The following is a 143637-nucleotide window of genomic DNA, read 5'->3' as shown; positions in this document are numbered from 1 at the left end:
ACAAATGTTGGACTTACTTCCAGTGTTGAATGTTTTAAGTTGCAGTGATGTTCTGGGAATGAATGCTGGTGCTGGAACCTCTGCTGCCTCTCCACAGAGGAGATGCTATGCATGCCTCCTCTGAAAGTCAAACATGACATCAATTCTACAGCTTTCTTCACTTGAAAGACAACACCCAGCTTCCACTTTGTTTCTTTTTCCTAATGATCCAGCTAATACTGCCAAGGGATAGGGACTACTTGGCCTATGTCAGCACTTCTCTTAACACTGCAGAAAGCAGAGATTTGCACAACTAACGTGTCCAAGTTCCTGTCTGATTGAGCTACAGCTTTTCTTTCCTGAATGCAACCACTTTCTTTTCTACTGATGGCTGAAAATATTAAGTTTCTGTCAGGAGATTCTCTTATAAAACTTTTGTCATGGAAGGGCACTCTAAATTATTTGAAAAATCAGCATGTACTTGCTCTCCTATTGCATGTTGTTGTGGTAAACTGCTGACATCTGTCAAGGTTGGCTGACCCCCGGCCAGACTGACTGTGTCTGATCAGTACTTGCTGAACTAAATCATGTTCACAAGGCTTCAGCATCTGCTCCTTCTTCTTAAATAGCTAAATATCTCCAGTTTTGCACATCTTAACTTAGAATTACTATACTGTAGCATGTCCCAGTTATCTCACACAGGGATTTTTCTGTTCAACAGTGAGTGACAATGATATCTCTCATCTGGAACTAAATCCCTCCTTGAATCAGAGTTTATTTGCAGTCTTCTGAATGGTGTGGTCAACTGGAATTCTTCCAAAAGGATTATGATCTAGTTGGAAGATTCCTTCATTTTTAAGGCTTGTTCAAGTAGTGAGATGAGTAGGGAGGGAAATATCCTTTGTGCATAGAAGACAAAATGAGCCCAGTTCCACTTACACAAAGCACTAATGGACCCAAAGAGTGATCAAATGCAGCCATAGGAGTAATCCCCTTCTCCAGGTACCTATGCTCATCTCTCCATAGGACCTATTACAGTAGTTAAGAAACAAAATCCTTTTAGTTCCCAGCAACACAATTTGTTAGATCACTGAGATAAACCTGAAGTAATTGTGTGGTGGGTGAAAACAAGAAATTTATAAAGAACTGATCAAATAAAAAGGTGTGCAGCATACGTTATCAGAAGCACTGCTGATATGTTTGTGTCTCTTCCGAGTGGACTCTATCAGCAGTATAATCATCTTCTAGACTAGCAAGACTAGTCTTTCCATGATTCTTGAATAATGTTTTATGACACAGTGTTTGATTGCATGTTTCTAACAGCACTTTAATTTGAGTGACTCTTTTAGAAAAGCTACTAATGTAGAAAGCTTATAAGATATGTAAAGTACTCTACTGAACCATACAAATGAATCTGTGGGACTCAAATGTTGCCATCTTAGATAGTCCATGAGTCAGAATAAAATCTGGTACTACCAGATTTATTATTTTGCAAAGTGTCTATCTGAAAATTACTTTAGAGACTTCATTATACGTACATTTGTTTACCTGTGATCAGCTGAATGGGAAGAGGCAGAAGCCTGTGTCTCAAAAGTGTAGCTGAGACGAGAATCCTGAATCATGGCAGCAAAATGTCTGGTGAACCGCACTAAGCAGCACTACTTAATGTGGATCCATTTGGGAAGAGCTGATTTAAATCTCAGCATCAAAAGATTTGGTCCTTGCTGTCCAAATCTGCCACAGAGGTAGCAGGAGGTTACAACCAGTGGGGCCTACGCTCCTCCCAGTCTGGCAGGGCAGAGGCTGTACCCCTTTCCCCCTCAGCCAGCCCTGCCAGTGCTCTCCTGTTGGGACACGCTCAGCCGGTGCATATCTTGCGCACTCCCACTGGCGTTTTGAGCTTCACACCAGCACCTACCTCCCACTCCAGGATGCTGCACATCACAGGGAATCCATGGGAAGCTGCCAACCAACAACATCCTGCAGCTTGGCTCTGCAGCCTCCTCCGTATGCAGGCACTGCCAGGCCCCAGCATTGTGCGACCTGATGTGTGGCACGTTGCACAACGAGGCAGGAAAAGGCTGAGATATCATTCCCTGTCTTGCAGCAGCAGTAAATACCACAGCAATAAATAACAACTCTCTCAAGCCACAGTATTCCTTCACATCTCCTCAGCTTCCACATGGGATCAGAAGAATGGTGGCCAGGGGAGATATTGCCTGGCCAAAGCTGCCTGCTAAGTATCCTCTGCAGCACTTCTGAGTACAGATAAGCCTCATTATTACATCTTTATGTGCATAATTAATGTGTTTCTCCCCTAGTGCCACTGTTGTAGATCCCATTAGGCTCTTGTGCTCAGTGTTTGACAGTCCCAAATCCTGGTTTTAAGGACTTAAAAGTGAAATTAGATGAGACTCCACACAGTAAAAGGTGCTAAGAAAGGGGCAAGAAAATGACAGTTATGTTTGTTTACATCAGCTGATTATTTCTACATGAAATGATTAATTATTAGCATAGAATGGAAATGATAATCCTAGCAATTCAGTAGAAAGGTCATGTATAGCAAAGAAAAGAATTTCAGGGTGAGAAAAAAGGAATCTTAATGGCAGTCATTTGCTGAGAGATACAAACTTATCACATTTAGAACAGACAGTTGTCAATTAATCCTGTCACATGCAAGAAGCTGCTGTGCTGGGGAGATTCTCTGATGCTGATTGTCTGTGTGTGAATAATCACACTTGCATCTTCCAGGGGGTGTGGCTTCCTTCCTGTATATGTTTTGCTGTGGATCTTTGTGACCAGGGCCCAGTAAAATTGGGATTTCAATGCATCAAATTATTTCTGTGGCACATCTGAATTTCTTATTCCCACTGAAAGGTCAGGTTGGGATGGCACGATTCCAGCACCCTTGAGGCATCCAGCAAAGATCTCTGTTGAATCCTGTAGAGCTCCAGGGCTTCAGGGCAAAGACAACCAGCCTGTTATCTCTACTGTCTGACAAGAGTGTGATGTGAAATAAGTCAGTTTATTTACTTGGACCACTTTGACCAAGATCTCTGCCCACAACTATGTCACCATTCACCACTGTTGTTTGGAAAGTTCTACATTCAAGGACATAAAACCAGAAATATGAGATGTTGCTAAAAATTACCATGCTACGTCAGTGCAAAGTCACACTCTCTGTATCTTCAATAGCTTGAACCAGCAAATACTTAGGAAATCTCAATAGATGGTCAAATAATTAGTACTTCCTTTCTCATGGTTTTATGGGACAGGACACGTAATCCTGCCAACTCTGGAAAAGCAGCTGGTCGATGAACATGAAAAATCAAGTTGCTACAAGGTTTGTGATGGCTATCACAATTAAGCATTGCAATAAATTATAAAGTTATTGAAGTAGATTGAATGCACAGCAGCTAATCTTAAATATTAATTGCTTGGCTGAAATGTTCAGAAAAAGTGAGTGATTTCAAGTGTTAGATTCCAGGGTTTAGCCTGAAACTTCATGGTAGAGTAAAAGGTGGCTGGCATTTAATGAAAGTCAGCTCTTCTTATGGTCATTAGAGTCAGGTATCTGGGAAGTGAAGCATTCAAAATTAGTCATGTCAGAATTGTGTTCACTGGCTATTTAATTTGTATTTTTATTTCTAATTAAAAAAAAGAGAGAGAGAGAAAGGAGAATAGATTGTGAGGACATAAAAATGTAACCATGAGACCAAGCTTTCCTGAAATTTGAAATACTACAGGGACTGTTTATCCAGAGCTGATTGCAAAAGAGGACTTGGTGGATTCACTTCTCATGCACACATCTCTGTGTCCAGTTCTGGACTCCTCAGTACAAGACAGACAAGGAGCTGCTGCAGAGGGTCTGGCAGAGGCCACATTAGAAGACTGGAGCATCCCTTTTATGAGGAGACTGAGGAAGCTGGGCCTGCTAAGTCTAGAGGAAACTCAGAGGTGATTAATCCATACCAATGTCTCAAAGGTGGGTGTCAGAGGATGGTGCCAGACTCTCTTCAGTGGTACCCAGCGACAGGACAAGGAACAAAGGCCATAAACTAAAACACAAGAAGTTTCACCTCAGCATGAAAAAGAACTTCTTTATGTTGAGGGTGGCTGAGCACTGGAACAGCTGACCAGAGAGGTTTCCCTCTCTGGAGACATTCAAAATCTGCCTGGCTATGTTCCTCTGTCACCTGCTCCAGCTGACCTTGCCTTGGCAGGGGGGTTCGTCTGGGTGATCTCCAGATGTCCCTTCCAACCCTGACTATTCTGTGATTATGCGATCTCCAGCTATCATCTCAACACACTGCTGGGGCTCCTGAACTTACAGGGGGAAGTCATGGCAAAGTATAATCTACATCAGAAGTACCTCCTTGTTGTTTGCAATGTGCTTTTCTAATGTTTTTTAGGGCCAGAGTTGAAGCTTCTCCTTACTATCAGGGTCTCAATGCAGAGATGGATGGATCTCCCAGGACACATCTGCTTGACAGCTCACACACCATCTCTGCAGCACAAGCATTGGTCTTCACACATTTTTGTTTTTGCAGCTGCTGATGCACAGGCGATTGTACCCACTGAACCAGCCTCTAAGTGTGCAAAGCCTCGAGGTCTCCTTATTCTAGACTTGTTATTAAACAAACTGATGTGTTTAACAATTAAACTGAAAATTTGAAATAGAAACCAGAAAATTTGTAATCTGCTACTTGCTATTGTGCTACTGAATACAGACAGAGCTTGACTTGAAAAACTGTCCCAAAACAGAAAAATCTACATTAATTTGTATAATGTAACTTACACAGTTAGCTTCTGGAATGAACAAGATATTAAGTCAGAACAAGGAAAATGGTGAAAGGCAGTACTACACATTATATTGGTACGTAACATCTGTAGTGCTCAGGGACATTGAACTGAATGTTTAGATAAAGCATTTGAATACAAATCCCTCTCCTGCTAAACTGATAATTTTGTATTTGATCAAAATTTTGTGCACACAATAGTGGCATTTCCAATAAAATGTGAATTCTTGGCTTCCTAAGAAGCTGTTAGCCATATTTTAATTTCTAGCTCTTCTTTATTAATCTACCTACTGAATGGCAAACCCACAATCTTTCTAAAAGTTCTTGGTTGGAAAAACATCCCACCTCATCCATTTATCTATAAATCACTTGATGTTATTTAGGCAGTAATCTCAAAAGGCTTCCTATTTATGAGGAAGCATTAGGCCATCTCTCAGGGTGTTTATTACTGCAAATCAAGTTAGTATCAAGCTATTATTATGCTCACATGTGACACATAGTGGGCTGCTGTATTGACAAATGAGTTTAAACCAACTAAAGTAAACATGGCGTTGCCCCATCACCATTTGCTATGAACATATGGAATGCTGATGTCGCAGGGTGGGAGAAAGTCCACTTGCAGAGATTTTGTTTTTTCCTGTTTACCAGACCCAAGAATACAAGAATATTAAAAGTACTTTGCAGGACATGTCAGATTCTGGATCTTTCTTAAGTAACTTCCAACCTAATTTTAGGTGAGCATTAATGAGCAAGAGTAGGAAATCAGTAGGGAAATAATGAGGAACATAAAAATGATAAGCAGAGAAATGGTAAGATCCATGTCCATGCTTAGTTTGAGTGCTGGATTTAAGTCTAGAATTGTCAGATAAAACATGTCATACAAGAAATAGTACTTTGGGTTCTCCTATGCTCTTCCATGATGTTACCTGTGGAATAAGGAACTAGCAGGAAAGTATAGGGAGCTTTTGCCAAAGAAGCATGGGAATATTGATTGGTAATAATGATAGTACCTCCCAGTCATTTTTCATAACCTCATTTTTTCAAAGTAGAACCTCCCTGAAATATAATTCTCCTCTCATTACCAGAGCATTCACAGTCTTCCATACTCTGCCATGCAAACAGCACAGCCTTTTATGTCCTCCCACAAGCTTACCCTTCATCTTCACTTCCTCCCAGACCAGCTCTTTGTCTCCTACAACCACCCCTGGCATTATGTCTCCTTTTGTGCTGCCCTCTTTCTTTGACACTATCAGGTGACTGGGATTTGCTTTCCCCTTCCAAGAAAACTCTGCCTGCTGTACAAGGTGCTCAAGCCATCACGTTCCACGTTACAGTGTGCTGCTCCTCCAGGTTTCAGGAGTGTTGGTGCAGTCAGAGAGCTCTTAGCATCCAGTGTGGCAAGGCCATGCTGGGGGGTACCACAGTCCTTTTCATTTGGGTCATGCTGATATAAACAACACTTAGTTTAACCATCAACAGAAACAACAGACTAATTACTATTCCTTCTAATACTCCTCATTTTTGCCCCTATATAATTTCAGAACCGATTCTTTTATTTTAATGCATCAATCACCTTTCACACTTTCACAGAGAAAGAACAATACATTGCTCATCCCTTGCCTAGTGCTGTCTATTTCCACTGTTGGACACCTCTACTCTTCTACCTTTCAAAGCCTTCAGCCTGTTCTCTGATACTCTACCTAGTGAAGGGAGGAAGCAGGATGTTAACTTTCTTACTTTCATAATTGAAGGTATATGGGTGAGAAACAGAACATACTAAATACTTATGTAATTAAATTAAAGGTATGTTTACCCATTCACAGTAAAACCACCGACACTTATTAAAGAAGAAGTCCAAAGCAGAAGATGGTTCATCCTGCCTAAACACCATACAGGTTCTGGTACCTCAGAGAACCCTGGCTGCCTCAGGCAGGTCCACACTTAGTGCTCAGAGTCCTTTAGGGGCCATCTGCCATGCGTGTCTGACCCGGGACCAGAACAGCAATGGGATCCCTGGGGATTATATATCACGCCAGTGCAGCAGCAGGTTCTAACTGGTTTGGCTGGAAAGGACTCTTGAACCCAGTTAGTATGGACAGTCAGGTTATTATTTAGTTGGGTGGTATTGTGGAGCTGTGGGTGTGGGTGTGAGTTTGTGTTTGTCAGAGGCAGGCGAGAGTTGCCAGTGTAGTTAGTGAAGGATTATATATAAAATACAGCCCATGCAGTCATGCTGCACATCATGTACACATCACTGGCAGGAGTGGACGACCTAGAACACTGTGTCATAGCACAAATGCCTCTTCTTACAGAGTGTAAATAGCAGTCTTTCTTCCACAGATTTCCATGGATGCCAAGGACAGAGGTATCCTTTGAGTGAACTCACACACGTGGCACCCTCCTCTACCCAAGGCAAGCGAATATCCTTTTGGGAGAATGAGAAAGCCCAGAAACCTCCTATGGCTTGGGCTGTCTGGAAGAAGGCACAAAATTAAGTTCTGGGTTTGAGTGTGAGGGCAGAACAGAAGAGCAGGAGCTGGCTTTACCAAAGCAGACTGAAATGCCTCCAGCCTAGATCCAGGGAGCTTCCTCAGCATGAGGTTTGCATAGGCTCCTAGAGCAACCTGTTCTGGTTCCAGCACTCCAGCTTCTGGTGCAGCACCATGTTCACATGAGCTGTGCACAGCCACAAGGGCTTCTCCCTGCTCTGCTGCTCTGAGATGCCTCCTGTATGGGCATTTCCTCTGGGACTGCTTGAGTCTCTTATATATTTTTAAAGGGCCAAAGATCATAGGATCTGGAACACCAAAATGCATAAACAGCACTCAGTTCTTTAAACATTCAAAGCACTACATAAACATTAGTGAAGCCTCATAAGATGAGGTAGGTAAGCATTATCTCCCTCTCAAGGTGTGGTGAAGTGACTTGGCTGAGGCCGGAGGCTGAGTCACTGGCAGAGCAAGGTTTAGCATCCACATCTTTTTGAAATGGTGTCTCCTGGGCTGGCTGGTGAGAGCAGCATGTGGTCAGGCAGTGCAGGCAGCCTGGCACCAACAACAACCAGTGTCCCCACTGCTACCATGGGGAAGCCGACTGTGGGGTTACCATAATCCCCATCCTAAGGTTACAGGGCGTGAGGGCCTTTCAGCTCACCCCAACAACACGGCTTGGAAACCTCACCGAACTAGATTTCATTGCTAGTTTGTCAAAGTTCAGGGTGTCCTTCCTCCCTGTTAGCTGTCCAACACCTCTGAACATCAGAACCTTCTTCATGTTTTTCAGTTCTGGCTTCTTAGTCCTTCCTTTCTGAATGCAAGGTCGGGAACATTCAGGAGCAGAAAGCAACCTCTGGAAAGGCCAGTGCTCCCCAATGGTGTCTCCTCAGGGCACCTGAGGAAACAGCAGCAGTGCTGTGGGGATACTGGGGGAAGATGGGGCAAACGCAGGCACTCACGCACAGCAGGGGATTTCTCATGTCGTTTCTAAGAAAAACCCCTGAAACTACACCCAGGAGAGTCAGTCTGGCAATGAACACTTGCAGACTAGAAATGGGTACCCACGCTACCCTCCAGGAGGGCTGGACAGCACATGGCAACACTGCCAGCTCACCCAGAGATGTCAGAGGGCTTTGGTAGATTGCCTTCTCATCTCAGAGAATATTGGCCGGTGGGGAAAGAGGGGAAACCCGGCTCTGAATCCCGGGGATGGCAGGCAGGAGAGCAGACCTCAGGCCTGCCGGGGAGCCGGCTGGGTGGGAAGCGGCCATGCTCGCCAGGCGCGACGCCACCAGCACGGATCCCGGGCCAGGCCGGGCGTTCACACTGCGGCGGTGAAATCCCCCGGAGAACGTGACGTGCCGGTTTAAGCCTTTTTTGTTTTGTTTTGTTGTTTTGTTTTTCAGGGCTGCCAGCCAAGCGAGGGGGGCCGGGAGGGTGCGAGGGCAGGCGGCCCGTCAGCGGCAGCGCCTGTCGGGAGGGCGCAGGGTGGAGTCTCTTACTCAGCCCCCGGAGCCACCTCCAGCTTCGGCGAAACCTGTCGAGCAGTTTCCCCCGGTGGCAGGGCGGAGGGCAGGAGGGCGGCGGGAGGAGAGAGGGAGGGAGGAAACGCGCCGCCTCGGAACAGGTTTGTCCTTCTCTACCTGCTGACGTTCTGCCGCCCCAGATGATGGCTGGAAACAAAACCGCCCCGTCAGTGCGAAGGCAGCCTGGAAAAACTGGTCGTGTGAGGGGCGAGGGCAGCATTCCTGGCTGCCGCGCAGGGGACGGCTCATCACCGCGAGGTACCGCGCGGGTATAAAAGGGCCCCGCACGGCCAGGCGCGGCAGAGGGGCGGCCGCGGTACATGGGTGGCGGGGAGCGGCCGCGGGCGCCCGGCCCGGGCTGCCGCCGAGCTGCGGTCCCTCAGGAGAATGGCTTTGTTTCGTTTTGTCCTTTTTAAACTTTTTTTTTTTTTTTTGGTTGGTTGGTTGGTTTATTTTTTTTTTTTCTTTCCACTTTGTAAAGAGAGCGTGTTGCCGTCAAGCTCTCCCAGCCCCAGCGCAAGGCCGGGGATGCTCGCGGGACGGTGGCCATCAGTAAGTGGCGGCGCTGAGCGAGGAGTGCGGGACGGCCGGGCCGGGCCGGGCCGGGCCGGGCCGGGCTGGGCGCGGCGCTGCCTTCGGGCGCTGGAGCCGCCCGCCCGCCAGTCCCGTGTGTTCTGTCTCGTCCCCAGGTCCGCCGCGGCGAAAGGAAGAGCCAAGCCCGGGGCAGGAGCGGGCGGGAAGCGCGCCCCCGCCCCGCTGCGCTCCCCGCGGACCCTCAGCCTCCTTGGTGCAGTGGTTCTTAACAGTTCAACAGTTCTCTAGCATAATTGTGAAATGTTTAGGACCACTTGACCAGCGAGGCCCGGGCATCGGCCGGCAGCGGCGGAGACCGGGAGCGACCCGGAGCGGGGGAACCGCGGGGCCGGCCCCGGGGAGGAGGAGCCGGAGCCAAAGCCGGAGTCGGAGCCGGGGGCCGGCGGGAGCGGCCCGGTCCGGCCCGGCCCCGCAGCACCTGGGACGGGCGGCGAGGCCAGGGAGGGCCGGGCCCAGGACCCGCCGCTGGCCGCGGGTCCCGCTCCGGGGATGGCGGAAAGAGCAAAGTCAGTGCAAGTGCTTAAAAAAAAATAAGGTTATTGCGTGTCCTGTGGGAACCGAGGAGTTTAATAACTTAAAAGGAACAGGTAGGATAAATCCTGCTGCTGCAGCTGCTGTCAGCTGGCTGTGCTAGAGACAGGCTGGTACACTTACTGCATAACCGTCTGTTCTCTCCTTTCTCCGCACCATACACTCAGATGCACAGCTTAAAAAAACCCCTCAGATTGACTCTCTAGGCTGCATTCTCCAGAGGCTTCCCACCTTTCCACTGGTAATAATATGCAAGATGTATTCAGTGATAGCACTTCTTTTGTCTTTGAGTGCCCTTTTACTTAGGGCAGTGTAGCGTTTGTCTCGTGCTTTTTTATACTGTATTTTCTGTGTGTACACTTGTTGCAGGCAGCTAAAGGACTAACCGGACTTTCTGTCATAACTTCGTTGAATTACTTCAGAGGATGTCTGCTTCTAGGGCATTGATGGCCTGGCTTGAATGTCTGTGGACTTAATCAGATGGACCTTAGTGAAAATGCTGGATCTTTCAAAATACAGCTGAAGAATTTTGATTTTTTTAAAAGAGGAGGGAAAAAAAGTCTGAAAACTGCAATTCTGCAAACATTTTATTTTTCTTATAGAAGTGTAGCTTTGTAAATGAGAGGTTCTTCCTCCCTTGTGCTCATTCTTCTCACCCATATCCCAAGTATCAAATTGAAACTAGAAATGTAATAGGTTTCTTTTTTCTTTTTCTTAACTTGCATTTAAATAAAAAAGGCAATAGACTAATTCATAAAATCTAATTCTACTGCTTTAAATTTGACCAAGAAAACTTAGTGAGCCTGCCTATGTGTATGTTTTAAATCTTTAAACCTAACAATTTGTATACGTGTATTCTCATCATCACTTCTGTGGAATTCTGTTTGCTCAAAAAATGTGCCGTCTGGCATGAACACAAGGTGCATGAGTAAATTTGCAGGGGATTCTGCCCTCACTGAAATCAAGAAGAGTTCTGATGTCTGCAGTTGAGCTGTGATCTTCAGAAGAAGAGCTTCCAGGAGTAGCTGGAAATATTTGAAGAGTAGGCAAGCCTGATACGTAAAAATGCTTCTTGGGGACAGCCTAGGAAAAGCATGATTTTTACCTGCTGCTGTAGCTCAGAACAAGTTAGGCAAGGTTAATTACAGCATAATAGGGTTTAATTTAGCTGGGAATGAGGGTATGGTGGCTGCTAGCAGTGTTTCTCAAACTGCAAGGCTGGCCTCCTTAGGCAAGCTTACACAAGCCCAAGGCAAATGGAAAAACACACTTTGTCTGGGACTTGGCAAATGTAGAACCCCCACATCTATTAATGATGAATTCTCACTTGCCACGGCAAAAATTGAAATGCTCTCCCAAGGAAAAGATTAACGACCTGTCCCACTTAAGGGTCTGATGATTTAATACCATTCTGTCTGGGTTCTAATATGTGGTGCTCATTATCACAATGTCTGAGCACCTCCCAAATAGTTAAAAAGTAATACTAGTGTTCTGAACATACAGTTCTCATTAATTTCAGTGGGTGTTGTGGATGTTTAAACAGAGCTGAGCCCTGAAGAGTTGAAAATAGACTTGCAAAACACACTGTGAGGTAGTTCCACAGCTGGCTTGAATCGGGACAGCACTCTTAACTTCCGTGGAGTTACGCTGATTTATGCTAGCTGGGATTTGACCCAGTGTTTTTTTCTCTCCTGCCTATCTGCAGTTGATAAGTCTGATCCTCTCAGCTGGGTTTATCCAAGCTGTCCACTGGCTTCAGCAGAAATATTAACTGTACAAAGTAGGATTTCCTGTTTTGAGGGAATCCTCTTTGTTCTTCTTCATACAGCTCAAGGTGATTGAAGTTTTTTTTTCCTGTGTTTGAATGCAATGTGCCCTGAAAAAGTTTGGAAGAAACTTGTTTCACAGGGGGTAAGGAAAGAGTTTGGGTTTCGAAGGATATTGTTAATCACGCAAACTTGTGGGGGAGGTTCTGCTTGCACAAAGACAAGATCTTAATGTCTTGTACTGGGTTGTCCATGTCAAGACAAACCTCTCCTGATTGCTTCCACAAACTGATGTTTCATTGTTGTCCATTGCTGAAATTGGGGAGTGTCACAACATTACTGAAATGCCTCTTCTATGTGTGTTTTATTCTGTGACATTTTTAAGGTATGGAATCAGGTTGACTTCTCACCATTGTTTTTCCTCTCCCAGACTGGGTGAACTCCTGATGACAGGCTTGTAGTTTTCATAAGCTGGCAGTAAGCCATGTGGATGAACAAACAAACAAACAAAAATCCCCAAAAAATTCGCAATGAAAACCTCTGGGCAAACAGCCCTTCCTTGTGATATTGTCTAAGCTAAGCAGAAGCCTGAGGGGATGAAGGGAGGAGACTTTTCTGCCAAACTTAGTAAAATGTTGCCCCGCAGATGCAGAGCATGCCTTCAGCTCTTACTGTTAAAGTCCCAGACAGTATTTCCATTGCTCATCACTGGAATCTTGGCCTTTGGATAATAACATTTAATTTTTTCACTCCCTTTTAAAATGAATAGCAAAGGTATTATGACCAGACTGGAAGGATAGGTGGATTAAACCTTCTGGTTTTGGACTAACCCCTGAACTAAGGAGGTCTTTCTTACTGTCTGCTCTGCCCAAGAAGAGGAAGTAGAAGCACATTCCTCCCTCCCCACCCTTTTCTGTAGGCTGCTTAATGCTTTGGCAGCATCCTAGAGTTTCAGTGCACACACGAATACGCTGGGTGGGATGCTGATTGGTCAGAGATTCAGGTAGCAACACCGAGTGAAGTATGCATTCAAATCAAATTCGCATTTGAATTAAGAAAGAGCAACCCGGAATGAACCTTTCTTCGTAATCTACTAAATAATGTTCCTCTGCACAGAAGCAAACTAGATACTGGTGCTTCTCAGCAAGTGAGTAATGCTGTAATCAGGGCATCCTAGGCATCATACTTAGGCATCATACTTAGGCATCATACTTCCATTCTTGAACAAGAAGAGTTGCATCTGTGAACAAGGTAGTTTCATCTCTAGAACTCCTTAAAAATAACAGTAAAAGTTGTTTTATGAAAAACGAATGCCATATAGATATACATCTAGATATCAGTAGGAAGCATTCAGGGAGGGGATTTATGCTTAGCTTCTGGGATTGTACTTGCAGTGTTGTTCACACAATGATTTCCATGCTGAGTCCACACATCTACCACTTTTACGTATCAAAACTTCTTAGGCCTGCTCTGACCATTTGCTTTATTGATCTGGGAGACACAAAAAGCTCACCCACTGCTGGAAGCTTCCAATCCTCTAGGCATGGATTAATGACCATTCTTTCAGCCTGTATAAATTGGTGTATGATCTTCCATTTCTGTGTAGCTATACCTGCTTACCCTGACTCAGGTGCAGGTCTTGAAATGATTTCTTCCTGCAACTAATTTTCTGCTCTAAACTGATGATGAAAAATGCAGATTGTTTTTGAAAAATGTATTTTCCAAATATAGTTAATTGCCCATATCAACAGTAATAGCATCCCCATAAGATAAATGGGGTGACAAAGTCTGTGCTTCATAACAATGAAGGCATGATTTCTTTGCTAACTGGTTTGGTTTTGGTTCTTTAACTAAAAAAATTGTCTGACAACCTGTGATTTAGAATTTACATGATGCTCATTTTAAGGGTATTAATAGTATCCAGCAATCTCTGAGAATAAAATAATTCAGTTGCTACAGTGTTTGTGGGAGTCCAGGGTGAGAGAGGTGGTGCTGGGTTAACAGTTGGACTTAATGACCTCAAAGTCTTTTCCAACCTAAACAATTCTGTGATGTTGTGAGTGCTGGTGATCATCTCACTAACAGAGACCAATAATTTGCATCTTTCTTTAGCTTACATGTCATCTTTTTTATGTTCCTAGATAGATCCAGCTCACAAATAATGGTTTTTGGTTTGGGTTTGGTTTTTTTTTTTTTTTTTTTTTTTTCTTAATAGTATTTTGGAATACCAGTAAAAGAAATGGCTTTTGAAAGCACTAATTTCTGCCAAGCATATTGGCAAGGTATAATATCTACTGTTTGAGTTTGTTTTTTCCCCCTCCTTTTTTTGTGACATATTTGAGTCCCATGAGGTAGAGGTGTAGCTGCATTTGTGGCTGGAGTTGTGTTTTGCCCATTTACCTTTTATTGGACACTTGGATAATACTAACCTGAAAAAAGAGGTAAATAAAATCTCTAGTTGCCTGAAGTAATTATATAGTTAGTGCAGACAAATGGCCATTTTCAGGTGTGATTCAACTCATCATCTTAAACTGGATGGCTGAATTGAGTCTCATTCTACCCTGAAAGTACCTGTTTCTCTTAGTTTGCCAGAAAGGGGGGCAGCATCACCAAATCAGCTACAAGACTTACACACTGTGGACCACGGCAACTTAACCCCCTGAGAGTCCCTCCTCAGCCTTAGTCCAGTACAAATCCTGTAGCTGCTCTGCTCCATCAGTTAAGTCCATGTAATTCCTCAGCTGCCTAGGTTCATGTGAATCACCTTTTTTCTTGCTTCTTGGAGTGCAGTGGGAAGCAATTTTTAGAACAACGGGCACTAAAATTAGAAATAATTCAGTGACACTTTTATAGTAGCCACATGCAGGAGTGCTTGTTCTGTAGTAGTTTAACCTTCATAGTATCATAAAACAGCTGTAGAGCTGGCTTTGGTGTCAAGATGAAATAAATTTATAATAATGTTTAGTTACCACATTTCAAGAGTCTTAGCAGAGCTATTGCTGCCAGTAGCTTTTTTCCTGACCATAAGAAATCAGGACTGGGAGAACTGGTGTAAAAACAAAGCCCTAGCTGTTTTTTTGGGGGCAGGTTTTTGATTGATAATTTTTTTTTCCTAGCAAGATTGTGCCTAGTTGATCTAGGTTAATACCCAAAATGTAGTATATTGGCCCTTTTTTCACTTCAGGCATTTTGAATCTGTTCTTGCAAATGTCATCTTTCAGCACAGCCAACCTTATGAAACCTGTTCAGTGTTGATGGTTCATTAATTGCTCTGGTATTTTCATCCCAAATACCTTGTTAGCTTATTTTGTTAGATGTTTTTTCCCCAAAGGCTGGAGCTTCAGGATTTGTGTGATTTAAAGACAACTGAGAATCTTTAAGACAGTTCCTAGCTCCCATTGTGGCAGCAGAGTCTGAAATAGTAATCTGACGACGCAGAAATGCTGAGAAACTGATAAACAAATGGAATTAAAGCCATTTTTACTCTCGTGATTTTTGTTGAAGGGTGGGGATGAATGATTCATTATGTCCTCTTTTTTTCTTTCATTTTCCTAATACTTGGAATCAGCAATATTGCATTGTAATAAGCCTCTAAAGATGTTCTCTATTAATATTATGACATCGAAACAGAAAGCCAAATCTTTTCTCTTTCACATGGGCTTAAACCCAGAAAAACACCAGTTATTTGTGTACACTGACGGAACAGAATAAACAAACAGAAGATGCTAAAACTGCTACGATGATCTGTGCATTTGTCGTTCCAGGTAAAACCAGGGATTCCCAATCCCAATTCTGTCTTGCCCAGTCTGTGTTTTGCTAATCTATTACCGGGTCAGAAGGCTTGTGAAGCTCGATTGGCATGAGAAAAATTACTTTTGATGAGCTATTGAGAAGGGCAGTTTAAATTCTGGCAGCAAGAGATTTGAAAAGAGGTTCCCTTGATGACTCTATTGCCTGGGGACAGAATTCATAAGAACCTGGCTTCAGGCAAAGGAGGATTTGTAGCAGGAATAAGTGGCTCTGTGCACCACAGCCTTTCTCTTTCCAATGTCTTGAGCTTCTTTCTGGATTTTTCTTCCCTGAAGATCAGCTTCCTCAAGAGTATTATGACTTTTGTGAATCATGTTTCCTTTAATCTCCCTGATAGATGGACAAGATCTAAAAAGTGATTTAGAATTAGGAGGAGGTCAGACAGGATTTTTATTTCAGTTTGATCCTTCTCCCCTCACTGCAGCCTGTATGTAAACTTGCCTCATCAGGCCACACTCTACTGTACCACATTCACACAGCTTAATGTGGACTCAGCAAAGCTGTGCACGTTTCTTTGGGACCACTGTTGGCTTCATACCTCAGCTGCACAGTGCCAGCTACTAAAGGTCAAAGTGGTGGCATCCCAGGCTCCCTCTAACCAGATTCAGATGCACAATTGTAAAAGGGAGTTTTGTGCTCATGTCAAATTAAAGAATGGTGTTTTATTGTTTTCACAGACTTGAAGTTTATAAGGCCAGAAGAGGATATTCACATGACACCAATTTTAGATGGCATGTGTGAGAGGATTATCTTCCCAGACATCTCCAAAGGGAGGACAGAAGACTGTAGGAAGGCTCCTGGACAGAATCCCCTTTGCTATAGAGCAAGTGTAGAAGACCCACTTACATCAAATGCATGTCAGGAGGCAGTGTGAATGCCTTCCATTGGGATAATCTAGTTCCTTCTCTTTCATAACACTGCTAATAGGATGTCCTTGGAATATTTATGGTTTGGAGTGGAACACATCTTTAACACGGACATGTGGTCCAATTGAAAAAATAAGGCAATTTCCAGACTCTCTAAAATAAACAGGAGATTCATCACATATAATAATGTTGTTCATGTCTTCCCTTTCTATTTTTCTTTCCCTAGTAAATACAAACATATTTTTCCTGGCTCTTCTTATGCATTCCATTTGATAATGAGGGTTTAAAGAAAAAAACCAGAGTGACCACACTACTTTAAAAACAAGCACTGGATTTTTATGTTTGTGCAGACTGTGTATTAAGGACCTAATATTCCAGGAGAGGCCAGCCTCCTGCAAAGTCATGCCTTTCCAGACCCAAAGAGTAAACTTAGCTCCCAAATTCATATTTAGACTTAAGTGGTCTAGAAAGTCAACATGCAGGATACTACATTTTTCAGCCTGTCAGCATCCAGGAACACAGGCATTGCCAGTATTCATGGGCTGTCCAGTACTCAGTACATCTGGGCTGGTGTCAGTCTGAACCCACACAGCTGTGACTTTAGATGCTGTTTAGTGATGCTACAGTGATCAGTGAACAGTGTTTCTATCACAGAGCCTGTGGACATGGCTCCATGAAGCTATGTATTATTATTACTTGTTATTTATTGATCAATATAAACAAATCCAGAATGTGTTTGCATAAAACTGTATTTTTTTTGACAGAAAGAGAGAACTAACCTGGCTTCAGGTGGCTTCATACTGAGAGCAAGTATCAATAGTCTTTGATGTACCACAAATCCAGGAAGAGCATAAAGATTACAGTCAGCTTTTTATATAATGTCTCTTGAGAAATTTTCTGACTATAATGGTAATAATAATAAGTTGTTGCCCATCTTCCTTTAAGAGCTGACTTTTCAGCATGGCTAAGCATTGTGCAAGAGATACCCTTTACTGCTGGTAGCAGCTGCTCTGTCCTGGGACAGAAGTTCACTCAGAGACAAGAGGAGACACCTCTGGGACCTGTGTTCCTGTAGCTTCTTTGCCACATTCAGCTGTACCAGCAGTCATATAATTGAGGCAGTTATGGAAAAAAAATAGACTATGAGCTGACCTAATTGTAATGGCAAGCCATCCACTCCTGTGCCCCTCCTCATGTGTGGGTTGTTAGTTAAAAAAAAGAAGGTAGCAAAAGGTGGTAGCATGTGCTGTGCCACCCTACTTACCCAAGCTGGGGAGAAGATGGAACCACTGAAGTCCCAGTGCCGTAGGCTCTAATCTGGATACCTTAGGTCTTTCATTTGAGTGCTTTCAATCATGACTTTTGGGTCACTAATGTTGATGAAATGGAAACTATCATCATCTTTGCCAAGGTAAATCAGCAGTATAACCAAAGACTTTACTGTTGTCACCATCTCTATAGGTGTGAATGACTTCTGAGCGTTTGGGACTCTGGGGTGACTACGTGCAACCCTGTATAAACTGGGGTTATTCCTGACTGTGTAATGGAAATTGAGCAAGATCTATTAAGGAGCTGAAAATAATAGGTTATTGTGGGGCCAGGAGAGCTGTTGTGTTGCCAGAGGAGCTGGAAGCTCTTGCTGTTCATGGAGTAGATGGATGGGTGGGTGTCTCAGTGCAGGATTGGTGTGGGGAGGTGCTGGCCTAGGGAAGCACCCAGGCAAGGTGTTTATTGTGCTGTACTCAGCTTGTGCTTGTGTGTGTTTGATAAAAGAGGTGGAAGGAAGGCAAGAAGGGGATGGGTGCCCTGGTGTGGGATTTGGATGAATCTGTTAGGAAAGGGGTAGAAAAGAAAGAAATGTCTTAGATATTAATTTATTTTAGGGTCTTTTCCAATGCAGGTTTCGTTCTTTCTCTCTCTCCCCCAGTGAGGCGTCTTCCTCTGTGTGGGAATGCTAACTTTTTTTCCCTTTGTCTTTGCTTGCTGTTTCCTTCTCTTTTCCCTCTTGTCTCCTTTCATCTTCATGCCTCTTCTTCCTGACTGTGTTCCCCAAATTCGGTTCCACTCTAACCTCTTCCTCCAATCCCACCTGCCAGAAGGATCACCAGAGGAGAAAGTAACTTTTGTTGCTCAAATCTCTTGCTAGATTTTCCAGGTTAGACCCAGTTATGGTTTAGTTAGCAGAATCAGTGAACCAGGGAGATTGCCTCTCCCGGTTATTGTTTTAGTCTTCTGAAGATGTGTCTGAATTCTGTCCTCCCCCACTGGAAACAAACTTTTCCTTTGTTTGAATGATCAATTTGCATCTGTTATGTGATGGACTGTTTTGTCTTGATGTGTTTAGCAGAGCTGGTTGAAAGCTTCTCAGCTATGCAGGAAAAGGAGCCAAAATCTGACACATTATCCCATAAATAGGGGTATTGGCCAGGTGTCTTCTGCAATAGGAAAGAAGATTACTGGGGGAAAGATTCTGGCTTGGTGTCCCTACAGTTATGGTGGAGATGTACCCATGTGAGAGCCAAAAAGATCTTTCCTTTTTCCACAGCAGGGTCCTTACCTTTTGGCCTGGCTTTCTAGAGCTTTGGCAAAGGGAATAGAGGCACTGAAGCCTGTGGTCATTTGGCCGTGTCTGGTTGCCTGCTGCTCTAGACAACTGCTTGCTTTGCCAGGGGCTGTAGCTGGTCCTGCTCTTCATTTCCCCCATATTTGTTGACTTCTGGCTCAGAATGGCCCAGAGATACATTGGTAAGCCCGTAGGAGCCTCATGTGCCAGTAAAGTATTTGTAGCTTGAAAATGTTTGGGTCTCAATGGGTACAGAGGGAGTGTTTTTCCAGTTTAGGGAACCATTTGTAGTTTGAACTGTCATATTTTGCAAGAACCTGTCATCACTTTTTGTGTCATAGGCTCTCCAGCAATGTTTTCCATGTGCAAGACTGATGCTCTCACACCCTCTTTCTGCCTTGTTTCACAGAAAACTGCATCGATTCTCCTTTTCTTTCTCAGGCTGTCAGCACTCTGACAGTGATTCAGGTCTTCACCCTTTCTATCCTGGGACAGAGAAAAGACAATATATAGCAAAAAATTCAAAGCTGAGTAACTAGAAAAAGAAGGTTTTTCTGAAGAAGATTACGCAATGAATTGGTTGGTCTAGCCACTTGATTTTGAAACTTCCTTTGTAAAGCACCCTTACACAGGATGAGGTGGGGTGAGGTGGGGAGAGAAAGAAAGAACTATTGATGGTCTGCTGTCTATTTATTGTGACATTGTGGATTGAGAACTGGCTGAGTGGCAGGTCTCAGAGAATTGTGATCAGTGGCACAGAATGTGCTGCTGTGTCCAGTTCTAGGTTCCTTAGTACAGGGAAGACATGGAGCTCCTGGAGTGAGTCCAGTGGAGGACAATGACGACGTTTAAGGGACTGGAGCGTCTCTCTTGTGAGGAAAGGCTGAGGGAGCTGGGCCTGTTTAGCCTCAAGAAGAAATGACAGAGAAGGGGCCTCACCAGTGTATGTAAGTATCTGAAGGGAGGATATCGAGAGGATGTAGCCAGGCTCTTCTGGTGCTGCTGAGCCATAGGATGAGGTGCAATGGACAGAAACTGGAACACAGGAACTGCCACCTGAACTTGAGGAATAACTTCTTTACTGTGCAGGTGACTGAACACTGGAACAGGCTTCCGAGAAAGGTGGAATCCCCCTCACTGGAAATATCCAAAAGCTGTCTGGACACAATCCTGAGTAACCTGCTCCAAGAAACCCTGCTTGATCAGGGAGGTTGGACCAGATGGCCTCCAGTGGCCGCTTCCAACCCAAACCGTTCTGTGATTCTGCGGAATGTGCTTTTTGTGGGGACCTTTACTAACGTGCAGAGCGCACGGCCGCATTCCCGCAGAGCCATGCAGGCATTCCCGGTGTCCCTCGTGCCGGGCGCGGTGTCCCGGAGCCCCCGAGCGCCCGCGCCCCGCTCGGCGCGTCCCGGCCGGTTCCTGGCGGGGCAGCGCCACCTGCCGGGGGCGCCCAGCACCGGCCGCGGGCGGCCCGGGAGCACCGCGGAGGGAAGGATGATGGGCGGAGGGATGGAGAGAGGGATGGATGAGTACTCGCTGGTGTGTGTCTTTCCCGGGGGTTGGCAATCCAGCGCCTCCGGTGTAGTTCTCTTGATTACCACTGCCCTTCAGTCAAAAAGTTCCTGCCAGTTCCTGCGAGTGGTATCTGCTCTGAGGAGCCACTTGGTTGATGAAATATAATTACCTGCCCTGCTCTGCACCTCTCACTGGCAAACCAGCCTCTTTTCGGTTGAAAGACACAATTTTCTCTTTTCAAATTAATATATTTTAAAATTTAATTTGGGAAATTGAGTCTCTCTGCTTGGTTAAAGGATGAATAAAGTGCTCAGCTTTGGTCGGTGCCATTAGAAAAATGCACTCAAGACTGGATGTGGTGAAGGAAATAAAACGGCAACCTCTCCGGTAAGTAAGCTCGCTAATGTGAGCTGAGAAGATATACAAGACGAGGCCAGACTGAGCTCTCTGTAGCACATTTTTTTACTTTGTTGCTTAGGATATAATCTTCATTGTGTAGGAGAGGATGAGGGGAGGAGGCTGCACTTTCAGGCTGTAAGCTTTAAATGCTTCTGCTGTGCATGGCCAGCAAAGCTGAATCTTTCTGCTGCGACTCCTTGGGTATTCTCAGGTTTGTTGTGATGCTATTTTACCTTTGATGGAAATATGGCTGTGTAGATGCTTGCTTTTTAAGAAAGTCTTTTGTCACAAAGCAGACTGTCCCTGGGAATGCCTCCATGTGCGCCACAGTGGGTAGATGGGGAACTCTTTGATTAAGTCTAGAAGTCAGGGCTGGTTTGTTCCCTTTTTCTTTGCCCTCCCCCTGCATGAAGGCTCCCCTAGTTCCCGTTTGCCGCCCAGGATTCTCACAGCCCCACGGGGGGTTTCCCAGCCATCCGGAGTCACTCTGCTAATGTGAGGAGGAGGAGGACATTTGGTCAATGCCAGTTTGCACCCCTGCAGCAGTTCCGAGTTAGCCTGTGGCACCCTGGAGCTGGTCAGCGCGGGGCTGCTGCCTTGTTTAAGGAGCAGGTGATCTTCCTTGCTTCTCGCGCTGTTTGTGTGGGCTCGGTAACGCAAACCTGTCACGGGAGAGAGCAGAACAGTCCTCTGAGCTCCCGCTCCTGCATGAGCGTCCGTCACCATCCATCCCTTGCAGCCCGCGCGATCCCTCTGCCAAAGCCACAAAGACAGTGAACCCCAGCGCCCAGCTTCCACATCAGCCCCTCGCTGAGGCGGAGCCGTGCCGGCACCTTCTCGGTTCCCCCGCAGAGGGAGCGGCCGCCGTCTCAGGGCCGCAGCGGGGCCGCTCTCCAGGGTGCTGAACCCCTCCCGCCGCCCCTCTCCAGCCCGGGGAGGCGCAGCGGGCTTCCCGTCCCTCCCGGCAGCACGGAAAGGGGACCAGCCTTGGTGCCCACCCCCCCGTACTGCGCAGCCTTACCGGGGACTCCCCGGAAGCGTGTCCCGCACCGAGGGAAAAGCGTCAGGCAGAGCACGGAAAAAGTAATCCTCACCCCTACCCTCCCCTTTAAAAACCACCCAACCAAACATTGAAAAGAAGGCAGTTGTGGGCTTTGGGATTTTTCGTTTTGTTTGTTTTTGTTTTGTTTCTTTGTTTTCCACTCTTCCTACGGGCTGTGGGTGCTCAAATGCATCTGGGCAGAAGTCACTGGAATAGTTCTAGAACCCCAAATCTACAGTGCAAGCAGGATACTAATGTGCTTGGGCAGGCTGTTGATTCACAGGGTAGATGGTAGCTAGGGCTGAGCGTAAGAAGCACCTAGGCAAGCAAGTGAGGGTTAAACTGGCATGATTAGAGTGACAAGAAATTAAACGCGAGACCATGGACTGCATACTGTCTCTCTTTATGACTTGCAAATTAGAATGGAAATTAAAAAGCTTGAACACAGAGATCCCCACGCCTCCCAGACACGGACAACTGAGCAAAAGATTGTCTGTAACTGTCTTTCATTAAGTGGTGTCAGGCTTTCCTTCCCCTGACCTTCACCAGTTGTTTACAGGAGGGTTTTCGATCTCCCGTTGGAGAGAAGGGTCACGAAGAGGCAAGACACCGAGACAGAACGGACCCGAGATCAGCTCTGAGCTGCCAAGCCCAGGCAGTGACAGGAGAGTCCTTGCACCAAGTTGTCTTACCCAGCCCTCCCTACGAGGCAGGTCACGACCTGGGGCTTACTTAAGCCCCTACTTTGCTCCGGACTTGTGAGATCCACGTTGTGGCTTGCATTGCCCTAAGGGCAGGCGGGACATGGTCTCGGCATGGCAGGGAGCCCCGTTATTGTGGTGGGAACTGAAAAGGGGTCCTGTAGGCTGGGCTGGGCCCCGCAGGACAACAGGTATGGCAAGGAAGCACAGGTAAGATGAGCAGAGAGTAGAGCGCCAGAAACAGGCACCCAAGCGCAGAGCTGGAAGGAGAGCTACTTAGAGGCAAGACGGAGTTGGCCAGCCTGACTCACCTCGGGGACAGAGAGGGAATCTGCCTCTGGGGGTGAATTTAGCCACTCTTCTCCGTGTGTTCCCCCTGTCGCTTCTGGTGCAGGCATATCCCGCCTGCGGAGTCACTGCTGAGGCATTGCAGAATCACCCCGGAGCTGGTACTGGTATCCCCTAACTGGTGACCGGGAGAGGGCCGGGGGCTTCTCCGAACACCCTCCCCCCGGGCCCCAGGGGTGTCCTGGCGGTCGGTCCAGCCCTGCAGCTTCAGCCGGGCCCCGCCAGTTCTCCGGGGTGGCCGCGTCCCCAGGTGCGTGTGAACACGCGCGGGGGAAGGCGGGGGGCTGTGTCTGCCGCTTTCACCGATACGATCGCTATTTTCTCCGCAGCGTGCAAGGGCTGAAGTTTCCCTTGATGGTCTCAACTGCCCGCCCCGCAGATCAATTAAACCCAGAGCCGGCCTGATCAACATAAAGGGGAGGCCGCACAGCAAACAAACAAACCAACCCAAAACAAACCGGCGCCCCCGCGGCTCCCAGGGCCCCCCCGCGCCCCCCGGGCAGCCCGCGGTGGAGAGCGCCCGGGAACGCCCCGAAACCTGCAGCGCCCCGCGGGGAAACAGCTCCGCTTTACCCGCAGGGAGCGGGAGACACCCCCGGAGCCCTCCCCGCTGCCCCGTGGGCCCCGGGGCTCCCCGAGAGGGACGAGGCCGGGGGAAGCCGCCTCCGGGGCGGCGGGGAAGGGGGTTCCCGAGGGGTCCTGCTGCCCCCTCTGAGGTCCGGGCCCCGCTTGGTTTGCCTCGGGGCCGGCTTTGAATCGGGCCGTGCCCGCCTCCCCTGGCCTCCCTCCCAGCCCGCTCCGCCATCGCTCTCTTTAAAGAACCACTCATTTATCGTGTTTTCCTAATTATGTTTTATTCAGCTATTCATGAGCTATTTGGTGTTCCACTGACTAGGGTTATTCTTGCTCTGCTTTCCTTTCCCTCCCTCCCCCTCTTCCCTAGCTTTGATGTCCTCTTGCATATTATACAAACAAGATCAAAAGCTACTTTTACCACCTCCGCCAACCTCACACAATATTTGTTACGGGAGAAAGTGTGTTTCGGGTCGAAACGCTGGCTTGTTAGAGAGAGGTACTACCCAGCTGAAACCGGGGGGAGGGAGGGGAGAAGGGGAAGGGGGGGCACAATATCAAGTACATGAACTTTAAAGTGAGCCCTATTACCACGTTGTTTAAAGGTCTGATCATGTCAGGTATAATACTGAAGAAAAATGTTATGTCGGACAAAATGCTTATATTTTCCTGCAGTATTAATGAGAAGCTTGCCCTGGGCTATTTCCCCATCTCAGAGGGCAGCAGATGCAAAAAGTCCTTGGGGAGTAGATCTTTGAAATTTCATCAGCATTCATGGGTGACCTAGCCTTTTCAAGCACAATGATAGACATGATAAATCATCTTTGCAACGAATTGTAATTATCCTTTATATGGCCAGGTTGCCTCTTGAAAAGCAGATATCTAACACTTTTCCACATTGCTTCCAGATTTCAGCGAGGGTGTCAAAAGTCTTGTGCCATCCTTCTTCCCTGCTGCTGACCATGTTGTGTGACATTAGCCCTAAACCCCTGAGTGTGCCAGAGTCAAACTACTCTATTAAGTTACACGCTTGCCTGTATTGAACTAAATTTAATTCCTCTTCTCTCTTACCCAATGAAATTATGTGGTGCAGTGTAAGATAGGATTAGAAGTATATCATTATAGCAATTAATACTATAATGCCTCCATGATTAGTGTGCTACATTGAATTTCATGGATTTTTGCTCACTGTTGCCTAGATTTCCCTTGGGTCCTCTAGCCCAAACCATTGTATTCTTAGTAAATTAAATGTGAAATCACAGCAATATACTTAATAAATCCACTATCACCTGTACAGTGTATTAATAAAGGGGTCCGGTGCAACCTGTACAGCGTCACCTTGCAGCCTGAGATGCACACACTGGGAAGGCCATTTCCCTCGAGATGGGAGCTGCCTACCGTGTCCCTCCTCTCCTGCCCAATTTTCTCTCTGCTTGCAGAGCAGGCCCAGGGGGGCAGAACTGTGGGAGCCCAGCACTGCTCACCCCAAAGCAGGGCACAAAGGGGATTCATTTAGGCTCGCGGCTTGCAGGCAGAACGCCTTGCTCCATGGTTATTTGTGGAAGGGAATGCATTGCAATGCAGTAACCCCACACCATGCTTGGGGACTTGGATGAAATCCCCCACCCAGGGAGGTTCAAGCCTTTTCCCACCTCCCCTCAGGGAAGAGGCGGAGGTCTTTAAAGAGAAGCCTGTTTGAAGTGGCCCTGATGGAAATGGGGTTATTTCAGAGGTACAGTAATGGCTGTCTGGTTATCTGCAGCCAGGGCTCTGTGGAGGGGAGATAAGATATTTATTAAGAGACCCGTTTTAATGCTCAGGGATCGCTTTCAGAGGGCCCAAGAAAAATGGACTTTATCTAGTATATTATTATGTACAGTCACCCTGTTGATGTTTTACTTTAGTTTAGACACCATGAATAAAAGGTAATAACTTTCCCTTCAGCTCGTTTATCGGCAAGATACCTGAGGGCAGTGGGGTGGGGAGATATTTGCTTTAATAGGGGTGATTAAAGGAAGACTCTCCAGGATTAGGGGTGAGGTTGGGGTTGCACAGGGACTCTCGGTGCCTGACATTCAGGATATCTTTTAGACCCAGACCTTCCTAGGGACTTTGCCAAGAGTCAGGGAAGAGGGAAAAACTGTGGTAAGGAAGGGAGATGTGGTGGGCTGGAGGCGGCATGAGGACAGGGAAGGCCTGGGCTCTCTTTGAGGCCAGGCCAGCATGGTGTGAGTGCTTAAACTTGGTTGGTCTGAAAATGTGGGGGATGGAGACAGATGCCTCAGGCCTTCTCCAGAGCAGGCAACAAGCCTTCATTTTTCTCTGCTGTTGAATGTTTCCAGGCCAAGGTGGGAAAGACTCCAATGCATGGGAAATGACACTTCATGCTTCTGGTTCTAGTGATGGGCACTGTTCTATCTCATGCTGAACACCTGAACTGAGAGCCTGGGTGGGGACACTTTTTGCCTGGACTGTTGATGTCCATACCACCATTTTGCTTGAATAGTTTTTCATTCTGCCCTCCTCTTCACCCACTTCTTCCTACTCCCTTGGTAATGTGACACCTCCCAAGCACGGGGATCTTCTGTGGCAGGGGAACATCCCACTTATGCAGGTGAGGGTGGTGGAAGACTGAATGCATAGTGGTGCGCAACAAGACAGGAGGCTGGGACAGGGTTGGTGGGGGCTGAGAGGGTGAGTCTGGGCAAGATGGCCCAGGGATTGAGTCCCTGCAGACACTATTCCCAGATGGATCCAGGGACCAGCTAACACACTGGCACATCTTGGGTCTGATATTTGGACATCAGGAAGGGATGCAATGAGGAGCCAAACAAATCCTTGCACCTTTGCTGTAAGCATCTCACCACTCCCATCCTCCTCTCCTCCCTCCCAGCACTGCTTGAGTGCCTGCCTGTTACATCGGTACACCTCGATCCTACAGACAGACACATTAACTCACTTCCTTCATTTAACACACACAATCATCATCAGCTGGAAGCCCAGAATAGGCAACTGAGTAAATTCAGAATAAAAAAACTACAGTGTCTTTTCGTGGCCATAGAGACTTAAGACTTCTCTCTTCTCTCCCCTTCCTCTATTTCCTTTCTTTCCTCCCTCCCTCCCTTCTCCCTTAATTCCCCTTCTCTTTCCTCATCTCTATCTCTCCTTTCCTCCTTCCCTCCCCGCTCTCCTGTAGCCGCCACCGCCCCGTAGCTCCCTCCCGACGTGCCGGGCTCCGACCGGGGCCAGGCTGTGGGGCAGGAGCTCAGCCCTGCCCCGGACGCAGTTGCGGATGGGAGCAGTGGGCCCGGCTGCCCCCCGCCCAGCAGCACCCGGTGGCCGGGCGGGGCGGCCGGCGCGGAGCCGGTATAAACAGATTATTCAACTCCCTTTCACTGCGGACTGTATGAAGCTGCATAATGCCTTTGTCGGGGAGGATTATTTGTTTAGCGGGAAAGTACGCGGGAAGGGATTAACGCTTTGCCCGGAGCCCCCTCCCCGTTTCCATCCATCCCGCCCCGACGGAACGGGCCGCTCCTCAGCGGGGATCCCCGAGCTCTGCCCGGCCCCTGGGCTGGGACACGCGGCGGAGGCGGCGGCGGCGGCCGGAGCGGCAGCCTGCAGGGAGGGCTGCCCGATCCGGGAGCATCCATCGGGGCACCTGTGTCTCGGCCCCTCGATGAGGAGGAGCTCGCTCCTTCCTGCCGTCCGCACCCACTGCAAATACAATTAAGCAGAGGGGAGAAAAGAGGGGGAAGCTTTTTGGAGAAGTCAAAGGCCGCGTCCCTTCTGGAAAGTGCTTCACCTCTGCTCCCTCAGGTTTTCCTTTTTTTTTTTTCCCCTTCCCTTTTTTTTTTTTTTTTCCTGTGCGTGTCTTTTTTCCCTCCTAAACTGACTTCACTGGCAGCTTTTCCCTCCTTGCGCTCACCCCAGAGGAGGAGGAGAAGGAGGAGGGAAAAAACAACCCACCAACCCAGCCACTAAACCCACCCAGCAGTGGATGGGGGGAGGCAGGAGGCTCGCAGTGCGGGCTCCTGGCCAGCGGGAGGTGGGAGCCCCCTCGCTCGGCGAGCTGATGGCCGGCGGCGGGGGAGCAGGGCGCTGCCGGCCCCGCGCACCCAGCGCAGCGGCGGCCCCGGCCGCGGCCCCAGCGCCGGTGGGGCGCTGAGGGCTCCGCGCCCGCGCTCGCTCGTCAGGCAAGGTGCGCTGAGGGGGGATAAAACGGGAGGGAGAGCGGCGGAGAGCAGCAGAGAGAGGCAGGGAGACTGGCGGGTCTGCCCGGCTGCTGACTACCTCACCCCGGCGGCGCATCCTGGCATATGACGGAGTAACTCACCCGCGTCTGGCTTTTTTTTTTTTTCTTTTCTTTTTTTCCCTCTTCTTTTTTAAAGGGTGGGAGGTGTTTGCTATTTTATCCCCCCCCTTTTTTTTTTCTTTTTTTCCCCCCCCCTCTGTGTGCGTGTGTGTATACAAATACATCGCCTCCGCTCAGGGAGCCGGATATTTCCAACCCCAAACTATGGCTTTTCAAAAATCGCCCGATGCCTCCAACGCCACGAGGAAAAATCCCGGTCTCTTGGAGATAGGAGCCTTGTGTTTGGACTCGGAGATCATCTTCGGCTTCACCAGCCACCTCCTGCGGAGGAAAGCCAAGGTAATGGGATCTTGCCGTGGTCCGGGGGAACTGGGGTCCGGGAGGGGGTCGAGGGCCGACTCACGGGAAGGGGGTGGCAAACTTGGCGGTGCGAAGTTGCGGGCGGCGGTGCCGGGCAGGTTTCAGCACCACGAACAGTCCTGGCGGCACCGCGGAGCGGCGCGGAGGGGCGCGGGGGGACCGCGCTGCCGGACTGCTCCTGGGGCTTCCCCATGGGGACCCCGCCACCTTATGTGACCCCGGTTTCAGATGGGGAGTGGTGGCACCGCGTTTTGCTATTTCCAGGAGGGCTTTGTACTTACCGAGAAAAAGAGGTTGCTTAGCCCCGTAGCGCAACTCACCCCAGTGCCGGCCGGGAAGCCCACCCCTTTATCCCCCGCCCCGTCCAACCCGAGCCTTGGAGACGCGGGAGGGTTTTGCAGACGTTGTTTGGGCACAGGAGATTTCGGAGGAACTTCCCGGAGAGCAGCATTGCCCCGAGCAGGCGGGAGAAGGAAGCCGAGGCGCAGCGCCCGGGTGCATGTGTCTGTGCCAGACCCGCTTCCCCTCCCGCCCCAAGAGGGGCACACGGCAGCTCCTGGGTACCAGCCCGTGCCCCCCGTGTCTCCGCTTCACTCCCGCACCCAGACTTTTCTCGGGCTGCCGGCGGGCGGTCCGGGCGGGCGGGGGGGGGCACATCACAGTGTAGGGGGGGCTCTGCCCGACGTGCGGGGCGCGCCTCAGGGCTGTGCTCGTCGCCCACGGCCCCAGCCGTGCTCCAGGGTATGCACCCTTGGGGGTGGGGCCGGTGGGGCGCTTCACACACGTGCTTGGCAGAGTCAGAAAAGTTTAACCGGCGGGGGAGAGGTGCCTCTTGGGCGGGATTATTTTTTCCCCACTCTTTGTGTTCGGCGCTGCCCACTTCACCACAGACCTTACCCCACGCGCCAGCAGCACCCACTCGCGCGGTGGAGGGGAGGGGGCCCAGGAGCCGCGTTGGCATCTCCGGGGAAGCGGCCACCTTCTCCCGGCGCGGCCCCGCGGGGCTCCGGCTGCGCTCGGGCTCCTCCGTGGCGGGCGGGACCGCGGGCGCGGCGGCGCCGGCAGGGGGCGCTGTGGTCACAGAGACGGCGGCGGCCGCGCCGAGCCCGCGGGGCCCGGGCACGTCTCGGCCCCGCCACCGCCGCCCGCGCGGGACCGGCCCCGTGACAGACAGCGGCACGCGCTTCTCTCTCTGGGGGCAAAAACTAAAAAAAGGAGAAAAGTGCTAAATATACGAGCCGGAGCGGCAGCCAAGTAGACAATTAGCTGCGAACGTTAATTTCTCCATCTGTCAGGTCAATTTTCGCGTGTAGGAGCATCCCGTCGCGCCCGCTGAGCGGCGGGGGAGTCGGCCCCGCGGGGTCTGTGCCCCGCGGCACCGCGCATCTGCCCGCGGAGGGGGGGCACCGAATCCTAGCCCGCGCAGGAGAGCGGCAGTCGCGGGGCGGAGCGAGGGGAGCGGATCCCGGCCGGACCCTTGAGCCCCGCTGGCAGCTGGTCCGCACCCCCAGCGCCGCTTTTCTGCCCCCGCGCCGGGACCCGCACCCCGCGCCCGGCCCTTTTTTCCGACTCCCAAGGAACCTGAGTGTTAGAACGTGAAGGAGGCAACGACTTAAGTGACACTGATTTTGGGACTATCCCGTAGGGTCACTGTGAAATGGCATCTTTCTCGCCCCGCCGCTATCCCAAACCTAAACCCAAACCCCAGCCCGCCCCGGCCGACGCTCCGCCGCCCCGCTTACCCCACCCCACCCGCCCCCGCCCAGCCCCTCCTCCCCTGTCCTCCAAGCACTTTTCCAGCTTTTTTTGCCGACGTGCTCCCGTGCTCTGGGTCCTTCCCCGTGCCGCCCTGGGGAGCTCACTCCGCCTCCGTCTCCCATCCCAAACTTCACTCCTGTCTCATCATGGGAGGCAGCATCACCTAGAGCGGCAGCCCGGGCGGCGGGGACGCGGCGCGATCACTACTGGCACCCCTGACCCTCGCCCCGCCATGGGTGCCCCGGGCCGGCCGCGCCGCCGGGCACCGCGCCGCCCGCACTAGCGGAGCGGGGCGCGGGGCAGGGGAGCATCCCCCGCTATCATGATCACGGCCGCCGGCAGGAAGGCTCTGGGACCTGATCCCCGGGCGCCGGGGGTAAGTTGCTACAACACTCCTCCCCACGGCTGAGCGCTTTTTTTTTTTTTTTTTTTCCCTTTTAAAAAAAAATTTCCTCACTTTTTTTTTTTTTTTTTTTTTTTCCTCGCGAGGAGGGTGGGAGCAGCGTTGCCTCCGCGTCCCGCGTTGCTGAGCTGTGCTGTCTCCGCAGGTGGCGGAGGGGAGCGCGGCGCGGGAGCTCTCCCCGCGGAAGAGGCCGCCGGCCGCCGCCGAGGAGGAGCGCTGCGCCAGCCGCCCGCCGCCCGAGGGAGCGGGAGCCGCCGCGGGGGCCGAGCCGCGGCCGCTGGAGCGGGCGGCGGCCGGGGGCTGGTGCCGGAGCTGCCAGGCGCAGCTGGCCGAGCTGAGGAGGCAGGCGGCCCGGCTGGCTGCCGGCGGCTGCCCGCCCAACGCCCCGCCGGTAAGTGCAGCGCCCAGCACCGCTGGGGGGTTGTGGGGAGGGGCGCGCGAGCCTGGCCCCGGCCCGCACGGGGTCACAGGTACATCCCCAAAGGATTTGGGAGGGGAGCGTGGCGGCAAAGCCGGAGATTTCCAACCTAGGAGGGTTCTTCAGAAGTTCAAGGATTTCCCGTCCCCGGACTTCTACCAGAAAGCGAAACTGTGCGGCTGGACGCTCACTGGCTGTTACAGCCACCGGCTGGCAGAAACAGTTAAAAATAAAATAGGGAGTTTGGGAAGAGGAGCGAAAGAGCTGAGAAGCGGCTGTGCGGCTGCTGTCCGGGACGCGCCCTCGGGGCCGCCCCAAAGCCGTGGTGCCGGGAGCTCCCCGTGTTGCTCCGCAGGACCTGGGGCCGCCCAACCCTGTTGACAGCGCCCCGGGGATGCCGGCTCGGTGTTGCGACTGGGATTTGCCTTCATCCTTCCTAAGAGAAGCTGCCGGTGGTAGACGTTCAGCTCCTCCTTCCGAGAAGCCCATAAAGTGCAGCTGAGAATCAAACACTCATGTTTATGGCACTGGAGGAAACTTTGAGGGGGATGATTTTTGAGTGGGCTGTGCTTTTGCCCTCGGGGTACTTCAATGTGCCTGGCTGGCTGATGGGCTCACTCCTGTCCTTAATGTCCCTTGGGCAAGCATTAGCTGTGTCATTTTCCTCCAGTTTGTGCTGCATGGTGGTGCTTCATATCTGGTAGGGAATGGAGAAAGTGCATGATGATGCCAAGAGGTTCCCTCTTACCCAAGTGCAGCTTTATTTGTGTGTATTGTAATTGTCTGCATAGTTTTTCCTTTCCGTGTTTATGTCTAGCAAGGATCTTTATTATCCTTGTCCCTTTTCCTTTGTCAGAGCAGGTAGGGCAAAGCTTTTGAAAGGTGAAAAAAGACAGTCTTGGTATAGAGTCTTGCCTAGACATCTGAAGAGATCCTGAGAATTAGCTGATGGGGCAAAATGCAACAGAAGACCCTGAGATTCTGTTTCAGGACACACAAAACGTGTGTTGGGGTTTTGATAACATTTGGAAGTAACGTATTGTTTTCTAAACAATGCTTATCTGGATGTTTGCAAGAATGGGGAGGAGGGTCTGAAGAGGAAGCCAAACCCTACTGACCTTCATTTTCATTCAGAGAGTTCCTGTATGATCTACAGAATTCCCATTGAATCTAAATATAGTTTTGTTTGGAAGTGCATTGTGGAGCAGTGTCCGAATGCAGAGCGAGGTTTGGATTTTCAAGCCAGGTCCAAAGCCCTTTGAAATCGAGAGGAATCTCTCTTTTGACTTGCTGGGTTTGGAGCGGGCTCTTATTTCTGTGGTGTAGAAGGTGTATCTTACCTCCCTGGATTCAGGACTGCTGGACCTTTTGTTTTCTTGGTTGCTGCAAATGGTTGAAAGGAGTTTAATTTGCCATGTGAAATGCCTGAGATAGGCTGTTTCAATGAGGAGCACAGAAACCCCTGTTCCTGTTGTTGGGGTGGGCCTCTGCCATGAAGAATTGTGTCCTATCTGGGAGCGGATCTCTGCCATGGGAAAAAAAATTCCAGTGTAGGAGAGTAGGGGGCCTCAGCCAGGTGTTCAGGTGAGGAGACCTGTGAGCAAAGGCCTGTTTGTGTGGTCTCCTTCCTGCACGTCTCAGGGGACTTCCTTGATAAGCACTTGATGATGGGTAAATTAATCCCCCTTTTCTGCAGGGTTTCAAAGCATGCCGAGGAACGTAATAAAATAGGAGTCGTCACAGTGTCAGAACCTCAGCAGACCTGAGCACGGAGTAACAGATACCTGGAGTTTACTCAGTGTGCAGTATGCAGTAGGGCTCGATGGTTGAAATTTTTTGGAAACTGTATTCTCTGACACTTGTGAGACCTGTAGCCTAATTGCAAGCTCAGATTCCCTCTAATCCTGGTGTGGTGAGCAGCTCCTCAGGAAGGAAGATGCAATAAACAGTTGTACTTACTGCCTCGTGAGCGTGAAGTAGGTTAGCAGGAGATAACAGTCAGGGGTTCGGCTACTCAGCTGCTGTGAATTGGCCTTGCAGTGGGAATCTGATGCAATATGCTGGCAGGGTGAGCACTGTGTAATGTTTGTGCCAAAAAGGCAGCTTGCTTGATTTTCCCCCCTCCCTTTCTTGTTTAATTATATAACAAGACATCTGAAAAAGCAGCTCCTCTCTGTAAGTTTCATGCCCGTACAATGCAAGTCCAGAGTTTCTTACAAGCTCTTGTAATGCACTGTCAAACTAAGCAACTACTGGATGAGTAAACACTAGAAGGCTGCTGCTTGGAGCATGCTGCTCTCAAAGGATTTACCTCCTTTGCCATAATAATTAAGAGATCTTTCAGCACAGATTCAGAAAGGTTTCCACACCTGGTTGAAAGCCCTTTGGAAAGGTGGGTGGGTGCCTCAGAGATGAAAGAAGGGCTAGTTTCCTGCTGTTGATATCTTTCCTGATGAAAGAGTGGAGGTGTATTCTCATGCGTGGGGCAGCTGACAAGGGATTGAATTCACATTAGAATAGAAAGCCAACGTACTGTTTGCAGTCTGCAGGGATAACAAATCTAATTACTTGAGAGGGCTATGATTCATACAGTTTGTGTTGTTATCCTTTCAATTAGACATATTTAAAATATATAAATAATTTAAAGTTTCGGTGCTCAGATGATGTGCATTGATTACAGAATACTGTTAGTTGTTTGCCTTCTCTTCAAAGTCCTCCAAATCTCTGTGGACAGCTGATAAAAAGATACACCTCTTTGCTTATGTTAAAACTCTTTAACAGTCTCCCGAGCACAAGATTTACTGCATCCTACACTCTCAATTTCCTTCATTTTACTGCTGCTGCCTTTACAGTTTTCCACCACAGTGAGGCCTGTGTGTGAATCAAAATGTGATTTTCATTAAGTGTGGATGGAACCGAGCAAAATTTAATCTGAAATTATCCCAGATTAACATTTTGGTATTGCAGTTTGGCATCAGTTACTGGGTCGTGCACTGAACTAACATAGGAGGGAAAAACAAGGTGTCTTGGTTTACTCCTAATTGAAAGTTTTGCAGGCTGTGTCCCTGGAGAGTTGGTAATGGGATACAGGATCCCTACTGCCAGAGTTCTGGCTGGAGTGGAGAGCAGGTTGCTGTGCCTGGAAGTTGTTGCTGTTGGCAGCTGTGGGACAATCCAGGGGAAATGAGTTGGTGGTCTGTGTCTCACTCCTAGTTGGCAAATAGCCTTGTCACAAACCACCACAATTACCACTAATTGGCATAATTGTTGGCAGTTTCAGGGACAGGCTGAGGACTGAATGGGATGTAGATTAAATTAGTAATAATATTACTTAGCATTACTTACTAAATTCTTCATAGTGCTTCAAAAATGCTAATTAATCAATTTGTGTGATGCCCTTGTTGGGTAAAACCCAAACATGCTGTCATTTCTGAAGAGGTGTATGTCAGAGTGAGGTGTGTGTCTCCAGCAGGAAGTGGAGAGGCAGGAACTCTTCAGTATGAGAGATGTGCTCCTGTAGCTGCATTTCTAGAAGTAAACTCTGTGCTGCCTCTGGCACAGGCAATAGCCTTAAGGTTATACAGCTACTGTAAAATGGTTTTAGCTAATGCCTTATGAGCAGAGGAAAAAAGGCCTTGTGGTGTGAGGAATGCACACACAGATGCAACTACATCCACAGAAGGGATTTATACTGGTGTAAATACTTTGGTTGTAGAAAATTAATGCTTGTGCCCAGGTATACTGTATTAAAATAATTGTTTTATCAGTACTGAAAGGAGGCCAAGCCCAGCAGAAATTCACTTTGGAAGTGATTAGCTTGGATGATCACGTTTCTCCCAGCCCAGGGATTCAGACAGCCCATTTCACTTTTCCCCATCCACCCTTACCCCCAGTCTGAGCAGTTACTACGGTAGCTACTGACAGTGCAGGCGGGTGCCAGAGGCAGTATGAAACAGGGCAGAAACATTCATATTGTGTTATAGCCTGAGTTCAGGAATTTCTTGCTGTCTTAGTTTTAAAGAGCTTCTTTTCTTCCCTGTTCTGTTGTTTCATTTTAATTTTTACCCGTTACATTATCTGCACTGTGTGTTACATGAGGCACACCACTGAACGGCTTCCAAGGGTCTGAAGGACAAAGAAGACAGTGTGGCTCTATTGTTGATGGGGTTGGCAATTTTTTATTCCCCAATACCTAGAAAGTCCAGTATTCCCAGTTGCCCAGGTAAGCTGCACCTGGGTATGAAGTATCACACTGCCAGGCCTGGTCTGCAGGGAGCCTCAGTGACCGGGACAGGCTATACCTTTGTTGCTAGTGAACCATGAATCATTTCAGGGAGCTGAGCAAGTCCTAGCCTGCTGTATCCTTGTCAGGGCTTGGATTTACATTAGCCAGAGTTGGAGGAATCTTGGGTTCTCTGGGAAAAAAGGGAGGATGGCACTGGCTTTAGACGTGCTGTTTACTTGGATGTGTCTTACCTGTGCAAATGCCAGACCGTGCTGCTGGACTGAACTCCCATCACTCCTCCTTCTGCTCAGAATGATGGTCTCTTGGGGGCACAGCTGTATGTGCTGCTGATTGCGTCACATGAGGTGGAGATAAAGAGCAGAGTTTTGGGATGGGCATGCTCTTCCCTGTGGGTTTCTCCTGTATGCTAAATAATCCCCCCGTGTTTCCACAAGCAGCATAACTAGGGAAGGAGGGTTTGGTAGGATGGATTTGCACTGCATTTGTTCTCCCCATCCTTCTGCATTAATCCCAGCTGTTCCCTCCTTGTCCCAGATGACTCCATAAGAGACAGCATCTTCTCTGCAGCTGCACACACTGTTTGGTTGACAGTAAGATAGTACTTGGACATCTGGCTGCTGCCAAACAACTAATAACACGTGGGTACTGCCCAATTTCTCTCACAGACAGTTTGTGGAAGTTGTAGGAAATTGTTCTGAGCCTTCTACCTCAATTTCAGATCATTTGACAGGTTCAAAAGCTGTTAAGGAGGGCTGTCAGTAAGAAGGGTGGAAAGAAGGGCAGTGGAGCCATTCTTCTTGCTTTGGAAAACCAGGCTGAGAGGACAGGCATGGGGTTGAGGACTGTGGTCTTAATGTGTGAGAGTCAGGGATGCTTTGTAATTCCCACCTTGGCTACTCTGATGGCCTGGTATCAGCAGAAATAGTGGCAAGGAGAGCTCATGTGATCCCTGGCCCCCAGCACCTGCCTCCTCACTGTGGTGTGCATTGTTGAGTGCTCCAGGAGCCTGTGCTACATGTGGAGCAACCTGGGAGAGGGCTCTGTGTCCTCAGTGTTTGCCTTCAGGGTCACGTTCCCCTGAAAGAACAAGGATTCAGAGTATATGGGGGCTTCTTGCACCATTTGAGGTGCAAGAAGGAATAGGTCTAAGCTTTAGAAGCAATCCTCAGCTTCACTGTGTTTTTCTTCCTGTGCCCGTTGTTTTCTATCAGTGTGTCAGCCCTTACTACTGGGTAGCCCTTACTGCCTTGAATTTGGGAGTCACAATGGTGACACAGCTGAGTCTTGGCTAAGTTTGGGGTCCTCTGTTACTTAGGGGCTCTTCTTATTTTCGTGGGAGGTCTTTCTGCAACTGCGTTGATATGGGTAAGGGGAATTGAGTGGGAGAGCTGTCTTTCACAGATTGCTCTCTAGAGGAATCCAATTTTCACGGCTCTTTACAAGCACTAAATGCACCTTAAAATGTTCTATATTTAACATTTCAAAAATACATAAGTGGAAAAGTAATGTCTTAGTTAAAAAACATGAAACTACGGGGCATTTTTTAAAGATGCACATTAAATATTTAATTTTGTGAGAGAGACTCTTGCAGAGACTTGGCCGTGGAGTGCTCCAGGCAATGAGCTCAGATGTGGATTTCAGGTACGTGTGCAGTCTAATAACAGGGTTAGTGACAGCACTGTGTCAAATGTGTTGACACGAGCAGTTCCCCTGTTTCAGGCAGCGCAGTCGTTCCCCGTATGACAGGACAGGCTGTGGAAACTAATTGTAATGAGTTTGCTTTAGACACTTAGGATTTTCAAGCATGGCCTTTTAAAATACAGGTGAGAGGGATTATCTTGCAGTTTGGATGCTGGAGGCAAGAGACTTTCTCACTGGGGGATCTGAAGTGGGGGAGTGGGGATTTCACAATTAGCTGAAGGTGCTGTGGTCTCCCGGCTAGCTGAGGGTAATTAGTGTTGCTCTGGCTCTTTCTCTGGCTAATTCCTTCAGCACCCTGCCCTATTAGGGGGAAGGGAGGAAACACATGAACCATTTCAAAATCCCAGGGGGTGGAAAAGAGCATCTGCTCCTAACATCTGAGGTTACTTTGAACCTGTTGAAATATGTAGTAGCTGCTTTATTGTTTTTGCCAAGAGTTTCCACCTACAGTGATCCCAACCTCTGACTTGTTAACAGTGAGGTTGTTGGAGGCAGCAGTCATCCTCCTCCTCTTCCCTGGCTCACAGCAGCTGATAGTGGCTGCTGCTCTGGACCTGGCACTGCAGGGTGTAGGACTCTGAAACCACCAAGACTTTCTTTTCTTTTTTTCCCCTCAAGACCACTGTGTTTTCCCCCACTGTGTTCACAGTTGCTGCATGTATCTCCTGCTGCTTGGGTACCCCAAAATAGCTGCACTCTCTGGGCCTGAGTTGTCCTTGCCACAGTGACAATGCTGATGTAGAGAAGAGCCAGTTAGTCCCTGGGCTTTCAGCTGGCAGGTGAACATTTTGTCATGAAAAGTGAGCAGAGATTTTGCTTCACCCTGGTTACATGAGGAGAATCTCTCTGGAAGCATCTGCATGTCTTATGGAATATTTTTCCATGCCAATGCTGTTGCCTTTCTCAAAACTGATTACCTTGAGGAACTAGATCTGTTTGGATATTGGTCACACTGAGTATGGCAGGCAGCTGTCCAGTTGGAAGTACTGTATCTGCTCTTTATTATTTACTGGAACTAAGTGGAACTTAACTTGTCTGGATTTGTCTCCTTGTCCTCTGACTGCAGACCTGCAGCACTGGAATAACTATTTTGTATTTATGTATTCAGTATATCCCCAAGTGGAAGGCATCATTGGGAAGGTGGGAATCTTTTCTATTGTTGGCTGTGCTTGTGATTGGGACCTGCCTGACTTCTTTTACAAGTGTCTACTAATTTTGTGTAGTCTTTCACCTGAGTGGTGTTTGGGAGACAACCTGGGCCTTACTTCCAGGAGAATCATGCTCCCTGCTGCGTGTGTTAACAGGAATTGTGTCCCACTGCAGGGATTCAAGATCTGAATGAATCCCCAGATCTGTCACTGAGTTTGTGGGCAAGCAGCTGCTGAATTTGGGCAAGCAGCTTAATATGCATGGGCTTAATTTCTCTTCTGCTCAGCAAAGAGAAAATGCTTCCATCTTTTGTCCATTTCCAGTAAAAACATCTTTTGTGGTGGGGACTGTCTCTTGCTCATATGGCATTAAGCATCATCAACTGCTGTTAGTAGAGCTGACTGCTCCTGTAATATGCATAATAAGAATATATAAGATAGGAACACAGAAAACAGCGGGCTCTGTGACTTGAAACTGAACTTTCAGGTCAGATGTCAGGGAGGGGTTTCTGGAGCTGGGGTCACTGCAACAGCAGAAGGAGCAAAAAAAGCTGGGGATTTCAGATAAACTGTAGAGGTAGTAGCAGGTAGTCCTGAAAATCTGCTGGTTCACCAGCAGAGGAATGGTGAGGCTGTGGAAGGAGACTGAAGGTCTGTGGTGTGTGTCCAGCTGAAGTGGAGCTTCGGTAAGCAGCAGGTACCAGATCAGCTCAGGGTGAAGGGGTTAGAGCTGTGCTGATGGTATCTAAAAAAGGTGTATCTGCATACTGCACGATGCCTCCCTGTGATGGAACTGGAAAGCTGCCTTGTGGAAATGTGATGTGGCCTTGTAAGCTAGGGCCTCTTCATTGGCTTCAGTCCCTCCTACTGCTGTTGAACTTTATACCAAGGTGTATTACTTATTAGTTTTCCATAAGAAATGTGTTACTTTTAAATGGAAAGAAAGGTAAATTTTATAGAGGAACTTAAGAGCAAAGCTTCAAATTACTATTCCAGTCATTAGCAGGAGTAATATATTCTTCTCTAGGATAAGCTAAAGTGAATGTAAATCTTTGGCATATAGTTCTTTGGACTTACTTTGCTTTGAAGCTGTGTGAGTCTTTAAGACGTAGCTGGCAGATGTTCATTCTCATGCTGGAGAAAGAATGTTTAGTGTAAATATATCCACCTATTTTAGGCAGCATAATGCCATTGTTGTGTGTTTGTTTTATCACCAAGAGTCTGACTGCCATATACATCACCCTAATGTACAGTGAATCAGGGAAATCTCAGCTCTTGCTCACACAAAGAAGCTTAAGTGAGTACAACCATCCTTCTTTGAGTCAAGTCTTAAAATTTGTCTTCGATCAGCATTCCTGGAGTTTGCAAGCTGCTCTGAGTTTCATCTGGGGCTGGGCTGGCATTACCAAACATCAGTATCTGTGCAGGATTGACTGGAACACTGGACAGCTGTGGGAAGATGATCAATTTTCGTTTAGCTCTTAGCAAATCTTCCCCTGATGTTGCTGAGGGATTTTACACTGCTGGGTGAATGGGATAGGAAGCCTTCTGTACAGAACTGAAATGTGATACTTCTGGCTAGGTGGGCATTGACTGGCTTTCAGCCTGAATGGTGAAAGAGAAGCATTAGTCCTAGTTCTCCCAGCATTCAGAAGGTTATGTTTAAATGTGTTTCCTGTTTTATTGCAACATACCATTTGTTACAGCATGGTTTGTGTTGCTGTCCATGTGTATACATTGATCAGTGCTGATTGTACTGTAAATGGGCAGCGTTTGGCTTTGTGTTTGAACTCATTTGGGATGTTAGATGTACTCAGCTTGTATTGTATTCTCTTTTTATTGCCTTGTGTTGTTCTCACTGTATTGTATGTTGTAGCATGTATTTACTCATATTGGCACTGCTGCTTTTCTCCTAAATCTTAGACTACAGCCGTTTCCTACAGCTTGCATATAGCTTTATCAAGTAAAAATTTGTTTGCAGGGGTTGCCTACTGCTTTTGCATCTGAACTCCCTGAGGAGTTCAGGGATGGTGTCTATGCCCAGGGTACATCACATGGCCTTCAGTAGAGTGGTGCTGCTGGGTATTTTGGAGGTGGTGAGACTACTGAAGTGGTTGAGATCCGTGGCACTGTGCTGGACCGGTGGCACGTGTCCAGTTCCCACCCCAAAACAGGGCAGCAGGAGCTGCCATCCCCAGACTGTGAGCTGTCTCCAGGGACTCTGTGGAGTGTGACAGTCTTTACAATTGTCAGAAACTTGAAGACAAACATGTGGCTTGTACGATCAGGAAACCTGGCCATCCTTGTTTCTATTGCTCCTACTCCTTTTGGGTCACCCATGGTGTTCTCATATACTGCTGCCTGGCCCTGGGAAATCTGGTTCCAAGGAAGCACTCATTAATGATGGGAAACAAATTTGCTCTGTAAAGTTTGGCCTTTTAAAGGATGGAGGAGAAGGAAAAATGTCTTTGCCCCTGTCATTTTTGAGCAATGCTTGGTGCTACTTTTCTGGTCAGTGAGCAGAAGATGGGAGGGCTGGTTTGTCCCAAATACCCTTTTTTAGAAGATGTGCCTTAGATGTAATATGATCTTTAATACAGGTACTGTAGAGTGTTTGTAAGCTATCTTGAAAACTATGCTGTGGGTGAGACATGGGGCAGGATTTGGCCTATAACTGTTTTGCCTGTAGCTTGAAATACAAAGTTAAACCCAGAATTTGCAGTCAAAATGTTCAGGTGTTAGTGTAACTTGTATAACTGCAAGCTGTGAACTATTTGTTTGTCTTTCTCTGAAGATTTTGCTGCAAAGGCAGGCAAATACATTTGACATTCCTCCAACAAGCTCTCACAAGGGTAATTTTGCGTGGATGATTGAGTGGCATCGAAACACTGTAAGATATTGTCCTTTTGTGGATTTTGTAAAGAGGAGATACAGTTGTAATAATTCATAATATGCACAGAATCTCATCAGTCTGCTGAGATAGCTTCTTTCAGCAATTACCTATAAGAATAAAGTAAAAAGCATTTATTATTGATACTCACTTTTCACATACTAAGAAATACTTCTTCTGATATTGTTAATTTTTTATTTGTAGGCTCCAAAGTAGTGTAGAGTAAGACAAATGTGTTCAAGGAAGAAAAATATATGAGTTAATATGTTAAGTTTACATATTTTTCATTTGATGGATTTATGGTTTTTAATTACATCTTCATGTCTTGCATTGGGATCCCTGGGGGCCCTTTCTGAATTTCATACTTGGACTCTTGTACACATGAGATGCTTTAACCTGCCACCTCGTGCAGTCTTACTGCTGCTTGACTGACCCCTGGTGAAGTTACTTGTTATTCAAGTTTAAAATCTGAGACTTCCACAGAGAGCTAAATGATTAGAACATTTGTGTGAGTGAGAGAGTTTCTCATGCTGACACATTGTGAAACACAGGCTGTGAAGGGGTTTCTTTCATTTTTGTGTGGAAGGTGGACTTTGTGCTCAGCACTTGCTCAGTTGATCGTGAGGAGCAACACCCTGGCTCAGCCTTACTGGCTCCCTGAGGGCAGTTTGGCAGTGGGAAGTAGTCCCATGTCTTTGGTAACAGCCCTTTGGGGAGCCATGGCTGGGTTTAGGGAAGAGTATTTTCAGCAATATGTCATCCTGAATGTACATCTCCGTACTTCTGTCTCCAGTTGCAGGCGACACTGGATTTTCATTTCATAGCAGTTTGCATCGTGGTTCTTCTCTTGACAGTGGAATCAATAACCTGTGTTAACAGGTGGAAAATGAAGCCTGTTGGCTCTGTGCAGTTTCAGTTGATTTACATGGGTGAATTGCAGAGGAAGCCAGGCTGCACAACTGGTCAATGTCTGTATTCCAAATCCATCTCTCTGTGTTGGTATCATTACCACTTTTCTCCAGCACATCCTCTTCATTTTCTCTTCAGTGGGAACATAATTACCTGTTTATGTCTATATGTGTGGAAATAGTGCCAGGATCTGTTTGTTATAACTATTATACAGCTTATTGAAGAGGCAAACAGCCCTGGCTGACAATTTTCAGGCTTTCCAAAAGAAATTTGCTTTTGGGACTGACAGGGAGTGTGAATATTCAGGCACAGCTTGAGCTCCTCTTCTCAGATTTCTGCTGTGTGTTCTTTTATTATTCTGATCATGGCTGCTCATAAGCACATGCAGCTCAAAAGCAAAATCGCTCTGTTTGTGCTATAAGAATTTAGTTGGGTTTCAGCTTCTTATTGCCTAGTCTTTTGATGACATGAAAGATGTGTTGCGTGCAGGGTTGGCTTTCCTGACTCACCCTGAGTTCTTCACTGAGTGTTTTATTCCTGTGGGAGGGTTTGGCTCTTGGAGGATTGGGTGCAGTGAGAAGTGTGGAGTAGATAGTTAAAGAACTGCAGTGAAGTGAACACAAGTGAGAACACAAAGGCATTGTCCTCTGAGGTGATTCATTGGAAGTCTCTACTTTATTGTTTTCTTTTTATAGTTTCTATTTTAATTTCTCTTGGTAGAATCATAGAATATCCTGAGTTGGAAGGGACCCACAAGTCCAGCTCCTGGCCCTGGACAGGAACACCCTGAGAATCACACCACGCTGGTCCAGGCTCAGTCTGATTTTTTGGAGATTTTGCCACTGGAGCAACAGTCCTGTTTGCTAGTGTGGGAAAATAGTCCATGGCATTCTGTCCTTCCAAGAGGCTGTACTTGTGCTTTCTTTGGGAAAGCTGTCTCACTAAGCATAATGGTAAGAAATGGTCCACCTGCTGCTAAAGAAGTGAGCTGAAAAATGTCTGTGGTCATTCAGCAAGAAAAAACATAGATCCACTGAGTGAAAAACATATTTCTCTCTGTACCTGAGCAGGATTCCTGAAGACTGTGCAACAACAAAGAGTTAAGGTAATCCTGATTTTACAGGGTAGCTCAGATGAGAATAAAACAGGAGTGTCATCAGTGAGAGATTAGAATAAGCTTTGTTATCTTCAAAGACTGTTTACTTAGCAGTTGGAGAATCGCTGTTTGTAGGTAGAGGTAGGAAATGTCCTGGGGCAGGTGGGAGCTTGATAGCATTACACAGAACCCACAGTGTGTCTCCTCATGCATCCCTGCATTGCCTCCCAGCCTGCTGGCTGCCACTGCTTTTGTGTGCACCAACCATACTGAGGTCTTTAAGAGATTGCCAAGGTTATTTTGGATGCTAAACACTGAACCCAAGCAGTATCCTTAATTTCTACCAATCCTGGTACAGTATCACTTGTATTTTTCTTACATGTATAGATCTATAAGTTTTCCTTAAAGTATTGGTTAGAGGTATTTTAAAAATCTCAGAGTTGAATTCTGAGGATAGTTACCTACCCTTGAGTATTTCAGCTATTGCTCGTTATCACATGGAAGACAATTTGGATTTGGGTTTTTGAAGGATTCTTGTGCAGCTCTTGGATCTTTTCTGCAGAATTCCTTTTGACAGCAGTTAAGTTACATCTGATCTCCAGAAAAAGGACAACCTGATTTGCAGATTTATATGTAAAAACTGCTATAAACTTAATTTGGAGCCTGCTGGGATACATGTGCCACATGCAACTGTTTAGCAAAATCCTTTTTTTTCCATGAAAACATTCCTGTAAAAGTGGTCTTGAAAGCGAATTTTTGCCTCATTGACATTTTTCAAAAGACAAAACACAGATGCAGTGTTCCAGGCAGATATATTTTTGTTCCCAGCTGTTTTGAATGCTCATTTGATGTTAAGTCTTTGTTCAATTCAGTCCTATGTCATTAATGACTCTGGAGTAAGTAGGTGTGCAGTGCTGGAGGAAATCCTGTTTTATGCGTTCCTTTTCTAGGGGAGCCTCAGAAAGACTAACAATAATGTGTCTTGGTGAGGTAATGGGTAAACATAGTAAGAAATAAAATGTGCTTATTCCTTACTGAAGCAGAAAAATAGCTTATGAAGCATAATGTTGTCTTTGATAAGTGTAGATAATCTGACCTGCTTCAGTCTGTGGATTAAGGCATTAACTGGGGAAGGTGAAACAGCTTCTTGTAAAGAACCTGTCCCTCTGGTTGCAAAGGAGGTGTCAGCAAATGTTAATGAGGATTAAAAAGGGCTAGGACCCCAGTCATAACCCGGCAGAGTCACATGAAAGGCTCTTCCTGCCCTTGGTGGTCAGTGAATTCCCACCTGAGGTTGAGGGTTGTGTTGTGCAGTTCATGTGGGCGCTGCTTCCAGTCAAGGGTGGGTGGTGCACAGCAAAGGTCTGGTGGAGTCTTGGGTCTGTAGGTATCCTCTTCATGGTCCTCCCAAGATGCAGTGGGAAGGAGAAGATGGGAGCATCCGCCAGCTTTTCCTTTTGTCTGCTGAATGAGTGAAATTTAGTAGAAGTGTTTGTTTTCAAGGGTTCTTGTGGGAATTTCTTCATCAAGTTCTTGAGGAAGTTAAGGCTGGATTTGATCCTGGTCAGTAGATGGGTAGTAAGTAGAAAAACAGGATGAAATTTTGTGGTCTGCTTTTTTGAGAAGAAAATGTGAAATTGTGTAGTTTTTCCATCATCCAGCTTCCACAGCAGCATGTGTGAATACAGTGAAACATCTGAACTCCAGCCCGCTCACACTGTCTGTGTTGTAGACCTCCCTAGGGACCCAGGGCAGTTCAGCTGGCATTACATTTTTAGATAAGCTTATCCCATTTAGCACATGCATTTTGATCAGCCTGTGATTACAGACTGGTGACTTGCATGCATATGTACCAGGGCCCTGGTGTTGGTGCTCCTTACACATGCACTGGTTTTAGTGGTTTAATCTGGTGTGTGCTTTTCAGCCGTGTTTCTAATCCACCTCTACCTTCATCTTTTTGACTAAGAAGCAGCAGAGATCCCTTTTCTTTGAGTGAGTAGGCAGAATCATACTTGTGATGTGTTTTAAGACTACTTAGAAGATAAAAGCTTATTTAAATGCTTGTGGTTTATCTGGTTTTGCTTTATTTGATTGCTTAAATGTCAGCCACTCCAACAGTTCTAGTATTTTCCACCTTTGTTTGGGAAGTGTCAGTTGATGAGAGGGCAGCTGATGTGCTGAAAGCATCACTCCCTTAGGAATTTGGTGTGTGAAGTGTTTAGCTGGGAAGAAAGCCCCGTGACAGTTACCTTTTTGTTTTCTTTTGCCTTTTTCCCCCCCTGAAAAGCTGTGGTTTTGCCCTGCTGGTTTAGTGGTTAAAGAATGCTGCAACTCTGTTCAGCTGTGCAATGCCTTTCAGGTAGTGAGAGGTATCTGAGGAATGAGAGGGATCCCATGGGAATAACTGGCTGGCACTTGGTTGACCTAATCTGACGGGTCTATACATAGTCCCAGTTCCTGCCAAGAGAGCATCTGATGCAGCAGCAGCTGCCGGGGGTGTGACCCCTTCTGGTTTGTGGGGCCTGCGTGGGCATGTGCCTCCCTCCCTGTCTGGTGGGTGTGTCTGCCTCCAACCCTTCCTGCTCTGCTGTGCTCCTGGAGAAGGCTGCCCCTAGGAGACCTTGGCCTAGGTGGAGGGAGCTGGGATACCTGTGCTTATCTTCTGTAGAGGAGCAGCTGATCGGGGCTCCATTATGCACACAGTGCTTATTGGTGGAGTGTTTAGGGGAAGGGAGTGAAGGGATGGATGTGCATTTGGCATCACAAGCTTGCAAATGCCTGGTGAAAAGTGCAAAGCAGGAGGTTGCTTGAAGCATCTCCCTCTCCTAGACCCCACTGTGTTACTGGCTCCAGGTGAGCCCACAGGAAGGATGGAAACCATCCAGTTGCTACTGCTTTCCAGAAACACTTGAGATCAGAGTCTTATGAGTATGTATCACCTCTCATGTATCTTGCTTGTTTCGGGTTATGTTGTGATGGCAGTCCTGATCATTATCTCATTTTAATTTTCTAGAGCATGATGTATGTGGATACACCTACTGCGCTCAGAGATTTCACTGCGAGATTAGAGACATGTTTAGGAAATTAGTAATGAGAGAAAAACACGTAATTAAAAATGATATCAGTTTGGAAGCTCATCCATCTTCAGCCAGCTTGCTGGAAGAGAAGGGAGTCTTACACAATACCTAGTGGTGGGAAAATGCATTTGGCTCTCTACATTTTAAACAGGAAGGAACTATTTAAATGACAGACTTACAATAGTAATTGGGGCATTGACTTAAGAACACTGGATAACGTATTGTAGCTGAGTAATGTTGCAGTAATTCTGTATAAAGTTAAGGCAGATCTTGTTACATTTGTTTTCTTTTAATGATGCCTTCACACAGTTTTTTAGAAACTTATTTGGAGCCTTTCTAAAGCAATTGGGTAATTGTACTGAAAATAGCATTCATATTTTGAGGTAGTCATGTTTGCATATGCCAAATACCGTCTGTAACATTATGAGGATGCACACTTAACAATTTATTTGTTTCCTGAGATATGCAATTTTATGTGAAATGTCTTAAATTCAAAATCTGCAACAGAATTTTAGCTCTTCATCCCCAATGACCATTATAAAGTTGCCATATGTCTTAAAATGCGCTCAGCACAACTGCAATTGCTCAGACTGTGAATTTCTTCTCATTTTATGATGAAATCCTTAGTTTAGAATAATTTTATTCTTTAATAGGGGAAACAACATTTGGTCATATATAGTTTGTTATAAAATGTGGTAACTTTTAAGCATTTCAAACATTACATGTGCTTCATTTAAGTTTTTATGCCATTTTTCATGAACAATTAACAGTACCTGGTTGTCATTTTTGTCATGAAATGCCCATAAACTCAATTATTTTCCTGTTTGGTCCAACTTACACAGAAAACCTAAGCAGATGTCAGAGCAATAACCAGGTGTACGTTGTAGTACTTTGCAAACTTTTAATTGCTGCAGGGATGTTTCCTAGTTAATGGCTGTGTTTATTAAGTGCTACTATCTGTTGTACCTTGTTGAGGAATGTGCCTTACACGTGGTATTCTCAGGCTGAGGCTGGCTGGTTTATGCAGTGACAGGCTTGGAGTAAGGGATGTGCTTTTTCAGAGGGATGTGCTTTTTCAGTTATGTTGTTTGTAGTGTGGTTAGCAAAACTGCTGAATTGCTTGTGGTGTAGGGTCCTGTGTAATCATGCATTCTGTGATCCTTGGGTGGCTGCTAATGGTGGCTGTTGACTGTCCATCCGTTAAGAGATGAGTGTTGTTATCTGGGAGGATGGACAGTAGGTGAGGAGAGCGTGGCCAAAATGACTTGACAAAGGTCAGCAGTTCTTGGTGGTGCTTGGAGAGGGAGCCCTTAGTTGGTGGCCAGGGGACCCTTTGTCTCTGGGATCTGGAGGTCAGCACCTGTGGTGGAGAGTGTGGGCATCTCCTTGGCATTCTCTTTTGTACTTACCCATGGAGAACTGGCCTTCCTGGAGAGGTGTGAGGGGAAGAACAGTCTTTCTTGACAGCCTCCTTGGGGTCTGTGCTGTTGTGCATGAATAGGAAGATACAGATATGGATTGAGGATGGCTCTGTGTTCACTGCCCAGAAGCAATAGCACAGTGGGAAAAGCAGACCCTTGGTTCATGACCCTGTGCAGTCCTGCAGATTTGTACCCAGAGCAGGCCAAGGAGCCAGGATTGGTTCTGTTAAGAGATATATCATGTATTGATGAAAGAATGAGAGAGATCATCTTTTCCCAGGAATTAAATAACTGCTTCCTGGATGAAAGGACCCAACATCTGGCTCTTGTGTTTCATGTATTTTGTCATGTAGATGTAACTGGTTGCTTTGTTCCTGCAGTAATGTTAACCTACTAATGCAGGAAGCTGTTTCAGGTCAGTGAAAAACTGCATATACATCTTTATTACATGTACTTGATTGTCTTTAGCTCTTTATAAGATATAATTAGCACCCAGTAATCATATTGTGGTGCTGTTTCTGTGATTACCCTGGTAGTTAGTGTGCACTGCAACCCATGTTTTATAGACTGGATCTAATGTTAGCTTGATTGGAATAAAGGATAAACATCGGCCTGTGTTGTTGGCCAGTTAATTTCCTCACCGTTCGGCTGCCCAGTTCCATTGCCTCCTGCAGTTCTGAGTGAGATGTGGCTTCTGATTAGAAAACTGATCTTCAACACGTGGTGCTTCAGGTTGAAGTGGGGCCACTTTCAGTGATGGTGTCTGTGATGGGAGGAAAGAAGAGGATTGTGGCAGGTCTTCAAGGACGGTAACTTGGCGAAGCACTAGTGCCTAGAAATGTTTTGATCCTATTGTAATGAATAGCTGCTAGTTCCTGTTGTTGTTTCTGTTTTGATTGAGTGCCCAGCTGGTGTGTGGTGCAGATAGGATGTTGGGGCAGGGAAAGGAAGTAACTGTCAAAAGTGCATCTCCCTTAGGAAAGCAAGAATGTGGAGGCATGGTAGAATTGGGGTTTAAATAGCACTTATTTTTCCTTGCTTTTCATAGTGCACTGATCATATGCAATTTTCCACATGCTGGGTAATGGAAAATTGGCCCCAGAGGAAGTCACTTTATAAATCAAGTTTGGGATTATAAAATCAATCACTCTTGGGTCACTAATTGATGTGGAAGGTAGGAATTTCCTATACAGTATGATAAGTTCATTGGTTTTCTGGCAGGATGTGTACAGTGCACTGTTTAGCCAACGATATTCTTTCCTGATTCTGTTGTTAACTCAGGAAAAGCATCAGGTCATTTACAGCTACACCCAAGTTGTGGGTTTGTTTCTGAATAGTAAGGGGAGGGTGGAGGGAATTTGTCATGTAGGATCTACATGTGTTTTATGAAGTTTGTTTTCATCTCTTTGTGGCATAATAGCAAAGCTTGGCAGCCATGTGGGAACCATGAAGATTGATTGCTCTTGGTGTTAAGCATCTTGTGTCTCTGAGTTTATATCAACACTACCCTTCTTCCAGCAGCAGCATCTGGCTCATTGGCAAGATCTGTGGACAGTTGTTTTGACCGCTCTGGAGATGCCTCTGGCTGTCACGTGGCTGCTGCCTTGGCCGTGCTGCTTTGTTATTCTAGCTGGTCCCATTTTCATTTATTTATTTTTTGGCTTACCTTTGATTCTGATTAACTGCTCCAGAGACTGCAGTCTTGAATAAATCTTGCCTAACTTTCTCATACAGGGACTTCCATGAGATGCTGATGTTAATTTATTTCAGTGACTGTTTGCTGATGGAGCTTGGAGCAGTAACATCCCAGTCTGTGCCTTCTGTGCAGGTTTTCCCTGTGAATCACAGCGTTGGTCATGTGAAGTAAAACACACATCTTTTAGCATATCCTGCATAATGGCTTTCTCTGAGACTGGAGCTGCAAGTGTGCATCAAATATTAACAGTACACAGTCAGTGCCTGGAATGGTGCTGAGAGTCCTGGAATTGACCACTTGGATTTTTCAAGTTGACCATTGGGAGCAGAGTTTCTGGCCCTGCTGATATAAAGTGTCAAAGGAGCAAATAGCAGTGTGTGTCAGCTCTGGGTTTATAGCCTCAATTGCTGTTCCTACCTGCTTGATTGTGTTTTTTATTCATATACTGTCTACTTTAAAAACATAATTTTATTCAGAAATACTGTAGGTTTGGAAGACACATGGGCTTAAATAAAATTGAATGTTTCTTAAAATATTAAAGCATCTACTTTCATTAAAGAAGCCTGTCAGGGTCACTTCTTCTCATGGCTGAAATTATCAGAGCTGTGATGTGCAGGAGGTGGGACAAGGTAGTTATCTTCACTGCCCTTTAACTCTAATGATCTGTAGAACTGCTTCAGTGCTGTCCACCATGGGGACTATTTGACAAGCTGTCAGATTTTATAAGGATGTTAGCAAGGCATGATTACACAGCTGGTTTTAAATGTGTATTTACATCTGTAATGATAATAAAGGCAACTTGGGTGGCAGGTATTTTTTTTTTTAATGATTCACTGCAAATTTGACACATACGTTATTGCCACAAAACCTTGTTTTAAAAAGAATGGGGAAATTTTCACACTGAGATGTAACTTAAGTCATCACCCAACAACTACAAACATGCATTTCATGGGCATTTTATGAAATGGAGAGGCAGGTTGGTGAAAGAGTTCATTGCTAATTTGAAATTAGAAACAGGGATGCTTCAATTTAGAGGGGGATGCAATGACTTTGCATTCAGTATGAATGTTGTCATGGATTTCTTTTGGGCCCAAGTCTCACTCTGGGGCTGTAATTTCTATTTTTAAAAGAACCCTTTCTTCCTCTGTACTTGGCCTTTTCCAGCAGGTGATGAGGCAGCTTCTTTTGCAAGATCCCAGAACACAAATGAAAATAAAGCCATCCTTTTATGTAGTACCTTCAACTGAACGGAAACATAAATGTATCTATGATGTTAGGCATTGTCTACGGTTGTGGAATTTCTGTAGAGGTAACGTTAGCTACAGTAAATGTTTAAGAGCCTTATTAAGTGTGACTGGTAGGATGAGCTAGTGCCTTTCATCTCTTAGTTGCTGGTTTTAATAGAATCTGGCTTGAAGGGTTTTGAAAGTTGTTGCCAGGTATTTGATTGCTTCTGTGTCTCGGGAGACAAGGCTTGTTTTGTGTGTGTGTGTGTGTGTGTGTGTGAGGAGCCTGAAAGGGTTTACAGAGGTATTTTTGCCCGTCATCTGTGTCTACATGTGCGTGTGTTATAGGCAGATACAAGCTAACTTTGCCCATGGGTTTAATATGTTTGTATCCTGTGCCTTAGCAGAGTTAAAAAACCCTATTGGCATGGCTTTTGAGATGCTTTGAGCATGGGCAGAGTGGGTTTTTGTCTGCCTGTGGGTGTAGCCCCATGGATTTATGTTTGTAGAAGACAGACCTTAGGCAAAGGGAGCTGCTCCTCTTTGATCACACCAGTCCTTTGGATGGTGAGAGGTTGCAGAGCTTGCAGTTTTCACAGGACCACTTCTTAACAAAAGGGTTACAGGTGGGTATTGATCACCAGACTGTTGGTGTCATCCCAGTCACATGAGTGTGGTTTGTTGGGCTTATAAGGGCAATTCTTACCCAATCTCAATCCATTCATCCCCAGCCTGGATTGATATTGGGGGTTGTCCTCACCCAGGTGCAGCACTAGCACTTGGTCTTGTTAAACCTCGTGAGATTCCCATGGAATCAAGCTTGTCCAGGTCCCTCTGGATGACATCCCATCCTTCAGGTGTGTCAACTACACCACTCAGCTTGGTGTCATCTGCAGATCTGCTGAGGCTGCACTCGATCCCTTCATCTATGGCATTATTGACAGTGTTAAATAACACTGATCCCAGTATGGACCCTGAGTGACGCCACTTGTCACTGATGTCCTTTGAGATGGACAGACAGGAGTAGCTTGACTTGCACCGTCTAATTTAGGCATCTCATTTTGATTCCTAAATCTGGTCCCTGAACTTGCAGGGAATGAAATGTAGCAATTCTGTACTTGGTAAGGGAAGGTTGAAAGTGGGATATAATATGTAGCATACTTAATGATAAAGTTTTGGGTGTGGTGATGATGGGTTGTATTTGACACAAGAATTTTTCAAAGTGTATAGAGGGTCACAACTAGGACAGGAGGTATGAAATTAATATAATGATTATGCAGGTTGGAAAACTTGCTTGTGAGCAAGATAGTGTTACTAAAAATAACCCAATAGTAACTAATAGTCATCTAAGTTGAGCAGTATTTTGAAGTCTGTGGCACTTTGACCCAAGCAACAAGTCTGTGTACAGATGTGTTACTCATCTTTCCAAAACTAGTATCATAGGGCTGGGGAATGATCTTCAGACCATTGAAAAGTAGTCCAGCTTCCTCCATTGAAATGGGGCCATCTATCTCTTGATCACCTTCCATGGATGTTTTTCACCTGCTCTTCAGAAATTCTCAACAAGATTTCTCAACACCATTTTGTAGCAATTGCCAATAATCACTCACCTTTGATAGTTTTTCTTGAGTCACCTTTGCTTAAAAGTAGAATGATTTCCTATTTTCCTTACCCAAGTGGATATGGAAAGTAATTTGTCACCAGTCTCTTTGTAACCACTTTTTGTACTAGAGGACTCTGATTAGTTTTCACTTGTCTACACTTAATATACCAAAATCCTTTAACTTCCTACAGTATTCCTGTTTTTTAAACAACATTCTTGTTTTTTAAACTGCTGTTTTTCCTGTAGACAGACCATCCTCAAATGGTTTGTCTCCACCTATGTTTTATTTGGTTGGGATCATACTTCACCCTAATGAGATTTCATAGGAGGATCACTTGATTCTTTGGGCAATATCCTCCACCTGCAGATATCCCTTAGGATCTGCATATGTATCTTTTCTTTCTAATGTGAGCTGGGGTGAGCAGAATGGGATCAGTTGTGTCTCTGCACTGGCATCCTATCTGAAACTGAGGGAGAGCAACGGACCTTACTTCCATCCTAGTCCAGAGATACTGAAGGCACAGGACCAAGAGATGGCTGATGGCAGATTTGTGAATTTATTTGCTGAAGTTGTGCTGCTGAAGAGTGGTATTAAAAAAAGCCATCCAAGAATCCACTTTAAATAGCTGCTGTGGGATGAACAGATTGGAGAGGGAGGTGGTGTCTCATACATGCCACCTAGTAAGCAAAGGAACTGAAGCAGACTCTTCAGGCAGAGCATGGACATGTGGCCAGCTTGTGGTTGAGGAGTTACAGATGCTCTTCATCATTCCTTTCCTATTCATTCTGGCTTAGAGCTTTTTTTTCTTTTTTTTTTTTTCCTTGATTAAGTCCAGGCAAGGAGAAAAAGCTAAAACTCAACCCCACTACAGTACTGACTAAATTCAGATGTAACCCCAAAATTTTTCAGCCAACAGGATTTTTTTTTTTTGGCGAAGCAGTCCAACTGAGACAGTGGAACTTAATTAAGATGAAGAATAAGTGAAATCCACTTTTGTAATAATAAAAACTGCATGGTGTGCTAACTGTGCACTGCATGCAGTAATTTGTAGCTTGCAAGGGAGTGCACAATGGGCAGCCTTTTGGTTGTGAAGGCTAAATCATTTCTGTAGGGTCCTCAAGTATTCATTTACCAAATAATTGATAAAATGAGCAAGTGAATGAGACACTAAGAGAGTGTGATCCAATGCCAAGCGCTGGTTTCCATAGTTGATTTTAAATCTACATTATGCTAATGATGCTCATTTGGAAAATGTGTCCACTCCCTAACTTCTGCCGCTGAGCGTTCTGGTAATTGGATTCAGATGGTTGGACTGAAGCAGTTGTAGGGTTTGTATACAGAGGAGTGTTCCAAGCACCTTTTTTTTTTCCTATTCAGTCTTTCTAAGCTGGAGTTGCTTTCATTGTGGCTGGTGTCCGGCTGTTCTTGAACTCCCTCATCAAAGGTCTGTCTGGAACAAATGGGCACGGTTCTGCTGGGACAAAGGAAGTTACGATCACTTAAACATGCTGAAGATCTCATCTGGGGCATGATTTGTCTCCCAGTGCATTGGGCTGGCTGGGCTGGGTTGCTGGTCAGAGTTCATCAGTGAGGGAGTCCATTTCACCAGGCTCACAGAGCAATTTGTCAGTGTGGAAACACAGGCTGTCAGCTGAATTCTAATAGCGGGAACAGCCTTTGTTTCCCATAAAATGATATTAAGAGTTGGTGTTTCTGAGGCATTTTGACAAGGCAGCATGCTTCTGTGTAATGGTGCTGTGCTCTGACTTTCATCCCCATGCTGAAATTTAGGGCTACTTTGTTATCTGGGCAGCCTCACTGAACTGAAACTATATGTGGAGTTGGTGGCATTCAATGTGATGAGGACATCAGACAGCACTTTCTCAAGTAGCTGTTCTAACCCATGAGCACTTGGTTTGCTTTGAAGAGGAAGGAGAAGTTGTGACTTTTTATGCAGTTGTGATTCTCATAGGCAGAGTTTTTATAATCTGATTTACTGTGCTCATAGGCTAACCAAAATTTATTCTCTGGTATTCTAAGAAAAAATAATTAGGGATGGAAAGCTTTTTGTCTTTTTAACAAAAGTGTCTAATATCTATCAGAGGTTTTTGTCTGAATTTCTGAAAGTCAACTTCAGCTAAGTGTCTATTTCTGAAAGTAGTCAAACAAAGGCTTTCCAGACACCAAGTGTTATGTGGTGATAGATATGCAACTATTTCTACACGTACTTGCTGCTGTTCCAAGTGATAATACTTTTCTGAAGGTTTATAAAAGAAATAAGAGGGAAATTAAAAAAGACAGGACGAGTGTTGGAAGATGGTGTTTTCATATGAGCAAAATCAGTACTGGATTTACATTGTGAAGTTATAGTAAACCACAGACCCAAGAGGGAAAATTAAAAGATTACTTAAAACCAACAATAAACATGCAAATTAAAAGTCATCAATTTTAAATGAAGTCATACACTATTAAAAATAAGCATAAAATTGCATAGTAGTTTGGATGTGTAGTTTATAGAATACACCAAATGTTAAAATAGGATGAAATTAAGAAAAACATTTTCCAAAGGCAAGTAAAATATCTGTTTAATTAGATTGTAAAGAAAGAAGATTAAAAGTAATATTTTGTGAAACAGTAATTACTGGTTTTCAGAAGTAGTCAGATTCCTGTGTGTTGATCTAAATTTACTGGTGATAGCAGATCTCTTTGGGGTCTTTTGTTTTGTTTGTGTCTTTTAATTAATTTAAATGGCAACCACTACCTTTATTTTGTTTTCTTTGCGCTGAACACACTGCATGGCTGTTTGCTCCAGTACCCTGCCAGCTCATGAAAGTAAATCTGGGAGATCAGCTCATCCCCTCTGGTTCTTGGAGGTTAAAAGCCAACTCATTGCAGGGGACTATACAGCAAGATAACAGGAAAGGCAGCTGAAGCCATTGGGAGGTGGGTTGAGGTGCTGATGGGAGCCTGAGATGTAAATAAACCAGATTGCTCTCATTTCCTCTTTCCACTGTATTATGCATTCCAATAGCACTATTCATCTTTATGACAGACACCTATTGCTTTAACTTTACTGCAGGCCACTGAAGTACATTAAAGTGGGCAGGAAATGGAAATAAATAGAGTTCAGTGGAGCTGCCGAATAACTAAACACAGCACAGTCATTTTTAGTGCGGGGTCATGCGGTTTTGAGCAGATTTATCGTATTGCTTGGCTTTTGTTAGAAGGATGGGCGCTGTTTAAAAGAGATACTCTGGGTTTTTTTTGTTTGTTTGTTTGTTTTTTGTTTTTTTGTTTTTTTTTTAAATAAGAAAATGTGCTTGGATTTTTTTTTTCCCAAACTCTTTGGGATGCCAGAGATGAAAAGAAATTGGGTTGAGTCTCAGCTGGGTAGAGTTAAGGGAATATGTCTGTGTACACTACCTCAGGTTGTGGCTGGTAACAGAATAATGGGATTGGAGATTTGAAGAAATCCTACTAGCAAATAGAATGGGAGGAGGGCCACAGTCCATTGGCTTAAATTAACCTTCCACCTAAAGGTAGTGAGACATTACTGTAGAGAGGCCAAATAGAATTTGGCCTTAAAAATGTATCTACCTTTTTTCTAATGCCTGCACATTTTGCTCACTTTGGAAATGTGCATTGCTCTCCTGCTTGTTCAGAGGGATGTTTTCAAGGACAGTGAAGTTAACACTGCAAATTCCAGATACCCTTAACACTCAGGAGATGGGACTCCAGGTGAATTCTGTTTTTGTGAAGGCTTCATGTGTTTGTTTTTCCTTGATTGTTTATATTCTGATAAAATGAGGTCAGTGACTGAATGAATTCACAACATGGGTTACTTGAAGACTTAAAGCTCATATTTTCACTCCCTTGAGATTAGTCAGATAGTTGGAAACTTTTCTTTAAAAAAGAATCATTAGCATTGTGTTTTTTTCCTTGATTACATTGAGCACTCTCTGGGTTTGCTGAATATAATGCTTGCTTATTTTTGTTTGTTTGTTTTGACAATGACTGCTATGTAGTTGAAAGCAGGCATCAGCCTTCAAGGTATTTGTCAATATAGAAGATATTAGGGGATATTTCACAATGTCATGTAAGATAAAAACTAATTTGTAAGCAGTGTGGCAGAGATCTGGAAGGACAATTAAGACAAAAAATCATTAACATTGATTCTTTTGCACTGGGATAGTACATTCCTTTCTCCAAAAGCATCCTTTTAAAATGTTGTTCACCTCGGTCTGTGTTTAATTATATATTTCAGTGTGACATTCAATGATTCTTTTTTCTCTTAAATTATATTTATATCAAGACTTTAATTTAATTCAGTTCAGAATACTGCTTCAGATACACTCGCACTGCAGAAACCAGTGCCAGGCAAAATTGCGGGTAATTACTGAGGACGGTTGTTGGCAATTTGACTTTTCATCATTTGTTCGTCATCGTTTGTTCGCACTCTGTGCATAGTTCCTCGCTGAAAGGATTAGGTTACAGATGGGTGGGTATTACTTCAGGGACTTCTTAAGTGAGAATCCAGATGCTTTTCTGCCTCCTCTCGCTTAGTTTGGGAGTTAGAAGTCAGTAGCTGCAGGTAAGATTCAAAGCTTGTATCTTTGTTTCTCTTTTGCAATGGAAAAAAGCTCTCTATTCTTTCTTAGTTGAACGGAAAATCTAACTGCAAGCTCTTAAGTACTTGGGAAGTTACAGATTAAGCTACAATTTCAAAATAATCTGAGTGCAGTTATCACTGACAAACTGCTTCAAGTTCTCAGAATAGCTCAGGTCCAGGAAGGTAATTTGGTGTTTCATGCTTTGAAAACCTGACTATGACTTTGGTGTCTAAGATGTAGGAAGGATTTTTGGAGATTGGCCTTTGGCCACATCCCAGTTGCTTTGAGTTATGTCTGTAGTTTCAAGGGCAGTGGTCTGGGGATGTAGTATTTTACAGTTGTGAGATGTGGGTTTTGTTTGTGTGCCCCACATGCAGCACGTGGTGTTACCCCAATAGCTGAAGCCCGGCTGGCTCCTCACTTGTTCCTGGGGAGGCAGCAGAGCTGAGGTGTTACATCAGAGACGGAAGCCTGAATTACAGGGACTGTTGCCCTCGCTCTGTTACATGTTGCTGGATGTGCTTTCAATTCTGTGCTCCTTTTCCCTACTCCTGATTTCGGAGGTGAAGCCTGAAGGCAGGCTTCAGGCTAAATGCTCCAGTGCTGCAGGAAATGGGTCTTTTGCCGTGTGTTCTAGCGGGAGCACAGCCCTGGTTTTCTGAGTTTGCCATCCTGCCCAGCTGAGCTTGCAGACCAGCTCCTCTCATGTGGGCAGTTTGCATGTGTGTGTTTAATCTCCCAGCAGCAGTTGGCAGGCTGGCTTGTGTCTGTAAGAACTGCGTGCTGAAAAGCAGTGGTAAATTCAAGCATTCAGAAAATTTGTCCTCATATAAGAGCATGTAATTATCTCATGCCCTGACCTTGCTGGGGGCTGCTGGGCTCCTCAGTTCCTAGTAGCACCATTTGTTTTACAATTCTAACAGTCTGTGATGTTTGAATATCTAAAATTTGTATGCAAAAGTTAACAAGCTGAGTCTGAAATTAGGGTTTTGGTTTCTGTAGTGAGAGGGGAAGCTGTGAGTGTTACAGCATCACAGTATTCTGCTTATCCTGCTTGTTCAGGAGGTAAGAAGAGCATTTGGAAAGTAGGTGTGACAAAGACAGAATAGTTTATTTATGCTGTGGAGGAACAAAAGAGTCATGTTCTTTGTAGCACAGCAGACTAAAGGGGTTTTGGAGCACTGTTTGGAATAGAGGCTTGTGTGTTGTATGTTTAATTTTTGTGCCATTCCCCTCAGTGATTTGCACACCCCCTTTGTTTGGCTTGCCTGTCTGCTGGTGGAGCTGTAGCAAGGATGGCTTTGGCTGTTTCACCCCTCCCACGTGTGTGTCTAACACATTTGGTCACTCAAGTTTTGTTTCTTCCCTCTGTTAAACACGAGAGTGTAACTTCCATCCCAGCCTTGTTAGGGCAAGAGCTGCCGAAGCAGGGGCTCCCCAGGACCAGGCATTGTGACTGGGCAGTAAAACCTCTTTAATGGGGCTGGCTGAACTTCTAAGTTTTGGTTAATGTTTTTAACAGTAACTTGTGTTTCCTCTGGCCTTCACGCCCAACCATTAGCCAGGTGTTTTTGTCTCTCAGAGTGGAAAATAAAAGTAATCTAACTATCCAGCTGGGCCCTCACTGAAGTGCTGGAGGAGATTGGCCACAATGCAAGCTGGGGGTCACAGAGGCTGGATGTGTGGGTTAAGAGGCTCCTTGTAAATGCCTGGCAAAATATAAGCATTGGTAATGAGATGCCTTTTTTTTTTTTTTTGCTATAAATTATGAGGTTTAAATTTGGCATGCTATGTGCCTATAAGCTTTGCTCTGTGTAATTTTCTAAATATATATATATATTTAATTTATTTTTGTTCCCCCCTTTAATATGACATTCACTTGATTTCTTTGTAACTGCGAGACAGGCCTGACTCTGATCTGCCATATGCTGTAAACTGTGTTTATGGAGCTAGAATTGGGGTCATTAATTTTCTTTACATCAAAAGAAGTAATTTCTTTTAAATGAGAAGCCTGTTTCACCTAGTAATTCGCTTTAATTGCTTATTTGAAACTTTTGACATTTGATAGCAATTTAAACATTGCCAGATGAGGCTCATGCAGTTGGGACCTGCAGGTGCTTCCTTACGTGCCCAACTTGGATCAAAGGAGTGAGCCCAGGGATGTGCCTGGCCGCAGACAGGGCGCCCTGTGCTGGAAGGTGCTGTGTTTTGGGGCTGTTTGAATAGATGCTGTGTGTCAGCCTCAGCAAGTATTTGCTCAGAGGGCTCTCCCTTGGAGAAGTTTCTGAGGAGCACTGAGCACCACGGTGCTGTTTGTTTTTCTTGGGAGATAGACTGCATGGTCTTTGTTTTGCCCAAGGCTAAATAGTGCTTGCAGCACTGAGTCTCTGTGGGTTTTTTCTAAAGTCTATAGACTTTAGAAAGTGCAATAGCACTTTCTGATGAAGGGTTAGAAAAAAGTTTCTAAAATATTAATTACCTTCTTTTTCCTGACTCATATCTCTTCATTTAGTATTACCATCTTCTGGGAGGTTTGGTGGGAAAGAATTTTCTTCCTCATGAGGGTAAGCAAATGGTGCAACTTCAAAGGCATTTTTAGCAGGATCTAAACTTCAATAAAGAGAACAGACAAAAATGAAACAGTGTCTTTCACTTCACTTTTTATGCTGGTTCTCTAATGTGAATGCAATTTATTGTTCAGTCAGTGGCAGGAGTAACTTTTCTGAGCCTGGGAAGTTTTTTTTTTAAGTCAATAAACAATAATTCAGATTATTGCAGAAAGAGCAACTTTGGTTAATGGGTTTTGGCTGTGCAATACTGTTGATGCTAGATACACTCACAGTGGTTTCTATCAACATTATACTGTGTCTCGTGAGAGATTAAGAACTATTGCAGGATAGGTCCAACAGCTGAACATGAGACAAATTCTGTGCTGCTGCTGCAGAAGTTAAGCAGTGTTTTAGTACTTTCTGAATTTAGAGCAAAGCCAAAGTACCAGTGCCAAGACTTCTTTAAAGGGGTTTATTGGTGTGCATTGTAATTAAAACCAGAATTAGTTTTCTAATAGGACATTCATTTTCTAGAGAGCAATTGCAGCTTGGCATAAAGTAATACATTTTTAAAAACAAGTGCCAATCTGGGGATATCCCCAGCATATGTTGGATGGCTGATTTACCAGCCATGTGTGTCCTACTTATTAACAAGAAAATTAAATATTTTCATTTAAGATAGTTATACAAATAAACCTTTGGCTGTGCTGTGATTTCATTAAAACCTTAATTGTTTAGAGAGCTCTATGAGAGTGTGTGAAGTTAGGTCAGTTTTACTGTCCAGTGTTAGTCTCGATAGCAGATTTACGACAGGGCTGGATTTAATCTCTTGACTGATCTTTACAGTAGTAGGCCTGGGATGGGAAGGTGTTTGTGTGTTTCAGGAGATAGGTAGCTCTGTCTGTGAGGTGGAAACACGGTGCTGGGTTTCAAAATGTCTGAGCAGCCTTAAAATGAACTAGCCAAGGGGTGGTGGGGAATTGCTCTGTGGAAACAAAATAGGTGTTGCTTTTAAATCAGCGTCTTAGTCTGCACACTGTCACACCTTCACACATGGCTGTAGGCTCAAATCTATTTCTCATCAAAGCAACTGTAGCAGAAGGGAATATTGCAACCATCTGGATTGCAAAGATCAGAAATAACAGTCCTGTGGGCAGCACCATATAAACTGGCTTTTATGCCACTTGATTAATCATTTCTGAGGGTAAGGACAGAAAGATGTTTACCAGGTCAAGCATTAATTTTTAAAAATACTTTAAAGTCTGATTTTCCTGGGTTTCTGATGGTGGTATGCCTTTGAATAGAGTTATTATATTTGTAGGTTCAGCATCTCAACTAACATTGTTCCTGAGCATGGGAAACACGGGCACCTTAGATGTCTCCAAAGGAGAGTTAATTAGAAGAATGAGCAGTTATCAAATACACTGCAGCTCCACTGTTTAATTCTGATGATAATTTTCATGCTGGGTCTAATACAAATGAATTCACTTATGGTTTATTAATCCACTGCGAGCCTGTTAGGGTATTCAGCAGGAAAAATGCTGAGAGTTACCAGAAGAGATTTAAAATACTTCCGTGAGTGGAGAGCAAATCAGAGAACTGTTTTTTTCCTCTTCTTTTTTCTTTCTGCACTGTTTTAACTGAGTATGGTTTCTCTTCCCCCTTTCTTCACTTCTTTAGGACCCACGATTATCAGCTTTAATTTTTGACAAGCTTCAAGTGCCTGACTATTTACAGAAAAACAGGAATGAAGGAGAGAGCAGATGCGAAACTTGTGCCACTCACTTGAATCAGCTGAAGCAGGAAGCCATTCAGATGATGCACACCCTCAGCCAAGCCAGCTACCCAGAAATGCCTGACCTCCAGCCCAGCGCCGGGGCAGTGACCAGCATGGTACCCAGGATGGTCACTGTCTCTTCCCAGAGAGACCTGCCACTCATTGCTGGGCAGGTAGGCAGGCAGCCTGGAAAGTCACCCAATCTCTTCTCTGCGGCAGAGAGGAAGAAGGGACTTGGATGGTCTCAAGGCGTGGGCAGTTTTCCTAACTCCAGCGTTCAAGTGACGGTGGCCCCCAGCGGTCTCAGTGGTGCCCTGAGCTCTGTCACCATCCAAGCTCAGCAGTACCTCGAGGGCATGTGGAGTATCTCCAGGGTGAACAGCTTCCTGCCTCAGGCTTGTCTAGTAAGTAGTGATAATTCAGCTGCTTGAGTTTTGTTTGCATGTGTGTGGACATAAAGAGAGACACAGGCAAAATCTGAGATATATTTATCTTAGTGGGGATCAGCTAATGATATTCTAAGCCATGTTTCAAGAACTGAAGAGTTAAAGAGCTTTGAATGATGTTCTATCAGATGTCACAAGGAATTTTCTTTCTTATCTCACATGGCGAGATCCTTCAGATGTTTTTGCACCTATTTTAGCTTCATATTTGCAGGTGATGTTATTTGTCTGTCACATACCTGGTAACCCCTTTAGAAAAACACAAAAGGCCAAGTTTGTCACACATGAAGCTCTAGGAGTTTCATGGGATTATATCAAAGATGAACTTGACCCTCAAGTCTGGTGCTGAGCTTCTAATGCTGTGTACAGTTCAGCAGTTGCTGTTGATGGACTGTGATGCAGAGCATTAATCTGCAGCTTAGATGTGTTGCAAAACAGTTTGCTGCTGAGGAGGGGGCTCAGAAGGTTGCTTCAGAGCCACATGCCTGTAAATGTCACTGCACTTGGATTTTAAGCCTTGATGTTGATTTCCTGTATTCTGTGTGCATTTTATGAACTCTTGTGGGAAATGAAAAAGCTTTATAGAGGTGCATGCTACCTTTAAAAGCAAGTTCATTATGTGGCTATCTATGGAACTGTGCTAAGAAGAAGGATACAATATGTGGCTGGTTTTGACTAAGATTTATTCCTGACCAGTTTTCAGGTAGTGAACGGGGGAGTGTATATAGTTATGAAGTGTGTACACTTTGAAGTAATGGTTTTCACTTAAAGATGATGTAGCAGGTCTTGCGAGGTCAGGTATGTTGGTGCCAGGCAGCTTTAAATTTAACATAATGCCTTATGTACTGTTGTATGTAAACACTACCTAATATTGCTTGGTAGCTTCAGCTGGTTGAGGTCCAAGATCATCAGAGATAAATATTTGAGTGCTGCCGTGTAACATTACTTTTTCAGGCTGACGTTGTGTTTCCTTCCAGAAAAGGCTTGGAGACTTGATTCCTCCCTCCCATACCTTTCTCTCATAAGGAAATTCAGCTACCTTCCACCTCTGAGGGGTTCCCATTTAAATCCAGTGAATCTCTGCTGAGATCAGATCATTCACTGAGAAAAGGGAAAATGGCCCATTCAGCTCTTCATAGTTTATGAGGAAATGCTGCTGTGAGAGCTTTTCTCTAAAATGTTGGTCCATGCATTAGGGATCAATTTGGCCATATAAGGTGTATGATGTTACCTTTAAATTGCCTTTTAAGTTCTTTGTATATCACAGAAATAGAGAAGTAAAAAGCTATTGGGCTAAGAAGCCTGCCCTCTGAAAGCAGAAGTATTTCCATCTGTCTGCTCATTCCTTGTCTGCCCTTATTCTTGTCCTAAATAATTCAGTAACAGCCAGCTCCAGATTTCTTCCTGCTTAACCACACTGACTGATAGATGTGGTTTTCCCTAACCACTGCGCTATTCTAAGATAAAACTGTTGCCTCATTTAACCCCTGTGAAGGAAAAACGTGTATAATGCACCAGAGCTTAAGTGTGATTTAGAAATGTGCAAAGAAACTCAGTAGCCTGGAAAACAGTGACCTTTAACGAAAGGACAAACACTGTGAGTTTGTCTCACTGTGAGGCAGCTTGGATGGGATCCAGTCATCTGCAAGGATCATTTAGATTTATAAGCAGTTTTTGGAGAGAAGCTAGTCTTCAGTTGTTTTATCTCTCCTCTCTCTTTATTTATTTTATTCATTTAAACCCAAATGTAGTTACTGAAGACTGTGAGTGCATCTCTTTCCAGATGGTGCTTCTTGTGTCTGTCTGAATTCTTCCACTGCCTTTTGTATTGTCAAGAACCTTGTGTCTGATGAAGTTTTTTGGGTGGGTGAGGCAGAAAGTGCTTCCGCTACGCTCTTCCCCTGAGGAATCACAGGTGTTGAAGGAAATAGGATTGGAGAAATTTCAGGAAACAGCTGGTCTAGCCCTTGTCTAGTATAGTATCCACTGCAGGACATTCTTGTCCAATGCTTATCTTACCTCGTCTTTTAATTTTTCAAAGACTGGGATTTTCTGATTTCTATCGATTCTCACATCTGAACTTCCTTCCCTTTTAGAAAAGTTTATTTATTTACTTTTTTTTTTTACAGGTTAGAGAGTGAATTTTGTCTTTTCTTTCCTGAAGTTAGGGACAGGGTTTAGGTTTCAGATTAACCCAGAAGAGAGCTGTGGATATACATACTTTTAGTGATGTCTGTCTTTAGTAGTAGTTCCTGTCTTGTGGAGAAAAGCTGGTCTGGCTAGAGGAATTCTGGAGCAAGAACTACTGCAGTAGAAAGAACAGTATTGAATATACTATTTATTATGTGTGACTGGATCTTGAAGTCTTCAGCTTCCAGTTAGGCAACATACTGCACAAATGCAGAAGAGAAAGATGGCTCTTTTCCCAGGGAGTTTCCACTCTTGGTTGTGATACCAGTTATTTTGACCACCCTGTAAATACTCCTGTTTCACTGGTAATCTGTACTTACGCCTTTTTTCCTTGTGCAAGGGTACTTGAAGCAGGTGCTGAACTCTCTGGTGGGAGGCTCCTATCCAATGCCTACCCTCCCAGTGATTTAACCCACTGCTGCATATGAAGTGGCCATGATTAATTTTATAAAATTGGGAAGACAAAGGTAAAAGCTGGGGTTCATCTCAAGTATTTTTAATTGCCAAAACCCCAGGTGTTTATTATCAGATAATTACTGAGGATTCCTTTGTGGCTGTGGAAGACCAGCAGGTACTTCCAGGAGATGCTTTGTCCTTCTCATCTTGGATGTGTGTCTTGGCCTGCCTGTGGCTGAAGGTGCCTCTGGCTTCCAGCTGGTGCTGGTGGAGCCCAGATAGGTCATGCAGAGCAAATCCTTTTTTGGATGTGGGGTGCTCTGTCCCCAGTGCCTTCCGGGTGGGAAAATAAACCCCAGTGTACATCTGCGAAACCTCAGGAGACCTTGCAGCAGCACACATTTCTCCAGGATCCGTATTTTTTATTCATGGTTAGTTCTAATAGTGGCAGTAGTGGAATTGTCTGTGGAGAGAAAAAAAAAAATATATTTGATTTCTGCTCCTCTCATCTCCCTCCCCAAACTCGCATGTATTACCTTGTAATGTCACTTATGGTTGTGAAAACACTTCTGGGCTGAATGTTGGGGGTCAGAAGTGCAGGACATCGTAAATTTTTAATATGTGTTTGGAGTTCAAGTGTGAAAAATCCATTATATAGATTATAAATTTTTTGAACAGGAACGTGTGTTTGAAGTGTAGTGTGGGTGCTGCTCAAGCCAAAATAATAACCATGGGCTTTGGGAGCCGTGAAGAGGAACAGTAATTAAGGATCTGGAGGAAGGTTTAGGGGAGGGGAAGACTAGGATTGCAACCAAGGTTCAAAAGGTGAAGATGTAATCAGCTGCTTTACCCAAGTGGCCTGTTGTGAAAGATTACAAAAAATAATCAGCAGTAGCAGTGGTAAGTTGTCTGAGCAGACAGTGAACACAGTGGAGGGGAGGGAGCTGGTATAACTCTGGGTAAGGCAGCTGATTTGTGGTGAACGCCTGACAACTATAATTAATAAATAGTTCTATATTGGTGTTTTTAGTTCTAGACCTGACAAGTGAATATAAGGTTACTACTCAAATGAAAAAAAAAAAAACATTAATAGTGCTCAGCACTGCTACCCAGTTTAATGCAAAAGGAGAGGACTGAGGGGAGTTTGGGCTTCCCAGATGTGTTGGAATCTGGCTGAGAGGTAGAACATTAAAACCCCTGAAAATACCTTTTACGCCTATTAGAAGTAACTGCATTTATTGTGTATTGTAGAAAAAAAGAGGTCTTACTGTATATTTTAAATTGACTGTGTTATTATTATGCAGTGTTATGTACTGCATAAAAGTGCTAAAGTAGCCATGCCATGTGCTATAAAGACATCTCAGTGAAATAGAGCTGATTTGCAAATTGCTTTTTCTTTCATCTTACACAAAATGAAATCCTGGTCACATTGTATTTCTTACTTGAGTATATACAATTGGCCCTGGATATAAGGCAAAGGATTGTGACTCCTTGAATACTTACCAGTCTGTAAGTGGATTTAAAAATATATTAAAAAATGCACCATTAAGAAATTGAAAAAGAGCACTAAAAAATTTGAAGTACCTTAAGTAAAACTTTTAAAGCCTATGTATGTAAAATTGTGAAATTATCAAAAGGTCAATATATGTCCCTGAGAGTATCCACAAATTTAAATTTAGGTATGAGTTTATTGCTTGGATCTGTGAGGTTCAGAGAGGGAGGGTTCATCCACAGCACAGCACATGTGAATGGGTGCGTAGACTCTAAAGTTAAAGAACTTACATTTATTTGTCTTACATGAAAAACCTGTGAGTTATTTTAGTCACAATTCAGGCTTTTCCTGTAGTTTGAGTAAGTCTTCTGCTTACCCTAATCTAAACCAGATGGATTAATCTGAGAGTAGTTCAGCCTCTGTTGACTTTCCTTAAAGCCTCTTTGTTTGTTTATAGAACGGGTGACTTACATTTTGTTTAAAAGATGCAATAAAAAGCTGACTGTGGAAAACAGAACAATGACAAGATTTACTTTCCAGCATTTACTTTTTTACTTTGATAAATGTCATACCAAATGGATTTTTAAATTAATTTTTAAAACCCTTCTTGATAGCTTTCTCAGTGACCTTTTATTAATACAATGTGGGAAATATATTTTGTAATGAAACAATTAAAATACAGTGCGTTGACCATAAATCTTGTCCGTGAGACATATGGATGTCTTTGAGCTTTGGGACATTACTCAGACTCCACGTATAACATCTTGATCCTCAGGAAGTCAATGTCAGACAGATGGTGAGGCAGGGACTGCACAGAGGCTTTTCTGTTTTCCCTTTAGCTCCAGTGTTGTTGGTGCCACTGCTCTTGTAGAGGAAGTACATAAAGAAAAGCAGGTGGCAGAAAATACTGATCTTCAAAGTTCGTGTTGGTCACTCTCCATAACAAGTCTCAACAGCAGAAAGAAATCTTTTGGTCCAAGTTACTAGATGCTTTCTCATACTAACATAATTTCTGCTCCCAGGGAAAAGACCTTTTCTGTGACTGCTGCATCTCAGCTGCGCAGTCATGCCTTGCTTCGAGCTTTGCTGCCTTGGCAAATGCAGAGGGAAAGGTGTGATGTGGGAGGACAACACTGCCACTGTCAGTGCCCCTGATGCCTTTTCCTGGTCTTAAAATCAAGAGTCAAACACAGTTAGAAGGGAAAAAGGGATTTTACCTCTCTATTTATTTTAAGGATCCTTAGGTGCACTACGTCCAGGTGGAATGCACCTCAATGCACACCGCAATGCCCACCCCCAAAAGATCTGGTCTAGCATTATAGGTCTTAACTAATTAGCATATCTATCAAAAATTCCCCAATGAGAGGCTTGAACGAGCCCCCCTCCCAGAGGAACCTTCTTCTGGATGGTTCTCTTAGTTTACAGAATGTGTTCCGGAGAGGACCTTGTTGGGGTCTGGGGCTTTCTGATCCCTAACTATGAGGCTTCTAAGATGTTTAGTCTCCTAGCTTGACACACAAGTCTAAGAATGTAGGCGAAAAGCACTAAGGATACAGAAGCTATAAAAAGGTATAACAGGGGTATAAAAGAAAAGGCAAAAAATCATCATGGCATCACCCCAGCAACCAGGGAGCAGACTAGCTTGGAAAGGGTGGGTTGGAAATTCAGCCTTAAACGTGCAGCTGAAAATGTAGCCCTCTGTTTTGTGCAGTTGCTGGGACCTTTATGGTCTCTTAGATTGTCCCCAGTGTAGGGTGCTGAAGGTGAAAACGAGGTTACTTTTTAATGTATTTCCAGGTATCAGAGTGATACAGGAAAAACATTAAGAGTTAACAGAAAGGTTATTGGCTACTAGATGTAAGTGAACATTTTCTTAGGTGAGGGTGTGGATTGCATTTCTTTTTTATTGTGTTTGACACTTCCACCATAGTATTGGTTTTACAGTTGTGGGGCGGGGTAACTATTTGAGAACTCAGACCCTCTTGTGGCTCAAATTACCACCTGTAACCAGTTCTTTTGATCTTTCACCCCTCCAGGCTAAGCAGTTGTTATTACAGCTCTCAGGAGGAAACAAGTCCATACTTGCCTCTGTTGCCAGTTGAAGTCAACAGGAATGTTTGCCCAGACTTCACCTGTAACTCATCAGAGGTAGATTTAAGACAAGTAGACTTTAGAGATCATGTGGAAATGATAATCCACTGGATTTACGTTTGGCCCACAGTTCATTCTCTCATCTGGCAAGTGTATCATAAGCTACACTAAATACCCCAAATATTAAATTTTCTACTCGTGCCTTTCAGCTTGTTTCTCTGGCCTTTTCTGTTCACTTTGCTCCCTTCAGCTTCTTTTGCTTCCTGCTGGTCCATTTATACTGTGAATTTGCTTCACTATAAATCCTCCAGTTAACTGATAATCAGTGCATCCCATGCCACCCCAGCACTTAGAAGTCACTGTACAAGGAAGAGTCATACTTTTTGGCTGGAGCTCAGAAGTGGTGTCATGTCAGAAAGAACAGCTTTAACGAGGCTACTGTTGCATGGGCTACATGGGTTAAGGGTGGGCTGCAGCTGAATAATACCCTTTGGCTTCAGAAGTTAATGCAGCAGAGAAACCAAATAAATTCAGGCTGAGCTCAGATCTTAGTTGTGTACAGGCTGGTGGAGGGGAAAATCTTGCAGCGGTGTCTTATATAGAACATGAAAGGAACTGATTTGCCCAGCTGGATGCAGGTAGGATTGCCCAGTTGTCCTGCTTGTGTTAAAATAGAATTTGAGCATCTCTTTTTCATTTGGAAAGTGCTTTGAATTTGACATTTTCTCAGTAGGCTGTTCACTGGAGTGATGGCATGTTGAGGTTGTGGGCCTTAGGATGGTTGACCTGTGCACAGTATGTGCATTGCTGAAAGCATCTCCTGCTGAAAGCATCTCCTGGCATGAGCGGCTGAGCATGGGGCAAAAATTGGTGCTCTTTGTTACTTGCAACTAGAATCACTGAAGTGCCCTGCCTGGTAGCTTCTGACAGGAGGTTTAAAAAGCATCCGTAGAAAATGATGTATCTATTTTTGTGTTTCAGCACTTAGGAGAGAATTTATGATGTATGGAGAGAGTTCATAGATATTTCAAGCATTTCATATGTATGTGTTTAATGGAATGGATTGCCACTTTAGTGAACATAGCATCAAATCAGCTCTGTTAATTGAAAAAGATTTTTCACATTATTGCTAATGATGTGACACAGTTTTGTTAGAGATGGTGCATAAAATAGTGCTACTTCAAGTGACGTTAATGTATGCATTTAAATTCCTTTTTTTCCCATTTACGTGCATTATTGATTTTATTTCATTGTTGAGCAGCTAATGGATTTATAATTTGAATACAGTCACTGTAATCAATGATGGGATTATTAGACTTATAAATAGAACTTTAAAACTACGATGAGGTAATTTCCCAGTGACATTGTAGAGAGTGGGCTGCCCAGTCAGGAAGACTGAGTGGATGAGGTCCTCCAAAGACAGATAGGAACAACCTCATGTTCAGAAGTCCTGGTCCCCCTAAGGGACTTCAACCACCTTGATACCTTTTGGAGGGACAACACAGCAGGGCATAAGCAATCTAGGATGTTTCTGGAATGTGTTGATGATAATTTTCTTCTCCAAATGACGGAAGAGCCATTGAGAAGAGGTGCTATGCTGGACCTTGGTTGTGGTCAGTGATGCAGAGTCTACTTGGAGCCCTGAAGCCGGTGGTGTTCCCCAGGGTTCTGTGCTGATTCCAGTGTAGTTCATCTTATTCATCAATGCCCTGGATGAAGGGACAGAGTGCAGCCTTGGGAAGTTTGCTGAGGGGGAATGGCTGGTACCCCAAAGTGCTATGCTGCCATTCAGCAAGACCTGGACAGGCTGGAGATGTGGGCAGAGAGGAACATAATGAAATTCAACCAAGACAAGTGCAAGGTCCTGCACCTGAGGAAGACTAACCCCATGTAACATCACAGACTGGGGGCTGATCTACTGGAAAGCAGCTCTGGGAGTCCTGGTAGACAAGAAGTTAACCACGAGCCAGTAGTGCCCTTGTGAACAAGAAGGCCAACGGTATTCGGGGCTGCATTAGGAAGAGGATTGCCAGCAGGTCGAGGGGGATGATACTGAACACCTGCTCAGCCATGGCTGAGGCCACATCTGGAGTGCTATGTCCAGTTTTGGGCTCCTCTGTTCAAGAAAAACACAGAGCTCCTGTAGAGGGTCCCGTGGAGGGGCTGTGAAGATGATGAGGGGACTGGAGCATCTCTTTTATGAGAAAAGGCTGAGGGAGCTGGGCCTGTTTAGCCTGGGAAGAGACAGCTGAGTTAATTCCTCCGCATTTGCAAAGCTGCTGCTATTTCAAATCTGGATGGGTTTTTTCTTTTCTGATACCTTATCTGAAGGAAGCATTTGAAAGGTGGTGTAGGCACGAGTCCATTGCTGTGGTTTTGGTGTTGTTGGACAAAGATAATGGATCTGCCATTCAGAACTGTCCCAGTTCTGCTTCTCAAAAAAGAAGGTGATGAAGTTGTGCAAGGCAGCTGGCTGTTTTAGGGGGCAGGTGGCAGTGGAAGGATGAAGAAGGGGAGAGTGGTCCTTGTTATGCCTGGCTTGGGAATGGTCTAGGTTTAGTTTGTTCATGCACAGTAGCTGTGTGGGCATCCCCTTGAGTCTCATCAGCATCTACAGATGACTCTGAAGTACTCATAGGGGATATGGGAATAGCACAACCTCCTGTTATTGGTTAAGCTAAGATTCTCATGAAAAGATTGAATTATAATGATAAGAACATTAGTAATGTCCTGCTGAATCTCAGCTGCAGCCTGTCTAGCCCAGGGCTGTCTCCAGCAGTGAAGCTGGAAATGGTATTTAGGGAGAGCTGTGGAGCCTGGCTGCTTTCTGCAGTCTTCTTATACTCCCCAGCATGCTCAGTTGGAGTATTCACAGGGACACATACCTGTCTGTTGCCTTTAGGATCTGTTTAGGGACCTGCTGTTCAGTAATTTATCCAAACCCTCTCTGACCCTGAAACTCTCTAGCTCCACAGCCTTCTCTGTGCCAGCAGGTTCCATGAGTTCACTAGCCCAGTGCAAAGAAGTATTTCACTTTCACTCAATTTATTCAGCACCTCCATGATTTTATACACCTCAGTCAGGCTGTCCTCAATCTTCCCTTCTCCAAGTAAGAGTCCCAGCCTCCATCATCTCTCCTCCTGGGGCAGCTGCTTTATCTTCTTGACCATTTACTTGCTTGTCTCTGTCATTTCCCTTATTCCATTCCCCTGTCTTGAGATACAGCACTAGGACTCAATATGTGGTGCTCATTATGTGGACACTTTGCTTGTTCTTTGTGCCCTGCCTTGTGATATCCAGAATTTCCTTGCTGGTTTTTTTTTTTTTTTGGCTGCTGCTATGTCTTGATTTAGAGGAACTGTCAATGACCCTTAGAACTTCCAAGTCGTAGCTGCAAGTTTTGAGTTAAAGCATTGTTGAGTCATTTAGGTTGTTTTTCCCCATATATGTAGTCTTATCTATGTCAAATCTCACCTGACACGTCTTTGCCCAGTCACACTTAGGAATTTATTCTGGGATTCCTTATATTGGCGTTTGGTTACTTGAAAGAGCTTTGGGACATCTGCAGGCTTGCAGATTCCACTCTAGTCATGGTGAATCATGTCTGGGTTACATGGCCCTAATACTGGGAGACAACAGCAGGTCAGCAGAAACACCCAAAAGAAAAGAGTGTCATCTGCACAGCTCTATCCCTAACTTGGGACCTCGGTGTCCTTTAACAATGATTCCAATGATCACAGCTGTCCTTGGCTTTGCAAACTTAATGCTGCTTCATGAGCTTGCCTGTATTGAGCTTTGGTCTCTAAATATGGATGTAATAAAGAGCCAGTTTCCCCTTCAGGTAATGAGGGCTTGTACCTCGTCGGGTGAGCTACTAGTGAAGGGTGCTTTCCATGTTGTATCTGTCAGGCAAATTGATCCCAAGGGATGTTCTTTTTAAAGCAGCCACATCTAATATATAAGCAGTTCAGGTGTGATTGAGATAGAAATCAGCTATGACAATCCGTCCACCTTTGCTTTATTTGATTACATTGTATGTCAATCATTATAACAATACAGTGATTATAATGAAATTGGGAATATGGTAATTTCTTTTGCTAAATAGAGAGTAATCAAGATACGGTGAGATTCTGGTTGAGTTGCCCAAATCATGGAGAAGTTCTGTTGTGGAGTCAGGAAGGCGGCACAAGTTCTCCCAATTCAGAGCTCTGTCTCCTGTGTTTAGTGGCTGTTAGAAACACATCTGGCCCATGGAAGTCAGTCCTAATGGAAAAGCATTTGTCTTCTTGTAGGAAACCCAATCCTGAAATGACAGAAATTTGCATTATTATGATCCTGTTAATAAATTTCTTTGCTTGCTCGTATCAACCTTTGACAAAAAGCAGGGATTCAATTGTATATTTGTCCATTTGAATAAATACCCAGAGCAGTACACAGCTATGTTTTTGGCTTTGGAGGCTGTAACTATCGTAATAAATGTCAGCAGGGAGGGCTCTGGGCAACACTTTCTGATGCTTGCCTAGAGGCATTAGAAGAAACAGTTCCTCTAGGCTGGCTGTTTTAAATCCACTGCACACGAAAAAATTCTGTTTTGAGAGTGTTAATGTGTAGCAGGATCTCTGTCCTTGTTGGTAGCTCGTTTCATGACCTCCTGACTTTTCAGGTGGTGGGATTACATGTGCAGATAGGAGGGTGCTGTTCATGTGACTGGTGGTCAGATAGCTGTGAAAAAGGAAAGAAAAAAGAACATTGCTTGCTGTCTCTTTGGCTGTTGGTATCCTGAGTAGCTGAAATGAAGGAATTGGTCAGTCACTGTCTGCTGACATCTTTGCACTACCAGAGCCCTGCCTGCAGGGATTGCCCACATTCTCAATACAAAGAAAGGAATGAATGACGCTTCATTTTGTAGGATGAAGCCTGCCCAAAACCCTAATAAATTTCTCAAGGACCAAGGAGCATGGTTTAGGAGAGATCTGGGTCAGATTGAGATCAAAAGCCCTTGGTCAGAAGGGAGAAGCTGCTGATTCCCCATCCTTGTACTGCCAAGGATACCAGTGCTGGATGTAGCGGGGTGTGGGCCCTGCCCAAAAAGATGAAGAAGCACAGACTGCTGATGGTTTTTGGTGGTAAAGATCCAAACCTTAAACCTCTTTAGTAATTCAGATATTATTTCAAAAAGCAAGCGCTCTGAGGTTGTCTTTGGATCGCCTATATTACTTTCCAGTCTGTGACAGCAGATGGGCCTCCTATTTCTATTTAATTCTACTTCTCTATAATTTTTCTCCTTCTGCCTCATCTTCAGAGATTGATGATAAGCCAGGCATTAGCAACTCTTGTAGCTGAAAAACCTTTTTTCAGAGAAGGGATATTATGCTCTGCATTTGATTTACATTGAACATGAGATGCATATAAAAGTCTGAAACTACAGGTTTAGGCATTCTTGTTACCACATTGCAGCTGCAGGTTATAAATGACTACAGTAGTGTACTGTAGTTATAAAATGCCCTACTTATTTTATAATGAGCCCTGGCAGAAACAATGTCAAATGGCAGTAAAAAGTTTATCCAGAACACGTTTCACTTCAGCCTGGCATATGCTGCCCTGTAAACTTCATGTAATGCTCGTCAGGCAGGAGGAGACATTTCTCACAGGAGACGCATGCAGGACTTACCCATGCTTCTGGAAAAGAAGGGTTTATAGTGGGAGCATTATCCAGCTCGAGATTTACGTCACGTTTGTTCCAGTCAGTGGTAGTAGGTCATAAGAGTCTTTGCATGAATCATTTAGGTGGAAAATTATTGTTTTATCATATATAAACAGTAGATTTAATATATTACAAAATCATTACATCAAGCAGTTTTTACAGTTTAATTGACTGTGATGTTCTAGGACGTTCTAGTCAGAAAGGGGAAAATAGTGAGTTAAAGTAAGTTCTCAAAATTCTCTGTCTGCCTGCTAGTCTAAAAGGGGTAAAAAAACTTAGAAAAGGGGGGGGGGGATTGGAAATCACCAGTACAGACTCGGGCTGTACCAGAGCAGTTAGAGCTTCACCTGCACAGCCCTGTTGAGTGCTTCCATTATGGGACCAACTTTCTGAAGTAAAATAAATTGTACTGAGTTGTGATTCTGATAAACAGATGTGTGTCAGACTCGTAGAGGCTCTTCTAATTTTCTTCATTCCCTCTTTAGTGATTCTGTTCTCGATACTCTTTTGCAGCTCTATCCAACCTTCTGGTTTTCTTTTGCCATGACAGTATTATCCTGGGACTGATCTGTTTTTCTGTAGGTTTTTATAGTCCCATGTTTTACTTGCCTGTCACCGGATACATATTTTACATGTGTTTCAGAGACCAAGTGGCATGACCTAGCTTGGGTTTTTTGGATTCCTGGACATTGTTTGGACAAAGGTCAATGTCCAGAAAATGGAAATACTCAGAAAACTGGAAAAAATACGGCTTAGTTTTTGGCTTTGCACTTCAAATGCGTGAAGAGCTGTTAGAATTGTAATTGGCCTTTGGATGGTAGTGGCCTGACAGAGTCCTGTGTATCTGGAAATTCCATCTAGGGCCAACTTCTTTATAGTGTAATTTTGGACTAGTCTGACTTGCTTAAGCCTGGGCAGATGTTTCCTGCCATCTAGTCACAACAGTGAGCCTGTGTGCTGGGAGTCAGAGATGGGACAGGGGATCCCCCTGTTCTGCCCAGCACACCTCCACCTCCGTACCCTGAGGATGTCAGGTCACCTCCATCTCATCCTGCCCTGTCCCCCAGCCTTTGGCTCTCTTAACTGGGAACAACTCAAGCTGTAACTTCTTGTGGTGGCCCTGCCAACTTCAGCTGTGTGTGTGGATGCTGCCAGCTGGGAATGCAGCATGGCTAGCTTGGTTCCCATGTCCTCAGGATGGGCACTGGGACCTGGTCCCAAAACCCTCCTGTCCATGACACAGGCACTGCCATGAAACACCAAGACATTGCTCATTCCTGCACATGTAAAATGCTTAGTTTGACATTTTCAAATGTTGTCCTTGCTGTGCTCTTACTGGTGCCAGTTTTCATGTGGTTTTGGAGAGAGTAGACGGAAGGGGTCCTATAGAGCAGTTTTGGAAATCCTTCCTTTGAGGTTTAGCTTCTTTCCAGAGGGTTGTTTTTTTTTTTTTTTTTTTTCCCCCAATGGCTTTTGTACAGCAAACATTTTCTTAGAAAATTGAAACAAACACTACTCTCTGGATGTGGAGCCCTGTGACATTTTAAATATTCAGTGCAGTCTGTAACACTTTATAGTGACAAGGTTGTGCTTTCTGCATTTGATCATTAATGATTTATGAAAATTCAGTAAACGGAGAAGCACAGTTCCCTCTCAGCTGCAGTCTGGAGCTTCTCTCTGTGCAGACTTGCACGCTTGAAAAAGTCAAAAGTTGCTCACATTCCTCCAAAGAATTCTGTTTTCCACACACAGTCCTCAGAAAAGTACTTGTTGAGATGAGGGAGGTGCATGGAATAATGCCTGCATTTAGTTTAGAGGGAGAAAAAAAAAAGCCCCTTTTTTTTTTTTTTGTGGTGTGGCAAACTGGAGTGTCCAGGCCTGGGAAGGTCCCATTACTTGTCTTTAGTTTTCGTGCCTCAGGGTAAATGACCTGGACCTGACAAATTTCCTCGTACGTGGGCCTTCCTCATCTCCTGTGAGATGTAGCTTCTCAGGGAGAGCTGAATGTGGCTGTGCTGGAAAATCCTGCCACTTTGGATGGTGCAAGCAGTCCTTGAAATGAATCCTAAACTTGGAAGAACTTTTGTGGTTTTTCAGTGTCTCACCATGCAGCAAAACTAATTTTACCTCTGTATTTAATATTAACTGGGTAGTTGAAGACAATGAAAATTATACTGCAGTAGTCTTCTGATGATTTTATCTTGTATACCTTCACTTTTTCTTCCTTTAGAAGAATCAGTGCCTTCTCATTGGCTTCCCGTCATCCTCTTTTTATGCTCACACAGAGCTGAGAATAAAACTTACAGAAACAGAAATTACAGTTTGAGTTTTCAAATGTGTCTAATGTGGGAATGGCAATTTATCCAACTTAGATATGTTGATTTGGAAAGTGTATTAACCATCTGCCATCTGAAATATCAGGTTTGATTCGGATATTTCAAGTTACATGCCTTATATGTCCACAATCATTGGTCTCTTAGAAATGTAGGCTTTTAACTTCTCACAGAAATAAAAAAGTGGTGTAAAAGGAATGTGTGTTACATGTGGCTTGTATTTTTGTTAAGTATGAATAGTTTTTACAGGAATTGATCTGTTAACAGATTCCAGTCAGTTCTTACAAGTCTGTTGCACTTTGCTGTAAAATTCAATAAAGTTTTGTGCTAACTGTACAGATTTCATATTTAGCTTTAGATCATGCCATCATTTAGATTATGCATTAATTAGTCTGATTAGTTAGAAACATGTTACTGCTCCTGTCTTTTTTTCCAAATCTTGCTTAAACGCAATTTTCTTTGTGTCAAGGTCTCTTGTCTAGTATAGCCCCTGTTGAAAGTGAGTGGAAAAATATGTCTTGGGAATTCGACTTGAGCCTGTAATTTTTAATCTGAGACAGCAGCTTGTGTGGCAGAGGGTTATGGTTGTCTTCCTGACAGAATGTGGAGGAGTATTCAGACACAGATGTTATCCTTCCAGTGGTTGCAGGTTGGGTGTCCTCCTCTTGCCGGCCATCATGGCACTGCTGCTGAGCAGGGCTGTTCCTGGTGTGCCACTCTGTAGGCTCCTTGTGCTGGCTCCAGAGGTTGTGGTGTAGATTTTTTTAGTTTGTAAATTGCTAAATCCGTATAAGCTCCACTTGCTGCCAGTTCATGTAACCCTGAAGTTCAGACGTCACACTGGATTTTACCCATCTACATGTTGTTCCACATGCCATAATATTTCTGTGACTGGTATAGGTCAAGACCACGCATTTGTTGCTTCAGTGCGTTAATGATCAAATACCTGCTTTATCGACCCCCTCAAGGTTCATTACTCCATCACTTAGTTATAAGCAGTTAACCACATGAGTGGATCTGATCCTTTTCCAAGCTTTTCTGTTCCTGGCTGTCATTGCCAGTAGATCATGGATAGGATGGACAGACAAACTCCCTTTTTAAAGCACTTTTTCCTGCCACACCATTTCTTTGTGCCAATCTTGATCTCTAGCAGTGCTTGGTTTTCTGCTTTCATCACAAAGAAATCTGATCTCATGAGATTCCTGTATTACAAAGTGAAGGGTTTTGCAGAGGGTTGTTCAAAGTTTCCAGTTTGGCTTCTAGCATGAGTAGCTTCACTAGGATTAAGTTAATCTGCATGAATATTATTTTGTGTCTCAGTCTCAGATCTCTTAGGTGAGCTCCATAAAAGTACTTTTTTGTGTAGCATTCTATAGTAAAGCATTAGTCAGCCACTCCATAATACTGATAATAGTATTAATCTTGAAAGGGCAGACCTTCAAAAGAGCTGGGTGCACTTTCTTCTTGTTGACTTTGTTGGGAACTGGGAATATAGCACTCAACCTATAGGACTGAGTTCAGATGAAACTCCAGACAGGCTTTCATGCACCAGTTGAGCCCTACTTGGTTGGTAGAGTTTTTTTCCTTGGTACCTAATAACCGGCTTGCCTCAGTTCTCATGAGAAAATCTCTGTTTGTATTGTCAGTGTATGAGAAAATTGAGGGTGTGTATGTAACTGGGAATGCCCTGTTTCCATGTCTGCATATCTGTAGTTGTAAAACATGATCTATGGCAGCTCAAAATCTAAAATTTGGTGGCATCCCAGGAAGTACCTAATTGTGCTTGTGCTTCATTACAAGGCTGTCTCCTTTCCTGGAATCTATTTTAGCTAATTAGTTGGAAATGTCAAAGTAGTATTTCAGATGACAGAAACATCATATATTATCATACATGAAGCAATTAACTCTTTTGACAAATATTTATTGTGGTGTCATCTTTAATTAAATCTTCAGGACTCCTAGACATAGAGCAGGTTCTTCCGAAAAGGAGCCTTCCCAGCACTGTCAAGGAGCATTTGACTGATGGTGCTTAATTGAACTCAGTACTTGAAAGAGTTGGTCGCCTAAACATGAAGATATAGACCTGACACAATTTCACAGTACAGATGTCTGATATTTTGGCAAACTCTCAAAACAATTGCCCCACTCCAAACTGTGTCTCAGACACTGCAAATGCTTTATGCTGGAGAAGATGCATCTCCAGTCACTCCTGTTCTTCCACTGGAACGGTTTGCAGGAGAAAAGTGTTGTACATTTATGCTGCTAAGAAAAATAATACTGAAAACCAGGGCTGTATAGATGTTTCTAAAAAAATCAATTTTCTTTTATTCAGTTCTTGGGGTTATTCATGTGGAAAGATACTGCAAGTGTGACTGTTTGGTTAGTTCCTCTTAAACAGATAGGTCTTGTAGGTGATGTGCCACTGAGAAATAATTCCTGACAGTCATAACTGAACCAGATAAACAGTTCTGCCAGCTCCCAAATAACACTGTAAAACAAAAGGGTTCTGCTTACTGTTTTCCATTTCTTCATGCCTGTCAAACTATTTAACTGTGCATTACTCCTCACAAAGGTTCTCTGTGTTTTTCTGCTCCTCCGCTGCCTTCATGATTTTTACTTTCTCTGTTGCTGATCCTACTGTGGTACAGTTGTCCACCTGTATCACTCCTCACCTGCCGCTGATCTTTGCCTTCACCCTTGCAAAGACACTCTTTGGAAGAGCTGCATGAGATTTTTCCCTGTCATGGGCATGTGTTAAAGTGTACTAACCCGTACGTATGTCTTTGCTTTTATCAGGCAGAAGCAGCACCAGAAAGCGGCCGAGATGTTCCCAGTGCTCAGATCAGCTCAGGGCAGCACAACTCCGACCCTGCGGGAGCCAGCGGCACGGCGGCCTCCCAGAGCGTGGTGGCTCCAGCCGGGGTCTCAGCAGGTACCTCGGCTGCAGCTTCCTTCTTCATAAGGTAGTTCTTCCTCCTTTCTGGTTTCCGTAACTGCTTGTGGGTCTCCAAACAGTTGGGAAATGCTGTTCAGTCTTTGCCATGGTGCTGGTTGATGAGGGGTGGAGTTGGTCACCTGGTCATGACTGTGGCTTTCTGCTGCCACTGGAGAGCAGGGATGGGGTGGGGATGTCCCGATTCTCTCTCTGGAGACTTGGAACCTCTGTTGACCAAAACCCAAGAAAATATGTTTTGGGCTTTGTCTGGTCCTCAATGGCCATCTCCACCGCAAGTCTGCTCTATTCTGTAGGTTTCCTTGGAGCAAAAGCTGAAGTAACAAGTCTTTTTCACTCAGATCAAAATTAAAAATAAGTTACATTTTTATTCAGTAGCATGGCCTATGTGTCCAAATAAAAGCTTTTCCATAGTTGGTAGCAACAGTTAAAACAGTTTGACATTTTTTTTTTAGCAGTAGCCCAGAACAATCTTTTTTTTCCATTCTTGTGTCTTATAACAAAAATGATATGTTAGTTTTGTTTGGATGTTTGTTGTAATTAGCAGTGTTGATTAAATGCAATACGCTGTCAAGCAGATGGTATTTAAAAGAACAAAATTCAGGGCTTTGTACTTGCATTCCAACTCCTTTTTTAATTCACAACTGAACATATTTTGAGACAATATTGAAAAACGTATGTCTGTGAATGGCACTAAAGTAAAATTTATGCACCAAGAATCTGTCTTAGAATGTAATCACAATGGTAATTGTATTGTTTCCTTTTCATTGGTCTTTAACATGTTCTGTACCATTAAATAAATGATGTTTACTATAAGTTACAATCTGACCTCAGGAGCTCAACTTTCCAAGTTCTGTTTTGATTTGTCAAATCCCTGCATATCACAGACTGTCTGTGAACAAGAGGTTGGGAAATGACTGCCCCAAGAGCACTCTGTGTAAGTTAGTGGATTGTCTCTGTGCTGTGGGTTTAAAGTCAACACAGAGAAATAGATGGTTTCCTGCAGGGACGATTTGTTTCGTTCAAGAACAGGTCTCTGAAATCAGTGGGAGTGGAGAGGAAAGGTAAGGGGAGAAGCTCAGATGTCTCCTTTCTTGTTTAGTTACCTAAGCAAGGACAGACACATCCTTTCCAAAAGATCTAGATGGGACTGCAGCACAGCTTTCATTACTGTATTTCATACTGTGGGTATGAACAGTGAGATTTTAGCTTAATCTACTTTGGATTTATTTCAGTGTTAATCTGTATGTCATAAGCAAATGCAAAGATTTGTCCCTTTTGCTGGGGAAGCCAGAAAATAAAATACCTTCCTTGAAACTAAGAGAAAGAAACCAGTGCCTAATAGTCTAAAATAAGACCGAAAATATTTTCTCTCAGTGATGCTTTTGTCACTGGTCAGCAAAGCTATTTTTTTTTTAATTTTTATTTTTATTTTTTTTATTTTTATTTTTTTTTATTGCGAAGTGATTATCATTGGCTTAATTCAAAGATCCTTGAAGTCAGCAGCAAGACTGCAAATGACATCATTGTATGCTGGATCAGGCCCTAATTGCATCTCATGAATCTGTCTTTGCCTTGAGTGAATCAGACTTTTATAGCTTTAGCAGCTCTGTGCTAGCTAAAACATTTTAAAACCCCATTAGTACGTTGCTTATTCCCTACCCATGTTTCCTATATTCAAAATTGATTCTCTTGAATCTTTTAACTGAAGGACAGAGCTGATGGAAATTTTTGTGCACAAAGCACTTCTTTTCTCATTCTGTTGTTGTTGAAACACAGGGAAAAAAATCTCACAAAGGCTGGGAGAGAGAGATCCATCACTGATCCCTGGCACTTGCAAATAGGTTGAGCAGTTTCTCAGGTGGGTGCAAAGTCCTGGCCAGGCTGCTCCCCCAGCTTTGGCATTAAACTCAGGAGAGGCTCACTCTCCCATTGCTCCTTCTCTTCTGACTCTTCTGCCATTGGGACCGTAATGGATCAAAGTTTTCATGCTGAGTCTTCCTCTCACCCTCAAGCCATGCAGTCCTCTCAGCGGGAGGGGAGAGGAAGAGGAGGAAACACTCAACAAGGATGAGTGAGAAACAACACAGATACTGGCAGAAATGGCTTATCCAGGGACCACAAGTATTAGGATATCACCAGTTTGGGGAGTTTTGTTCCGTGTTGGTGGGCTATCAAGCTTCTTTGCTTCAGCCCGTCCAGTCCTGTCTGCTTCTCTTTGCACCATCCAGCCTTGAACGTGTTGAGGAAGAAGGTCACCCCTGCCTTGACTCTTGCAGCAGCACTCACTTCTCTCTCCTCCATCTCTCTGTTCAGCTAATCCTCTCTCAGGAAGCACCTGGAGATGAAAGAAGAGTCATGGCTGTAGTGTTCTGCTGTAGTCCCCGTTCATTATATTTGCTGATTTTTTCCATACTGCAACTCCTCAGCCACTTAAAATCTGAACTTCATAGCAAAGCCAGTGTGTTACTCATGTTATGCAGAGCCTGGTACATTTTGTTCTTGTTCTCTACTGGAATAAATGCAGTTAATATATTGACAATCACACAGACACACACATATTTATTTTTTGCAAATCATTGGCCTCTCTTTGACCAAGTCTACTGAGGACCTTCATCTTCTTACATGAGCCTTTTGTAAAAAGATCCATGGTTAAAACTTTGGCTTGTTAAAAGGGCTGTTTTGCCTTAGGAATAAACTAGCTAGGCAAAAATACGCATATATGTTGATGTCCAGTTTATTTGCGTGCAGGGTTAGTTACTTTGGAAGATAAAGCCTTCATAGGGTGCTTGTGGAAACTGCATCTGTGATTTCCTGAGCGACAGCATCACTAGATAGAGATTTTTTTTTTTTCACATGAAGAAAGGATTCCAATCTTATTTTTCATGAAACAGCATTCACTGTGTTTGTACAGGTCCTAGCACAATTACCTGTGACATGGTTTCCTAGCCACATATAAATGCCTTTTTCACATTAAAACTGGAGTCTCTATTTGCTGAAATAACACCATTATACTCTTGCTTGTGGACTCTTTTCTGCCTGGGAAGGGAGATCTGTGCAGGATTTTGTTGGTTGGTTGTTTTGTTTTTTTTACTCCAGTTTGTTCCTTGATGAGAATCAGAGTTTTGTGTTTGTAAGGTCACAAACTGAAAAGACAGTAAAGAGAGTTCATGTCCTCACCTGGAAAATAGTAGATAAGAGATGCAACAAAAAGGATACCTGGTGATAAGAGGTACCCATGATTGAAATGAGTATCTTTAAGACATTCTTTGCAAGGAATGCATTGATTTTGTTAAGCATATGTGCAGTCCAAATCTACATATTCATCCAAAGCTCTTTCTCATTTGAATGTCATATTTAATTTCTTCAAGCTTAATTATGTTCTGCTTAAAAAAAAAGTATTTTATTCATTACCAAGAAATGCAGAGAAGCGCTAAGTATTTGAAATCAAAGCCAAATATTAAAGACAGCAGACAGAAGCATATTAAGAAATTAAATCAGTTTTAAGCTTTTTTCCTCACTGTGATCTGTCACAGAAGGAGGAAAGCTTTGATTAACATCTGACTGTGTCACGCAAGCAAATTGCCAGACATTACTCAGTGGTCGTGTTACCAGAGGACCAGAGGATTTAGCAGAAAATGGAGCTTCTCAGTAGGTCACTGGCAGAATGAGAAAGCCAGGGCAAAAAGCACAGCTCATGTTCATGGATGGCTGTGAAGAGACTCCCAGTTCACCCTTATAATTCAAGAGGAGTTTATTCTTGCATTCTTCAGATTTTTAGAATGCAACTGGCTTTGTCCCTTGGTGTGGCATGCACTGTGCCTTGCCTAGTGCTCCACACTTTATACCAGTTTCCAGGTGGGGTTTTTGTATAAGGGACCTGAACAAACTTTATATTACTAAGGGAAAATATGTGAGATAGTTGTAGGACCCTTCTGTGGGTTATGCTTGCAGCTAAGTAAATATTGTCATATTTTGTTATAAAGCTCTAATAAGCTTTATAACAAAGTTGGGTTTTCTTGTCACGTGAACAGCTGGGGAAGAGAGGAAATGGTGTTTCCAAGAGCAGGCAGGAGAAGGGCAGCGAGGAGGAGAGTGGGCATGCACTTGGGAAGAGGTTAATGGGCTATCAGACAAAAAATAAAATACCACTCCCTTGGGAGGAGAATCAAGACCCCCAATAAATCGAAGCTGTCACCATTAACGTGCCATTTCTGCCTGTTGGTGGCTGGTGATAGTGGTGGCAGCAGTGCCTGTGCAGCTGGGTGGGGGTGTGGTGTTTGGAGAACAGGGATACCTGCCCTCAGTGCACAAGCTGGAAGGAAGATTTGAGCTATGGCAGGGCAGTGAGGAGGAATCAAAGCTGTTTAGAAGAAAATAGGTATCTAAGTAGGCAACCTTGAGTGATGTTGAGCAGAAGACAATCTGTCCCTCTTCTAAAATTCTCATCTTGTTTGATGTTGATCTTTTCAAACTGGTTTGCTTACAGGGTTGCACTTGCTGCTGTGGAACTGCTGCCTTTGAAGAGGGGAAATAACTTTATAGTTGCAACTCCCTTCCCTTGTATCCACCTGCTTTTGTTTTAGAAGTTAGTCTTCCAAACATAGCACTCACTGGTTTTCAGGTTTTTAATTATTTTCAGTGTTGCTGGGCTTTGCTAGATTAAAACCATTTAAGATAATAAATCTGGAGAATCACAGTGGTGAATCACACCCATTATCTTTCCACTCTCCTCATCCTCCTGCATGTTTGGGAAAGCTGTGTCAATTTGGGCATGATATAAAACATTGCACATGATATGCTTTTTGCAAGCAGATTTTCTTAACAAAAAATACAATCTCTGAATAATGTAATTGAACATCTGAAGAGTTAAAATAAGCATAATTGTCTCTTTATAGAGTCAGGATATTCCATCATATTTTAATGCCTGTGAATTTGGATTAAAGAATCTAATTATTCACTAATGAGCAGTAATGGTACATATAAACTAAGGGTCACTATCCTATTACAGGCACCTGATGGTTCACTGATAAGCATTTGGTCATTAGATTGACCATAAAATATAGTCAATAATTGAGGTTACTCATAGAGCAGACACCTTATCAGCTTTAGGCATGGTGGGACAGCTTGTCAGTACTCTGTGTCCTGATTGTGCTGTGACTGAGCATATGATTAGGGTATTGAAGCAGTCTGTATCTAATGAAACTGCAGGAAAGGCATAGCAATATTAGCACAACCACTAAATGACTAATGTGTTTTTGTTCCAAGCCTTAGACTCTTCAATTAGTTCCAATAAACTCTGATCTAGTGTAGTGGTAGGCAGAGAATTCAGATATTTTTTGTACAGGCTTTCATTACACTAGTCAAAATTTATAACATTTAGGGGACAGATGAAATCTGTGTGGCTTTGAATGAAAAATGGTGGAAATAATAAAGCCTGTCATTACTGGTTTTACTTCATTTTTTTCAGTTTTATTTTTGCATTTTTAAAATTTAGAATACTGAGATAATGCCTAGTGCCTGATTTAGAAGATGAAGCTGATAGCAGCAAATTAGATGTCTACTTTTTGCTTTAAAGTCCATTCATGCAGTTCATGTAGGCTTGTGCATATAGATCTAAACTTAGGATGTGTTCTTTAGCATTTTGTACCATATGGAACATTAGTCAAATAGTCTCATCTTGAAGGCTTTTGTAGAGATATTGATTTTGCTGTGCTTCAGACTGTTGCAAAGAAAATAACCTCAGAACCAATTCTTTTATGATTTTTTTTTCCTTGAGGATGCCTTAACTTTCATAAATTATTTACTATAGTGAAGGATGCAAAATGTCTTTTGTCTTTCTGAACTGCTGTTCAGGCTTCTCTGGTGCGACCTTGGAAAGTAACCATAGAAACATGTTAAAAGCATCAACTGAAAATCAGTAGTTCAGTTTGACAGTGATGCAAATTCTGTGAAAGAAGATTATGATGTATTAGGAACACTTGAGGCATATATTACTGCTAACCTGTTAAACCTGATTATTCCATGACTATCAATACTTTCAGAATTTAATGCAGGGGGAAAAAAAGAAAAAAAAAAGAAATATAATTTTTAAAATAAGTTGCCATGTTTAAGATATTTCTAGGTAAATCACTTCAGCCTGTCATTCTCTGTCCTGTTAAAAGCAAGAATTATATTTCTGGTAAGCTCATAATGTAGTTCACAGTTCCCTGTATTTAATAGCTGTAAACTTCTGCCCAGTACCCTGCTGGGATGCATGGGTATCCTAGCTTTGTGTGGAGCTGGCACAAATTAAATCTGTTTGACAGATAATATGAATAACAGGGTTATGCATAAGTAGTAGTTCATTAAAAGGTGAAGAAAACATGTGATTCATTGGATCCTGAGTTAGAGATTTTTGTGCTGACCTGTGACAGTTAAGCTAGCCTGTGAGGTTGAAACAGAAGTCTCTGCTATAGCTGCAGGTAACCACTGTAAATTCTTGATGAATCATGGGTCAAGAGAAGAAGCAGAGTCACTTGTTAAGGCTTCCTCAGTAAGCATAACCCACGCCCAAGAAATCCTGTGTTGATGTGATGTGGGAAAATTTAATTTGAACTAGTTACCTCAGAAAGTGGGGTACAAGCCCTTCCCAGTTAGGGCTGCTTTGCTGGCAGGCACATCCAAAAGCCATGCCTGGTTTGTCCCTATTTGACAGTGCCATAGCAATATGACAGGAGTTGCAGGGCTCCTCAGGGATGTGTTGGCTTGCTGGCATTAGTGCAGCCCAGCAGTCTCTCAGTGCACCATCCCTTCTTTGTTAAATGCCCCAAAATGCCCCACTTCCTCTTGCTACCATTTGGTCACTGCTTAGGAACAGTGGCTGAGAAATTTGTGGCTTGAGGCAGAGCTATGGATGTGCAGATGAAGTGGAGCATCCAGCTGTTTCAGGGGCAGCCAGATACATAATTAATGTTTTCTCCTTAATGACTCCCTGCTCTGGGTTTAGAAGGCTGGAACAGCCTGATCCCTGCAGTGTCTTCTCCACTGCAGGGGGCTGGAGAGGGGTATGCCCTCCTGTCCTCCTTTTCCTCTCTGCATGGAGCCAGGGAGAGCAAGACAGCCCTCATGCAGATGTGCAAATGGAAAGGGAGCAGGTGTCACCAGAGGCTTGCCTCGTCTCGCTGGTGCCATGCCACGCTGCTGGAATGTGGCTGCTCCCCGTCCCCAGAGAGCAAACGTGACCTGCACGTAGCACAGCGCGGTGAGAGGACAGGAGATGGGGCAGGGTGTGAGGCTTTGTGCAGTATCTTGTATCACTTAGGGCAGCTTAGGCTTTCCTAGTTGCTGTGGCAGCATAATACTGCCTATAATTAAGGACAGACAAAGAATGTATGCTTTAGGTATATCCCATTTCATGTTCGCCCGTGAGGAGGATAAATTAGGAGATAAGCCTGAATTTATTAGGCTTTGTTCTTGGAAGCACAAGTGACTCTCAGGACAGCGTGTTTAACAGCAGAACATCATTACTGGTATCACTGCTAATACAGCATCATGCATTTACACACTGCATTACCGGCGTGTGGTGAGCCAGGCTCCCTGCTAGGAGCAGCTCATCTGTGACACTGTGAGACTGACAGAGCAGAGATGAGACACTGAGCTGTAGTTCAGCAAAGGGAGAGGTGAAGAAATTGGAGTAGTTGAGAGGAGAGGGAAGGTAGAGTTTGGAAATGAGTAGTGCTGAGTTAGACCTCTATAGAAAGCATGAAAATGTTCCGAAGGCCGACAGATCTGTGGTCAGGGCATGCCTGTTGATTTAGAGGGGTGAGGCACTGAATGATCAGCCAAGGTGGAGAGCCCATGGTGAGGATTTGACAAAGCCTCAGAGGGAACTGGGAGGTGACCAGATGGAGCAGAACTGGGCATCTGTGAGTCATTGCCTTAGAAGATGAAACTCCTGTGTAGAGTGTTAGGGATCATTGTGTGAACCATGGAGAGATCGTGGAAGACAGCAGTGTCAGGGAGATGTTTGGAAGGAGAAGCCTCTGTTGGATAGCACAGGCTGTAGGACTTGTGTGGGAGCAGGTTGGGCTGTGCAGGAGGTGGCAGGATAAAGAAAGGAGGGAACCTGGTGCCAACCAGATTGGAAGGAAATATGAAGAGACAGAGGAAGAGGGGAAAAAATGGATCTAGTAATGTGGGGACCTCATGACGAGGTCAGGATTTTGGAGAGAGTGTTCTAGGTCTTAACTCCAGCTTGAGAGCAAAAGCAGAATTGGGGCACAACAAAGCACTTCCAGTGTTGTCTGCTGACTGAATACCTTAAAGATCTTTATAATTTGAGGCCATCCCTGAGGAGGGCTGATTTTTTTCAGCTCTGAATGCCTTGATGAATGATTATACAAGAGGTTCTGGAGCAGCAGAGGCAGCCCCCCCAGGAGATGTGGTGACTTCTTGAGCTGGTGTAGGTGGTTCAGTGCAGACAGTGGTTGGGTATTGGATTAGCTCTATATTCTGAGGCACTCTGGATGCCCATGAGGGAGAGAAAAGAAGACTAATATAAAACAGATGTTCCTACAAGTAGGGGAGAATCTATGCCTTCAGAGCTACCCAAGTTTGAATTTATTTGTGGGGGTAAATGGGGGTCAGTGGGTTTTAAACTAGGAAAAAGTCTGAAGTACTTGATTGGAGTCATGCAGATACTAATTCTTACTTTGTCCTCTCCTGGATCTTCTGCTTGCCTGGACTTAATATTTTTTCCCTTAATTTTTTTTCTATATGATCCTTTCTTTATTTTCTCCTTCCTCTGTAGCTGAATGCACTTGATTATTCTGTTTTCCTGAGCATATGGAATCTCACTGCTGCCTAGCTACCAGAGTCTCTCTTTCCCCTTGGCTTTTTCCCTTCTTTCTGCCCTTCCTAGCTTGTCAAGAGGAGCACTTCTGCCTCCCCCTCAGCCCAGCCCTCCCAGTCTGCCTGCTTTTTTGGTTCCTGGACTCCTGAACACCAGCGCTTGCTCTGACTCCGTTATTTGGGGCTCCTCAGCTTGGCAGCAGTGGCAGCTGCACTGGTGGTTTTTCTGCAGTGGGAACGGAGCATTCCATAGGTAAAATGATAATGGTGACTTTCCTGTGGGGATGTAACTTGACAGTTTGCACCTGTTTTACAAATATTAGTGACTTTCAGCCTCTTCCAGTAACATACTTAACTATCGTAATAACATCATTAAGACAGGCAGACTTAGCAGGTGAAATAGTTTTAAATCAGACTGATAGTTAATTGAATATTGAGTTTTCATGGCTAACTTGGAGTCACTCTGAAACTCAGTTTATGGTGTGCAGGATGTGGTTTGCAGGGCAGATGGACTTTGAAGTGTCACTGTCTCTTTTCTGAGCTAAACTGCTTTGCTTGCTTGTGCTTGTCGCAGAATAAGGCATCCCACATTATCATTTGTGACAAAAATAAAATGTCAAGCCAAAATAATGCATCAGCAATATAGCTGCAGTGCTTGACCAGTTGATCAAGTAGCAGGATTACTGTGATGCTACTTTTAAATTCTCTATGAAACACTGAATTTTGGCTTTCTAAAACTTCCTTCATCCTTCCTGCTGGAGGATGAAAGATTTTTTTTTGGCAGGACATTTCAAAGGGCTTAGCCAGTATCTCACTCATCATCACTTAGTGCTGCTATTGGGTTTGCTTTCTGCTTTGTTTGGCTTTTTGTGTCCTCAGTGTTGGAGCTTGCTTATTAAGAAGCACTTGCCCTATGGAGTAAAGGATTCAGTGGATGATAATCAGCGTATAATGAATCTAATCTAAATGTTATTAGTGAAGCTTGCTGGACTTCAGGGCAAGCTTCAGAATGTCGTTTAATGATGTGTCTCAAGCAAGGCTTTAGGAGTTGCTCATTTCTACTGAAATTTGAAGTCACCATCTTTGGGTCAGAAATAGTCAGATCTCTCCATCTGCAGTGATGGAAAAACATGCATCTCAGATTTTCCCACTAAGTGCTATTTTAAAGGGCGCTGCAGTATCAGCCTGCTACACCTCTGAGAAGTATCACTTCAGAACTGATGTCAGTTAAATAAATCATAGTAACCCTGGGTTTAGAAGCCCATGTGTCCCTCCTCTGTTTAAAAATACTCATTGTGTAGGCATACCACTTCTGTACTTGGATGATTTCCACTGCATCAGTTAGTGCTGTCAGTGACCATTTAACTCACTAACAGTAGGAATAAGTAAATGCCCCCATGAGAAGTTGTTTGCTTGGCAATAGAGGTGTCAAGCCTTTGACTAAGCATCTGAAATAAAACCCAGCCGAAGTGGGAATGGATCCTCTGTGGATTTTCTAGATGTGCAATAAAATATGGAGCTGAGGGAGCTGGAATTGATGAAAAAGGTATGTCTGTGGGGATGGTGTGTTGGGTCAAAGGAAGGTAAGAGGAAAATGTAACCCACCTCAGAGCTTTTATTGCAAAGAAGGAATTATACTCACAGATGCCAACTTGTATTCAGACTGCTATACGCAATCAGGAGCAGGGAAATACTGAATTTCTCCCTCTTTCAGCCCTTCTCTTTCCTGTCAGATATTTGTCTGAGCCTAGTGCTTCAGATGAACCCTTGTTAGCCATGCCATATGTTTTATCTCTCATCTTTTCCACTTGCAAATATGTCTACCTCTTTCCTGGAGCAGCCTGAATGAGCAGAATGATTTTTGTACACCAGGAGCTGATACTGCAAAGCAAAATTTTAAGTAATCGATTTAAGTGTTACTTCAGTAGTGAAGAGCTAGTTAGCACCATTGTTTCATTACTTTGTAGTTTTAAAAATGTCTTTCTTACTTTTTCTTGACAGAACACAAATGAGACTAGAATTCTGTTTTGCTCAACCTGACTGTTTCATGCCTCTGTGTCTTGCTGGCAAATAAGTCCAACTTTTTTTTGCCTAAGGAGCGTGCTTAGATTGATGTGGTTCTGCCTGCTTTAGCTCAGTTAGCTCATGAAACAGAGTGGGGAAATATTGCTGGCATTCAGGTAGCTGTATTTTCAGTACATAGCTATCTGTGCAGTGTGCAGCCCAGGAACTGACATATTTCTGTATTAGGTGTTGACAGCCTTGCTTACTTAAAGATTAACCTACACAGGTTTTCAGCAGTTTGTCATATGGTACAGTTGTAAACAGCGAGTGGGGAAGTGCAGCAATATGTTCATCTGCTCTTGCTTTGTTTAACATCATTAGTGAGCAGAGCTGGAAATGGTATGTGGCAGGCTGCTGTGACTAGCTGTTATTCATATACATATATATATATATATATATGAAATATATCTAAAAGTCAGTTTCTGCACACTGGTCCTGGCTGCTGAAGCAATGTTCTTTGGCTAGAAAAGTGTCTTAAATCTACAAGATGAAGAGAACATGGAGCTGACATTACCCAAGACAATTTTGTAGCAGTAACCTCAGAAGCTGCTGGTTTGGGAGAGCAGAAAAAGTGGTTGGAGTGCAACGGTCAGTGCTTGTGAGGATCTGCCCTTTGGTGTTCCTTAAACTTGGAGAAAAATTACAGAGAAGTGTAGTGAAAATTCCTTCTTGGATACCTGCAAATTACTTGAATGGTTGAAGATGGGCCAGATTGGTTGCTTCTGTTAAATTAATAAAAGATAGCCGAGTAGAGGAACCACCTCTTGAGTCTCTACAGCATGAGGGAGCTCTTCTGATGTCAGGAGTATCTTTCAAGTTTGTTTTAGCTTGTCATTTTCTGGAGGTTGTTTTGAGTTTATCCCAAAGTGGCTTTGCCTGGCGTTTCTGTACTGTGCCTGAGTTCAGGTGAGCCTTGATTATTGCTTACTGATGCACAAAGCCTTGATTCCATACTTTGTGAAGTTGTGAATAGAGTTGGGGGCAAGCAACAAGGATGGTCAGAAATCAAGGAAACCTGACCTGTGAGAAGAGGTTGGAAGGATTAGGACTTCTTAATTTGAAAAGAGAAGACGGACTGGGGTGTGGTACTGGTTTACATCCAGGTAACAGCTGCCTCAGGAGAAGGAAATAAGCTCCCCTGCGTGTCTGCTGGTGAAGTGGGGGGAAAATAAGGAATGGGAGACATGAGATGTGAATTTTCTAAGAGTAAGAGTAGTTAAGAAACTGTCTAGTAAAAAACTGTGAGACGATGATGTTCCTAATATGTCAACACTGCTGATTTTTATTTCTGCCTTGATTTTAATAAGAGATAGTAAGAGAAAATTACAAGGTCAAAGTGAGAAGCTGAAATTCAAGTCTGAATTGCAAGATTATGCTGTGTGCATGAGGCAACACATGAACTTTGCCTCAGATTGGAGATACTTGCTCTCACAGTGTTGGTGAGGTAACATCCTTGCAATATTAGATGTGGTTTGACATTTTGGAACGTTTCAGAATAATGGGCTTCTATTGAAACTTTATTACCCTCACCCATTATAAAAATGCCATTGTTTGAGGCTGTGCATTGTGATCCAGATTAACTAATTATTTATTGAGGAAGTCAAAACACAGAAATAAGGAACATTAATTGTTTCTTCTTCCTGGCAGTGCTTCTCAGCAACATTGCTGGGACAGCGAAGCAAACAAAGGTTTGGTGCAGAACTTGTGTAATGGTACAAAGTGGGGAAAACGTTCATGTCCTCCAGAAGTTGTACATCCATCGCAGGAACCTAGGAAGCTGGGGGGGAGGAAGAGACCATGCCCTCGAGGTTTATCATATGTTTTATAAGTGGCTCCTTGGACAAAATTTACTCTAGAAATACAGATGGTGCCTGTCCCTTCCAAACCTTCATGATGTATTTAGACATTCCCAGTTTTCTCTTCAAAAATGTCTTTCTAAATCACATTTTGTTTTCCAAGTTGAATGCTGTTAGTGGAAGCAGACACCTTGTTGGCTTTTAATTTTGCTTGGGGTTTTGGGTAACAACTGCATTTTTTTCATTGTGCTACCTTTCTAATTTTAGAACCACAAATCAAAGAGCAATAGCAGTAATAAAAATAATAATGCCAACCAAGTTTATCCTGTGAGTAGTGGAAGGCTTGGGACAGGGTGCTGGAGGATGTGTTGTAGGACATCTGTCTATGTGTTGCCTGTTCTGATGAGTGATTGTCAGAGACTGAAGATAGTTCATGCCTCAAACATTGATATAAAGTTTTGCTCATTATAAAGAAGCTACAACCAAAGAAGCCTCCCTGAAGAGTGGGACTTTGAACTGAAAGTCAAACTGCTGATTAGATAAAGGGAAATCCATTGTTTGATCATCCCCACCTGAGATTGGGGTGGGGGAGAGCACAGCTCACAGAAGCCAGGTTTACAAAGACCACCCCCCATCCAATTGAGGCAGGGGAGGAGGAGGTTTTGGGTATGTGGTGCAACCTCTGGTCAGAGGCACTGAACACCCATCCTCTGTTACACAAACCGGCCCAGCTGTGGAACCCCAACGCCACAGGGCACATCCACGGGACCTTCATGTGAGAGGCTTGGCCCCACAGGACTGCACGAGGTGCAACAGACCCAGAGTCTGCTGTGAGAGACTGCCCCCCCCACCCCAGGGGGACATGCCTGGACATTGCGACTTGGCTGGAGGGTGTATAAACCCATCGGATTCTATGCTTTTGGGGGGACCAAGAACACCAGCTGGAGAGGATCAACGGAACATTGTTGCGATCCATGGAGTGGTGATATTTTCCTTACTCTGTCCCTGTCACTCTTTCTGTCCCCCCACCTATTTTCTATTTCTTTATTTCTTTCTCTCTCTCTCTCTCGTATTTACCATCAAATAAAACCCTTACTATTGTCACTGGCATATGGTCTCGTTTGCAGCTTAATTTGGGCAGAGGCATTTCTAAGAACCTTAAAACTGGATCATAACATTTATTGGCGTAGTCGGCAAGCGTACTATTCTCTGACCCCAAGTGCCTTTTGACAATAGTATGGTCTCCTCTGAGGAGATTATTTCCTGTGGTTTCCTTCTGTAGGGACACAGCTACTTCTAGGGATTCCGATGCAGCCCTCTCTAAGGGGGTTGTGGAGGTCAAGGTTTCTTCTGTGGGGACCCAGACTCTTGGGAATTCTGATGCAGCTTTCTCTGAGGATGTTGTGGAGGTGATAGTAAACTGATTTTGGGTGTTTTAGTTTCCTTTTGTGTGTTTTGTTGTGAAAAGCCAGAATTGGCAGGTTTCAGTCCTGAGGCCCATTCTGCAGCTCTTATCTTGTGGGAAACCCCACCCCCCCAACAGACTGTGGTTTATTGTGGAGAACTAGAATTGGCAGGTTCCAGTCCTGAGGCCAATTCTGCAGCTGCTGCCTTGTGGGGATGGTGTTGTCCCTATGCAGGCTTAGCTATTTATCCTGCAGCTTCCTCTGTGGGGGCTATAGAGAAACTTCAGGGGAAAATGCCTGTCCTGAGTGGCCAGTGCGAAAAAATGTTTCGTTGTCCTTCCTTGGTTAATTTGTTAGTCAGTTCTCTACTCCTGGGGTGGACTTGGTTAAAAAAAAAAAAAAAAAAAAAAAAAATTTAGATAAAGAGCAATTGGTTATTAAAAGATGATTGATTACTAAAAATATGATTGGTTATTAAAAAAAAAAAGGGGTTTTAGGCAGTAGCATAGCTTGCTGCCGAACTCTATCTTGTCCAAAAAGAAAATCACTGGAACAAAAGGAGCAAACTGGTAAGCGAACTGCTCCAGGGCAAAAAGCAGAAGCCTGCTAAAACCCTGAAAAAAGAAAAAGCAACTCAAATGCCTGATTCACAGACTGCAACTCTTGCACAACTTTTAAAAGCAGTCTTACTCCCTCCGCTGAACAATCTGTTGGAGGAAACCCCACTGAAAACCTGTGGGAAACAACAAAAGTGCAACAAGGACTTCATAGAATAAAAGCTAGAACTCCACCTGAATAAGTTAATGCAAGTAACAACTTGTTTCACTTAAGCGTATTTTTCTGGGAAGTTTGTTGCTTTTCCCTTTTCTAGGAATGCCAAACATCCATGCATTGATGATAAGGAAAACAGTTTGAGAGCAGAGAAAGTGCAAGCAGCAAAATCACACCTAAATGTGATAACTATTGCTTCACGTAGACTCTGTCACTTTGTGTTAGCCACAAAAAATTTTTATTTCTAATCGGTCTAGTGGGCCAGATTTTCACTTTTCCTTTATAGGAACCTACCAACATGAGATGGAGCTGCATGAAAACCAAGGAAATTTAAAGTGTCACCATAATTGCTTGCATTGTCAGTTGGTTAATGTTTGTAATTTGTTTGTGTTTTCATTGCAAGTGACTTGGTAGGAGATCAAATATTAGTTTAAGCATTCTACATATTCTTAAGTTTAATTTGTCTTACTTGTTTTATCTTTTTACTGAAAAATGGTGTGGCTAAGGTCTTACGGATGTATAATTTGTCTCAACCAATATTATCCTGAGAGTTGGTATAAGAATTTTTACATATTTGAAATCCTACAGTATGTACTAACCTTCCCAGTTCTGCCTCAGAAGGCTTCAAAATTATTATAATCTGGCTAAATTTTTTGGATTTTCTGGTTAGTGAATTAAAGAATCTTGATAAAACACAAGCAAATGCTACATAAGAAGTGATCGAATCTCCCTTCCTAAACCAGGGGGGCTACAGGAAAGCCTTCTACCAGCTCTCAAACTAATGTACTGTTGAATTTCATGCCATCAATTTCCTCACTAAAATTCAAAAGAAAACGCTATTTGAAAACTAAATTTGAAAGGGAATTAATTTAATTTTTAATCCCACCAATAATAAAAAGCCACACTTTCTGGTTTGTGTCAAGATTAAATGACAACAGTGCTATAATCTGTCTCCTGGAAAACAGAGCGTAGCCCTGATGTAAAGATATGTTTGCACGAGAACATTTTGTATGGAAATGTTTTGTGTGTTAATCTTGTATCATAAAAATGAATCCTTCATAATGTGTAGAGTTATCCAGCAGAGAAAGAATATTACCTATGAAACTCTTCTAACTATATGTGAATGCAGTCAAGAAGAAAGCACACATCCTCAACCAATCCCTTCACATTTATTCCAGGGTGCAAAGTCAATCAATTATACCACAAGAGCTGGGAATCCTCTTGAAACTTGGCTAATTGACACATGTTAATACATGTACCTGTTCAGGATACCCCTCTGTGGAATTTAAAAATGAAGACCTGCTGCATAATTCTATAACTAATTTCGAAACATACTGAACCAACAGCTAAGAGATACAATACTGTGATATCCCTCACACCCACTATGCATTAAAAAACACTGATTCCTGGGATTCACGGGGTGGAAGCACTGACTAATGAAAATTGAATTGATGATTACAATTAAATTTGCATTTTGACATTGTTGGACACTGTAAGATTACTTGTGTTGTTGCTTCTACTGTTTCTATCCTTTTTCCTGTTCTCTCTCCTCATCACCTCTGTGGACAACCCACAAAGTGAAGAGGACCTCTAGGAAAGAGACATTTATTATGATGTTTGAGTCACGGGGTGGCTGTCAGAGACTGAAGACAGTTCATGCCTCAAACATTGATAAAAAGTTTTGCTCATTATAAAGGAGCTACAACCAAAGAAGCCTCCCTGAAGAGTGGGACTTCGAACTGAAAGTCAAACTGCTGATTAGATAAAGGGAAACCCATTGTTCAATCATCCCCACCTGAGATTGGGGTGGGGGGAGAGCACAGCTCACAGAAGCCAGGTTTACAAAGACCACCCCCCATCCAATTGAGGCAGGGGAGGAGGAGGTTTTGGGTATGTGGTGCAACCTCTGGTCAGAGGCACTGAACACCCATCCTCTGTTACACAAACCGGCCCAGCTGTGGAACCCCAACGCCACAGGGCACATCCACGGGACCTTCATGTGAGAGGCTCGGCCCCACAGGACTGCACGTGGTGCAACAGACCCAGAGTCTGCTGTGAGAGACTGCCCCCCCCACCCCAGGGGGACATGCCTGGACATTGCGACTTGGCTGGAGGGTGTATAAACCCATCGGATTCTATGCTTTTGGGGGGACCTTCACCACCAAGAACACCAGCTGGAGAGGATCAACGGAACATTGTGATGCATGGAGTGGTGATATTTTCCTTACTCTGTCCCTGTCACTCTTTCTGTCCCCCCACCTATTTTCTAGTTACTTTCTTTCTTTCTCTCTCTCTCTCTCTCTCTCTTATTTACCATCAAATAAAACCCTTACTGTTGTCACTGGCATATGGTCTCGTTTGCAGCTTAATTTGGGCAGAGGCATTTCTAAGAACCTTAAAACTGGATCATGACAGTGATATAACTCAATACAAGTACATAACTCAAAACAATAACTGGAGCTGCAGGTAGGATGACAGGCTGTGACATTCCCACTGTTTCCTTTGGAACTGGTTGGCAGCAGGAAAAGATTAGGGTGTTGGTTATGTGGGGGGAATTTATGCCTGGTTATGCTGGGAACTGGGAAAGTTTGGGAGAGCTTTGCTTTAGGGTACACTGGTTCTCAGTGTAAGCCTGCATCCATAATGCAGATGGCTCAGAATCAGGATAAAAATCACTTCTGTCTGTCAAGGTCAAACTAAAAGTCTTGAGTAAGCATACTCTTGTGTAAACTCCAAAGTTCAGGATATTTAAGGCTTGGACTGTACACGTCTTTGGCCTTGACCCTTTCAGTGAAGCCCTTAAGCATTCTCACAATATGAATAATGATAGTGATCTCTGAAAGATAAGACTGACTAATAACACTAAAACTGTTAATATTTAATGAGTAATGTTGAAATGAATGTGCAGAAGTTTTCTTTTATTATTCTTGTCAGTGGAGCTTAATAATGGGAAGCAGTTCTATTTCTGACTTCTGCCAGTTTGTCCATAAATGTACTGTGTCCATTAAGTCCTCTTCATTTATCTCAGTTGATCCATTTCTAGTAGGAGTCACAAAGTATATTTCCTAGCTCTCTTCCTTTTGAAGGTTAATAAAATTTACAACAATTTTATGATTTTGCATCATTATGAAAGCTTCAAATCTGATTTTCCTTTTTTTTTGTGGAGAAATTATGCTCAGAAAGAGTGCTTTAGGGATTTAAATGGTGCTGTTTACTTTCACAGCTATAATGTGCAGAACGTGTGCAGGGAGTGCAAGCTAGAAGCAGCTTGCTGTACATCAGAGTATCTGAAATGTCATGCTAACAACATAGGCAGAATTTAAAATTAAAAATGGCATGGCTCTTTCAACGAGCAGGCTTTGTAGCTACTGTTGTTGCACAGTCTTGTTCCCTAGATGCTGAGCATTATGTAATTGATCTGGCTGTGGTTTTCCTCACTGGTCTCATCCATGCATGGCAGAAAACCTAGTAATCTGTAAATTGTGTGGGGGAAAGAGCAGGTTAGAGCCTGTCCCCTGTCATTTGATATTTGAGTGCCCCTGCATGTGCCATATATTAGTTTTATTTTCTACCGTGACACCTAGCTATGAGGAAAGAACTCTCCAGAGCATCTTAAAAGACATCTTCTATTAAAGAGGGAAAGAGTTAAGCAAAATGCAGACAGTAGATCTCACAGCTGGAGGTAAAAGCAATATACATGAATGTCTCTCATGCTTTAATTGGAAGAGAAGCGTAGGAGTGTGGGGCTTAGCTTCCCTTGCAAGAATGTTTTGTAGCGGAGTGCTTGTGAAGGCTGAATGGGGAAAGAGAAGGTAGGTGGAAAGTGTAAAACTCTGTCAAAGCTATGACAAGTGTTTGGCAAACGCCCGGAGAAACAAATGACTGTAATGCTTAAGTTTTGCGTAGAATTCCCTGCAGGTCATAATTTTCCCTGAGAGGAAACAGAAGGTGATACTGGACAAGGTCAGACAGCCCATTGTGGTGCTGAAGGTGTGTGTGACGGCCTCCTGTGCAAGACCAAATTTGAGAAAAAGAAGCAGGTCAGGCAATGGACATAGCACCCAATTAGTGTCCCTACAGAAAGTGATGTGGTATGAGCTCGAGTTCTGTCTTTCTGGTGCTAGGCAAAAAGGGCCCAGTTTAGGACAGCTTTACCAGCCCTGTCTCCATGGAAAAAATTCACCCTGAGTAAAGGAATTCCGGAGAAAAGACACACCTGAAAACTTAAGTGCAAATTCAGAAATGTGTTGTTGCAGAAAGACCAGCACTCTGGAGTGTCTCAGGGTTGGCTCCATGTAAATGCATCCTCTCATGAATTTTACTGAAGTAAAGAGGTTTGTGAAGTTAGATTTTGTTTGATTTATTTGGGCCCATGTCCAGAACCAGCTTGGCCTATATTTTGGCCTAATGAGCAGGTGGCTGGGATGCCACCAAGTATATTGTTGGTTCTACAGGAAGCACATAGGGATTGATGAGTGTTTCTGTTGTGCTCTTTGCCTGGACCTGTCCAGGAGCCCAAGCAAAGCATGGGAAAGCTGCTGCCCAACTGGCTTTTTGTTAAAGAACTGGCTGTGCTTTTTATAGGAGCTGAGGATGACAATTACTTGAATTAATATTCAGAGTCTACAGTTTGATAGTGATGTTTTGTTTTGCCTCAACTGCCCTATGCTTTCAATTAGATCCTTACCCTTTCGCTTTTAGAAAAAAACCCCAAAACAACAAACAAAATCAAGCCCAGCAAGCTGTTTGATACTGCTTGTACAAGATGTCTGTGGTGTTCCAACTCCAGAAATAACCTTGTTTTAATATCAGGCAAAGCCATTCTTGCATTCAAACACAGAGAGGTTGTAATTAAGCTTTGTGCGCTGTTACCTGACAAGAGATGCTTTTTAAGTGTGAACCACACACATCATTATTAGTGGAGTTGGCCGATTGCCCATCAAAGCACTGATTATTTTCTACAACAGCTACTCCAGTTCCTCTGCTTTCAGTTTCCTGTTATCTCACATGGACATCAACAGTCACTTTGCCAAATTTCTTAGTAAAATCATCACCCTCCAGACTCACAGGAAGAGGATTTATCAGCACTACAGCAGTTAATTGCTTTAGGTAGCATATGCCACTGTCCTTTGAACAGTGGAGGTGCAGGAAGGTAATGCATACTGTCAAAGTGAACCAGTTTGAAAGTGGTTCTGTCTTGGTGCAGAAGTTAAGGCAATTAGTAACAGATTTAGTATCTTAGATCTGCTTATCAAAATGCCGCAGAAACGTGCTACTGAGGTATTTTGAGAAATGCTATACTTCTAAAAAGTGGCATTTTCTGTTCATTGTTTATATGCTTTGCTCAGCTTGGCCTTTTTGGGTGCAGTTACTCATTGAGTGTTAGTGCTTAGTTAGCTGCTTGAACACACAATTCCTGAGTAAATTTGTCCTTTGTATCTCATTCTCTTTCATGTATGTTTCCCAGAGGAGCTCCTGCAGCCAGATCTGTTGCAGGAGTAATTATTTCATCAGGATTTAATGTATATCTTGATTGCTCTTTGAAGACATTCTCTTGAGGAGTTTTTATAATTTCAACAAGGGATCATAGCATGTAAACAAGAAAATAAACATTATCTTTCATATTAATCAACAAGACAATTAAATAGTAACCAGGATTGTTAATTGGTACTTGGAGATAGATAGATACTAATGACTGTCTTGAGTTCCACAATGACAGTACCAACAGGTAGAGACTTTTCTGCACAGTAAAGCTGCATATAATTTAGGAGTCATTACAGTTTAATGTGCAGCTGCAACCACAGTGAAGTTGTGCAACTGTGTTCCCAGTGTCCTATTTCAGCATATGGTTTCATACTGAATGAAGTATTAGCAAGGGGATTTGAGATTTAGGCAGTTAAATGAGTTCTCATTGCCACCAGACCCTTGAGGTTCTGTATAAACCCATGCTTGTGGTATTTTGCTTCACTGTGGGATGCAGTTCCTGCTGGTTTCAGGATGCAGTAGGAGTCAAAAGCTGCTTCTTTCCTCAGAGGCAAAAGTCCAACTCATTCCTCAAAAGACAGTGGCTTTGGGCTCCCTCTGAGTTTGGAACTATAGCCTCATTTTTTCATCACAAGAATCTTTGTCTTTTTCTAAGTACTGTAGTGTTTATAGAGGGAGAAGGAAGCACATAGGGGGTCTGCATCTTGAGAAGTGGAAGTAAAAGGGTTCAGGAGTTTAACATACAAGTTTTGGAATATAGAGAAAAGGACTGGGGGTTTTGGAGATCTGTGTTGAGAGTCCTAGCTGTTGTACTAATTAGCTGTCTAATTTAGACTCAAGTGTCCAGTTTTGCTCCTCAGACACAACCAGTTCTTTGTACTGTTGCTCATTTGAAGCCAATAGTGCTTCAAATGAGTGCTTTAAAAGCTGGAAGAAACTGTGCAGCCCTTCTGCTCTTGGTGTTAATTTTTATTTCTAACCTACAATAAATACAAGCAAAGAAATAGCTTCCCTCTCTGATCAGCTTACCAAGCTGTCTTAAGCCTGAGGCTGCCTGACAATGATGACACGATTCATGGCAAGGTTAGGCTTCTAGATTTACCCTTAATTCGTTATGACAGGAAAATACTGCCTTAGTTTCTCTGTAGGTCTGTTGCTTATAATACCTCACAGATGCTACTTCCAGTTTGATCTCACTGAAAAGTACTTGGAGATCTTGGGCTGAAAGACAAGATGAAAATGTAAAGTAGTCATTGTATAAAGATACTTAATAATTTGTTCAAAGCGACGAGCCCTTATTTTGCAAGCATGGACCAGAATAGTGGTTTGTCCTCAGAAGACCTGCTGGCATCAGTGGACTCAGGGTGTCCAGAGATGCTGGCAGTGGGACATCTTGGCTTTTGCTGGCCTAACAGTCATTCAGAGTAATGCTAAAAGGTATGTTGGATGCTTTTATGATCATTATCTGTGGATGGACTATCTACTGACAGTCTCAGTGTTGGATCATACATGTCGTTTTCAGGTGGTAAAGCTCTCCTTGACTTTGAGAGAACTGAGCTTTCACCCTCATTGCCATGCCCAGTTGCCAGCATGTGCTTGCTGATGTATATATTTTATTCTGCTTAATTCTGCAGGGTGATTTTTATTTTCCCATGTTGTGTTTGATGTAGAGAAGAGTTTCTGTTTTTGTTTCTTGCTCTGTTGTTTGGTGTTGCTGATGGGGAATAGCAGAAAAAACTGATTATGTTCCTATTTTTATTCACAAGGAAGAATGTTACAATTTTAATTGTATGTTCTAATTTTTCCTCCTTCATCTTTTATGTTTTGAAATTCTACATTTCAAAAGCAGGATCATTATCATTCAGCACGTTAAAGCGTGTCTTTTTAATAGCTTTCCATTTTAATGTGAAAGAATGGGATTGGGGAGGAAAAACCAATCTGTCTTGAAGGAAATTTTCTGTTATCTAAAGATTTTCTGTGCTGCCAACAGGAGAGGATCTTGAGCTCGGCTGACTTGGAGTGCTATCCTCTGTCTTGAGTAACTTGTAGAGTACAAAGAACCACTTTCATAATGTTATCACCAGCAAAGTCCATCTGGTTCTGCCAGTGACCAGGGGATTATTTCAGCTTTTTATTACGTCAGTGAGATGTTAGTTTTTAGGATTCAGATGTCAAGCTGTTGGGGGAAAGAAGGGCAAATTAGATTACAGTTGAATTTCTGTTGGGAGAGAAATTAACTGAATATTTTGCCAGTAATTTTTCTACCCATGTTTCCTCTATTAATGTCCTGATGACTTGTCCTTATGAAATCAGATTAGAATGCAGTGACTTGATTTGTAAAACAGGCAGTGATGACAATGAGGATCTGTTTGTCTGGTTCAGATTCCTGTTAACGCCTAAGTAACACTGTCCTTTCTTGCTATTACTTTTATACAGAGCAGCACAGAAGCTTAACCTGTCTTCGAAGAGAAAGAAATACCATCCGCCCCTGCCACACACACACGACTTCTCTATTTATGCTACTAACTTTAGTGGCATCCTGCAGCTCTGTCCTCCCCCAGCACCACCATGCCTTCTGAGAGCTGTGTCCAAAATCAAGGACAACCCTGGCATTGGAAAGGTAACTTCGGATTTCAATATTTTAAAATATTTTTCTAGACAAATTTTAACCGGGCTGGAAGCTTTTGGCCTAGAACTGAGTTGGATAGACTCAAGCAAAGGGTCTTGGGATAGACAGAGAGCCACATCCATTTGAATGTGCCTGAGTGCTGTTATCTCCTGTGGACTTTGCAAAGAGTAAGAGACAAAATTTCCTTTGGTATCCAAACCCATTCAGTCCAAACCCAGTGCCCATACAGGCTCCAGCTGTGGAAGAAATAGTCTCTGTGTTGCCAGCAGGACTCAGCCACTGGTGCTGGTACTGTCTCTGCTGAGGTTAAGGAGAGATGCTGAGGGGGCTTTGTTTCCCTCTGCTTCATGTGTCATTGTAAGAATATGGAAATGGAGTAGCAGTCTCACCAACTTAGGAAATGCAGCACCTTTGAAATTGAAAAACTGGTGCTAAGTTTATCTAAAATTAATTACAATACAACCCAATTACTTGGAGCTTTATTCATATTTATAACTGTTTAATCACCCACACAACAGAGTCTGAATACTTATTTACATAGGCTACAAGAGATTAGTGTTTGAAGATAGAATTGAAGTAAGTATGTAATGTGCACAGGAGAGCTAAAATATGCACCTAGAGTAACTATACGAATCAGCATTAGCATAAAGAGTTTGTCAGCCTAAATACCTAGAGCTGACACTTGTTCACAGATAATACTCCATATTTCCTAACTGACTTTGTGCTTAATGGAAAATAAAGGAGTGATTTGGGCTATTTTAAGCAGGTGGAAATTCACAGATGAAAATGTGTTGGTTTTTTTCTCTTGCCTTTTCAGTGTCTTAGAAAAGAGGATGTAGTATTAAGTGATGGAATACAGTAAACCTGGCACAGTAATTTAGACATTACCAGGTGGAGGAGGGTTTGCTGAGGAATGTCCTTTCTATGTCTGTTTTTTAACAAAACCCATTTGTTGTGCCTGGTTTTTTTCTGTGAGACTTAGTACTTGGCTGTGGCACCAGGAGTAACAGGAAGCATGGCACTTCTGAGGCACTTTGCCTTAGGAAGACCTTTAAAGTATGATTGTATATCCTTGTGCCCACATTTCAATAAAACTGTCTCTGCACTTGTGTGCCTGCAGCTGTGTGTAGCCAAGAGACTTCAGGCTTTTTCCTGTGCTTTGAGGGTGGCTGGTGGAGCTTTCCAGCATGACTTGTACCTCATGGAAAGCACTGCTTTATCTGGCGTCTTCAAACAGATTAACAAAGTCTATGATCAAGTGCATGATTTCAGCGGGCTGGAGATAATATTCCTTGGGTCATGTGCTCTACATATTTTTTTAGTGAGTAGAGCAGGGAACTTTCCAAGAGAAAAGCTCGACCAGGATGCCAAGGATATGGTAGGACCCTGAGCAGTTCAGCTGTGGGAGCTTCTCCTTCAGCACAGGATTTGTCTGTCTGTTGACTCTCAAAATGCCTGCTACTTAGCTCTCAGCTGAAAACATTAAAAACATAGAATCACAGAATGTCCTGAGTTGGAAGGGACCTACAAGGATCACAGAGAATTGAAGATGCTGTTTACTGTTAGAGATACTGAAGATGCTGTGATTCTTGGGGATGGTGCTGTGCAGGGCCAGGAGTTGGACTCAATGATCCTTGTGGGTCCCTTCCAGCTCAGCATATTCTGGGATTCTGAGAGGGTTCCAGCTGTGTCCTTCTCACCAAATCCTTGTTAACCACAATTTGGAAGAGTCCTGTGCTTTGCTGGAGAGGATAAGAGCTCTCTGCTAATTGAATTAGTTCTTGAGTTAGGTTTTAGAGCATCCAAATGGTGATGGCATATGCTAGTTACTGGTTTTAATGCTCCTCGAAAACCAAAGTAGCTATGCATTTCTGAAACACAGAGTAAGATATGCGGTACCAACTAAATGTCTCTTAACCCATTCCTCTTTTGCAACTTCATAAATATCAGTGTTTGCCCTTAAAAAGCCCTGCAGCAATACAGATTTTTCTAAAAATGAGTCCGCCCAAATGAAATTTCATGTGTCCGAATTCTTAGAACTTGTGATCAAAGGAGAAGTGTCACTTCTCTATAGGTGTTCTTTAGTACTAAAAATTCATAGTTTCACCTTTTCTGAGCGATGCCAGATAGCTTTTGGTAGCATTTAGCTCACTATGCATTAGCACTCTCCATTATTTCCTACTCATTAGCTTCTGCTGATCAAGATTTACTCAGCTGGTATCTCATGATGAGGGTGATGGGAATAAAGTAATTACTTTTCTTCCTCACTGCTTTAAGTATCACAGCAATGGAGAGAGCAGTCAGTAAACCCTGGCAGTTGTGCTGTGGTCATCTGTTAACATCGGTCTGTGTTCTAACAGCTTTTTACTTTACACTCCTCCTGGTTATAATTTTCCTCGACTTTTTCTTGCAGCCTGTCCAATAATGAATATAAGATACACATATGAGACAGAATCAGTGATGAATTCTGGAGTCACTTTTTCCTACCACAGCATCTGTGGCTGTGGTTGATACTCTCCATGGTTTGTGTGATCATTCCCATTCCAGCAGTGTCCCTCACTATTACAGTGTGGTTACAGTGGGTTAAGCAGCTGGTGGGGCAGCCTTTGCCTCCCTCACCTCTGAGAAGTTGTTCTGTGAGAAGGAAAAATAGAAGTAACTAACTGGAAACCATGCAGTGTCCAAGATGCTTCAATGAGAGGAATGTGCCTCCCTTTATGAAAAAATGAAGAGATGAATGATATGCCAACTGTACCAAAATGCTATTTATTCTAAGTGAGTAATGCCTGAATACTACAGTGACTAATTACTATTTGTACATTTGTGCATTCTGTGCAGTCCCATTTCTCTCGTAAATCCACTGGAAGCTTAAAGTACATGTTGAAGCACGTACAACAGCAAATATGGCCTGCTTTCTGTATTGTCTCTGCAGTGGTAATTCTTAACATTTTTTCCATCCACTGATACTCAAGATTGGTTCAATATATTGTAGGAGGCACAGAAACAATGTGGAAAATGGGAAATCATTTTGGGGCCAACAGAGAAATAAGAGTTATTCTGAACTGGGTGGTGGGACAGTTGAATCTAAGGAACTGATTGAAGGTAGCATCTGGACTATCTTGTGTTCTTCTGTGGAGTCTAGAACTGAACAGGTCCTGCCACTGGTTGTGGGACCTTGTCTTGAATGTTTGAGCACAACAGACATTTGGGGAAAGGAAGAGGCTTGAGTTCTTGCCTTTCATAAGCTGCATGACGACAGCAAATGCAGTTACTGTGTATTGTGAGCATTGCTGGGCGAGGCAGGAGTGTGGAGAGATCGTGATGGCCACTTCTCTCACTTGCACTCAGTTATTGATTATTTGAGCCCAAGATGTAAATTTATTCTTAATTTCACATCATCATCTCCATGTATATCATCCAGTTCTTCTGCAGTGAAATTGATATATGGCTTTTATGGTTGAATACATTTGTTATTAGAGACTTCAGCAGAGAGCCCTTACATATCTTCTGCAATTTGTATTTATAATTTCTCACTGTTTTAAGTATTCTTCTGAAAGGTGGAAAATAAATGTCTTACTAATTTCTTTTGCATTTCAGAAATACCAATTTTTCTGCTTGTAATAATTTCAGCAGCAGTATGTGGACTTGTCCTATGATACAAATCTTTAATTAAGCCGTTTGCTTAATTTTGTTTAGTAAGATTGCAAAATGTTACACACTCTCATAGGTGCTTTCTGGGGTTGTCAATACTCAGGAATACCAACAGGGGAAAGTTTTTTTTTTAAAAAAAAAAAAGACAACAATTTAGAACAGTAGGTCTGCCTGGGACCTATGTTTCATATAATCAACAGTAATCAAACTCATGCACAAAGAAAGATGCCACTATCAGTTCAAACTGGATACTGAAAGGAATGTGCTCACTACTGATAAATGTTACGTAGCAAAACTCGTACCTTTCTCTTGAATGTGCCAAAAGCATCAGAGTCCAAACCATTTAGTTGAATCCCACTTAAAAGGCAGTGATCCAGTGCACTATGATTCTTGTAACTGAATCATTTTTGTGGTCTCTCTGGGTGTTATTAAATTTAATGTCAGAATAGTAGGAAAGACGTCTGAAAGCCATTTAATATTGTCACTGGAAAGAAGTTAGATTATGCTCAATTTCTGACATTAATGTGCTACTTAAGATAATTTATCATATTGTGGTATTAAGAAAGACATCCTTTTTACAGTGGCTGCTGTGTAGCATTCTAATGTGCTATTTTTCTTTAGCATGGTGGGAAGCCTTTTTCATGCAAAATGTTATTTTCTGGGGTTCTATTCAGCTCATTCTTTATAATACTGCATCACTTATAACAGCAACTATAAGTGCTTGTCTCTTCCAAGGATTCTGTCAATTTTTTTTATGTTAGGATGACAGAATCCTCCTATGTGAGACAATTGAAGTGGAGCATTTAAAGACAACCTGAATTGTCAGACATGTTTCTTGGACAGGTATATGCATACTGCTCTCCATTTATGAGTTTTAGACATTTACTTTCATTTATGCTTTACCAAGCCATCGCTGAGATACTGCAGTATGATTTACTGATCATGCAGGGTTTTCTTAAGCATGCTGTGTGTCCCATTCACTGGTTCTTACAATGGTTTGATGACGGATAACAAATAGGTACTTAATTTTGTCATTTTTACTGCTCCTCGTTCCCTAATGACTGAAGCGTTATTTCTGATATAAGTCATGTGTCACAGTAAGTACTTGCCTATTGATGTAGGTAGAACTGTATCATCCAAGGTACTGGCATCCCTGCCAAAATGCCTTGAACTGCTTAGACAAGAATGTGGAAAAGTGAGATAAAAATACAGAAGTTCTTGTACTTTATTTTCACCTTGAAAAAATGGAATAGTTTTTCTGCATGTTTTCTGAGTGTACAGAATTAATTCTCCTTTAGCAGAGTACAATATAGAAGAGATTTTAATTTTTCTTTTTTTTCAGGTTCTCCCAGGGGAGCTAGATAGTCTATGGTAGAGTGGCAATTTTGCATATAAATTTGCCATCCACTGGTAGTGGCAGTATATGAAAAGCTTGTAAGAGCTACCCACGGTAAACCAATTTAGCAAGGGTTATTTATCTGTCAGTTACAATTAAATCCATGAAAAATATTGGCTCTGAACTAGGACTTTTGTAATTTGATTTACACTGTAGTTGAAAAATAAGTGATTTCATTGGAAAATGGTCTTTATTCAATGGATTGTGAATTCTTTGTAATTTCTTGGTGAGAAATCTTAGTTCGGAATGGTGGATGTCTAAACATAGTTATTTAATTAACCTGCTGTTACACGCCATTTTGTGAACATTGGACAAAATTAACTTCCTGGCTGCACGATGCCTGTCAAGGATGCATGTTTCTAGGGAATATTTAGTGTCCATTCAAATTTGTTATAATGACATTTATTGCTAAAGACCAAATAGCTTGTTCATTTAGGGATTATGATACTGCTGTAATGCAGAATATGACCAGCATTTTTAAAATGGATTCCAGTATAGTGCCAGCACCTTCCCAAAATGCAGACAGATAAAGTAAGAATTTATTTTAGTAAAAAAGGCTTGAGCACATGTATTTAAAAATTTTACATGCTTTTTAATCCATTCCTTTTATTTTTTTCCTTCTCATTATGTCTAATATGAAACTTGACAACTATGTAAGCATCAGATGCTAACAAAGCATCACTACAAAAACATAAACACTGCACATCCATTGATTTCAAAGGAGGTACCATATGTTACAGTTATGCCTGTGCTAACATACTTGGCTGGGTTAGGATCCTAATTTCCTCAACATTCAAAATGCCATGGAGCTAGTCATTACCTAGTGAATTACTGGAGTCTTCTGTGTCTACATGTCTGCCCCTAATTAAACCATGTAGAGTGTTTGGCACCCTTCACTGAAAGATGAATGACCAATTTTGCAAGATACATATATATATGTGTGTGTGTGTGTATGTGTGTGTAAAATTTTTTGTATTTGTTGTCTGAAATGTGGTAGAGGTCTGTGACAGTCTTAAGAACAGAATTCAAATTATCTGGTTCTTTAAGTGTCAGATGGTCCTTCCCCTTTCTCTGGTGTCAGAGTTTAAAGCCTTTCCATCTCTCTTGATTATGGGATAATAATCTATGAGAACCTGATTGTCAATCTCCTGGCTGTTTCTGTCTTAAATTATGTAGGATTGTGTCATTGTCTTTTGTTGATCACTGGTTCTTTTCTCTGCAAATTCAGCCTTGGACATGATTTTTTTTCTGGGACAAGGCATGCCTCACTGATCTTGGAGGAGTTCTTTAACGTGCAGCTTTGTGATAGTTTCATTCAATTCAGATCCAAAATATATGGGCCTTATTAGATAAAATTGCTAGTTGTGACCATCAGTCTCACCTTCAGCTGTCAGAGAGTTACTTCAGGTTTTGGGTTTCACAGATTTTTGGTCTGTCTTTTGCTTTTTCCAGACCTGCTTTCTGGCACTGACCAGATGCTCTGCACTGTGTTGATGAGCCCTGAAGCCAGCCCATTATTTTGGTTGCTGTCACTCCTCTGTCCTGTTCTCCTCAACTCCAGCTGGTTCAGTATCTTGGGGAGATCTGGAAGTTACAAGCCCACACCAAGGGGTCACATGGGATTGGCAATGCTGGAGAAGGTCTCAGCATGGGAACAGTGGCTGCGACGTGACCGTGGGGCAGAAGGTCTCTCCTTGTGACCCTTTGGTGTGAACTGGGGAAGCCAGTATCAAAGGAGGAGGAGGAGGGCTGCAAGGGGAGGAAGGGCTGCTACGAGCCAGGATGTACATCCCTGAGTTTCTGAGATATTTTAGTGTTCAGGTGAAAATTGTTAAATATACATCTAGATTTGACTTCCATAAAGGTTAAAGATCTCAAGGTCTAGAGTTTTGTCTCAGGACTCCAGCAGGTTACTGATATTTGAGTGGACCTGTGATTCTCTAGTGATGTCATGTTTCTAAAAATAATGGGGTTTGTCCCCAGAGTCCTCCACACAGCCTTGTCTTCCCCACAGAAGACTTTTCTTTTTCCCCCTTTTTTTTTTTTTTTTTGGAAATCTGCCCTTTTGCCAATTTGTCTCCTTAAAATCCCGCGTGTTTACATAAAACTGGTGTGATTTTTGTTTTTATGCTTCAGCATCTATCCCTTAGGTTTGCCCTCGCATAGCTAGAGCAAATGAATTCTAGTGGCTGTTTTCTTTTGTTGCCTTTCTTTGTCCTGACATCCACTGTAAGCTGACAGATAGACTTAAAAAAAAAAAATTCCTTGAAAAAGTTTTTCTCAGTTTTCCTTCCCCCTCTCAGGCTCAGTTTAGAGGCATAGAAAGGCACAAAATTAATTTCTGGGCATAGGCAGCAATGTGGGATACACATCATAAGGTCGTCTCAAGACAGCTCTGAAACTCTCTCACCCTTGCCAGTGTAGGTTAAAATTACAGCCATTGTTGTGCTGGGTGAGGGGCCTCTGACCTTATGCCACCCATTTCTAGAGGTTTTCCAAATTAGGTGCTTGTTTATTTATTTTTTTTTAATTCTTTATCTTATAATGACATATTCAAGATACATTTGCCATCTTCTTTTCCCAAGCACTTTTGATTTTAATAGGATTTCCTTCAGCAATTCTGCTGACCTCCTGGTTTCTGCAGAAACACGAATTTGGAAAAGTTCAGTAATGCAGTGTGAACCCCCAGTGTACAAAACCCACCAGATCAGTCAGTTAATTAATGAGATGCTTCAGTTATTTCTATGATTTAGGCTGTCTTCAGGCACTGAGAAAAATGTTAATGATGTGCAAATATTGTGATATTTATGTTTCTTTTATTTTTATTTGCAGAAATTGAACTCAAATACAAACCTAGCCTCTTTTTCTATCAACATCCTCATTAAAATAGAGCCTCTATCCAGTATTCAATGCCTGCATGAATGTCTATGTACAAGGTCTTACATCCTTCATAATTATAAACTTCCACTTGTAATTCTTTTACTTTGAATCGTTCTCTGCATTGAAGAAAAAACAACAAAGGGGGAAAAAAGGTAGTAATGATACCTACTTTTAGCAAAAAGGGTCATTCCCATCTCAGGATGGATGTCTGTCTTAGCTCTCCTTAAGGAATCTAAAAGTGGTGGAGTGCCCTGAGCCTGAGATGACTTTTCTGAAATCACCAAATTTGTATTGTCTTTTCTTTTTTGTGTTCTCTCTCTCTCTCTCCATTCACCCCCAGTCCTCTCTTCAATTCCCGCCCCCCCAACCTATTCTTTTTCCTTTATTCTTCCATTTCTTCATTCATTCTCCTCTAAATTGCTTTTCTTGTGTTTCCTTGCTTTGTAAAAATGTTAGCAGTAGCTGGTACCGCTGCAGTTAGAGCTGACCCCAGAAGGCTGGACATATTGTGGAATAATTGCCCACGAAGGGTGATCCTGAATGGGCCTGAAATTAATTGCACTTAATTCTAGTAATTCATTTTCATAAGCAAATAAAGCATTACAGTGCAGTCATTGATGATTTTCTCCCTAGTTATGGGCCAAAGTTACTTTCAGATTTACAGGCCCCGTGTTATCCTGAATCCTCCCCTCCCTGCAAGCCCTTGTTTCTGGATGATTTCCTGCACCACGTATTGCTGTCTCTACAGGTGAGCATGCCTTGTGTGTGAGAACTAGATAAAGAGACCCAGGAGAAGCTGCAGTTCAATTGATCCTTGAGGCAAGAGCCATGCTGGCTCTATAGTACTCATACGACCCTGTTTTCCTGCAGTATTAACTCCAGAAGAATACTGGGATGAACTTCAGAGATGAGAATATAAACCTGTCACTTAAGATTGGTCCTCAACCACAGGCATGCAGGAACTATGAGAAGAATAAACAGTATTACACCAAACCTTTCCTTTATACCCACAGAAGCATGTGCGTGCACCCAGGATCTGCCTGCTCTTAGGTTTTGCTCTTGTGAAGGGACATGTTTGAGTGATCTTTGTGCTTGATGGTACTTCCATGAGCATTTCTGCTTTATTTCTGAGTGAAATCAGTCTGGCTCAGCATCATGAGTGAGTGTGACACATTATAACGCTACAATTACTGATAGATACCACTTACAGATATATTTAGTGGGCGGGGAAACTAAATGTGAAATCAGTGTTTTTCTACTCTAAAATCAGCTTTTATACACAAAACACTAAAAGAGGAACTCCCTCAAGCTGCTTTTCTCTCCCCCATCCCATTTGTCTTGAAAGCTCACTTCCACTGTAAAAATTAAGATGACCCTTGAGACCTGTTAAGTTTGGGATCTGATTCATCATGGAAAGCTGTTTTAGTATGTTTCTGATTCAGAGAGGTGGTCTTAAAAAGCTAGTTTTTCACACAAGGATTTTCTGTGGCTGAAGCCATCATTGTGTTTAGGAGGAGCAATGCTCTGATGGAGGTAACTTGCTGTTTAAGTCAGGAGCAAACCAGTTTTCCTCTTATCCAAGCTCTGGCTGCTATAATCTAATAATAGGTGGAAGAGAGAACAGGAAGGACTGTTTAGATAAGTGCTTTGAAAACAGCATATATTTTAAAATTCATTTTAATCAAGTGACCCTGAAGTGGGCATTTATACTTACATATATTTGTATATTTAGGTTTTGGTTTTTTTTTTTTTTTTTTTTTTTTTTCCCCTGAGGGAGGTTATTTTTTATGAGCACCTCAGTAGCGTGTCAAGGTTGAGCTAGCAGGCTAATACACAAAGCTGGCTTCATGCAGCTTTTATGGGGAAACAGCCTTGAGTGTGTCACCTCTGATGCACTTTGCTTTTGAGGCAGCTGTTTCATTTATTCTAAGGTTTGCTTGTTTCCTGGGACTGTATTTTCATATTTATATAACCCTGAAAGGCAAAAGAAAAGAAAGTGTTGAATCAGGGGACTGCTTGAGTCAATAGGTGGAAGAATTAGCTGCTATGTTTGGTGGAGCCTCCTGCAGTGTTTATGGGAAGGGTTGGTCGTTTCTTAACCTCTTTGTTTGGAAAAAATGTTGGGGAAGAGCTTTTAGAGCTGCTTTGTGGAAAATATTTCCTTTGAGGGTACTTGAGGAGTTGTGTAGAGGTGCCTGTGTGCAGCTTAGCCCCTGTAGAGAGGAGGAGATGGAAGAATGGAACAGTTGAGAACTTAAATGTTCAAATTACCTGCCCTTCCCAGCTGATAAAGGCAGGGACAGTTCAGCATGGTGCTTCCTGCTGCTCCCACATCTGCTGTGGATAATCCTGGCTTGGGCACTGCATTTCACTGCACACACTGGGTGCAGATGTGTCTGTGTCACCTTTTCATCTTGTCTGGAATGAGGGGCAGTCCCTGAGGGTGGCTCAGCCTGCTCTGGTCTCTGCGTGTTGCCTACATTTCACGTGCTGTGCTTTGCTGAAGTAGGTTTTCAGCTTTGGTTCTTCCTTTGCCAGTATTTCTCTGAATACAGAAGTGACAAGCAAGTGCTGACTGCAAAGCCCATTTTTTTGGTAGACACAAAGAATGTGTCCATGGAATAAGTGCACGCTGTTTTAATGACATAATGTTCTCAAAATGATGTACTTACATCATTTTAAGCAAATCCTTACAGACACTTGGCAGATTTAAGCAAAAGACTTACTGAAATGGAGAATCTTTCTTTATCAGAGACAAGTGCTTTTGAACCCAGCTTCCACATGCAATATCCAGCTCAGGGCTAAAAGTGAGCCTGTCTCAAAGAACCATAGAATTGTCTAGGTTGGGCAGGATCTTCAAGATCAAGTCCAACTGCCAAACCCACCACTAATGTTATGTGCTTTAACAGGGGTGGGTGTTCATGGCTCAAGTAGCAGTGTTGGAGAAGCTGAAGGTGCTGATGGGTGCTGTGGACAGTGCAAATGTAAATTTGCTGTGGTGTATCACAGCCATAGAGGCTCTTCAACCACCTGGTTAACTGGTGCTGTGAGAGTTGTCTGGTAGTTGGATAAGGAGATTATACTGTTGTTCAGCTTGTTATTGAAACATTTCATACACTGTGGAAAAAGTAATTCTGACTGAACATTGCTTTTCTCTGCAGTTTGATCTGCTGGGCAGTTCAGAGTTGAAGTTGCACCTGTAATAGTAATTTACTTCAGTGCAAGGTGTATAAAACATGCTGGCTCTGATGTGGGAGCATTTCATAAGGATAAATGGTTGTAAGTGGGTGTGAGGTAGTATTTCACAGGTTTTTAAAGTAAGAGTGTGTTTTCCAGGAAGCTTAAAAGAAGCAGGTGTGCAACTGTTGCTGAATTTTCTGAAACCCAGTCACTTGGCTCCCAGAAGCTGCTTTGGAAACCACAGCTAACATGTTGGAGCTTTCTAAAGATACTGTCTTAAAATCCTGTGTGTAGGATGTCATGATTTGTAGTGCTGCAATAGAAATGTGCCTGTGAGTGGTTTCTTTTCAAGCTTTTTGACCTTTTAGTGGTTTGTGGTTTGGGTTTTTTTTTTCCTTCTTTTTTTTTTTTTCCCATTAAATCTGCAACTAACTACTGAAGAGCCTAGCAATGACAGCATAAAGGCAACTGCCTGGGACAGTTGTAAGAGAAACACCTTTTTATTAGAATATTATGAATGAGAAAGTTTTTAGATTTGTTTCAAGCGCAGTAGCTGTCTGAGCCTTGTGTTACTCAGACTGGTATTCAAAGTGTCCTTTTGGTCACACTAAGTAGTTGAAAGGCAGGAGACCAGAATTTTCTTTTCTTTGGCATTGTGTTACACCTACAGTGGATCATGCTTGCAGATCAGACATTTATAAATTGAGTTGGTAAAACTGGAACAGTGTCAGCTGCAGAGACAAAGTGCACCTTTAAAACCTAATGAGTTCAGTGAAGACCCCAGGCTGGAAAATCTGGCTCTGTTTTTGTCCCACGGTTGTTCTGACACACCTAAACATTACAAACAAACACATCATGGGAAGGGGAGTGGGTTTGGGAGGAATGTTTTGCATGTGTTTATCTGTAGCTGGGAACCCAAGTTGTTGCTTTCTTCTGAATTCTTGCAGGTGAAAGTGATGGTAAGGATTTGTTCCTCTCAAGGAGCACACGAAACGTCTGAATCCATGTCCTTCCTAAAGGTAGACCCACGAAAAAAGCAAATCACATTTTATGATCCAGCAGCGACTGGGCCTTCCAATGCAGGTCACAGAAGAGGTGTTGTTGCTGTCCCAAAGATGTTTGCCTTTGATGCAGTTTTCCCCCAGGATGCTTCACAGGTACTGGAGTCACTCACATAAACCTCCTAAGTGTTCTCATGGCCACTGCATTTGATAGCCTGAAGAGTTCCTTCTGTTTCTGGGGAATTTTATTTGAATGAGTTGCCTTAATGCCTGGAAAAAACATGGTAATTAATAGACAAGTGTGTAAATTCTTACATCTTCTGTTTAGTTGAGATGTAAAATTAAGGAATAATAGCTGGGGAGATGGATTTGCTGACGAAATTACCTTCTTGTGTATTCTCTTATGAGAGAAAGACACACAGCCAGTTTGAAATCCAGTTTTCCATCCAGCTACGTTTTAACCCATTTGATGGTACTGAAATAAAGTCCTTCCCCACAGCTTTCAATGGGAAATAAACATGTACTTTAATAATGTTAAACTAAATGCTGTTAGGAGGAAAGATAAAGCTAATGCCTTCGGATTGTTTTACTGGAACAGGGAACTTTTATTTTATCTGCACCTTTTCCAGTTTGTTTGTGCTGTGGTTTTGACTGATTATTTTATATTGATGGTTGTGTTGATGGTGATGCATATTTTTCTTTTGGCCTCCAAAAGGGAGCATTGATTCATTAGTAGCCCCAGACCTGAAATCTGCTACACAGACAGGATGGCTGGTCTTCGAGAGGGTTGGGGTCTGCAGTATATTCAGTGAGGTTGTACTCATGGACACCTGATAATTCCTGAGAAAAATCTTTGGTTCAGAAAATAAAATCCTAGAACAGCTTTAAAAAGAAGAACTAATTCAACAGCATTTGAAGAACTACACCAAGTCTGAGCTGCGGAAAAAAAAAAATTAGGGTGAAAAATGCAGCACAAAGCATCCAAGGTGAAAATAGTCTATGAATGCTGAGAAAATATGACAAGGTCTAGTTCATAAGCCCCTCCTCAGATCTTCTCCTAGGGTTTTGTTTAATTTTTTGGATCCTAGATTATAGATAGGAAAATATCTATGAAGTCTAAGTTCTAGCCAAGCACTAAAGATAGAGGATAACTTGCCACACACATCAGTGCCTAAAGCAAAGGTAACCACATCTGAAAGCTGTTTTTAGGATCCTGCATATGTTCAAACAGGGTCTTTGTGCAGAAATACGCAACAGTGATCTCAACATTAGTCCAGAACTGGAAGTGAGGTTTTCTTGCTTGTGCTGCCAGCCTTGCTGCAAGGTGGCTGGTCACAGCCTGCTTGTCTGCTGGTTTTGGCACCAGTCCTTCAGGCTGTTGACCCCTGGTTTGGGATGACTCTTCAGTTCCTTGTAGAGGGCCTGTTGTATGGCCTGTTGTAGTGTTTTTGGGTGACGTTGGCCAGTGCAGCCCCTTCTGTGCAGGCGGCATTGCTGGAGGCAAGCTTGCTGCCATGCACCTGCAAACAAAGCCTTATCATTTCACTGGAGTTACATATTTACAGCAGCCCCCTCCCCTGCCCCCAGTTGCTGTACTTAATAGATCATCTTATTGTGTATTTGAAACCTTCCCTGATGTGGATAAACTGGTTTTAGCACAATCAAGTATTTTAGCAAGTTCTCTTTATTGATGATGATGTTTCCGCTAAAAGAGGAAAATGTGATACTATGAAATCTTATTCAGGGATCTTAATGCATTTTCTCCACTATGGATGTCTTTTTAATTCCTGGGAGCACTCCTGAGTAGCTTAATTTCAGTGGAGTTGCTACTATTACTGAATAGCCTTGGCTAAGCTATTATATCAGCAGGAAGCCTGGTTGGATAGCATTCAGTTTGCTACATTAGTCATAGAATCAATATTCCAAGAGAATAGGTTTAATAGAATTGAAAACTATTTTAGGCTGTAGTAGCATATTTTATTTTTTAAGATAGCATAGTTACTAAAATAATAGGACTGATGCCATCAAAATGGGGAGAATATTGTACCTCAAAAATATTGAGTCATTCATTTCATTACAGATGAATAGTAAAAACCACAGCAGTATATGCTCTTTCACTTATTTGTCTCCAATTTTTCTTTCAGGCTGAGGTATGCTCTGGAACAGTAGCAGAAGTAATCCAGTCTGTTGTGAATGGTGCAGATGGTTGCATATTTTGCTTTGGTCATGTCAAGCTTGGTGAGTTCCCAAATTCGTTACCGTTAATTACTATGTCAGTCTGGTAATTACATGCTGTCAGCTCCTGGAACAATAAACCTGGAGTATATGAATAGATTAGAATTTCTTTTTAATTAGCTTTGCAAACTTATAACAGTTTATTTCTACACTGTAAGTTTTAATTTGAAAAGGTAACATGTAGCATCGGATTAACTTATTTAAGAGCAAGTTTATGTAGGTGCATTGTGATGAAAATCAAAAGATCAGAGATGTTTTTAACATTAATTTGCTGTGAGTCTGGCTTACAAAACTTGCAAGCCTAGTTGAATAAATAGTAATGGATTATTAATTACATAGTTTGAATTTTTGCATCTGTTCTTTCCCTTATCTGTGCAGCATATGGCATTACATGTAATGTACAGTGGTGATATAGGGTGGCATTACATGTAATGTACAGTGGTGATACCAGGTGGCAATATGAAGACTCACAGTCTTGTACAAGAAAGGTTAATTGTGTTTATGTTTGTCTTTTCATTCTAGGAAAATCTTTTACCATGATTGGGAAAGATAACTCCACACAAAGCCTTGGTATCATCCCCTGTGCAATTTCTTGGCTCTTCAAATTGATCAATGAACGTAAAGAAAAAACTGGAACTCGTTTCTCTATCAGAGTATCTGCTGTGGAGATCAGTGGCAAAGATGAAAACCTTAAAGATTTGTTAGCTGAAGTAGCCACTGGCAGCCTTCAGGATGGCCAGTCTCCTGGGGTTTATCTGAGAGAAGATCCAATATGTGGAACCCAGGTATAATGAATATCACAACATAGATTTTTCTGAGCCTGACTTTCTTCTACTTTTTATTTCCTTTTATCTGACAACAGTTATGACAACTTTTAAGCCAGTAAAAAAAATTTATTGCTTTTAATTTATAAGCCCTTCTCCCATGGTGTACATATTTGTTTCTCTTAGTGCCCTGGAGATTTAGCCAGTTCAACAAGAAATAATAAAAAAAATGCCCCTGTGCTAATTAGTCATTTTCTTGTTTATATTCAAGCTTCAAAACCAAAGTGAGCTAAGGGCCCCGACAGCAGAGAAAGCTGCCTTTTTCCTTGATGCTGCAATTGCTGCCAGAAGCACCAGCAAGCCTGAATGTGAGGAGGAAGATAGGAGGAATTCACACATGCTCTTTACTCTTCACATATACCAGTATCGCATGGAGAAGAGTGGCAAAGGAGGAAGTATGAATGTTCTTACCATACTGTTTATTTCTAAATGATGTGGTCTTGCATTAGTTTTAATAATAAATTGCAATTAACTTAAAAAGAAAAAATGAACTCTCAAGCCAGTTGAGTCACCTTTAACTTTTGTAGCTGTGACTAATATCTGGTTTCCTTACAATTAAATATTTATTTGGTCATTATCCCATGCTGTATTCATTATTCTCTTCATTTGAATGCCTTTTGAATACCAGGTTTGGCTTGAGTCCATGCAAGAACGTGATGTACAACTGTTTTTCCCCTTTTTGTTTTAGTGTCTGGAGGACGCAGTCGTTTGCATCTCATTGATCTAGGGAGCTGTGAAAAAGTGCTGAGCAAGAGCCGAGATGGAGGAGGCTCTCTGTGTCTGTCTCTCTCTGCCCTGGGCAATGTAATTTTGGCCTTAATTAATGGTGCTAAGCATGTGCCATATAAGTAAGTGAATTCTTGTCTGCATTATCTTAAATTTGTGGGTGGTGTTACCTGAGAAATGGATTGCATCAACAATTTACTCTTTCCCTAAGGTGAAGTTAAAGGCAGTTCTGTCAGAGAAGGGTCTGTCTTCTTTTAGTGTCGCTCCTACAGGTACATGTATCTGTTCATCTACTTGTCCATATTAACACACACACAGGTTTTTAAATGTTCAAGTAACATGAAATTCTTAGTTACATGGCCAAAAATGGTATAATGGTATATACTGAAGTTAGGTGAAGTGCTGGGGAGGGTTTGATTGTTAAAGAAAGTGAGGGAAAATGGCTAAGATGTTTTCTTTCCTTCTCTCTCTTTGTTTCCTGGATATGGAATTTTTGGCTGATTGCAGCCAGCTCTACATTAGTGAATAATTCAACCCAGATTTGATAGATTTTCTCTTCTTTTTGCAAATGTAAAAATTGTATTGAAATTTTGGAAAATATTTGAGTGTTGATCAAGTATGATCATCAAAGGTTGTTATTTCTGTATGTCTTTTTGGATGATACATCTTTTCAATTAAAAAAAAGAAGACCACCATGTTGCACATTAGTTTAACAGAAGCAAATGTTTAGGTGTGTTCCTTTGTGGGGTGTCTCCGACAATAATTTTGTGTCAAACGCACCTGTGGGGAGCCCAACTTACAGACAACAGCCATATTGTAATCACCCTTACCAGAACTTGGCCTTCAGTCCTTAAATTTAATTGCTGCTTGTTAAAAGCTGCTTGTTAAAGCATTATAACTTCGTGCTGTTGTTATCAATCATGTCGTTTCACATATTTATCTAGTGATGCATCTCAAACAGGTGTTTTTTTCTCTCTGTATTAGGCAGAGAGATATTTTCCTCAGGCTAGTTGCTAGGTTTTGTATGGAGTAGAGGATGTATGGGTTAGAATAGGGAAGGGCAGATCCTTAACTTTGTCACCTACTGTGGTTTAGTGACCAGATGTGACAGGAGTTCCCTCATGTTGGACCAGCTCAGGGGGGCAGTAGGAAGCATGGAACCGCGGGGAAAGATGTCCTGGAGACCAGTGGAGGACAAAATGTAACTTGTCTTGTCAGCTTTACTGTCCACAGTGGAGGATTTGCGTCACCAGGAAAGCCTCCAGAGAGAAGTTCTGCTTCCCTTCTGCTATGTCAGAGCAGACCACAGGTGGCAGAATGGAAAGTAGATTAGTTGGGGTGACACTTACATTTCTGGTATCTAACATTGTTATATCTGTTCAGAGATTTCTTACCATTCCTGCTGACTTCTTTTATTTAGTATTAAAAGTGTTTGCACAGAGCTCACAGAGTGTAACTATCCAGGTACTAAGTCTGTTCAGCGAAAAATACAGCACTCATGAGCTTTATTTGTGTAGTACGATGTAAACCTGAGATAACTAGTTATCAGTCAATTGGTTACAATTTTCTAAGCAATAAAATGAGTTCTCATACTGTAAATACCCAGGCAGATAAATTAAAATATTGGTAACTTGGTATGTGTACATTTAGACACATTTTAAGTGTCAATAACAGGAGCCTATTTCTTATCTTCATGTACCATATATGCCTGAGAGTGAAAGCACAGCTTGTGGTGTAAAATTCTGCAAAAAAAGGTGGTGATTTCTTTAAATATTCCTGGTGTTCTCATTTTTTTGCACAGGGACAACAAGTTGACAATGTTGTTGAGGGAATCACTTGGGAACATCAACTGCAGGACTACTATGATTGCGCACATTTCTGACTCCCCAGCCAATTACGCAGAGACTCTCACCACTGTTCAGCTCGCGTCGCGAATCCACCGCATGAGAAAGAAGAAATCCAAGGTTGGTTCACAAACAAGCAGAAATTAATTCATTTGAAAATGAGTTTTTCTAACCTCTCGGTAGGGGAACATGGGATTTCTCGATGGTAGGAAGTAATACAAAATGCATAAAAGCTCAGGAGAGGAACTGAAAAATGACTTGGCACTGAGCCATCATCCTGCCCCCAGTCCTTAATCCTGAAATACCCTTCTTTTTGTTTCAAACACGTATTCTTTCTTTGCTTACATGTCAAACTAACTCAAAAGCTTCTATCAGTATTAATAAAATCAATAGAGGAGGAACAGAAAACTATTGAGGAGAAAGACAATGCATAATATTTAATGGAAATTGCCTGAAAAGGTATGATTGTTATATTATTACTAATACAGTAAAATCTGTGTAGTGTGTTATTTTAATTTACCCTCCCCTGTAATATTTTACCACTAGATGTAGTTGTGATAGTATACACAAAGCACAGAGTATATTGCAAGCCTGACCTTTTAATCAATTACTGTACATGTATATACTTACTTATCAATTAATGCTAATAACTTTTCCCTTACTTGTCATTTGTAGTATGCATCCAGCTCGTCTGGAGGAGAGAGTTCGTGTGAAGAAGGACATGTCCGGAGACCTCCCCATTTGCGACCATTCCACCCACGAACTGTTGCCCTTGACCCTGACCTTCCTGTCCTGAATATATCCAGTGATCCTGATTATTCCTCCAGCAGTGAACAGTCTTGTGATACTGTCATCTATGTTGGTCCCAATGGTGCAGCTTTGTCCGACAGGGAATTGACAGATAATGAAGGTCCGCCAGAGTTTGTTCCCATTGTCCCGTCCCTAAATAAGAAGAGAAATAAAGACAATTCTGCTCTTTGTAGGAGCTCTGACAAGGACCATTTTAAATGCAACACTTTTGCTGAACTGCAAGAAAGGTTAGAGTGCATTGATGGAAGTGAGGAACCCATGAAATTTGCTTGTGGAGAAATCTCTGTTGGGTCCAATTGTAGTACTGTTCCTGGAAGTACAGAAAATGCACAGTCTAAGTTGATAAAGGAAAAAATATCCTCTCCTTCTGGAGGATTTAAGAAATCGATTCCACAAGAAACTGCATCTCCCAAAAAAGGACATAACCTTCCTTTCCAGGCTGTTGCACCAAGGGGTGGCAATGGCAACTGCCAAGAAAATAGCACTCCTCACCTGAAAGCAGAGCTTTCCAAGCTGCAGAGCAGAGCTGACAACAAAATAACAGACTCTGTCCTGGAGGGGGAGAGAGAGACAATCACTGATTCCCTGCAGACTTCAAGGTGTAGCCCTTCAAGGAATCCAGAGCAGAATAAGGCCACAGCTGACTGTGTCACTAAGGAGAAGTCCTTGTACGTGAAGAGATCCCTGCCAAGCCCAGCACCTCCCCCTCCACAGCAGAGAGAACACTCCCCAAGCTCCAAAGCTGAGAATTTGGAGCTGGACAATAGCAATGCAGTTCGTACTCCTCCTGTGGGAATGAGCAAACAGATGGGAAACAAACCTGAGCAAAACCTTGTAGGAAGCACATTCCTGGTTGGTAGCAGCACCCAGAGTCAGTCAGGTGCAATAGAGGTACACAGCTTCAGGTCAGCATTCAGAGGGAAATGTTTTGATCGGGATATACTGACCACCACAGTGACTTTGCAGCAGCCTGTTGAGCTGAATGGAGAGGATGAGCTTGTTTTCACAGTGGTGGAAGAGCTCTCTATTAGTGGAATTATGGATAATGGGAGACCTTCCAGTATCATTAGCTTTAACAGTGACTGCTCCCTTCAGGCCCTTGCCTCGGGTTCAAGGCCGGTCAGTATTATTAGCAGCATAAATGATGAGTTTGATGCTTATACCTCACAGGAGACTTCTACTGGTGTAAATATTGATATTGTTGTGCCCTTTGCTAAGGATCCCTTTACCAGCAGCAGACGTTCCTCCATCAGTTCATGGCTTAGTGAAGTCAGCATTTGTACAATTGAAAGTGATGGAGCCCAGTCTAGTGACAGTTTTGTCGCACAGTCATCTTACAACTGTAATAAGTCCGAGGAATCCTTCAGCTTGGACTCATCCCATTTATGCGTCCCCCTGAAAAGTGCTCTGAATGACAGTGGATTTTGCTTCTCTGAGCTGGAGAGTGAGAGCTTGAGTTCCAGCAAGCTTTCCTCAGGCATCAGCAAAAGCCCTCAAACCTCTGAAACTACCAAAGCATCTCAGATAAAAAGTGCTTTTTGTGTCACTGATCAGCCAGTAAAAATTAAATTTAGTAATTCTCGTGATGCGCCTGTGATAGAAACAATACATTCTAGTCTTCCTAGGAAAACAAAAACTACCTCTTCTCCAGTCCACAATAATACTGTCCTCAGCTATAAAGAGCTGCAGAATCCACATGGTATGTTTGAAGATCCTTGGCTGTTACGCACTGATTATCACTTGGAAGCAAAACCTGCAGACTTGCTGCTGTCTCCAAAACCTCACACGTTTGGTACTGAGAAGCAGCCAGAAAAAGCTGCCCAGTGTTTTGGCACAGCATCCAGGCCAACAAAGTCACAGACTATGCTTGCCTGTTCGCAGAGGGTTGTGGATGGTTGTGAAATGGCCTGCAAATCCTCTAGCGGAGCTGCAAAGAAGTCAGAAGCTGTGATGAAGATGCCACAGCTGAAGAGAGGAGCCACCACACTGGGAGTGATGCCAGTGTCACACGCTAACAGTACTTTGCCGGAGTCTGTGACCCGAGGGAATTCAGATGCTCCCTTGGCCACTGGCAGCTTGAAATCGTCACTGGGAAAGAAGAACGCACCACAGAAATCAACCATGTTGCCCAGACCAGGTGGGCCAACACCTCCGACACCTCCTGTACGTAAATCAAGCCTGGAGCAGAAACCTGTTGGTCTGGGTAATGGTGGGGGGAAAGCCTCTGGCCTGGACTTTGCCAGAGCTGCCACGCCAAAGTCTGAAGATGAAGCAGATTTGCGGTTGAAGGCTGGCTCTTACTTTAGTGAAAGTGTCAGCTGCAGAATGAACCTGAAAGGTGATCACTCTTTGCCCAAGATGACATCTAGCTTAAAGGTGAAGGCGTCGAAGAGTGAAACCGTGCACCGATATGGGAGCCACATGTCTCTGGAGAGGTGTGACAGCCTGACATCAGTTGGATCCAAAGCAAGCATGGTGAGGGAGAGTGGGAGCACTGGCAACAGCCGGGCAGGGCGTTCTGTCCCCAGACTGGGGGTTCCCCCTGTTGCTTCCAGTGTGGGTTTACCACTGCCCTTCACGGCCCCTGCGCCTGGTAAAAACAGCCAGGCAAAACCCACAACTAACCAGAAGGTGCAAGCCAGTGGGAATAAAACCCGGGGCCTGTCTGCCAGTGGGTCAAAGTCTCTCAGCTCCTCTGTGAAGTCCCTGGCACAGCCTACAGGGAAGGGCTCTGCCATGGCCCCTGGTGGGAAGGCAGCCCCCCGTTCTGTGCAGCCTGTCAGCGGCAAACCCGGCCGTGGGACCATCATGGGCACCAAGCAGGCCATGAGGGCAGCCAACAGCCGCGTGAACGAGCTGGTGTCGGGCGGCTCTGCCAAGGCGGGGCATTTCCGAGGCTCCACTGACTCTGACAGTGGCAATGACAGTGGCATCAACCTCAGTGACGAGAAGTCACAAATGCCGGTGCTGCCATCTCCGTACAGCAAGATAACGGCACCGCGGCGGCCGCAGCGCTACAGCAGCGGGCACGGCAGTGACAACAGCAGCGTCCTGAGCGGGGAGCTGCCGCCAGCCATGGGCAGGACGGCTCTGTTCTACCACAGTGGGGGCAGCAGTGGCTACGAGAGCATGATCCGGGACAGTGAGGCCACCGGCAGCGCCTCCTCGGCACATGACTCCATGAGTGAGAGCGGGATGTCATCGCCGGGTCGGATGCGGAGCCTTAAATCTCCCAAGAAACGGTCAACAGGTAAGACATGAAGGGGCAGGTGGCCAGGTGTCTGCTCATGCTCCACTGCATCCTGAGGGTGGAGGCAATATGTGGCATCTCTGACAGAGCAGAGAGGAGGCTTGGAGAGAACTCAAAGCAGGGAGGTGGACTGACTGCATGCGCTTGTGTGTGCATGTGTATTGCTGTGACAGCAGCTACTTGTCATTTATTTTACTTCAAAGCTGCAGGTGTGACACAGGTGCTGTGGTGGAGAGGGCAGGAGAGGTGTGGGGTGCCCCGGGGTGCTGGCAGCCACCTGCTGCCTCCTCCCTTGCAGGGAGGCTGCCGGCAAATAGGGGACATTCCTTCTTGCCTCAGCAGGTGGCCCAAATAGGAGGGTGTTATGGGTGGGTTGGGAAAAGTGAGGTGCTGGGTGAGTGCTGATGAGTTTTTGTGAGGAACAAGTGAGTAATCCTGGAAGACTGGTGAGAGAAGGGCAGTGAGGAGAGGAGGAGCTCTGCTGCTAGGTGTCTGTGAGGGAATGCCAGAGACACCAGCTGGGACTGTGGTTTAGAAACAAAGGAATAGGCCTGGAGGTGAGAAGAGTGTTTGTGAATTAATGAGGATTGCTAAATGTGCATTAGTTTACCCAAAGGTAAGGCTTAGGGGCAGAGCAGTAGGGCGTGTGCGTAAGGTGCAGCGGCTCCTAGGTTAATGCTACCAGCTAATCGCAAAATTATTGTATTGCACTGTAATAGTATTTATATTAAGAAATTTCAGGGTGTATGTGTGGATACTATAAGCAGTAGGAAACTGACTGGGAGAGCTGCTTGGAAGAGGCAACTCTTGCTCACTGTGTCTGACCACGTCAAGCAAAGGTGGGCGTATGGGAGCCAGATCCCCTTTTCTTCCCTCTGGTGCCTTTCCTTACTGCTGTCGCTGGTGGTGCTCGTGTAAGTGCAGCTGCAGCCAAGTGTATTTGTAGCCAGCTTCAAAATCTGGCTCATGTGATTGGTGTTAATTTCTCTGACCTAGGTTGAGGTCCTGGGTATTGTAAAGAATCCATGGCAACCGGTGCCATGTAGTTAGTGACCAGCAGCACCCTCCAACAACCTGGGCATGCTGACTGTTGGAAATATAGTAGGAGCTAGTATCAGCAATGCAGTCTGAACTTCTGGTTCAAAGTGGCAATTACTGCAATCCCTGTAGATACCCATGATGCTCAGTTCTGGCAGTAGAACCAAATGAGTGAAGCTGATCTCATGGTGCTTTCTGGTCAAGGCAACTGAGTTGCTTCAGCAAGTGATAAATCATTTGGGAAACTTAGTGCAACATTTTCTGCACTTCTCTTTCCATAGCATATCAGCCTCTTAAACCTTTCCTACAAATCAATATTAACAGCTGTATAAGTTGCACACATATTGAGAAGGCATTACCCACTGATGGATTTGTATTTGTTTTTGCCCCAGGAAGTGCTTATAAGGTCTTTAAAAATGACAAACTATTTCTTTTTCCAGTTGTAATTGCTCTATATCAGTAAATTATGTATTACTTTTTTGGAGTGCTTTAGACTTTGAGAAGATAATGTGTTTTATTCATGAAATGTGGCTTACCAGGAAGTGTGTCAGATATTTCTTATGAGAAATGTTTGGTTCAGACCCATTATTGTTCTAAAATAATTGTAATGTTTGCACATTATTAGATAGTCTTGGAGTAGCTTACGTTACACCAGACTGTGTTGGAGTCTCTTGATTTAAAGACAGATCCTACTCCTGTATATGTCACTGTAAACCTGTCCCCTTATCCTATAACTTCATTCTTGGAGAAATGACGTTGACCCTGGCTTGTACAGTGGAAGGAGATGAAGTTTGCTTGCTTATTGCATGTGTTTAACCTCTGTTTGGTGTCCTTCTCAGAGGAATCTCCTGTCACCAAAGCAGTTACAGGATCAGGGTTACAGTACGTAGCTTCATCCGACAGGACTATAGAGGTGTTTCAGGCTAGATGGATTGGGGTTGTGAGAATGGTGTTGTAGAAGTAGAAGCAAGTCTTCCCCTTTTGAAAACATTCCCTTTTTGTTCTTGTTACTTAGAAATGAGCAAGGATGCAATTAAGAATGAGGGATGTTTTTCCTAACAATATGTAAAGCAGGTAACTGTTTGGGTATCAGTGGAGTTGTGTTGCTTTGGGGGTGGCTGCTGGGATTTTGTGTGCATTTCATGTTGAAGTTCATGACAGGGCTTAATTGACAGCCTTAACATGCACTTACCTCTCCTGTAGAGGTCTCAGCCCAGAAGTTACTTTGGCAGCATTGTCCTTCAAGCAGAGCTGCCTTGTCTGTTTGATGTGCTCCCTTTTGTAAGAGCAGAAGAAACAAGACTCTTGCCTCTGAGTTCGTTTTTAATAAGAGGAGGCTATTAAGTACTAAATTTATTGTCACCAGTCACCTAAAGCCAGCTTATACTTACTGCTACTGTGTGTCATTTCAGCTTTTTTCTGGTGGCCTTCCTACCTCCTTTTTTTAGGGATTGGACTACAGCCTTGTTAATGTTGCCTGACCAGCTCTATGGACATACTTGTCCTTGACACATGTACTGTAAAGGCCAGCCTTTAGAGAATGGAAAGAGACTTAATATCACAAAAAAAAAAAAAAGCTGGACGCCAGAGTCCCAACTCTTGCAATCAAAAGTATCACCATTTTGGAAGGATATAACTCAGTCTCTGCTTCATGAAACTTGAACCCTAACAGATGCATCGTGGTGCAGTATGATTTTCTTGGTAAATCTGGGAGCATTTTATTGAAGGTTCCCAGAATTGGTGAGTTTTGTCATGTGCTGAGCTTCTGGGTGCTGGTGCAGAGGCGTGATACATCTTAACATTACAGGTGCTCAAGTTGCAGATCGGTTGATGCCTTTTGAATGCCTCTCAATCCCACAAAGTCACTGAAAACTGCTGGTATTTAGCACCCTAAAATAGCAGTAGTAATTCTGGATGGAACTGTTTGAGCTTTGCAAAGAGGTAGTGCAGTGACAGGGATCTTAGATAGCCTTGCTTGGCTTTAACTGGGGGAGCTGCAAATTTCTAGATAAATAAGCCATTATCAGTATTAGTTTTAGATTATTCACTATCTCATTGCCTTTGCAAGGTAATGAATACCATTGTAGTCCACCAAAGAAAAATGAATCCAGAAAATTTTTTTGCAGGGAGAGAATAAAGAACTGATGTTCAGACATCTGCTTTGGGAGAGGAACTGCTGTTGCTCCCATCTGTGAACCAAGTGAAACCTACTTTGTCAAGGCAGTAAACTCAATTAGCAGCCTGAGGGTATTTTACTAAAAGGAAAGATCAAGAAAAGCATTTCTTCCTAAGTATGCTGAGAACCTAGATCCTTCTTTAATTCACTGCAGTATGTTCTGCAGCGCGTTCGTCTCTTAGAGCCTGAGGAATGTTTGTTTTCTGTATTTTAGGTCTCCAGCGTCGTAGACTGATTCCTGCTCCGTTGCCAGATGCTGCCTCCTTAGGAAGAAAACCCAGTGTCACTGGCCAGTGGGTTGATCTACCACCTTTGCCAGGCACTTTGAAAGAGCCATTTGAAATTAAAGTTTATGAGATTGATGATGTGGAACGATTACAGCGACACAGACAAGAGGAAACTGAGGTCAGCACATATTTTACAACTGTAGACAACTTAAATTACAATATACAGACAAAGTCCTTGCTTGAATGCCAGAGGGGTGTTCAGGAAATTGATTGCAATTAAAGTACTATAATTATTAATTTTGCAATTCATATGTTGGGGTACCCTTAACACAGAAAATGAAAATGGTTACTGTCTAAAATTAATTGTGTCTAACATGACTGATGGTGTAAATGGAAGTTACCAACTAATACATTATGAGAAGACTTCATAATCCTAGCCTGGCTGGTAAAACCTTACAGCCTCCCTCACTGATAGGGTCATTAACTGTTTATGTAAATGGCAGGATTTTATTAAATCAGGGATATACTGAGTTTAACTTACTTGTAATTGGAAAACACTTCAGCTAATTCTATTTTAGAGACCAGAATTTTATGTTCTACTGATGCCTTTTTCCCATTTCTTTTGTAATAGCCTTTCCAGGATGTTGAGAAGGTAGGAATGCATTTAAGAAAATAAGAATTAATATGTTTTAGTATTAACTGTAACTCTGATACTATAATTGGGCTGTGTTTATCATTTTCACTACTAGAAAAAAAAATTATCTACAAGCAGTAGTAATTTCAGAATGCAGAATGCATTAAGAGATGTTTGCTAATACAGAGAAGTGCAACAAATGCTCAAGTGATGTAGTTTGTGGTTCCTCTAGATGAGAATTCTTTAATGTAAACTTAAAATAAAAAGACCCCCAAAAACCCATAAAAACCCCACCAACCCCACAACCAGATAAAGCAACCCACCTGCTCACTCTTATGAGTAGTGAGCTGGGAGCAATTTGTGTCAGACTGTTATGGGCCAACTCACAGCAGGAAAATTCAAGGAATGGCCTTTCTGTGTCTTAAAAGGGTCTGATGTATTTCCATACCAAGCTGAAGATACTAGAGAGGCGCCAGCAACGAATCAGAGAAATAAAGGCAAAGCATGAATTTTTGAAGGAAGAGTTGGAAGAGACAAAGTGCAGGTTGATGATGGATCCAAATAAGTGGAAAGAAGACTGTAAGTATTTTGCAAAAACAGCATTATGATCGGCCTCTAACAGATTTTCGGCATGTCAGCAGTCCCACTGAAAAACTTAATCACTTGCTAAGATATTTTGCTGAATTGAGTCCTAAAATACTCTATGACTCAATCTGTGTTTCTGTAATACGTGATTTGAACAAAAAAACCATCCAAACCAACCAGAAGAGAACATCAAAATGGTGCAGAGACACACTGTGGTGCTTGTTAATATTAAATATATAATCTTTTATTAATCTTCTTTCCAAAGAAGGAAAAAATTGTCCATATCCATGTTATAGCTGGGAAACTGAGGCATGAGATGTGTTCACAGACTGCGCGCTGTGTGTAGCTGGAGCCTCAAGGCAGAGTTTTGCATCTGCTGAACAAAGGGAAAAAAAAGGCTTAGTTCAAGAGAAATTAAATTTTACTCTTACCATAGTGGCTCCTTTGTGACAGAACAATGTTTTACGATGAGCTGTTTCTCTTACTCAGTACTTTTTTGTCTGACAGTTGAAGTGGATCCTGATCTTGACAAGGAGTCACAGGAGTACCTGGAGGCACTGGAACAAGTGACAGAAGAACTGGAGCAGTGTGTTAATCTGTGCAAGTCACATATCATGATAGTGACGTGTTTTGATATCGGAATAACTGATGTGCAAGATGGAGTGAGGGAAGTGGAGGTTTGAAGAGAGGTTTTTCAAGGGACTGAAGGAAGTGAAGCTGGGTCGTCTGACATGAAGAAGGGATAAAGTAGCTGGGAAGTGAAGGAGGAAGGGTGAAGACTAAAAAGCAACAATGAATGTTGTAAGAGAAAGAAACAGCTGAGGAATGGGAATGTTCATAAATCATTTGGTGCCTCAACGTGTGACCTGAGCTGTACAAAGATAAAAGTAGGATCAAGTATTGCTTCTACCAGAGGGAAGTGAAGAAACTTAGTACAAACCATGATGTTAATTAACGAACAAACAAACATGAAATGGAAGTGCCTTTAAAGTTCATTTGATTTTCATTTTTGTATTTGGTGCTAGAATTAAAGCCAGCAAACCTAAGCAGACTACAAAATGTATTCCTATGAAATATTTTATACTGTATAGTGTATTTATGACTAAATGTAAAAAACAAACAACATTGTAGCAAAAGCAATAAGTAAATTATGTTTTCATACCTGAACTTGCCTTCTTGTTTCATAGAAAAGCTGTTTTATGTAGCAGAATTAAAATTGTATTATAATTGTTTTCTTGGTTAGGGTTCAAGATATTTTTATGAACGTTTATCTATTGAAAAGGAGTATTATGGCATTTTGAGATGATTGTTTTATCTTCAGGTTTTGTATTATTACTTTTTCAGATCAAAATAAATGTTTGTTTTCCATTTTATATATACATATATAGATCTATATTAACTGCTTACCTACTTCCTTGGTTACTAACCTCTCTTTTCACAGACCTGGTCTTTTTTGGAGTCGTAAACTTAATGTAAGGAAGTCTACAAAGGGCACTGTGGTTTGTTTTGATTTTCTTTTTTCCTCTCTGACTGCAGGAATTGAGAATTATGTTTATTACCAAAACCATAAAACAAGCAAAAAAAAAAAAAAAGGAGCAAAAACTTTTTGTAAATGTTAAGTTAGGTCCATATTTTTATATAGTTTTGACTATAAATATAGCATTTGCATTTTGAACTTTTAAGACAAATAGTATATCTTTTTACAGTTTTTCTAAGGAAGGCAAACCCTCAGGATCAAGTTTATACATGCTGCATGAGATTTGTGCTTTTTTGAAGGAGGCCACTTAAGTGTGGAAACTATTGATAAATTGTTGCCAAACAAATACTTTTGAAAAGGTTTAATAGTGTATGTAATACCACCTTTCATAACGAATCATATTTTCTAATCATCTTCCTTTTTATGGTTTTTTCAAATCCTTTGTATAAATATGTATTATAACAGCTTGCTTCAGCTTTTATCTGTGAATAAAAGATACATCTATTGTTACGAGTGCTTTTTGCCGTGTATGTGATTTTAATGTTCAGAAGAGGGAGGATGGCCTGTGGCGCAATGTGTTAAATGTCACATTGCATTGTCTCTTTGCCCAAGAGGTGTATAACTGGGAACAGAGTTCTGACATTAGTCAGCATAAACCAATCAGGAGAGACAAAACACCAAAGGGTGAAATAAATGGCAATGATAATACTTACATTCTCTTAGCACTTACAGAAGAAAGACCTGTGGCTCACATACTTGTTTTCCCTGTTGAGAAAAAGCAATTAAAAATGGGTCTGAAACCACAAGGAAACTAGGAAGTGGAATCAAGCCCTGGGCCGTGTAGGTCCATCATGGCAAACAGCTGCATTCGTTTCTCTGTGGCATTGCAGTGTTTGCTCCCTGACTGGACAGCAGCTGTGCCTGGTCCTCAGCTCCGGGTGCTGGCTGGAGCCTCCCCAGCCAGGGTTAGTGTAGCTTGTGCTTCTAGTGACACCATCTCCAGTGTTTTCCAGCCATTTGGCCACAAGGCCTATAATGAGTGAAGTTTTCCCCTCCCTCTTTTTCTTAGGTAGCCCTACCAGCATGGCATCCACACACTGAGTTTTCTTTACCCTCACAAGAGCCCTGTGAGGTGGGGTAAATTCCTTCTGCCTCATTCCACAGCTGGAGAAGTGGGAGAGTCAGAGCAAGGGTTTGGTGCTTAAACAACTTTTTGACTTTGCATAGGTTACAAAGAGTGCCTTTCTCTATCGCTCTGATTTATCCCTGGAAAAGGGTGCACTGTGTTTGTTTACTGACACTTGGCACTGTGTTGGGTTGTATGCAAGGGAATATGGCATCTTGAATTTCTAGAGGATCCCCTTGCTGATACCCTTGAATAGCAGCTATATTTACTAACTTGTAAATTCCAGCTAAATTTACTTTCTGTGTGCAGAAAGTCACAGTTCTTCCAAAGACAGAATCAAAACCATGTTGTGATTTGATACATCGTGGGTTTTTTCAGAGCAAGGATTAGATAAATAAATAAAATCAAAATAAAAAAGAAGCAGCATGCTGAGGAACAAGTATTTATTAGCAAAAGCAAAAACCTCCAGAAACATGATGGCCAAAAGAGAATGTATTCATGAGGAGCTCTGCAATTAGTGTTGGGTTTTGCACTGGTGCCATTGCACTGTCCTCTGGAGATGCCCATCTTAATGGTGCTGCAGCAGGATGAGTTGACCTGTGGTATGTCTGAGCCCTGGAACACACTCTTTTTTAAGGTAGCCTCTTAATGCCATCCTGAATGGACCCAAGGGATTTTGTTTCTTTTATTTATTTGCCAGCCACCTCATCCTCTCCTCAGAGATCTTCATTGTTTCTCCCGCACTCTGGCAATATTATCATCCTCTGAAATAAAAATCAAGCTGCTAATCATCCATCCCAGTTTTCATAAGCCTGATAATTTGTTTAAATATTTTCCTATATAGCATTTGCTGATCAGACTTGCATCCTTTGATGTTTTCTCCTTCATTTCTAACTGTGGTTATGTTTGCCACAAAGAAGCAAATGAGACATTTCAGGGCTGCTGAGTTCCATGTCAACATGGCAATAATATGCATATTAAATGCATTTAGCCTCTGGCTTCGTGGCACAAAGCAAGCCTGAGATGCAAAATAAGGTGAAGCACTGATGGATGAAATACAGAGTTTTCCTTATGCCAATATTGTTCTTTATTGGTTGTTGTGGGTATTAAATTATCTTTCATATCTCAAGAGCTGAGGTAATCTTTTAGTTTACTGTTTTAGCTGTTGCAGTTCTGTCCAGCTAAATATACTTAATTTATTATTTGAGTCTATTTTACAAAGACTTAATTATATCGGATTACAGATAATTTCAAAATTAAGCTAGATGCTTTATTTCATTCCTCATCTATTTTAATTTAATGATTTAAAATAGCCATTAAATTGCACACTTAAAGATCATGTTGAGCTTGTTATGATATCAAATAAAACTTTAGAAAGCCACTGGCTTTGGAGAACTGCCTGAATAACTTCTGGCAGGGATTTTCCAGTTCACACTGGAATTCTTTCTCCCTTGTGTGCAGTTCTTCCCATGAAATCCCTCACCTTCTCTTTGCTGGGGCAACCTTTTTCAGGTCCCTTGATGGCCCAGTTTACCAAGCAGCTCATATCATGCCTATTTCCCAACAACAGGAAAAGTAATGTATTGACAGCTGCTGGGTTTTTTGGAACCAGTGTAATGGTGATTCAAAGCTTAAAGATTAAATTTCAGGGACACAACTTGCCTGTTCCTCAAACCTCACATCTCACTAGGTTTCACAAGGAGGCCAGAGGTGAGCTTGCCTGTGTGTGAAGGACAAGGACGGGAGAGGTCCCCACATGGGCCTTTTTGAGGAGGAGATGAAGTGTGGACTGGAACGGACATCAAGTGAGAAAGCAGAGCTCTCATCTGGTGACCGGGGATGCGAGAATGTGAGGAGGAACTTGTGTTCTGGACAAAGCCTCCAAGCTTACTTTTGCCTTTTCCCATTCAATGGTCATGGTTCAATACATAAAGCTACTCCTGGGATTTCAGCTGGGAGCGTTGCTGCGTTGCCACAAGTGTTTGGAGTTGCAGTTAGTACAAACATAGATTCCCTATAGAGAAATAAGATGCTCTGTAGATAAAAACTTGTTTAATGTATGTGTAAACCCTTTTGCCACGTAGTGCTTCTGGTCTAACCAGTTCCAGCTAAGGCAGTTCTAGGACACTGTAACTGCAGTATTGAAACATCAGTTCTGAAAGAGAATGCAGTAGAAATATAAGATTATGAGTTCTTTTCTCAGCATGCAGAAGATGTTTCATTCATTTCTATTTCAAGGTACCCCTGTATTCTCTTTCTAGTTATAAACCCATGTTTTCCAGTCACTTGCATTTTATTTTTAAATATCTGTGGAACATAACTCTGCAGGCAGCTGTTCTATAGTGTAGCTATAGGCAGGGTTTAAGACAAAAATGTTAGCTATAAGATGACCTCTGTATCAGATGTCCAAGCTGGCAGAAGTGGACATAAATAAAAAATGCTGCCATATTTGGGACCCAGCTCACTACAGCACTTAGGCACCTGTTCAAGCAAGCAAGTAAATCTGGTTTGTATCCAGCAAAACACTCCAATTTTGGCTTATATCCCATTGACTTGGATTTCTTTTGCTCCAGGGCTTCAGATGATGTAAATTCCTTTTGCAGTGGTTCAACAGAGCTACCCTGACTTTCACCAGATGAAAATCCTGCTAAAAACATTTTATTTATCAGTGGTATCTAGGAAAAAGGGAAGAATAGTTCTGTTGATGTGCAATGGTATCACAAGTGCAAATTAGAAAGCAAAAACTGCCTTCCAGGCTGCTCCTGTATGTAGCATCTCATGGCTTTCTGCAGAATTTGACTTGCAGAAATATGCTTGTGGAATACAGAGAATAAGACATAACCCTTGACAGAGTAAATGCTCAGAGATTTATTATCAGACCCGAGGGGAGCTGCTGGATGACAGGGTGTGTTTGGCATGATGGTGACCTTAGAGCAGCTTACAGGGAAGCCAATGGCTTCACTCGTTGTTTCCCTTCACAAGAGCCTCCCCGCAAGCAGAGGCTGGGTGGGACAGCTGGAGCATGGAGCCAAGAGGAGGGGAGTATTTCAGAGCAACCCATGCAGCGACTCCAGGTGATGCACTTCAGCAGCCTGTTTTTAACCTTGTTTATATGTCTTTTGCTTCTGAGTGTTGCATTCAGCTTGAGACAGGTCATTCCTGGTTTTGGAGTATTCCTGTCACACCCATATGAGAGGGAAGGGCAGGTGTCACTTGGCTGCACCTCACTGGAAGATGGAGAGTAAATAGATGCTCTTACAGCAGGCACAAATAACATTCTGCCATCTCTCTACTGCATCAATACTTACTCAGTAGCATAATTCACTTGCTGCACTTTTGTATTAATATTCTCTATTGAGACTAGGACCTTTCAAATCTTGATGGTAACGAGGTCTCTCTGAGGCAGCTTTTGTTTGTTTGCTTTGGTTTCCAAGTGGACAGAGCAGGCCCTGGCATGAATCAGTACAACTTCATTCTGCCAAGGTTTTGCTTCATTTATTTCTTTAATGTAAACATTTCTTCGGGAGTTTCCGATCAGGTCTGGAAAAGGAAGGTAGCAGCTCCTTTCCTGCTTGGGCTCCCTGGGACAGCTAAAAGAGCTTGTCCTGACTTTTGAAAGACTTGGTTTTGCAGTTCTGCTATTGACTTCAGTAGGAAAAGAACCAGGTCACTATTAACTCCTGGCATCTCTGGTACTAAAGCAATATTAAATGACCAGAAGGAACAAAGCCTTCAGTCCCAGGGTAGGGAAAAAGCAGGTCCCACCTCCTTGTTACCTGGCTCTCCTACCCGAGGTCAGCGGATTGCTTCAGACTCTGCCCTTCAGAGTGTCAGTGATCTAATCAGACCGTGGAGCTCCTGCCACGGCTCACGTGACTCTATTTAAAGCACATCTTAATTGATCTGACCTTGTATAGGAAATACCTTTGAGTCCTCCTGTGCTGCTCTCTGGGAGGCAGGCGCAGTGCTTCAGGGCGCAGGCAGTAGAGAAATAAGCAGACATTTTAGAGTTTGGCCTTTGACTGGAAAAACTGACTTTTAAATACTGTCTCACGGAGACCTTTCCCGTTGCCTGCAACCGTGACCCTCCATTTGTCAGCACCTGGCACAGATACACTTACAAATGCTGCTTGTTTTGAAGGGTGCCACTCATTTTGTTGTACATTACCATTTAAATGAGTTACATTGGTACCTAAAGGCTTTGGTCTCATAGGGCTAAGTGCTGTACAAACACAATTTTTTAGCCTAAATAGACAGGGTATGAGAGGGAAGGACAAAGTGGACTACTGTGTTTGCCTTCAAATTGAGCACACAGAAGTTCTTAAAAATATGTCTCTCACAATGTCCTTTGCTGAATACAGAACAAAACATTCAGCTGTGGCAGCTGAAACCCTGCAGACAGGCTCCAATGGGATGCCATTTTCAAACTGCTCAGTTTTCAAAGTGAAGATAATGTTATTTACTTATGCAACAGGAAATGAGGGAGAGCTTTGATTTGGCTTTTGGGGAGAGAAACAGAAGGAGGAAAATGTAATAATGTATACAAATACATCCATAATGGAAGAAAATGCCACTGCATGGATTGTACACTTCTTTGCAAAGCTGTGCATTCTGGGCAAGCACAAAGGAGTGGAGAAGATTGAGGGCAGCTGTGTGTTGCTCCTCTCTTTATTTCCTTGGTCACATTTCTGCTAAGCCTTGTACCAACCAAATAATTTGCAACCCCCCTATGTATTGCTTTGGTGTAGAAATTTTCTAAAACATTTTGCAAACACAGAGTTTCCCTGTATTCTCCTTTTCCCAGTTTTTAAGTATTCAGTGGGGCATCATCTGTTATTCTTCCTGTTGCCTCTTTGGATGCCTCCCTTGGTCTCTGATTTGCTCCTTGGTATCTAAAGTATCTCTCCCTTTTCTTTCTGCTCTTCTTTGCTAATGATTCAGTTGTAAATGCAGTTTACCATTAAATGTTGTGCAGTGGTATTGAAGTTACTTGATGGGGTTTTCCTTGATAGACAGGTGACCCAACACAAACCAAGCTCTAAAATAGCATCAAAACATTAAACTTCAATGACGTCTCACTTATTTTTCCTTTAAAAGCAGAACTAGGAAAGCTATCTGTAAGGAAGGTCTTCCAATATACTGACAACACACTCACTGGTTTACCATAGCAACTAAAGATCCCTTTTCAGGTGTGTAAATTGTAAACACAGGATTGAAAATTTTCATGAAGTTTACCCTTCCACGGTATGGATGTGCTGTTTGAATCACTGATGTTATAAAATCCGTTAATGTAGTAGATAGGTCTGAATATGTTGGGAATATGGCCGGGAATCTCTGTATGCACGAGGCATGCAGCTGTACAGTCCTTGTCCTCCAAGGCCTCTCCCAATCAGCAGTGTTAATAATCAGGCTGGAAGGGAGCACAGCAGTCTGACAGCAGCGTATACAAGCTAACTGGGAACCTTTGGAAACGCCAGTGTCCTGCTTCCCCCTCCCTGGCAAAAGCCTCTCTCTGCCCCTTGCATGGATGCAGCTGGTTAATAGTTTTCCAGCTGATGATAACAGAGGTGCAGGGCTGCTGGCAGCACTTGAGGACCTGTGCAAGGTGTTGCATGCATTTCAAGTGGCTGCCACCGTGTTGCTGCTTACACAGAGCCCCCGATGCTTTGCAGGGGGTGATTTAGCTGCAGCCTACCTCAGCAACACGCTGCAGTAGTTCTGCTGTTTTTATATAGATTTAAAATGTGGCAGTACTTCAGCAAAGCCAGCGTGGCTCTGTATTTACAAAGGTGTTGCATCAGCCTTGCCTTTGTTGTGCTATCATCTTATCAGAATGAATGAGTGATGAGTTTTGCCAGCCTGCAGGGCACTGGTATGAACTCTTCTAAGGAACCTGCTGCTGCTTTTCCTTTCTGAAGTGCACCCACGTAGGCTGGGGAGGGTCAGTGCATGAAGGAGCAGCTCCACTGGTTGACAGAAATACCTGTGGCAACCAGACTGTAACTCAAGTTCTCCTGCTAGTTCCCAGTCTTTGAGAAGGTCTACTTTAGCAATTTCACAGATGTCAGTGCCAGCATGGCAGGACCCTGTAGCCCACCTGAAACCTGCCAGTTTTTGTCACTACTGCACTGCATTTGCCGTTTTATAGGTTTTTAGACCATTTAATGTCAAGATGGGAGTTTTGTTAGCATTTACATGCATCAGATGATGAGCACTCCCATTGCCCAGGGGGATGTGAGACTGATGAAGAAATAACAGATTTCCCTGTGCATTGGAAAAAGGAGTGAAAAGGCTGTAGTCTTTATTTGCACGAAGAGAGGGGAGTGGTGACCATGTGGAAGGACTCAGCTTTGTACTGCAGCCAGCTAAAGTGACAACTTGACAGCCCTGGCAATGTGCTGGTGACTCACCACACCTATCAATCCAACAAGAGCTGGAGATTTGCTCTGTATAAAAAGAAACGGCTCTTTTTAATTGCTTTATGTTGATTTTTGCCTCCTCTAAGATGCATGATGAACCAGGGATGGTGGAAAGATGTTTCATACCTTAGCAAACAGGTTTTTTTTCCCCCCATTTTGTCCAAACCTGAACTTGTCCAGCAGCCTTTGAATAGAAACACAGTTTGCTTTTTATATTGGGTGTTTCAGACATGTTCTGACTGCATCATAAAATGACAGCAGGAAAACTCCAGAACACTACAGCAGAAGGGAACCTGCAGCTATTAGTAACTCTCCCTGAGGTAATTGTTCTGCACTAGACCACCACCGTTCCCACATACACCAGTAATATTAATATTAGACTTGATATTAATATTAAAGCAAGAGAGCTTTGTCCCATGGTTTGCACTTCAGGCTGTGCATGGTATCTGGCAGGAGGAGCAGAGTAGCACAGTTTCTTATGGACTTGCAAACCCTCTCTCACTGTAGTGGATCTCCTGACACGCTCCCAGTGATAGTCCCAGCAGACAAAAGGCGCTGTGTGCCTCGGCTAGTGCAGAGCAAATTGTGTGCTGGCTGCCTGGCCAATTGCTGCCACAGGGGCAGTGAGATGCCTGATTTGCATCCACCCTCCCCTTGGTGGAGGAGTTAATTTCCTCCTCTTTCTCACTGCCAGTTTTCATGAGACCCTGTGGGAATGTAATTATCACTGAGATTTCTGTCCTTGGTCAGATTTGTTTGATGTTGGCCAACCCTTCTCCCAGTTACTGGGGAAAGGGGGAAAGTGGTGAGATGTACAGTGCTATTGAATAAAATGGCTCAGCAGTTAGATGCATTCCTGTGTGCAGTATGTATCTAAATAATTTGCTTGCAGAACTGAGCATAGTATTAGAACACAAAAAATACACAATGAAGCTACACAGTCCTGAGTGATTCAGTGACTTCTTGTCCTAAACCTGAGGTCATCTGCCTATAATGAGATCTGCACATAATGAGATACATCTGAAATAGGGTTTTGCTTCTCTCAGTAAATAACACCTTTCTCTGCTTTTCTCCCAGGAATGAATTGTAAGTAGCTGAGAAGAGAGAATATTGTTGCAGCCAGTCGATCTGTGCTCAGTGGGGTTAGAAAAGCTGAAAATAGCTCTGTCCTGGCATTTGCTTACGAGGATTTCTGACAGCTCCAGATTCTGATTACAGATTACTCTGGCACAGATTTACCTGAGAGTACACTCAGGTAAGTGCAGTTTGTTTGAACTTACATCAGTATCAATGAAAAGAGGATTTGGTCCTCAGTCCTTCATTCAGGAAATCACCTGTGTTTTACAAAGGATGCTCACACACTGGCTTAGCTCCCTGCCATGCTTCAGGAGGCACTTCTCTAATTTACGGGCTCCGTGCACATTATTGAATGGTACCGAATTAACTGGAGGTGAAAACAATTCTAGCACATTTCTTCAGCTGCTGGCAATACATGTAACTCCATTGTCTTTAATAACAAGTGCTAATTTTACACCTGTTAAGGACTTGATAAAGAGCAGCTTGGCAGTGCTGTGCCTTCTGGGGTAGATAATGAGCCATTTTGTATCTCTGAGTCCTGGCTTTCTCACTTGCTTGTGCTGGCTGGAGTGCTAGGAGAGTGAGATGTGGATTTTATTTGCTGCCAAGGCTCTTATGTTATTCTTCTGCCTCTCCGTTGCTGCTTGTAGCCATATGGGTGACTCTTCTGGGAATGTGCAGGCACTGTATTTTGACTTAAAACCCTGTGTGAATGGTTTTCTTGACCTGTGTGATAAGTCTTTATGTGAGGAGAACATTTGAAAATAGTCTTGACTTGCACATACCTTTGTCTCAAAAAGTGAAGGCAGCTTTGGAGGAGTTCTAGTGAGAATTTTTTGAAGTCAGTAATTGTATGGGCCATCTGCTGTGAGGGGGAGAGCTGAAAAATGGTAGGTATTGTCTTAAGTGTGCGTAATCCAATTTTTTTGGTGAATGCAGCCTTTAATCACCACTCTTGCAATGTGAGGCATCTGCTTCTGAATTTAAGTAGCTGAGACTAATCAGACTAATTCAAGTCTTTCTGCAATAAGCCTAATTGATCAACCTAATATCTTTGCAAAAAAAAAAAATTGTTTATTTATGTTAGTCTTTGCAATAACGAAGATGAATCTTTTAATCACTTTGCAGGGTAGTCTTGAAAGTTGATATAGAAATTTGTTTACAAAATACACCTGTTCTTATTTGTTGTGACTTCAAAGCCTGCACTGTGCTTAAAGGGAGAGGAAAGTGCTGATGTGTGTACTTCCTGCGGGAATCCTCTTATTCTCATCATAGTGCAAAAAGTTATGTTAGTTTGAAATACAACTTAGCCTGAAGTGGGTGTGAAGTATTCCAATGGAAATTGCTAATTTGAATGGAAGTGTTTAGTTTGAGCAGCAGTTTTCAGTTAAGCCTCTTCTCATGTTTGTATGCCGTATCAAAATACTTTTGAGAGCTGAGCACCCTGCTGTGAAATCATTTGTATATGTATTTACGTGCACAGTACATGCATTCAGAATGTTTTGCAAATATTAAAGCAACCTGTTATTAGAAGAGTGCTAAACTGAGGAAAAGCAAAGGCACATGAGTTAGTGAAGCAAGTATGTCTTGGCTTTCTGTTCCTCGCTCTGGCTGTTGGAAGATACACCACCTCCCCCAGCTTCCAGTCTAATATTGCCTGGACCTGCCCAAAAGGTTTTGAATCAAATGCAGAAATGTTATTTACCGGACAAAAATGTGCTCCTAAGAAAAGGGTGCTTATCAGCGTAACACTAACAAATCTGAATTCTACTCAACTTGGCTCAGCTAGGAATTCACTGGTATTTTTACAATTGGATATTGTCACATTCCTGGAGGAAGTTGATGCAGATGAAGTGATTAATTTTGTTATATGCATAGACACACATTCAGGCAGAAAACTGTGGTAGCAACAACACTGCATTGCTCTGCTTTGTGATCTTGTTAAAATAAGGTGTTTTATTTGCTGGTGTTGAAAGCTGGGACAGAGCCCCTCCTTATAGCTTCAGATAAATCCTGACATTTCACACAGACCTCAACCCTGGGCAGATTATTAACCCTTGAGTGAAGTCTAATGTATAGTGAAAGTTATTCATATACCTAAGTCTTTATCTTAATTATTACTTGCCTACTGTATTAGGGAATGGCTTAATGTGCCAAGGGCAAAAAGCCCTCTGCATTTCAATTCAGCAAGTGCCCATGGCACCAGAACTTTTTTTAAAGGTGGAGAGAATAGCTCTCCTCCCACTGTTCTTATGATGGTAACATAAGAAGAGAGGAAACCATAGTATTGAACATACTAATGAAATAATGCCTATTGGTTTGTAAGGGTGTAGTGAAAAGTAATCAAGGAAAATGGCAAGAGTAAGCCAGTGAGAGTTAACTTTAAAAAATCTGGCATTATATGAGGTCAGAAACATACAAAAACTTTCAACTCACTTTATTTCACTTAGTTAATATTTTGTAGAGTGTTCACATGTGTCGTGCTGATCTGAACTAAGATCTCATCCATGTAAGCCTTTTACCAGGTAAATAAACCAACATCCTCCAAAGAATATTTAAGCATAGATAATCATCTTGCCTTAATATGTCATGAACATTTGTTACAAGTGTTCTCATCCTTTCCCCTCCTATCTTTTACTAAAACAGCCTAATAACATTTGGAGGATGTATCTGGAATGTTTCTTAACTCCCAGAAGTTGTAGCATAAACATTTTTACTAAATAATGTTACTTGAACACTGTTTTTGACTTATTCTTTTCTTTGATGTAGCCAGGATGCACATTGCTATCACTGCAGTGGTGGAATGGGATACCTGGGTCTCACAGGTGTTGTCACAGCCCAGGATATATTTCATCACTTTGAAAAATTAAGTCCTGGGACAGTCTTGGTCCTAGTCATGGTCCTTTCATGTGGTTTGCTATTCTGTTGGTGGTGGTATTGGAAGTCTATTACACTGTAATGCTGGAAGGAATTTTTACTCTCAAGTGTCTCATCTATTAGTAAGTAGTGATCCAGTTCTGTTTAACATCTTATCAATATTCGGGATGAGGGGATTGAGGGAACCCTCAGTCAGCTTGTTGATGACACCAAGTTGGGTGGGAGTGTTGATCTGCTGTGGGGTAGGGAGGCTCTACAAAGGGTTCTGGACAAGCTAGATCAATGGGCCCAAGGCCAGATGTATGAGGCTCAACAAGGTGAGGTGGCAAGCACTGCCTTTGGGTCACAGCAATCCTCTGCAGTGCTACAGGCTGGGGACAGAGTGGCTGGAAAATGGCACAACAGCAAAGGACCTGGGGCTGCTGGTTGACATGAGCCAGCCGTGTGTGCAAGTGGCCAAAAAGGCCAGTGGCATCCTGGCCTGTATCAGGAATAGTGTGGCCTCAGGACCAGGACAGTGATTGTCCCCCTGTACTCAGCACTGGTGAGGCCACACCCTGAGTGCTGTGTCCAGTTCTGGGCCCCTTATTTCAATGAAGACATAGAGGTGCTGGGCAAGTCCAGAGAAGGGCAATGGAGCTGGGGAGGGGTCTGGAGTACCATTGTTATGAGGAGTAGCTGAGGGAGCTGGGTGTGATTAACCTGGAGAAAAAGAGGCTCGGGGGAACCTTATTGCCCTCTACAACTGCCTGAGAGTGTAGCAAGGTGGGTGTTGGCCTCTTCTCCCAGCTAACAAGCAATATAATGAGAGGAAACTGCCACAAATTAAGCCAGGGAATGTTTAGATTGGATATTAGGAAAAAATTTCTTCACAGAAAGGGTTGTCAAGCATTGGAACAGGCTGCTGAGGGAAATGGTGGAGTAACTGCCCCTGGAGGTATTTAGAAGATATATGGATGTCATGCTTAAGCAAGCTTGGCAGTGCTGGGTTAATGGTTGGACTGAATGATCTTAAAAGTCTTTTCCAACCTAAATGATTCTATGATCTAGAGAAATTTGTTAAATGAAATGTCTGTTGCTTTGTTATCAGAGGCTGCTTGGGCACTGGGCTGGAGTTGGAACCAATGATACTGATGGGTCCCTTCCAACTCAGTATATTCTATGATTCTAGGGTCTGTTTTAGGCAGGGGACTCCTTATGAGCTGAGAGGCTCAGAGGGGCTTTTCTGAAAAACACAGGGCCTGGGCAGTCAGTGAATTTTTCTTTCTTTTGCATGTACAGTGGCAGAAAGGTAAGGAAATTGTTGTGAAAGTGAAGGAAACAGAAGGGGAATTTGGAGAGATAAAGTGAGAAAGATGAGCTAGACAGGACTGTACCAAAGGTGTTTCTGTCAAGTAGTGGGGTTGCATGGATAGCAACTAATGGGAGCACTATCTGTCTTGCTATTTGGTTGCAGCCTCTATCATGTTATAATTTTTTTTTTTTTACTGGAGTATGGCTATGAACAGGATTTTTTAATAACATGGGAAGACCCTTCCCACCCTCAGTGTGATGTTACCATCCTTTCTGAAGAGGACATCATTTTGCTCTCCTCATCTCAGCAGTCTGCAAGAGCAGGAGGTAAGAAGGTATTTTCATTCTGAATAAATGATGACGTGTTTTGAAAGTCACCTCTGACTAAATTTACCATTTCCTATCTTCTGGTGTGCAGCCACTTGCTGCAAAGAAAGGGCATTTGAGAGACAGAAAGTATGAGACTTCCTAGCAAGAACATGCAATATAGTCCTCATTCTACTTTAATCCTTGTTTAATAATCTTTCAAGGCCCAGTTCTTATCTCTGACCCAGAGCTGCCAAGATTGGAATAATGCTGGTGTTTTGAGAATAGAAGTAACTTTATACTTATAATTCTCCTCCTGTAGGGGTTTTTGCCATCTTCCTTAAACTGACTTAAGGTTGCTATGTGTCTCTAGAAGAAGTGAGCTTCAATTTAAAATGAAGTTAAGTTTTGATTTTGGTAAAATAAGTAGGCTTGTATGGTTGATTCAGCCTTATTCACCTGCAAATACAAGAAGTGATGTAACTTTACAGGAAAGATGATATATTTACTCTGTGTCCTGTGTCATGGAGGGATGTGATTAATTTAAGAGTCTTTCCCTGCTCCACACTCCAGGTTCAGGTCTACCTGAATCATGCCTAACAGATTTGAAAGTAGCATTTCAAGCCCTGCTCTACTAAATTCCGTTTTGAGGAAGTTCTAATCTGAGCATTGCTTCATAAATGTGTTACTGTCTGTAAGAGTTCATGAGGTTCTTCTTGCATATACTTTTGCTCATGGATCATAAATTTAAACCCTGGGATTTAGTTGGGTATTGCAAACAAAACCCGCATACCTGCATGTTGGTTTAAAAGAGGCTGCATAATCCATTCACTTTTGTCCATGTCTTGCAATTTTCCTTGCTGGTTAAATCCATGCTACAAGTTCAAGTCTACAAAGGCTAGAGTAGTTCATGTGTGCTTAAAGCCAAGATTGCTTCTTTCACATTCTACCCAGGTTAATCCATTCCAGCCAAATTTGTTAGCTGAGGCATTTGGAATCCATCCCTTATACAGCATCATTTGATTCTGCAAATGTCTTTGTAGGGATTCTGACAGACGAGTATCTGGCTAAAGGATAAAGGGAAATCAAGATGTCCTTAAGACAGTTTTAGGTATTCCTTATGTTGGAATAGTTCTGGTGTTGAAAAGCTTTGAGAGCATTAAACCAAATGAAGAACTGGGATGTGAGGACACATAATTATGGTTGTTTTTCTGGTTTGTGGTTTTTTTTTTGAACACAGGCACTTCTTTAGATTTCCCTTTATGGGAGAAATGTAGATACTTGGGCTGTATCCTTATTGAAGGTAA

The 143637-nt window shown here is 43.2% G+C and overlaps 2 protein-coding genes and 1 long non-coding RNA gene across 4 annotated transcripts; all 3 read left to right on the top strand.

Moving 5' to 3' along the window:
- Window positions 1-8542: 8542 nt before the first annotated feature.
- On the top strand, window positions 8543-16392 carry LOC116445237. The gene is made up of 3 exons (XM_032111635.1): window positions 8543-8585; window positions 8680-9057; window positions 16178-16392. The coding sequence occupies exons 1-3, from the start codon at window positions 8543-8545 to the stop codon at window positions 16372-16374; spliced, it is 618 nt and encodes a 205-aa protein (XP_031967526.1). The 3' UTR covers window positions 16375-16392.
- LOC116445779 lies at window positions 9104-10885 on the top strand. The gene is made up of 2 exons (XR_004240880.1): window positions 9104-9351; window positions 9489-10885. It is a non-coding gene; the product is annotated as an uncharacterized LOC116445779 (long non-coding RNA).
- An 11602-nt stretch (window positions 16393-27994) lies between the features above and the next one.
- KIF26A (kinesin family member 26A) lies at window positions 27995-128797 on the top strand. 2 transcript variants are annotated; one of them, XM_032111734.1, is made up of 16 exons: window positions 27995-28164; window positions 30492-30737; window positions 60618-61118; window positions 78160-78326; window positions 101106-101289; window positions 113353-113562; window positions 115551-115644; window positions 116164-116426; window positions 116677-116860; window positions 117154-117313; window positions 118993-119155; window positions 119711-123095; window positions 126524-126714; window positions 127168-127188; window positions 127599-127749; window positions 128263-128445. In XM_032111734.1, the coding sequence occupies exons 1-16, from the start codon at window positions 28030-28032 to the stop codon at window positions 128436-128438; spliced, it is 6231 nt and encodes a 2076-aa protein (XP_031967625.1). In that variant the 5' UTR covers window positions 27995-28029; the 3' UTR covers window positions 128439-128445. The 2 variants fall into 2 exon arrangements, with proteins under 2 accessions (XP_031967625.1, XP_031967626.1); XM_032111735.1 differs by lacking the exon at window positions 127168-127188 and having other exon boundaries at window positions 27996-28164; window positions 128263-128797.
- The last annotated feature ends 14840 nt before the right edge of the window (window positions 128798-143637 follow it).

The sequence above is a fragment of the Corvus moneduloides genome, chromosome 6 (assembly GCF_009650955.1).
Source record: "Corvus moneduloides isolate bCorMon1 chromosome 6, bCorMon1.pri, whole genome shotgun sequence".
NCBI classification, from domain to species: domain Eukaryota; kingdom Metazoa; phylum Chordata; class Aves; order Passeriformes; family Corvidae; genus Corvus; species Corvus moneduloides.
Note: the sequence above shows the minus strand (reverse complement) of the source record. Positions and strands in the feature narration are given on the sequence as shown.

Bases quoted from the DNA above. Each gene is read 5' to 3' on its own strand.
- KIF26A (XM_032111734.1), top strand. From the start codon at position 28,030: ATGGCTTTTCAAAAATCGCCCGATGCCTCCAACGCCACGAGGAAAAAT. The intron at 28,165-30,491 runs GTAATGGGATCT...CTGTCTCCGCAG, and splicing joins TCCTGCGGAGGAAAGCCAAG to GTGGCGGAGGGGAGCGCGGC. The intron at 116,427-116,676 runs GTATAATGAATA...TTTATATTCAAG, and splicing joins ATCCAATATGTGGAACCCAG to CTTCAAAACCAAAGTGAGCT.
- LOC116445237 (XM_032111635.1), top strand. From the start codon at position 8,543: ATGCTCGCCAGGCGCGACGCCACCAGCACGGATCCCGGGCCAG. The intron at 8,586-8,679 runs GCCGGGCGTTCA...TTTGTTTTTCAG, and splicing joins CAGCACGGATCCCGGGCCAG to GGCTGCCAGCCAAGCGAGGG. The intron at 9,058-16,177 runs GTACCGCGCGGG...TTGTTTTCACAG, and splicing joins GGACGGCTCATCACCGCGAG to ACTTGAAGTTTATAAGGCCA.